The sequence below is a fragment of the Leptosomus discolor genome, chromosome 22 (genome assembly GCF_034619465.1).
Source record: "Leptosomus discolor isolate bLepDis1 chromosome 22, bLepDis1.hap2, whole genome shotgun sequence".
NCBI lineage: Eukaryota > Metazoa > Chordata > Aves > Leptosomiformes > Leptosomidae > Leptosomus > Leptosomus discolor.
This window is the reverse complement of record NC_141412.1, coordinates 6,726,239-6,868,582: the sequence shown is the minus strand read 5'-3', so window position 1 is coordinate 6,868,582 and position 142,344 is coordinate 6,726,239. Positions and strand designations below refer to the sequence as shown.

Here is a 142,344-nt window from a genome sequence, read left to right as displayed (position 1 = left end):
GGTGCACAGGACGGCGCAGGGGGCTGGTAGCTTTCTGGGAGAAAAAAAGGTGTTACTTAGCAGGAGAAAGAAGGGGAGGAGTTGTGCTGCAGTTGTGGCGGCTTTTCCCCCAGCCCAGGAGAAAATCCCCTGCTCCTTTCAGCATCTCATGGCCACATCCGAGCTCCTCGGGGTGCTCCGCAGCTGCAGCCGCCCCCCACCCACCTGCAGCGGCCGGAGGGGTCCCCTGCCCCCCGGGGTGGGTGGCCCTGAGCTGCCACATCTGCGTTCGGTCCCCTTGGCACAGCAGTTCACGGCGCAGGCAACCCGCTGCCTGGAGCCCCCCCCTTCTTTTCCCCGTCACCTCCACAGAGGCCACCAAGCCCCCTCCCCGACACCCAGGAGGGGGGACACGATGCGGAGGGAGGGGACGTGCAGCCCACGCTGTCACACCTCTAGGGCTTCTCTTGGCAGCGGTGCCGGCGCAAAAAATCCTTTCCTGCCAAGTCACAGGATGCGATGACGGTGCGGCTGGGAAAAACTTCAAAACAGCCCAAAACAATCGGAGATTGTCTGCAGAGAGCGGGCTCTAAAATTGGCTCCTTGGATTAGCACCAGGCTCGCCCCTGGGGCCTTTGTCAGGAGAGCTGGGCTCAGCAGCAGTGACGGAGAAGGACCTAATCTTGCTTCCTATCTGTGGTACGGGTCAAATTTAGCCCGGCTTTGCCGACGGTTCTCGTCCCTCCGTGATGCGCTGGCATCCAGGCACCCAGACAGCATCCAGTCACGGCGGCGGGGCCGGCAGCGACTTCCCGCTGTCAGAAACCCTGCAGCACTTATAGGACCTATATGACTCAGGAGTCAGCAACCCCTTTTTATTTATTTCCCCAAAAATGTGTCGCTTAGGAGCTCACATCCCCTCCCTAACCCCACTCCTGTGCAGCTCTGGAGGGTGGGCGTACAAGAATTGCTCTTTTTAATGGCTTTAGCACGTGTTGGAGTGGATTTGCTCTATTTAGGCAATCCTAAAAATCCTAAATCCGCATTTGTAGGGATTTCTTAACACCTTTGGTCCTTGGCATGAGGGTCTTCTGCCACAAAGCCCCCGCCATCAGCACCAGGATGGTGACATGTCCCCATCCAGCTGTGAATCTCTTTCCTCATCTTTTATCCCATGGCTTGGCCTTGGCATCCTCCGGATCCCAGCACCCTCACGACACCTGCACACTCCAGAGCTGCTCCCAGGGATGTATTAAACACGGTTGGTGCGTGTCTAATGGCTCTTACGGACCCATGGGCTCCCCTCTGGGCAGTGCAGGCTCACTTCTCCCTGCCCCACATGGCAGCATCCCTCCAGCATCCCTCTCCCAGCCCAACCCCTCGGAGGAAACCTCGGACAAAAGAAACTCAGAACAAAATCCAGGAGCGGGGAAGTGGCAGGCGAGGGCCTGTGTCAGATCAGCCGGATCCCCCGGAGGAAATAATTGAAACAAGGCTCCGGCCCGTGCTGGGAGATGGGATGTGTCGGGGTGACCGCTCCCTTCCAGCCCTCTCTGGGTGCTGCAGGCAGGGACCAGCCGCTCGCCTGGCCGAGCCCATGTGTTCAGTGCTGCCGGCCGACTTAGCGAGGGAGAGGAGTCGTCAGAAAATGGCATTTTGATAGAAAAACCTCTCTGTAATTGCACTCCTGCAGTCTGCAGGCGAGGGGCTTTGCTTTCCACGGGAGGTTCCTCTCATTCCTGACAAAGCCAGAGAGAAAATCATGTTGCAGGTGCTTCCCAAGCACCCAGAGCCACTTCTTGTAGTCCTGCTCAGGAATATACCTTCTGCACAGGGCAAAGAGGGTCTCCTAACCTTAAAGACCAGCTCTGAGGCCCATTTATCCACCCTGGCTTGGCAGGAGGGGAGCTGTAGAGAACGGGGGACAGGGAACATCCATTCCTCTGTGCTGGTAGAGTGCCCAGGGCCAAGAGGGCTGCGGTGAAACCTCAGCGCTGTGATAAACGTGTAAAACGTATTTTGGCTCCAAGGGGCTGTTTGTGATACAAGGGGGTTACAGTGGGGAGCAAAATATTTCGTCTTTTCAGAAGGAGCTCTTGTGTGCGTGCAGGTGCCTGGGGCTCGGAGGCAGGAACTCACAGCAGCAACGCTCCTTGAGAAAAAAACACCTAGGAAATGCTGGAGAAATAGGGTCTGGGGAAGCAGTGGGGCTCCCCAAGCCCACTGCACCCTGGTGAAGACCTGCCCCGAGGGCAGGGGCACATCCCTCCTTCCAGGAAGAGACTACATCCAGCGTGTGTATCCGTGGGACAGCTTGGGTCTGCGCACGGGCAGGCATCAGCCTGTCTTCATATCTTTGAGAACGTCCACGTAGGCAGGACACCCGCCTTTGCAGACGATGCTGCGGCGTGGGTGGCACGGGGGAAACCCTCGTGGTGTCCCCCCGGGGGATGCAGCCCCTCCGGAGAGGGGTGTCCTGCCCTCCTGCTCTGGCGGGGCGATGCCAGGAGGGTTGCTCACAGAGACAAGTCGTCGGGATGGGTCGATATTCTCGCAAGCCTGCCTCTGCCAGAGCGTTGATTGCAAGCAAAGGTTCGCAGCTTGGAAACTTGGAAGGGTCCGGTTATTTTCACTCTCGCTCTCCCAGGCTCTTTCATTCATGCTTCCTCTCTCTTTTCCCCAGTGCATTTCTCACTCACGCTCTCATTCATGCTCGCTCGCTCATTCTCATTTTCCTGGCTGTATTTTTAGCTCCCTTGCCGTTCGGAGGATGTGAACATTATCCCTGAGTCATGACTTTGTGAGGAAACAGGCAGCCAGGGCTCCCATTACAACCCGTGAGGGCTCTTATCAGCTGCAGCACAGGCTTGCTGGGGAGGGGGCTTTATCTCCCCCCGGTCCTCTCCTCTTCCTTTTTTCTCCAGCTGCCTGCAGCCCCAGCTCCTCCGCCAAGGCCAGGAGGCTCATCCCCTTGGCTGTGTCGTGATGCAGAGCTCAAGGAGTTAAATGAAGATTGGCAGTCAGGAAATGGGAGTAAACCGGGAGGGCCAAAGAGCATCCTCGGTGCTGGGGTGGCTGCCGCAAGAATTACATCAAGCGAAAAGGTGTCTGGCAGGGCTTTGACACCAAATGCTGCTGGTGTTATTCCCGGCCTGTGCAAACAAACATGAGGTAATGGCACCTGGGGGCTTAGTCGTGAGCTCGCTCCGTGTTTGGAAAACACAAAGGGCCCCCCCCGCCCCCCCGAGTATTTCAGTCTGGCTCACGAGAAGGTTGAAGCAGCAGCAAAGCGTTGCACCGGCTCTGTTCCCACACGAGGACGAGCCATTGGAATAAAAACCATCCCAACGACGGGAGCCAATCGTTCAGGCTTCGTTCCCAAGCGCCAGTGACATATTGCATGCTGAAAAACATGCAAAACATTCTGGAGAGAATAATAAAAAAAAAAAAAACCAATCCCACGAGGGAGGAGGCAGCCTGCCCGGCTGCTGCCGGCACGGGCAGTGCCGCTGCCTGCACGCTGCCCTCGGGAGCTGTGACATTAGGGGTGATTTCCAAGCGACCCCCTGGGTCGATGCCGGCGGGAGGAGGAGGCCGAGGGGCAGCTATCGGTGTGTCTCGACTCAGCCTCGTGCCTCACGACACGGGTTTGCTAATCTCGGCTCCCGGGGCGGGTCGTGAGGCTCGGCTTCACCTTTTCATGACATTCAGGCTGTTTTCAGCTCACTTCCTCTGACTTTCCTCTCTAACCTTTATGTTATCTCCCTAATACTCTCTCCTCCCTTTTCCACCCATCTGCTTATTTTAGCTGCCTCTTCCTGCCTCCACGTGTGGCTGCCGCCCTGCCCCTGGGCTGGTCCCCTCCTGTGCCCCCTCTGTGGCAGAAAAGGGGTCACTCCCCTGCCCTCAACCCAAGGGGAGAGTTTTGCCCCATTTTCACGCTTTTCAAATAACTGAGGTAGATCCCCGTGCTCCCACCCTGCTGCACACCCATCTTCCCCAAATGTGGCTTCACCTCCCTGTCCCTACTCGGGAGCAGGACCTCCTGCCCCCTTTCCATGCATCCCTGCACCCTTTTAGTCCGGCAGGGACTGGCTTGTGGTTATCCCCCACCATTTCCCAGGAAAGCCCGGTCTGCAATGAGCTGCTTTTACATCCCAGACCCCTCTGCCCTCTCGTGCCAGTGCTCAGCGTCGGGGTGCTCTTTCCAAGCAGTTAAAATTGATCTTTGTGGTCCTCTGGCCTCGCAAGACCCCCCACCAGAGGTGGTCCCACTCCTTCATCTCCTGCATCGGCGGAGGTGCTGTGCCAGGAGCCCCGCAGCCAAATCCTGCTGCATCGAGCCCGTTTGTCCACTGCAGGAGGACAACGAAACGGGTGCTACCAGAAACTGCCGGAGAGATGAAAGGCTGGCACGGGGTCAAGAACCATCTCAAGAAATTCAAGGAAATAAAATCCATTGAGGGCTACTAAAGAAACCACTTTTGGGTCAGGAAATCCCAGCGCTGCAGCTATCAGCGCTCAGAGAGGATACTGGGGCAGGATCAGGCCCTTTACTTCTACTTCCCTCTCTGGCTCCCAGTATAAGGCGACAGTGGGGCCACCGGTTTGGCTTGGTGCAACCATTTCATCACACACCTCCAAGCTGGCGGCTTTCTTCCCTGGGACAGACACAGCCCCTGAGGGGACACTGAGGAGAAAGGGACCTGGGGAGAGAAAGAGGGAAATTTTTCCCTCTTGGGCCGTGCCGAGACACGACGCGGTGGAGGGGATGGTGATGGGGTGGGGTACCTCCCCGTGACACCCGGTGCTCTCGGGCGTACACGGTGGGTAGGAGAGGACCAGCGGGAGCTTGGGGACCTTCATGGTTGTGTTTGTCCAATAAATTAGGCCATTTGCAGTCCCAGAGTCAAACCACTCCAACAGTGGAAGCCAGGGCTTCCTGGGCTGAGCCCCGTTGCTAACTAAAAGACAAAAGAAAGAGTAATTAGAAGCCATTAATTGTTGTTAAGAGGATTTTTGCTGGCGGCCAGCACTTCTCTCGGGACGACACAGCCCTGGCCTTACGCAGCACGGCTACAATAACACTCGTGTGCGGGTCAGGTTTATTTTAAGCACCCCCACACCCCCCTTTTCTCCCAGCCCCAGCGACTGCCAACCCTCCCATCCTCTCCGTCTCCTCCGGCTGTGCTCAGAGAGAGGCCAGGAGCGCCTGGGGAGCACAGTAGGCTCTAGCCCACACCAGGCTAACGGGGACAGCAAACCCACGGGTGCCCTGAGCATCACAGCCCTGGAACTCTCAGCTACCGTGTTTGTGAAGGGATCCAATGCAAGTTATAAGCCAAGGATAGGTAAAAGATGGGAAAATGCTTGAAGTGCAATGAGGGAAGCACGAAGGGTTAGTCCTGTAGACGTTAAAAGGATCCTCTGCCCCCGTCATTTACCTGCGCTCTGGCTTCTGTGTTTTCCCATTAGAGTTTATTAATTATGATGGCTATTATTTTGTTGTATGATGAACACAGCCCTTTCGGCAGGCCTTGGGACATTGCCTAGAATTACAAGCAATTTAATAACAAGGAGCCGAACGCTGAGGCCCTGCTTTCACTCCTGCCTTATTGGTGAAAAAACCCCACTGGCTTTCATCAAGAGGAGTGTCTCAGTAAGCAACCGTGTGCCCCCCGGCTTCGTCTGGGTGCTTTTATGGTGATCCTGCTCAGAAACATCACAGACTTGCAAGGCTCAAGCAGGGAATGAGCGCTGCTGGAGCTGGTTCCCAAGCTGGAGCCGGGGATGCAAAGAGGGGACGCAGCCCTGGAGGAAGGGATAAGGGGATTTGGGGCTGAGACTTTGTCCTTCTCCAAATTCTTTTTTATTTTTCCTCCTGTCCTGCTCAGGAACTCTTCATTCCCCCTCCCTCTGCTCAGACCACAGCGTTTCTTCCCCTCCGGAGGTCACGGTGCAGGTTAGCAGAGGGCAGCCACTGCTGGGGCACACACAGCGTGACTAAGAGCTTTGGCAAACCACCTCGCGTGGGAAGTGGAGATGACCGCAGCCTCCACCCTAAAAGGAACACTCTTTTAGGGACACCTTCCCACCTAAGACCCGCATTCGGGTTTGGAGTATCTCCACATCTTACAGGCAACAAGCTCTTCTCTTCCTCGATGCAATTATTTATAATGCTGAAGCCTATATTTATATTATTTATAACGTTCCAGCATCCGAGGAGTTGTTTTTGCTTCTTCAAAACCCCAAACCTTTGTAGTTCACCATTAAAAGCGCTTTTCTTGCCCTTTTTTTTTTTTTTTTTAAATTCACTGCAGTGGCGGGCAGCACCTTTCCCAGAAAGCCACATCTCCTGCAGCGACGGTGCTGTGTTTTCGACAGACGGTTTGCTATAAACAGGAGGGATTGCATCTCTGCTTCGCCTCTCCCTTCTAGGGCGGCGAGCGCCTAAGAAAGCACAAGCACGCCTCCTGAAGGCAATCCTCGCCCGGGGGGTCCCCCCTGGACCCCGCGGGCTCCCCAGGGGACAAAGCAAGGGGGTCCACAGTCCTCTGATACAAGAGGGCTACTGGGCACAAGCAAATCCTTGCTTTGGTGAAAATCACCGTGCTGTCGTGAGGTTTGTGCTCGTGGGGAGCAGGTCTGGAGCGCCCAGGTGGGGCGTTATCCTGCTTTTCCGGGTTATTTCTGCCTCCGGTTGCCCCCATCACAGCATCTGGAGAAGCTCACAGTCTTCAGGCTGTTTATCTTTGCTGCACATCTGTGGGGCAGGGAAGTGCTGTCACCCCCACCGTAGGAAAAGAGTGTATTTACTTTCGAAACGGTCGGGAGCTGAGCTATAGCGAGAGGTCAAGGGACTTGGCTCTGAAAACAGCCGAGCCAGTGCAGGCACCTCCGTGGAGCGATGGCAGGGCAATGTGGGGCATCAAGGGATCCTCCCCCCGCGGCGGGATTAACCACCTTGGTGAGGTCCACGCAGGGCACCCATAGAGAGCAGAACGTGTGTCCATGGGGGCAACACGGTACCTAGAGGACAAAGCCCTCTTTGGGCTGCGGTGCTCGTCCTCGGCACACTTCAGTGCTCCTTACAGAGGAGGAAGGTTTTGTCATCCTCGTTGTGCAGCTGGGAACGGCAGCACAAGGACAGGGAGGATTCGCCCACCACCGCTGAGCAGAAACCCGCTGCCTGGCCCAGCTGCTGCTGAGTCCCCCGGGCTCAACAAACCCACCCGGGCTCGGTGCAATATGCTTCTAGCGCTCCCACTTCAGCAAACACACCCACATTTCTGATATTTATTTTAGTTGCATTGAAAGCACATTTTCTCACTCAAAGCAAGAGCAAATAAAATCCTCGCTGGTGTTAACGCTGAAGCCCTTCCATTCCTGCAGCTAAAAAAATCATAATGCATTAGTCTTCTCGCTCGCTCGCTCGCTCTCTGCTTTCTGCTTTCTGCTTGGGTAATGAAAGAAAACATTTTAACCAGTTTCACTTCCTCTTACTATCAGCAGCGAGATAATGCCACTTATAAATTCTCATCTATTAGCACAAGTGTTTGGGCTGCAACATTACAATATTTTCATATAAATTAAGAAGAAGAGGAAATGTAGAGGCATTTCTCCGGTAATGAAGCAGCTTGTTTTCAAGGTTAAGGTGAACCTGAACTCTTTAAGACAGTTTCTAAACCGTCAGCTTCACTTAAAAGCCTGAACACTCCTTGAAACAGCATCTGAGCTGCAGCAAAAGCTGGGTGCGCTGCGGGTGCATCTCACCGCTGAAGACTTGCACACATTTCCTGGTACCTCTCATTATTTTCAGGTTGTTTAACGTTGGGGATTTTTTTTTTTTCCCCTGCAGGACTAAAAATACGCATATTCTTTACATTTTGCTTTTCTCTGAAGTGACACTCTCCGCTTCCCTGTATTTCTGGAATTGTTTTAACCCTGCAACAAGCTGTGGCCTGAAAAGCATCGTTGGGAGCCGCCTGGCGCCGTCCATCCGGCACTGCAAGCCCTGGGCTGGAGCCAGCAGACACACTGAGAAGGGTTAGAGATGAGTGAGCCCCAGCGAAGTGTAGCGCAAACCCGCCTTCCTCTAGACCCGGGTCATAAGATCTGGCAGGTGCAGACAGGCTCGTAGCTGAAGAAAGGCTCTTTTTCTGTCCCCTTTTCTCCTTCAGGGAGGCAAAAGTCATCGGCAACGCACTTTTTTTCTTATTAGATCCGCTGGAAAACGTGCACGAGGGTTATAAACTCGTAAACTCGGCTTTGGACTCTGCTCTTTTCGGTTCACCTTTGTAAGATCTGGAGCGCCACGTTGCTGTTAACAGATCTGGATCATGCTTTTCATCTTAATTTTGCACCCAGTGGGTTCGTTCACTACTGGCTTGCCTGGCTCGCTTTCCACATTCATCTCCCGAGTGCTGAAAAGTGGAGATGGAGCCAAAAATATATGCGCTGAGCTCCACTCGTTTTGGCCACTCTGCTTGCAGGGCCAGGGAGTTTGCACCAGCTTTCCCTGCTGCTGTAATCATTGTGAGATGAGTTTAGTCAGGATGAGAGGGTGAAAAATCACCCCCAAACGCTGAAGAACTGGGAAGGGGTTTCGGATGGTGGAGAAGATGCATTTGCAATCGTGGCTTGAATGCCCGACCATCCCTGGGAGCCCAAAGCCACGATCGTTTGGAGGTTTTTTGGCGGGTAGCATGAAACGAGCTTGGCGGAGGCTCAGTCGTCTTCCAGCTCAAACCACCACAACCACCACCTGGGCTAAAGAGGCAGGTGTGGGGCAACGAAAGCCGCAGGGAGAGGGGTCCCAGCGGGGGAGACAAAGCCTCCCCACGCAGTGACATACCCGACTGCACACTGCAGGCGTGGGCCAGCGTGCACAGGGAAACCTAGCTCGCACTGACTCATTCCTGAACCCCAAACCTGCCTGTCTACCCTCTTTTTCTGATCGGTGAAGCCTTAGTTTACTTATTTTACTGCCTCAGACTGAGCAGCCATATCACTCGTTTCCCTCCTGGGGAAGAGGTGCCCTTGAGGGGGGTGGTTGCCTCACGGCAAGCCAGTAAGGACGAAGGACCCAAGCTCTACGCTAGGGGCAATGCCCAAAATCTTCCCCAGCCCATCTTTCACTCTCCACAAGGTTATCCCGTAGCAGCAGGGCCATGTAGCCAAACTCAGCAGCCTGGACCGACCACGCTAGAGCCTTTCTTCATGCTGGCATCTCTGCATGGTGTGACCCCAAGAAGGGGTGCAACCCAAGTCCCACAGCGTCCTGCCTGCCTCTCAGGTCCCCATCTGACCCTCCGAGCTCTTCTCCCCGTCTCAGGTCTAGAGAAGAGGGAATTTACTGGGAAATGGCATTGCTTCAGGTACCAGTGAAAATAAATCCGTAGGTACTGGTAGCTTTCCAGGCAGTTCAGAGGCTTTCCCATACCCCGGGGTGCTTTTGTTTCAAAGACACGTGAAGAGTCCCATGCTTTGGCTGCAGATCTGAACTTTCATAGATCTTAAAGCCAGCAAGGACCATAGATTATCCAGACTGACTTCCTGTCTAACGCAGGCCATATGAGTCCATCCCCTTATTCTTACAGCGAGACCAATAATTTCTGTTTGGCTATACATCTCTTCCAAAAAGGCATCCGGTCTTGATTTAAAGACTTCAAGAGATGGAGAATCCATCACTTCCCGTGGCAGCTTGTGCCAATGGCTATTTCTAATAAAGGAGGAAGCTATTTACAGCTGGCCTGACAACATGTCAGAAGCCTCTCTGGGTAAAGAAATGCTCACAGGCTGCCTCACCTGTAAAATAAAAGCACAAAGGAGTCACTGAAGACGGATCTTGCCCCCAAAAGTATGTCTATTCTTTCCGACTGTTGCAGTGGATCTATCTTAAGTTGGTTTTTCTCTACAAGTATCATCTTCTGCAGCCCATCATGGCCGTAAAAACGTTGCTTCGGCAAGTCTGTACATTTGTTGTAAGTTGGTTATCTCTCTCAGAAGCAACCCGGCACGTTTTGCAAACGCACACATTTCACAAGAGGTCCTCCCTGGGAGCGTGTAGCCACCCTGCTCCTTCCAGCCTCCAAGGGCTGTGAGACAAGCAGATGCTCTGTGGAAAACACCTCCGTGGCTCCCCTGATCTCCATGGCACCTTCCCGTCCTCCTGCCTCTAAGCTAAGGCACGAAGCCATGGGGAGCAGGGAAGAGGTCACCCCTCGCAGCACCACCAGCTTATCAGGACAGTTATAGGGACACCTCGGTCTGCATCACCTTTTTCAGGGTTTTTTTTGAGTTCACATCTTCTAGCACCGAAGTGAGACAGCCCTTGGCCACAGGCCAGCTGGCTGAGCCTCAACCCGGACAGGACAGGCAACACGGGTAAGCAGGAGGAAGTATTTGGGAAAGCTGATGACAAGAAGGACCGTGCCTTGGAGGTAGGACGTACGTCCACTCACTGTGCTATTGGCTTGGACTCATCCTTAATCCTGGATTCCCATCATAGCTGACAGGGGACTTGATCTTGGGCAGATTTGGATGACCAAGGCGTGGCCCTGCGGACACCCAGAAGTCTCTTGCCATGGCCAAAACCTGAGAGTTGTCTCTCTGTTCCTCTCCCAGTGCCATCAGACTGTAGGGGAGCGTGCGAAACCAGATACTGTTGTAACCTGCTTTTGCCGAGTTATTTATATCCATGTACTATTTGACGTTTCCTGTTCTATTAAAGGGCTCCAGGTCCCCAAAACATTTTCAAAGCTGTAAAGCAGCAGGAGCTGGTCACAGGAGCTCCTGGAGCATCTCGGCCAGTGTCTCCACGCCAGGAGCGGCGTGTGTGGAAAAGCAGCGCTTGGGAGAGCAGCGCAGGAGCGGGAGGAAGGGACGGGAGTTGCTCTGCGGTATCGTGGCGATTTAGTGCACTGAGATAAAAATTTGTGCTTCTATAGGACGGCCGTCCAGGCTCGTAGTGAAGAGGTTTGGCACCCGCTGCGCACCTACATGAATCAACCTTAAACTGCCTCTGTGGGAACTCACTTGTTCATACGGTTTAAATAACCCTTCCTTTGCCGGCCGAGGATCCCCAGCGTTGCAACTGAGCTCAGCTGACAGTCCATCTGGTGAAAAGAGTCGGACAAGATCTGAGCCAAACCCACAGATATTTTTCGCCCCTACAATATATCTAGCGCTGCCGGCTGGTGGGGACAGAGCTGCCATCACATCTCAGGTCTCTTAGATCTTCCGAAATCAGATGAGAGAGAGTGCCGAGCTGAGGGAAAATGTCTCATGTGGTCTCAGTTCCTCAGCTGATTGACACAGACTCCCAGCCACAGGGAGGGCAAAATATGGCATGGAGGAAGAATCAGGATCAAAATCCATCTGGGAAGTTCGTTGTTTGAAAGACCACATCCTATGAAAGGCTGGTGCAGCCGGGACAGGGCTGCAGCAGAAATAGCGTGGTTGGGAGGAGCAGGACTTCCACATCCCTTCTTGACAGCCTCATATCTTCTCTCCAAACAAATGTGCCCGATTTCTCTCTGCGCTTATCAAAATTTCCTCCCCATCCAACCGGATCTGAAACAGCAAGGGGTTTCGAAGAGCAGGTTTGGCCTCGGTGTAAATGCTATTTTTCCAAGCTGCCACAAGGTGCCAGCATTTCAGAGTGTTACCATGCTGGGAGCCAGGCGGTGGGGAAGCTCAGCGGGGGGAGGACCTGCAGCGTGGGTTGAAGCCCACTCTGCTCCACCAGCACCCTTCCAGCCCTGCCCAGGCTGTCATGGAGACCTTCTGTCTCCCCATGGGTTATGTTTGTTAGAGGGCAAAGGTGGGGAAGAAAGCATCCTTACGTGGAGGTGGAAATCGTCGCCGTCTAGGCTGCAGACAACGGTTGGTTCACCAGCTTTGGGGCTGCGTCGTGGTGACCAACCCGTCGCTACCCTGTTAGGAGGCACATCTTGGTGTTCACTGATGCAAGAAAGGGCACTGTGTGCCCGTGAGGACCACAGCTTCTCCAGCTGGGCTGAAGTTGCCTCCTTCCATTCTTGAAGGAAACGTCGTCCTTCTCTGGGACTGTACAAACGCTTCTGCTGGACCTCTTCATCAGCATCTGCAGGCATTTTGCAGTAGGAGATTTCCCTCTCACTTCCCCAAACTGAGAGAGAGAAAGACAAGGCAGTTCTCCATTTTCTCGTATCAGTTATTGCTGCTACCAGGGGACGTTCCCCAGGCCAGCCCTGGGGAGCTTGCAGCTCTCTTTCAGTTCTGTTCACGCCCCGTCTGACTGACCACCCTCCACCCTGTGCCCTCCATCAGGTCCCAGTACGGGAAGAACAATTTTGTGGACCCAGCCCTCCTCCAGGGGTCACTGAGTGCACACAGAGCCTCTTTGATGTCCCCTAAACCTTAGATGACAGTGCCACCGAGCAGGAGCAGTTGATGGGGCTTTTCCAACTCAGTTGAGTTTTTTCTTCTCATGGAAAGTCGTATAAGAAATATAGCTTCTCCATCACGCTGATAACCCTCCGACCCTCTGCGAGCTTGCTGGCAGTCTGCTGCAAGCCTTTGGTAATTCCTCTAATCCTCAATACATCCCCAACAGGCACGGAGCTGAGACACCCGGGAGATGGGACACAGCAACCTGCCACGGCAGCTGAAACCCTCGGTGGTTCCATGTTTCTTCCGTAACTCCTTAAAAGCACCATCCTCAGTGGCCGCCGAGCCTCAAGGCATTCCCTTGGCGTTCCTCAAAAGCTCTCTCTCAAATAAGATCCAGCAGTCCTGATTCACAGCCCCTCCTTCTCTAACCACTCCCCTGGAGATGCAGAGATGGGAAAATTAACACATTTGTTTCTATAAAAATGTGGTTCTTTCCCTTCCGGCTCGTTTCATGGATCTTCTTTCCCACACAGAGGGAAACAGAAGATAATTGACGCTGAGAGGTAATAAGGTAAAAACACAAATCTCCTTTTGGTTTGAGGTAAGACAGAGCAGCCAGCTGGTTTGGAGCTTTATTATTAAGACCACAACACGGGAGGACCATTTTGCTTGGGAATATGCCTTTGCAATCACGAAATTCCTCACCTTGCTGCAGCAAATCTGTATTGATGTCAGCAGAGCAACCTCAATTTTCACAACCCGAAGCCCAGGCCAAGGACTTTTGTACCTTGAATTAATTTTTACACTTTCCAGTCTTCCAGCATTCTGCTCTCTGTGGCTCCACAGAGGTGTTGGATAAATTTCCTGTTTCACTTCTGGAGCAGTGAGCCACAGCTTTATCAGTGAATATTTAGCAAGAGAGCCCCTGCTTCCAGACAACACTGTCTCCATAAAAGAGAGCTGTGAAAACGGCGCTACAGAGTAATTACTTTCCTGCTCACCACAGGCCGGCAGTTCAAAACCACAGCTGGAGAGCTGACAGTGTGTGCTCTCTTGCGACAGACGGGGGATGCTCATAAATGGAGCTTGTCCAGAACGTGTGCAAGGCTTTTTTTTTCCCCACACACACATAAAATGGACTTCTCAGCTCAAAAGTGGAAAAACAAATGTTGTACCTTATGCCCCCAATTTATTTTTGTTAAAGAACACATTATCTCTTTCCTTTAAATAACTAAAAAATATTGATTTGTAGTTTCCTAGTAATATTTCCATTCTACTGTTTAGGAAATCTTCTCACTTAGAAAATAAAAGAGTATTTTATCATTCTTTTTCTTCAAGCAAAGCTTCCAGCCAGAACTTTACGTGTCACTTAGCACATGGCTCTTACAGCATGTTACAGAGGCGCTATCCCCAGGTCACGAAGCAGAGCCCTCCCAAAGCCAAACCTCAGACCTAGCCCCGTTGATTATTCATCTCCTTCTGCACCACGCCCCAAAACTAGGCTTCCTGGCACTGGGAAATACTGGAGGTCATCCCGGTTTAACTGGGGCCACGGCAGGAGAGCCAGAGGACGACATGCTGCCAGCCACCCTCCAGCCCCAGGGTGCCACTGGGCACCGGTGGGCCAGCAGCAAAGATGCCGAAACGTCTGGATTGTGCGGCAGAAGATGTGACAGAAACATTCCTGCTCCTTTCTCTGCTGCTATGTCACTAACGTAATGCAGAAGAGCCTGAAAAATAAGCATGCCGTCGCCAGATGTTTAGAACATCTGGTCAGACCAATAAAGCAAAAACAACAGCGAAAAATAACTGTGGAAAAAAAAAAAAAAAGGGGGGAAAGAAGGTGTCTCCATGAAGCCTGCAGGTTGCAGCTTTCTTTTTACCGTGATGTGGTGGGACTTTCCACGAAAGCCTCACGGCACGTCGACAATGCAGGTGTGAGCAACGTCCCTGCTCCCAGGGAAAAGCCCGGTCACCAAGCCATGAAAGCCAGGGGGATTTGGACCCCCGCCTTCTAAGGGCAACCCCACGCAGATCTGCAGCCCTCCTGCTGTCTGGGTGTCTCTGATGGACGTTTATGGCCTGTTTCATCTGCACATGACATAATCTTTACTGTATTTGAGCATCCCTGGGTGGTAAGGAAGTGCTCTCATTCCCCTTCTCAGCGCAAACTCATCCCAAAGTGCAAACAGGCACCACAACAGGCTGTGGTCAGGACTCCGCTGCTCCACGGAGATGAAATTTGGGAATTCAACAGGAGCAAGGAGCCGCAGGGTGTTCACAGCTCCCGGTGCAGCCCCTTGCCCAAGATCACCCACGAAGAGCACACGGGAACGGAAAGCCAAGTCTCTCAAACCAAGACTTGGAGTCTTTGCTCGGTTGATCTTCTCGTGGTGGTCTGAGCGTAAGGCAATGTCGTGGGGTGTCCTCGCATCTGCAGACAGCCCGGCCCGGAAAGGCTGCTGCGTTAGCGTACCTAAAAAGGACAAATGCCCATTTCAGAGGGCAGGAGGGCACATCCCCGCAGAAAGGGAAGCTTCTTGGGTTACACCAGTGCCCCTAGTGCTGGTGCAATCCTGCATGGGGACATCCTGATCTGGGTTTCTGCTCCGGTTAACCTCAGCTGTACCGAAGTCGGGCCAGTTCTCAGCTTACAGCTTGTGCCCCAGCCCACCATTTATTTAAGCTCAGACACTGAGCCCTCCGGGTGTAAACCCATGCAAAAACACCCGTTTTTTTCCCCTAGCCTGATTTTGCAAGTCAATGACAGGTCCAAGGACACTAGACCCCAACCTGGCCCACGCCTCGAAGTGCTCACAGAAGCCCTGGCCACTCGATGGGCCTGATTCTGCTTATGATTTTCACGTCAGAGCGTGTGGTTTCTTAAAGAAAGCCCAGTAATCACAGCTGAAAGGAGTCTGGATCATCTTGCATAACATTCACGCCTCGGTCGAGCTCTCAGATCTGCTCATCTGTGCACTGTGCCGTGATGCTGGAGGCAGACAGCGGGATATTTTGTCTGCTGCGTCCCACCAAGAGCGTGACACCCCCCCCCCATCCCACACCTCCTGGCTGGGGACAGGGATCCCTGGGAGCAAAGCCAGGGGACAGCATGCCACAAGAGGGCACTTTCACCTCCCAGACACCGCTGTGGTAGGTTTTACATATGTAAATATATATGTGTGTGTATGTGTATATATATATGTATATATATATAAAAACTCTGAGGTCAGGAGAAATGAATCATCTGGCAGAGGTGGAGCTGGTTTGGTGACAGGCACTGGCTCGCAAGCGGGTCTCCCAGCAAGACTAGGAACCGTCAGTGCAAAGAAAAACACCTCTGATGGTGGCCGGCTGTCGGATAGAGAAGCCAGTGGGTCTTGGGCGGCGCGTCCCAGCAGCCAGGAGCCAGCAAGCACGACGGGCTGCAGCGGTGACCTCAGTAGGCAATAGAAAGGCGATAGCAGTTTTGCTTCCAAGCTAAATAAAGACAGATATTCCACTCAGTGCCTTTCAACCACCTTTTCTGGAGCCTGCCTGTGCTCATTCCTCCGCAGTCATTTAAAAAAGGCCCGGGCAGAAGTGCAGAGAGATTTCTCTACACTAACAAACCTGGTTTACTTGCCACTCTGCCCAGGTTTGCGCTCTACCCTCTGCATCATTTAATTCCCCTGGAGCAAGGGGTGAAGTAAAATAAATCAGGAAAATAAGAGCTCTGGCTTCTTTGCACAAATAACATTTCTTTCTCTGGGTGGTGCTGTCCTGTCTCTGGCCAGCATGGGAAGCTTCAGCATCCTTCTCCTTGTCTGCCAAGGTTGCTTGCCTCCAACTGGGTCCATCTCACGTTGCCCAGCCAAGTGGAAAATACCGTGATGTATATCTTTCCTTGGCAATTTCGAGATGCATCAGGGCAGCGAATAATCTCAGCCCTTGAAAACTGGAAATCTTTCTGTGCCTTGTGAAATCACCATGAGTGAAAGGCGGCGTCTGACTAAAGCAGAGAACAGCGAGGTCCTGGCCTCACCGAAAATATTTGCCAGTATTTCTGCATGCCACCAAGTGTGGCATCTTTCTCTGGGCAGCACTGTATTTTCCTCAATATGAAGAAAAATCGGACCAATTATAAAGGAACTGGCTGTGCCTTTCTGCAGGGATGGGGCCATGTCTGGAGCTGGGGTGAGCATCGTGTCCTTGGCAGGTGGTCTGAATTTAGAAGATCAAAAGGGCATACGTGGAGCGGGGAAACTTAAAAACAAAAGAGCTGTGATCCCAGTTACACTTCTACACTGGGAAATCTGGGATTTTGAAATATTTCAGGCAGCTCCAGATTTGGTGGAGGGTGGCGGTAATTTTTTTCCTAAATGTTGCTGTTTCGACTGTTGCGGTCGTTCAGGCCAGCTCAGCTGGAAGCTATGGCCATTTTTCTGATGCAGGCGGGGAACGAGGACATCCAGGCTCCGCCAGTTTGTGGGGTAGCTGAAATGATCGCTTTCCGAATCGGTCAGCAATCACGACACCCAGCACAAGGGACTTTTTCGTGTCAGGAGCCACTTCACGGGCACAGATACCACTCGTGGTCTACCCATGGCGGGTGGTGGCACCCGCTCCTGACTCAACTTTTGCCCAGAATCTCACGGGAATTCCGGAGTAAGTAGCCTGGCTGTTACTTTTGTAGTATGTTAAGTATTAGGAATAATTCACCCTCCTCCAGCTACTCGGCTTGTGACGTGGCCGTCTGCCCGGAGACAACGTTTCTGCTGGGTTGGGTGAGGAGATGTTTTGGATGGCGAGCTTTCTAGGGTAAGGCTTGTCTTCCTCAGGTGTTCAGGAGACACACAGAGCACGCTGGCAACTTTAATAAGCACCGCAGTAAATCCTCAGAGGAATTGATTTTATTCCAGGACAAAAATCTGGGGCATGGCTTTGGAGAGGAATGGAAGGAATTCCCCCCATCGGAGGCAAAGCTTTGGTGTTCCACGGTGTCACCCTCTCCTGAGGAGAAACAGCAGCTTTCCGCTTGCCAAGAGGTACGGGGGGGAAGGCAGGAGGGTGATGGTTTCCTTCGCAGACCCGTTAATCTGCACGCACGCTGGAGAGGGCCGATCGCCGCGTTGCTTTACATGCTGCTCGTGTGAAATTTCACGCTGGTGAATGTAAATCTCCACCCCGGGTGACATCACAGCTGTCTCTATAATTACCAGGCAGATATAGGCTGGGCAGGAAGCCTATACGCTCCGCTCTGCCCTGCCTGCAGCTCGGCTGCAACCTGCCCAGCTCAGCCTCGGGGTTGTGGCAATCCCCATCCTTCATCCCAACACTTGCCAAGCGCACCGACACCGAAGATGCATTAGGAACGAGCCTACATTTGGCAAATTGTTTTATTTACGGTGGCAGCGTAAGCACCTTTTAGCTTTCAGACATAAAAACACGCTAAGTTTCCCGTTGCCTGACAGCTGGTTGTATCCTGGTCCCGTTGAAGTCAACAGCAACATCACAGCAAGAGCAGGACGAGGAACGGACAGCGATGAGCCAGGTCCTCCAGGACAGGCAACTCCACCAAGCAGTGCCAAAATGCACTTTCTGATTCATTGGTGATTTTGAAGCTTTGACTATTCCAGCTAAAATATGTTTTAAAAAAGAAAAGGGGGAAGGAATCATGAAAACAGGAATATTTGTTTTTGAAAGAATCGAGACACCAGAACATTGAGCTTTGGTGCTATTCGAAATAGACTCAAAGGGCTCCCTCCAAGCGAATGTTTCTCGGGTTGGAAATAAAAATATAAGCATTTGACAACTACCAAAACAGGGCACTTCAAATTTGAAAACACTCGGGAGAAAGTCTCAATTCAAGGGACATTTGTGAAGCGTTTCAGTGCTGCTGAACCTGCGCGGCGGGGAGGGCTAGCCGGCCGCCTAACGAAAAGAAGCTTGAGTTATCTCCCCACTCGCCCATCTGCTTTTAACTCCCCTCTCCGCCCTACCTCCGTGCCTGACTCCAACCAAACAGCCTCTAAAAGGCTGAGATGCCCCAAGCATAATTAAATCTCTACAGATTTGGCAAAAAAATCAGCAGCGGGGTGGAGGGGAGAGGCCCAGATTAGCCCCCCACCAAGGGAGAGGCAAGGCAGGGCTCTGGTGTTATGCCTTCTGCTCGGTGGCCAGAGCTAATCAGCACCGGCCCAGCCCTGGCCTGATCTTCTCCTGTCGGAGAGGACACGGGGGGAGGAATGCGATGAGTTAGGGGACAAGGAACACGAGCCCACAGGAAACCAGGCTTTATTAATTTTGCTGTCCGCAGAACATCTTGGAACGGAGAAAGAAAAAAAATGACAACCAAAGCAATCGCCGTGCAACGCTGTTGCGTCCTTCTCCGGGACACCCCTCGCACCCTCAGCTGAAGAATTTGCTGTTGGGTGCCAGGAGCAGACGAGGACCAGGGCAAAGATGTGGCCACGAGCCGGACTTGCCCGCTGGGACGGGTGCCTCTTTGATCCTCTCGCCGGAGCTGGCCCCCTCCTGCTCCCACGTCCTGGTGCTCTGCGCTCACTTACGTTCTGCTCTTCTGTTTCTGTTTATTTGTCCTCAATTGTGTCATTGTCTTAACCAGACGCTTGGAAAGCTTGCTGGCTTGTGTTGCCTTGCCATCTGGCGGCTAGCTAATGCTTACAGTAGCAAAAAAAAAAAAAAAAAAAACAACCCAAACATTTTAAAATAGCCCTGATGAAAGTTCATTTTTATGAAGAGGATAATGGGATGGGAAATGGGAGAGAGCCTGTCTCCTCCCAAGTTGATGAGGAACTGTCACCGGAGCTCTTCAGACAAGTGGAAATGCCTGGTGGTTTTGTAGCTCAAAAGTGCTGATGAGCAGGGATGGGGAAACTGAGGCACGGAGTCATTTGGCATCCCCGTGGCAGAGCTAAATGTCCTGATTCCCGGGAAATGTCTGCATTGTGCAGGGAGGGGGGGAACCAGCCAAAGAAAGGTGGCTCTGAGGACAAAGAATCTTCTTCCAGACCGTTTAGGTCTTGACTCTGCTGAAGACAGTAGCAGCCATGCTGTTCCTCCTGGAGGGATCGCACTTGCGAGAACTGACCAGTGAAAAATGGATTCTGGCTTAAATGAAGTGATCTTATCTTTGGCCTCTTTTCCTCCCCCTGAGGGGAAAATGGATGACCATAGCTGCCTGGCTTAGCTTCTATTTCCCTGGGTGGTTACGGGTGGTTGGGCCCTATGAATCAAAGTGTCGCAGCAGGAGCCAGGAAATGGGCAAGGATGGAGAACAGGAGCTGAAAGCACTCTATCACGAAGGGTCCAGGCGAGGGAAAGCCCCAAAAGACCTTTCCTGACTTCAGCTAGGGACTCTGGGGTGGTATTTGAACTGTTCCCCAGGCCCTCAGACTTCGAGCCCATCTTTTTTACGGACATTTTTTGACAAGAGCTGGGAGTTTGCAGCTGCCATCTGCTTTCACCGTCCTTCTACTTCAGTGGCAAGGCGTAAACACGAGCAAGAGGAAGGACTTTGCTGAGGGAGGTCAGAGACAGTGGGGTGGGGAGGTGAGAAGATGTGACGGGGCAGAGAATCCGCATGGCTTGAGGCCGCTCTTCCTTCCTAAAATAAACTCACCTGATACTTCAACCGCTCCCTGCGTGTGAGACCCGCCACACAGTTTCTCTGGGAAAGGACCGACGAAGGGAGGCTCTGCTGGTTTGCTCCATCCTTTCCCAGCAAAAGGCCACGCTTGACACAAGCCAGCTCTCTGCCCTCAGCATCCCTTGCTATCTTCAATATTACACAGCCCGTGTTGCCATAGCATCTAAGCGTAGTTATCTCCACAATGACTTTGTGTAATGGAGCCCTGCTATTATCTCTATTTTGCAGATGGGGAACCAAAACAGAGAAAAAATGAAGGACGGGTCTGCAAAGGAGACTCTTAAAAATCTATGTGACAAAGCACGTTAGTACTTAATTCCCTCTGCCATCTCCTGGGGCCAGAGAGTTTTGTAAGTCCCGCAAAGACCCATTTACATCTATATTTACAGACATTATTTTTGCAGTTGACTTGCTGCAGGTCCAGGAGCTGCCTCCAATGGAGCACTTGGTCACCAGCTGAATCAGTGGCTCATGTTCTTCTTTCAGCTCCTGGAGCTTCATCGGCGCCTCGCTGATCCCAGGAAATGAGTCGAGTTTTCCAAATGAGCTATGCCTGGTCCATTGATAAAGAAGGCACCGATGGCCAGCCCAATTTCTTCTTTGTTTTCTTAGGCTTCCTCCCCGTTTCTGGTTGTTTCCAATATTTTTGTTCCCAAAGACAATTCTTGAGAGGAAGCTGGTCTGAAAGCTGTTGTAAAAACGTGGGTGCTTCCTGCACGTGCACCTTAAGGCTGCCTGGATTTTAAGTGTGCACAGAGAGGACGATTAGACCCTCAAATTCCCCTGCGTTGGTTCTATCCCTGCTGCAGCCCAGCTTCTCAAGGAACACGAAGCAAATTTATCACAGAAGAAGGTCTGAGTCGTGCACCCAGTGGAGTCAAACGTGGGTTTTATTGACTTCAGCACCATCAGGAGATCAATTCTCAAACGTACATAGCACTTTCCCTGCAGGGATCACAAACTCCCTTTATCGTTCCCTCCAGCCCCGGGCTGCCCCAGGCCTTGAGTCATTATCTGATCCGTGGAAGCCGGGATATCTGGGTACCGCCACGATCAAAAGGAAATTGTGCGCGGTTCAGAGAGAAGCGTTCTGGGGCTGATGGATGGGTTGACTTTTCGAGCAGATTTCTCTTCCTGTAGGAGTCAGTGGGAGCTTTGTCACTGTGATCGAAATCTGCGCTAGAAAGCTCTGCTGCGGTAACTGTAGCGATACAGCTAGAAGGACCATCCCCGCCCTGTTGTATAAGTGTTTATAGCCGTGCAGCTCCAGAGTTTTCCTTCACCCCGAGCATTTCTCCAGCACAGGAGTATTCACGTACCACACCACACCCCTCGCACAGACGGAGCAGCTCCAGCTATGCCCTGTAGCTGTGCAGTAAAACCACCACGTGAGCAAAGTCACCTGCACCTGTAAAAGTACAATTTTTTGTCGCTATAACCACCCCAGCACCGCAATGCTGCCGGCAGAGCACTGTCAGGCAGGAATCACGCTGCTTCACAAGCAACAACAGAGCTGTGCTTACCAAAGCCTGCAGTTAGACCTGACCACCTCCTCTTGATCTGGGAAGCGAAATAAGTTGGTTCTGCTGATGTGAGCAGTAGCTGATACGGCCAAGTGACAACGTGTCATCTGGCGCTGCTGGGACACGAAATATATAGCACTTTTCATGCATGCAGGAGAGGGGAGAGAGATATTTCGTACCGTTCTGCCATTCCAGTTTGAGCAGTGGGTATAAGTGTGTTTGCACTGGGATTTTTTACCAGTTTAGTGATTAAGTCACGGTAGCTCAGCAGAACTTCTCTCATGTGGACGCAGCCTGGAGCCCTTCCCCACGGCTTGGGCAACATCCCACTGGGTGTCACTCCAGCAAAACTTGGCCTCGGAGCGTCTGGAGGCAGATGGTCGTCCCAGGGCTCCACTGCGGAAACGCCACCTCTCCTTTGGGAACGGTCTGATGTTTAAGAACAGGGCAGGATAACAGGAGCACGGGGTTTACAAGTGCCTGTTGCACCAGGACCTTCGCTGAACTTCCTTCATCAATCTCCATCAATCCTCCCTTTCGTACGACCCAATTTGGTCTCCAAAACAGCTCCCTTCCTTTTTTTCCTCCCCTCTCTCGCTGCCCCCCAATGCACGCACGCACATTTCCTTTTCCTTAAGAAAACAATTTTCAGATTTAAAAGTGAATTCTCAGTGCAGGCTGGAAAAAGACAATGTGGCCTGGGTCCTTATCTCCTGCTATCTGCTGCTGCTTGTACTCACAACAAGCTGTGAGCCTAGATTGGGTTTACAGTAGATTTCAAGTGTTTATGAGCCACAGGAGGGAGAGAGAGGAGGGGAAATCTGGTCAGTGAGATAAGTCCAGGAAATAGGGCTAGGGACTGGAGCAGAGTCAACAAGTTGAGCGAGCAACCGGACACCTCTAAAGAGCCAAGGATGTGTGACTCAGTGTCACGACTTCAGCTCCCGCAGCAAACAGGAGTGCTTAGAGGGGATTCACTTGTAATTGTTTGAGAAGGGGGGCATTCGTGCCTGGGATGGAAAAGGGGAAACGTCTTGGTCTCTCTACAGACTTGGAATATTTTCCAATTAGGAGCCCAAATTTAAGCTCCTCAATCCACAGGCCGGTTTCTAAAACAAACTGCTTGATTTTTCAAGGTTTGCAGAGCACATGCTGGCTTCAACAGCAGCTCACGGGTCAGTCTATCACACTACAGCGTTTTATAACGTGTTGTGTAAATCTAGAAGCTCTCTGGGGCCCGGAGCATCATCTGGTCTTTGTTCATATGCCACCTAGAGCAATGTGGCTTAGTACCAACAGGATGAGGTAGTAGCTGTTCACATGGTCACTAGGATATTTTTATAATCACCTTTTATCCCCATGTGGACAAGGTTTTTGATAGTAACTGGAAAAGTGTGTAGGCTTCATCTGTAATGTATTTCAAAGACAAAAATATCTGGGATAGTTATATCAGAGAACAGTAATTCACATTGTTCTAGACAGCTCAAAAAGCTGTCTCTAAGCATGGCTGTGGAATGAAAAAGTGAGGTTGTACACTCTTCCTCTGTAAGCCCAACTGGAAGAAGTCTTTGTGCTCTGAGGGTTGTCTCTAAACAGGAAAAATTTTGCAAACCATGCACTTCAGGAGAGACAGTCCGGTTTTACCTTAAAATCTGTAATTTATGACATACCTTTCCTTTCTTAGCTACTGAGCAGAGAGATAGCCTTATGGAGACTATCGTGACATTGATTTCTGACAGCCGTCAGCTGTAGAAGCCTGGACCACCACAGATTTTGTACTGGTTTAGCTGACTGAGTTAACGTTATTCTCATTTATTTGTTTGCTTGTTTGTCTGTTTTCTCAGGTACTGGTGCAGCCTTTCATTGGGATGCGGTTATTCTGCAGCTAACTCGCTCCAGCATCTTCAGTTCTCCTCTGCTTGTTGTCACAGTCCTAGCACATGTCCAGCTTCATAGTGAGCTCCAACGTCCCAGGGCTCATGTGCTCAGGCCGCTAGGGATTAACCAGTACTCCAGGCAGTGCCCCTTGTCCAGGCACCTCTCAGCGTATTCCTCAAGTGCTCTCCATCATTGGCACAAAAGCAAACCAAGCCTTCCCTTCTCCTTCACACAGATTCCCCTTTCACACACACACTTTCCCTGTGAAGCTCCCTTAAATCCCTGTTTCACCCTCTCCACACTTTTGTTGTCTTAAGGCAAATCTGCATTCCTCCCCTCTTTTTTCCTTGTGTAGGGAACGTTACTTTCTTCTTGTCCCACAATTTCTTTGGCCCATAAACCGCTGGTCAAAATGAAGTTGAGCTCAGTACTCTCTGTTGTCTCTATTCTGGTAGGGATGTCCCGGAGGCCCTGTCAGTGAACAGGGATATACCCTGACATTGAGCCATTTCATGATACAGCAAGCGCTCACAGCAAGCACTTCATAACATTAACCAGAGAGATTTCCCAAATCATCGCTCTTTTCCATGTGGGAATAGTTATTCTCACATAAAGCACCTTTATATCAAAAAGGCTGCAGCCGCGCTCAGGAGGAACGGGCACTGAAATGCTCTAATTTGACTGGTATACTCCAAGCTGTCTGATGATAGTGCGTAGACAAGGCCCGAGGTATAAGAGCTCTTCAAGGGAAAGCCTTTTGCGCAAAGGGCTGTAAAACACCATTTTACAGTGTTGTTCTAAATTTCCTTTTTATTTTATGGTTCATCTAATTCGAAGAGAAACCTTCTCTGCAGAGAAGTGGAATGGGAAACATGCTTCCATGTCAAAACACTTGGAATCGCATCAAGCTCCTGTTTTAGCCATTTATTTTTCTTTAATTCACCTTGGGTTTTGGGTTTTTTTTTTCCCTCTTCATGCATTCAGCTGTTTGCTGTTGCCTTTTGGTGGAGCCGACTTCCTTCTCTCTCTCTTCCCTCCTGCTCACCTCCTTTACCGTCCACACTGGCTCAAATACAAGGTGAGAAGTTTTCAAGAAATTAACGTCTGGAAAGAAGTAATTGATGTGTTTGCTTGGTTGTTTGTGTTTCTGTGGACAGCAGAGCAGATGGAGCCCCTTTAGAGCTCCAGATGTGTCTTCACAGGCTGCCTGCTCTCTCCCAAGCAGCAGCTACTCCAGGAGCTCAAGCCAAAAATGGCCGGTGAGGCTCTAGAGGAGCTGCAGATTCCCATCAGCACAGCGCAAGACTTTAGGGTTTTGCTTAAAGAAAGCAAAGCAGAAATCCCAGAGCGAGCGGACGCAAAAGGACCAAGCGGTGGAGCTGGGCTATACAAGGAGGGGGAGATATGCAGGAGACAAGGGCATCCTTGAGTTTTATATTTCAAAAAAAGGTTTTGAACTTCTCCTAGAAGCGGTGCCTCGTGGAAAATCAATGACAAAAAAAAAGCAAAGTACCAGCGAATCTTGCAGTGAAGCTGGGGTCGCTGCTACTTCTCTTTTCTTAAGAGGCAAGACTCTGGCAGAGGAAGAGGCTTGCTTTTAATTTCATTTACCTTTTTCTTCTGTTTTTCTAGTTAGCATCAGCTAGGCAGGTGTTTGTGCTGGTGTGTGAAAGCGAAAGAGAGTGGTAGGGGCTCATTTGGGATGATAAATATTGGCGGTGTTTACTTAAAGGGGCACGATAGGAATAGAGGCCCAAAAAGAGGGACCCTCTTCCGAAAAATCAGGGCAAAAGAGGGAGCAAGACAGAGGTGGGAGCACACGGGTTTTGGGGACGAAGGCACTGAGTGCCGCGGCCGCCACGGCGGCTGAGGGGAGCAGCACGACGGCCATTTCCCTGCCCCTACGGAGAGGGTAGGAGCTGCCCCGCGCTTCCCATTGGCCGCCTGTGGCCTTTGACCTGCCCCCTGGGGGGGGCAGAACAGCCAATCGCAGGGGTCCGCTCTCCCCTGACAGGCTGAGCCTGACAGGGCGGGGTGCTCCTCACAGCACAGGCCGCCATTTTGTGGGGGCCCCCGGCCTCACAGCCCCGTTCCCTCTCCCCTCGCCCCCCACCCCGAGAGCGGCGGCGGCCCCCACAGCACAGGCTCCTCTCCCCTCAAGGCTCAGGTAAGCCTCTGCAGGGGCAGCTGCAAGGCGTGGCGTGGCCGCCAGGCCTTCTCTCACCGAACGTTGAAAGGGCCGAACACCAAAAATCCCGGTAAAAAAAGGGACACACGTACAGCAGCGAGGCCCCAGGAGAGCAGAGGGTCCGTGCAAAGGCTGCTGGGGACCGCTCAGGAGCATCAGAGCTCGCGTGGCCTCAAGGGTTTGCGATGATTTCTGTCACGCTTCTGCCGCTGAGGTGCCCTCGTGGGGCCTGAGGTCTTACCACCCTGTTCCTGAACTTTCCCTCTCGCCCTTTTGCCTGTTAAACGGTATTTGGGTCAGGAAACGTCTTTCGTTGTAACATTTACATTCTGCCTAGCCTAACCTGCAGGAGGGTATCTCTAAAGTCTAGCAAGAAAACTAAAGAAAAACAGAACACATGAACTGAGGATCTAATGAGCCCAGTCACAAACCAAAACTGGTTTAACAGGAGAGTTGCGTGACATCCTATGGACAGTAAATACTTTCCTCAAACATCTATAAGCAACAGGGAGTGGGAAATCCAATGTTTAAATGAACATGTCTTAAAAAACAAAAACAAACCCCACACTTTTTCCAGCTTCACAATAAACATCAGTCAAAACAAATAGTCTGAACAGTAACATGTCCTCAAATCAAGACTGTTCAGCGAAAGTGAAAGATTCTTGTCCCCATTAAGGAGAATTTATCATTCCTGGGACCTACATGAACCTTCACCTAACATTCCTTTTTCAAGAATAATACAGAATCTAAGTTATGGCAATTCCTTTTTTCCTATCCCCTCATTTTATCTCTGTAACTAAAGCTTTTCTTTTGTTGTGATAATGATTTTATCAATAATTTATGATTATTTATTTTAATATACTAATCACATTCATCATTAATATTAGACCAGGGTGAGACATATTCTATTTTAAAGGTGTATTTCATCGTACAGAGTGATTTAGCAAAGCTGAAACGTCTTTCCAAAAAACATTTATAGCGGTTTTGCTGGTTCTCCATGGAATTTGTCAGAGTGCTTTTAGTTACACTGACTAGTGAAAATGAAACAGCTTATCTTCATTGAAATGGGTCTTTCTGATTTCTCTGAATGAAACCTTTTTGAGATTATTTTCTTCCTTGAAGTAAACGTTTCAGAAATTTCTTTTCATGCTAAAATTCTAAATTCACCCTTCTTGTCAATTTGAAATGAATATAAATGTTAACAGGTAGGAATGCCCTGTAGAATTAATATTTTAATTTCAGAAATATGGTACTATTATGACTAAAGATAATTCAATTCAACTGCTCCTTGGAGTTCCAGCTGTGCACAAGTACCTGTTGCATTAGATGTTGCTTAAAGATAGCACAGGGAAAAAAAAAAACTCGCAGCCACAGAGGAGTTCTTATCTCATCCTAAAACTCCCCAGCAGTACACCAGATGAAAAATCAGATTAACATCTCTCCATGGTAGTTCTCTGTTTCACCCTTTCTTGAGGGAGAAATTTATGAGGCTATTTTTATTCAATCTCTTGGCCCTATCTGCGAGATACGTTTGTACCAGCTAAAGCGAGTTCAAAGGCACAGGCCCTGCTGTGGGAACAGAAAGTGGGAAGGTGTGTTGAAGCCCTTCGTGCCTGGGAGATGTTACCCCTCGGTCACAGACGGGTCTTCAAGCTTTCTCCCTCCCAAACACAAATTTGGCTGTTGTGGTGGCTGGTTTCACCAGTCGTCACCCCAGGCTTTGGCTGGTCTTCTGGACCACGGGCCCGGGCTACAAAGTGCCTTCAAATTTTGGACCAAGACCGTGAGAGGAACAGGGGGAAAAACTGTCGTGGTCATTATTTTCCCATAGCAAGTGAAAAGGATGATGGCCAGTTAAAAATCACCAAGTTTTCCTCCTAGGAAAGAGAAACCGAAGCGCCGAAGTGTGTGTGTGTGTGGTTACACGTCAAGCCTTTTGTCTTCACATACTTTCCCCTTATTTCTAATTAACATGTTGAGCAATTTTAAAATGTAATAAACATTATTTCTAAACAACCAAAAAGTAAAACTTGCTTATTTCTGGTTTGATGTAAACATTTATAGCACAGCTCCATCCTTAAACAGTTAATCTTATAGCGACCTATTAAAATAAAATGAATTGTGTTATAATTCATCCTAAAGCAACCTCAGGGTTAGTGTATCAGGTAACTCCTGCTTTTGCAGTCCTCATGACGTTTTTAATCAGATTCAGCTGTAATTGCTGGAGCATACACATGCCTCTTTTAATGCTCTGCCTACATTTGGGACTCATATGAGTCTGTTTTCTCTTAACGTATCTAATAAATAGAAAACATGAAAAGAGCACATTTTGCAGGACTCCGAGCTTTTCCACCGTTTCATTTGTTCTAGCAATTGTCCGACAGGCTTATGAGAATCGAGCACTTGTCAGGTTCCCCCCACACACACTTCGGATAAAATTATTTGGGGGGTTTTAAGCCGCTGTTTGTGTTGCTAGCACCCCGTTAAAGGCGACATAGGCACAGGCGAGAGCAGGAGCGAACCGTGTGCGAGAGGGAGAGATTTCATAGGCACCTTTTTAAAAAAAAAACAATCACTGCCAGCGACGAAATGTTGAAATGTTGCTTACACACAAGTCACCTACGGTTTGTGGAGGAAAACTTGAAATGTCATGTCTGCGTCGGAGCTACTTGTGTAAACAAAACCTCTGTAACTTTCTCTGCTCGGGAGAATGTGGGGGGGATGATTTTTTTTAATTTTTTTTTTTATTTTTTTTTTTTTGTCTCCAATGCTACAGCTGTTTCCAATTTGCCAGCAATTTTCTTTTGGGCTAGTAAAGCTCCCAAGATGACTGCAACTAGCCACATGGGTTCCTCGAGTTGACCGTGGGGTTTGATTACAAGGGGTAGCAAACCCAGCTCAGGATTCAGGGCAAGCATTTCCCCTGAACTTTAGCTTTAAGCCCTAAGTTTTTGCGAACGCCAGCCTTCAAAGCGTATTTCATTGCAGCTTGTTAGGTGCGTGTGCCCAGCGTCAGAGCTCGGCTGGGATTTTGGGGGCGTTTGCTTAAAAAAAAAAAATAAAGGAAACTCGCGGGGAAAACGCACGGGGGAGAGATGCACACGCCTGTTCGCTGCCCCTCCACGAGAGTAAGAGGAAGAAGGTTTTGTTAACACAATAGTAAGCCCTCGGGGTTCCTCTTCAGCTCCGTGTTTTGTGTAATTCACACGTGGAAACGTGAGAAAAGAATGAAAAATGACTTTGAAATGTGATCTGATTCGGTCACCAGCTAGCTCGGTCGTGAGTGTGCAGAGAGAGTTGCTCACGTCCCCACAGAATAATGAGATTAAGGCTTGAAAACGGCGGTTTTAACCTCGATGCACGCGATTTTTTTTTACAAAAAGGCGGGGTTTTTTTCCCCGATTCCCTTTCTCTCCCACGCACCTCGCAAGTCCCCCCTGTCCCTTTGATTTTCCCTTCCATCTTCCCCCGAAAATCCCCGTCGCTTTACCTTGCCTAGGAAACCGTTTCTCTTATCACAACCAACAACAACAATTATAATAATAACAAAGAATCCGAAGAATTTCTATATTAAAAAGTGGCTCTGGCGAGGTCCCTGGTCACCGGGTACAGGTCTGAGTCTGTTTTCCTTGGAAATTGGGAGGAATGCTAAACGCCTCGTCTACCGGAGAGTAAATTGTGTGCGGAGCTCTAGGCACGGCTCCCAAGTTGCCCTTTCACCCCTTCACTTTATATGTTCCTCTTATTAAGGAGAAAAATGCTTCAATATGTTGGAATTTGGGGCAAAGCCGGGAAGGGGAGAAAGAGAATAGAGAGTGGAAGGACATTTTCCAAATAGTTTTGGTAACCCTTTTGAGGGTTACGTTTAAAATTGATGTCGTACTAAAATCCCTGGAAGTTTCTTCCCCAAGTTAGTGCAAAATATTATCTGCCAACCCTTCTGAGATGAAAATATGCGCCAGAAGCGTGACCCCGTTGGAGGGGGGGGGGGGGGGGAGAGGGAAATATCCCTGAATTGAAGAAGTGTTGCCTTTCCCTCCTTAAATGCGTTACTGTTATTAAATAGCTAAAAGGATCTGGAGGTTTCGGCTTGCGGAGAGAAATGCTGAATTCTTGGTCCAACAGATAGTTTCGAGGCGATTTCATCTCCCTTTTCCAGCCCGTGTGCATCTGCAGCGTCGGCTGTCATATTTTCAGTTCTGCTTCAGGGGGAAATGGGTTAACTATTTTCAAGGTAAGAGTCAGGAAAAAAAGCTCAAAGTAAGGAACGATGATTTAAAAACGGATATTTGAAACTTCCTTATTTAAAAAAGGGGATTTAAAGTAGCACTTGAGCTCCACTCAGCGTCTCTTTTCGGCTTGACTCCTCAGCAATATTTTCTAAAGAAAGTTGTGAATTTTTTTCTTCCTTTTTTTTTTTTTTTTTTTTTTTTCCCTTTCTTTAAAGTCGCGAGTAGCGCCAGGCGGGCTCATTGGGCGAAGATGTCACATAGCCATGATTAATCTGAGGGAGCAGCTGAAATATTGATAAGGGGGGGGGGGGGGGGGGGAAACGGAAATCAAATGAAAAGTAGAGGGCATAGAAGAGAAGGAAAGGAAAGCACGTCCCGGAGCTGCGAGCATTACAGAAGCCCCCTGAGGAAATGCCTGGTTGATGCAGCCTGTCTGGATGGGCTGGGAATTTTAACTTCAGCGCTGCTTTGGATCTAACAAGTTTAATCTCTCCTCTTTGCAAAACTGCAGCGGCAGGGTAGTGATCCAGAACTGGTGGGGAGTTTTATTTTTTGGTCTCAACCTGGATCTTTACAAACTGGTCTGCCACTGGTTGAGGGGAAAGGGTACAAAAGGTGAGTCATTTAAATAGCAGTAATAAGAATAACAAAGAGGCGAATCGAAAAGCAGTTTAAGAGGCCCTTTTATATTGCGGCTGATGCTGGCAGGGCAATACGATTGATAAATAATCCACAGCAGGCTGCTTAAGCCTGGTTCCAAATATGCAGATGTATTTATTTATGTGAACATGAGTAATTATAAGAGGGAGGTAATCGGGGGTGGGGGGAGCGCTAATCAGGGGTAAAGAGGGGAGCAGGGGAAACCGATCTGTGAATCCTTGACCCCAGAATATTGACTGGCTCAGCAAAATTACCTTGGCCCTCAACTCCGGTCTACCCCCACCCCCCCTCACCCCCGTAGCAAGTTCAGAAGCAAAAGAAACTGGAATGTGTTAGGAGGGAGGACGACAGAAAAAAGAATTGTACTTATCAGAAACACATTGTCGATTTTATAATCAGCTGCCCTCCTGTGCCAGCTGGCCGCGCAATAAATGCTCTAAAAATCAATAAAAGGGGGGGTTACGTGCAGATAGCGAGCTTTTATTTTCCAGACTTGTTGGGCTGGGGGGTTGGGGGGGTTTTGCTTGCTTTCTCTAGTATAATTTTTTTTTTTTTTTTTTTTTAAATCAGCAGATGTTTCAAAGCAAAGCAGCGGCGCTGGCTTTGGGGGCACGGAGGGGTTTCCCCGGCTGTTTGGCATTGCGGGGCGGGGGGGGGGGGGGCCGAGGAAGGGCTCTCCCCGGGGCTTCCACCCCAGGTTAGGGAGCAGCCAGCTCGGGCTTCTTCATTAATCAAACCAAGGGTATTTCGTGATGGACCAGCCGTGTCTGGGCTGTATTAGATCTGGGCAAACAACGAGATGCAAAGTTAGTTGCAAAAAAGCCAAAACAGCTCCAAACTATTTGTGCGCAACTCTTCTAATTCTGTAGTTTGATTTTTTTTTTTTTCTATAGTAAATTCTGGGTAAATTTCTAAGTTTTCCCTTCCCACCCCGGGAAAGAGGGACCGTCAGAACAGCAGCACTTACGGGGGGGTGTGTGTGTGTGCTTCTTAACGATGCACTAATTACACTAAGATAATCGCTTTCCAAAGGGACTAAAGATCCTGAGAGGAGCAGGCACAAAAAAAAAACCCCAGTCGTCGGATGGTTTAGTGGTTGCAGATTTGTTTTCCCACACACCGTTACGTTTTTCACGATCGTTGTTAATCTCTGCATCTCTGTAGTGATGACTGGGGGGGGGGGGGGGGGCGAGGCAAAACCCCCCCTGTTCATCAGGAGATCATCAAGTCTTAGAAGTACAGGAAAAACAGATGTACTGCACCGATGCGAGCCTGAGATAAAGCACCGCTATGTTTGACCGAGGAAAGGCACTATCCGAAATAGAAAGGCTGAGATTGACAACCCTGGGGGGTTTTATTGCTATTTGGAATGATACTTCCGTTCGCTAATTTTTTTTTAATTTATTTATTGTTTAATTATTATTGGTGAGAAACTTTCTTTAAATCAATAGAGGCCGGCAGGTTAATGGCTCGGAATGGTTTCAATGAGTCACGAAAAGCAACTGCCCTTCATTTAGCCAAGTGAAACCTTTGGGTACAAGTCAATAGGGTTAACTAGTCTCGACATGAAAACATGAGTATTTCAGCTGGCTTTTAATTGTTGGCTAAGAAATTCCGTTAATCAAATGTCAAACAGTTCCCTCTGCTCTGGTCAAAAGTGAAGAAGGCGCTTTTCCTGAGCAGGGGGGGGAATCCAAAAGCAAAACCAAACCGTTGTTAAATCATGGGAATAAGCCCTGCTTTATGAAGTCCTGCCTGTTACTTGACTTCTAGTTACTGTGGTGGATGTTTTTCTGTGTCCTTTAACAGGTAGACTTAAATGTCTGATCCATTCTCTTTGAATTTGACTACTAATCCTACTTTTTAAGCAATGCTTGCTTTCTTTACTTTTCTATATATATATGATTGGATTAATTTTTTTTTTTTTTTTTAATTTCAGGTCAGATTTAGGACCTTTAGATAAATCTTTTAAACAAGTAAGGATGTTTCAGACTGTACCAGACACTTCGTCTTACGTCAAGGTAAGACATGACAGCATCTTTAAACAGGTAATGTCAAAAATTACAATCCTCCAAAATTCACAGTTGTTTGTATTAGTTGAAAATCTTGTTCACAGATTAACTGAATTTGGCAGGAAAAAAAATCCCTCTACCTTCAGTGGGAGAGGGGTTAGAGTCTCAAGTATCACAGTTACCATTCTGGAAACATGCAAGGTTGAATCAAAAGTTGTGTCATCAGGGACCAACAATATGTTAAAGCGATCTTGGCTTTTATAACGCACTGATGCTTGGTTTGATGCGTTATGCTATAACTCATAGAGTAGCGAGGGTGTCCTGAATTACATTAGAGTAGTGGTTTGTTGCTCTGAAACCAATATGATAGTGGTGGTGTGCTACCAATGTTATATCGCAGTGGTTTCTTAAATTGGCTTCCAATTTTCTGATTTCCTAGATACCATTTAGTCTTGAACCAGAGCTAAATTTCATTTAACATCCCTCTACTTCTCTGCTGTGCCAGCTACTGAATTCAATATGCAAAATGATATGTGAAGTTATGGTTTTTGAAAGGTACATTTCAAAATGGATTTAGAGGGGAAAAAATATTTAATGACTTAAACCAAAACATCTCTTTCAGTTACTGAAGAAATGGATTGTCACACCAGGCAGCGCTATATAATATTGGGATTTCTTTCACAGTGTTACTTACGGTTTTCCTTGAGCAATGCTTCCATACAATTTAATAGGCAAACTGACTTCTCTTGGTTTTACTGATAATGGCTAATGCCAGATACTACTAGAGCTTGCACTCTGAATAGTTGTTTGTGTGTCTGGGTTGTGTTTTTTTAAAGTTTAAAAAAAAAAAAATGGTTCTTAGAATGTATTTTGATGGGCTACTTCTGCCTCTTTCTTTTTCATAAGATTAAAACAAATACCGAAGAAGGGTTGGCACAGCCTTGTCCCTTTATAACTCAATTGAGTACTATATTGTATTTGACATCATATAGGTTTTTTTTCACAACAGTTCCCAAGAATGTAAATAAACCAAGCCTGGGACATCTGGGTTACACGTTTAAGGCAAACCCTGCATGCAACAGCACTTAGGGAAAATCTAAAACACAAGCCTCTTCTCTCCCAGGCTGAAGAAACACAGAAGAGTGTTAACTAGAGCTGGGTGGATAATTTGTAATGAATAATTTATTACGGGAATTTAGTCTTTTTCCCCTCCCCCTTAGACAATGATCTGCGTGCCAATTGTGATTGTCATGTACATAGGTATTATTGGAAATGATTTGCTGAATGATTTCTGTGTATAAACCCCAGGCTACGGCTCATTTTGCGGGCAGTTTGTTAGGAGCACTAGTATTCGAAATGCTGGCGTGGTGGGATGACTCCCAGGTCATGTGGCGTTACTTGTGTTCCCTGATTGGGTGAACTTGTGCAGCTCTCTGGACCAGGTTTCCAGAGCAAACCCGATCAGGAATGGACAAGATTCAACATCCAGTTGACATCCCCCCAAATCGCCCTCCTAGATCAGCTTTTCATGGAATGCTGGTGATTTAATTTTGCTTATTAAATTCGTATAGCTTTGGAGCAGGCTCTGGAAGAATAGAAACTCTGTGGAAAACAAATGAAATTCAAGTCTCATGAAAGCAAATTCGCTCAAAGTCCAAGTAAAGAAACATGTTCCGCAGTCCGTGCCCAGCTTTAGCAATCACTTCTCTTTGGAGTTGCTGTACGTGGGAAATGATCCGAGATGTGTTCTGTTTACAATGAAGAGATGAAGGCCCTTTGACATCCTATCTTACGGTATCATTGCCTTCTGTTGTGAGGCTAGATCCAGCTGCCGCTCCAGTTAGTAGCAAAATTCCTTTTGAATTAAGTGGAACCAAGATCCAGGCCGAAATAATTTAACATTCCAGCAGGATTGAGCGAGTCTGTCCGTAACTGTGTCGGGACAGCCTTCTCATTAAGTACAATCCTGCAGGCAAAGTGCTTGGACAAAGTTCTCTTCACAAAAGTATGTGTTTTATCCACCAGGAAGCACTCCTCGGGCTGGACTTAGATGCAGTGTTTCAGTGTGGGATGCTGAACTCTCGGCCTTTTCTTACAACCCTTCACCATCAGCTGCCGTTATTTTGGGCAGGGACCTTGTCTTTGGTATTTTGTCTGTAAAGCTTCATTCACACTGATGTCATTGGGGAAATTACTTGTTCCCTGTGCTTAAAAACCTTGACAGGATTTTGACAGAAGTCTCTTAAGACTGATCCAAAGTCTTCTGAAGACGAAGGAAATATCTTCCGTTGACTCTTAGAAGTTTTAAGTCGGGCAGCTCGGTACCAATGGTGCAAAACAGTACTTGGGTGGCTCATTCAGACCAGTGAGGCTGTTCATAAAAGTAGGAACATGGTTAAATTCTGGAGAATTAGGTCAATCTCTGGCGCCTCTGAATTTGATGACAGTTTCCACTGACTCGAATGCATCCAGAGCTGACAGAGATTCTGATGGTGACCAGTTATCTGTAGAAGACGTGAGGCTGACTCGTGATCTAAGCAGGTAGTTGGGAAATGTGGGTATGGATCCAAGCCCTGACAGAGTGGGCTTGGTGTTCCTGAGCAAGACACTTCAACTCTCTCTTCCTCCGTTTCTCCGTCTTTAAAGGGTGAATGGAGGCGCTTTGTAAGGATAAGGCGCTGTTAGGATTTAGACAGCACCTGCCTTCTCTTTCTTGCTCCCCCACACTGATCTTTGAGGGCTTCCCAAGTCGTGGTGAGCAAGAAGTTTGAAAAGCAGGAGGTTGAGTTCCAACTCCTCTCTCTTCCCACAAATTTTTTTTTTAATTATTATTTTCTTTCATGTCATTCCTTCTCCAGGAAAAAAACAAACAAACAAACAAAACAAAACAAAAAACTAACCTATTTGCTTGTTCTATGGGAAGGAGAGGTGTTTTGTTTACTACTTCTGTGGGATCTCAGCTGATGATGTTACACAGCAGAAAAAGCAAGATTGGGTTCAGTGTCTTCTATAAATCCTCTTCAACAAATGCACCTTAATATAAACTTTATTCTGTGCCTTGTGCAGGGAAATGCCTCGTCTCTCTGTGTTGTAACCAAGAGGGTATTGCTAACAGGTTGCTCCACAGGAGCTCCCAGGAGGAACAAATTCTCTGTCGTGCCCCTGGGGTACAAAATAGCCCATGGCCACCGTCGGGCCGCTGTTTTTCTTGTCATGGCTTTCAAAATGCGAAAGGGAGGAGTGGGGTCAGGTGGCTGCAGGAGGAAGAGGAGGATTTCATTTTTAAAAAGGTTTGTTTTGACAAGGATGGTTTATGTTGAGTCATACTGGTGAAGTTCATCTTCTCGGTGTTGTAACCTTGATTTACATCACAACCACGCAGGAGGTATGGATCCGTACCTAAAGCAGTGCTGAAAGATCCTGTAGAACCTCCTGGTGGGATGACCCAGCCTTCTCTCTCATACATGCTTCTTGTACCGGCCTTAACGCACTAAAGGGGTAGGAAATCATAAATGTAAAAAATCATTTTGATCCTTACTGGTTTATTCTGCGTAACTGATAAAGTATTTCTATTCCTCATATCATTATGGGCCTTACTGATCTGCAAGTACTTAATAATTTACAGTATATCAGAGGGTGCTAATCTCATCTAAACATGAGTATTTGACTGTAGAGAATGAAACATGTAATATAATTGGGAAATTAAATTTTAAAAGACAGCACCGGAATCCTGACTGTAGGGATATGGAAAGAATTAGGGCTATAAGCAAAGCAACATGACCTCTGAATACTGAATTTTTAATTATTACCATTGCCACAAGCTACTCTGGGCCACAGCAGCCTCCGCTCCCCTTCTGCACTGCCAGTTTGTGGTTCAGTAGGTGTGTAAAGGCGGCACAGGACTAAATTTGGGGGGGGGTGGGCGGGGTGGTGGTTGTGTTGGGTTATTCACCGCCGCTTTTCTTATGCCCTTCGGCAGCATCCAAGCGCTTATCTCCTCTCCCGTCATTCCCCTCCTCGCACAGAAAAAGTCCTTGCTTCTGCTTTCGCTTCCCCAACTTGTATACACAGCTCCTGCCCTGCCTTCCTCCCCAAGACAGCTCCCGGGACTCTGCAGAGCATCCCGGGGTCGGGGGGAACCTCCCGGGCCTCCTTTTTGAGGTACCGGCTTGAAGCAGGACCCGCTGGGTCAAGTCCCTCGGTCCGTGCAGGAGGAGAAGGCAAAGGAGAAGGGGGGTAACGCTGCCCATCCCAAGGGAGCGGGTATCCTGGCATCACCCCCGCTTTTCTCCTCCTCTCCCCAGCCGCCCCGGGGGATGCTATTTAAAACGGTCTCCCGGGGGGGGATATTTAAGGCAGTTCTCCAGAAACAACTCAGGGAAGGCTCTGGGACGCCTTGGACCCCCGCAAACCCGGCGCTCTTGGGGGAGGCGGCGTCCTCGCTCCCCTCTCCGACCCCCCGGGGAGTTTTGGGGAACAGCCACCCTCCCCGTGGGGTGGAAAACAGTCTCTAGCCCAGACCTTTGGAGGGGCATGAAGATGGGCTTTCCTCCGGGAAGGAACCACCGCGCGAGCGCGGGACTTCTGGCTGTAAAAATGGATTTCATGCGGCCATAACGTTTGTGGTCCTGCACAAAGCAGCATATTCATGGAGGCAAAACAGTCCGGGTGGCTGGAAACAATATTTGGTTTGTTCTTGCTTTCCCTCTGCCTGGAAAGTTTACAGAAGCCTTAAAGAGAGGGGCTTTCCATTTAATTTTTTTTCCTAAAGACAAAACTTTGAGATTTTCCTTGGAGCGGGCTGACAAACCCCGACACGGACACGTTATCTTCGCCGCTGAACAGTAGCAGCCAGAGGCTGCTCGGGGACAGGTTGCAAGGAGAGAATATCCCGTCATTTCATTTTTGTTGTTGTTGTTGCAACAGAAATCTCGCAGCGGAGGTGGTGCCTGATGAATCCGCCGAGGGGAAGGCGCCGCAGAGGGACCTGTCCCCCAGGTGCTCAGGGATGCAGGGATGCTGGAAGCGCGGCTGTGAGGAGCTTAGGAACAGCTAGAGAGCCTTAGCCTGGCAGAAAAGGGAAAAGCAAAGCCTTCATGGACTGGTTTTTCCCCAGTTCAGGTAGCGTTGTTCCTACTGAGAGCATCCTCTAGCGCATTATCTGTTTCTGGCTCTTTTTTTTAAAAAAAAAAAAAAATATTATTTTCCCCTCCAGTTCCTGGTATCCCTCAGAATTTCGGTTCCTCCCACCCGGGCTCGGGAGGACGGGACCAGGCACCTCCAGAGAAGGTGAGAATTGCAGTAGCTTTGTCGGCAGAGTGGGCAGAAGCTGCCGTGAGCCCTTACGTCATTCCCAAACTTTGTGATGACTAATCTGCGTATATACCGAATCCTTCTCCTTTCTTTTTTTTTTTTTTTTTTTTTTTTTTTTTTTTTTTTTTTTTGACGCTCATTTCTTCAGGCAGAAACGCTGCAAAGTTGTTAGACTTTAGCAAGTCGTTGATTAACGCCTTATGACGACCTGGTGCTTAAGGATTTAGTCCTTGTTTGCACCTACCTTTCTATTTTAAATAGAAAAATCCCTTTCCATTTCCCGGTGTCCAGCGAATCCCGCCCGACTGACTTTTCTTGTGCCCAGCCCCAGCGCTGCGTGGGGAAGGGCTGGCATTGTTCTTCCCCGCTTTACCTTCAAGACGCGGTTTGAATTTAGGTCTGGAAGGTGGGAGAAACGTTGTTTCTCTCCTGGAAATGTGGCATATTGGAGCTTTCTAAAACCAACCAGGCTCTCGGGCACTAGCAGCATTTATTTTAGCAGCATTCAAGCAATGAACCCCCCTCCCCAACTCTGCGACCTTCTAATGACTCCATTCTTCCACAATTAGCAGCAAAACGCCCCCCACCAATAATGCTGGATCCAGGGAATTTTGTATTCCAGCCTTTCCTATGCTCTCGCAGCCCTGTGTTTAGAAAAAGAGGAGGTGTGGAGGGAAAGGGGAGCGAAAAGGGACGAGAAAGAAAGTGAATGCGAGGGGGGGAAAAAATGCTTTAAATCTTTCCTGCAAATCTCCAAGTATATGAAGTCTGAGAGAACAAATTCAAAGCAGGCACGGACGCCTGAAGAGAAGTTAGAGAGAAATATTCTGTTCCATTCAAGCGCATCAAGGGTCTAGCTGAAGTCTTGTTTGGCTAAGGTCAGACGAGACTGAGTTCTCCAATAAAAATAAATCTCAAATTAATTATGGCCTCAAGCGAGGGGCCAGACGTTTGGAGCTAGTGCACTGCAGTCTGTTTTTTTGGCCTTCGGTATTTTTGGTGGTTTTTTTTTTTTTGGTGGGTTTTTTTTTGGTTTTTTTTTTTTTTTTTTTTTTTTTTTTTGTGCCTTAGCTTTTCAATAATTGCGGGATGGGGGAGGAAGAGAGGGCGGGGGCTGTTTTATTGGGACATGGAGCTCAAATAAAACTAGCCAGGACACTGCTTACCCCGCTCTTCGCTTAATTGCGATGCAGCTTCAAAGCTACTGCATCTTCTCCCCACCACTTTTAAGATATTATGTTTTACTTAGTAGCGATTAGCAGGGAATAACTTTCCGGCTTGAGGTTCCCAAATCCCATGGGCTGTTCCTGCAGACCAGGAGGTAGGAGGGACCCGATCCTTCACTTGTGGGGCTGGAAAACGCTGCTGATTCCTTTTTATGGCCATAGCTGAAAAGCAGAGGTTTGCTCAATTAGTTTAGTTGAGAGTTGGGATTCGTTTCTGGGGATCAAATCCCAGGGCTGTAGTTTGGGCTTTTTCGCTTGTAAGAATGTGGGTTTAGAAAATAAACAAAACACGTCGCGTCTTTCATTCTGCCACGGAGTCGGTGCCAGAGGAAACTCAGACCCGGAAATTTTAAACGTGCACTGAAGTTGATGGAGATTTTTCCCTGTAGAGCAGAATAGACCCTGGCCTTCTGCGAATACAGCTCCGGGCAAAGAATGATGGTAAATATTGTAAATACGCTTCTAGAGGATAGAATATATAGAAAGTTTTATGTATATATATATGTATATATGACACATAACATACCTAGCACAAGGTATGTTAATGCATGCGTGGAGACAGATCGTTAAAAAAAAAAAAAAAAAAAAAAAAAGAGGACCCTTTGTCACAGTCAGTGGGTAGTTAGTGGGAAATGAGCCAATTTCTAGCGACAAAGTCAGGGCGCGGCTGCTGGTTTCTGGGGCTCCCCTCCCCTATTTACCGCCTCAATTCACAGCGACTGTCCCAGGCTGGGGGTTAACGGGAGCACAGCTGATGATATTGGGGTAAGAGAAGGTGAAATAAGCCAACCTCCTTTCCCACCCTTCGAAAAGAATATTTCTGACCTGCTGCTGAGGCCCGAGAAGGTTTTCATTATGTTTATTCCTATAGAGTAACTAGACGGTTTTAATTATGAAGTGATGACCGCTAATCCCGCGTGAATTGCAGACAGAAAACCCGTGTCTTTGAGGTTATGTAGTCGCGGGCAGGACTGGCATTGAACTACACCGAGGGGTTAACTCCTTTGATACTGGACGTGAGATAGTCCTGGGCCAAATTCCCCCCAGCGCGCCCTTCTGAATTTCAATGGGGTCCCACAAAACGGGCTTTTTCACCTTCTCTGTGTGAGGCTGCAGTCGGTGTAACCCCATTCTAAGGACGAAGAGAGGAGGTGGGGACATGCCAAGCGCCTGAGATCAATATTGAACTCATTAAAAACTTGGGTCGAGAATTTCGTTTCATTCATAAGCGAAGTGGGGGAAAAAAATATTAATAATAATGGAGGAGTAACCCATTTCTACCAGCCTGCCCCAATGTAAGCATTTGAAATCTTCCGTGGTTGCCAAGATCAAATGATTTTCCAGATGTCTGGTGGTAACCACATTAAACAGATCATAATTCCTTTACTGTATGTACATATGCATCCGAAAGTCAAGCATCGGACTAAAAGTTGCGCACGTTGACCAGCACCGTGCCCGGCGATGGATTTGCTTTCCCCTGCCTGCCTTTGCTCCCTTCCTCTCAAACAGTTAAATACCCAAAGTCACTGAACAATCACCTAAGATGATTCATAGGTTGGCGCACGGAGTTTAGGAAGATTCCAGCCCTTTCCAAAAAGTTTGAGATAACTTCAAGGGTGGCTTGTTGGTTGTTTTGGTTTTTTTTTTTTTTTTTAATGGGGAAAAAAAAAAAATGAAGCAAAGGTTCTATTGTTACATTATTTGGGAGGAAAATATTAGATTGTTCGGCTTGTCTGTTATAAAGTTTAACAGCTTCGCTGATTACCTTGTCTCTTGGACTCGCAAAACTTATTTTAGACTAAACACAAGAGGTAAAGCAGGATCAGCCCTGGTGGACCCGATCTAACAAGTGACCCGGAGAGGCTTCATTTCGAGTCATCCTCAGACATGCAAAATAAGCCCCTGGGGGTCATGGTGCCCGTCTGGCAATAAAATGCAGACTTGGGTTCCTAAAATATCTCTAGGTAGGATGGAGGGGGGTCTGTTTGACATCTTCCAGCCTTTGGGAGCACCGGGGACCCGCTGCGGGCGCCAGACTTGTCTCTTCAGCCCGGAGCTGGGGGAAAAGGGTGTTTTGGGAATGTCGGGCTCCTCTCTCACAAGTTGGGCACGTTTTCAGGTGGTTTCTCCCTGCCGCTCTCAGCTCCCCGGATCTCCCTGTCTAAGACCTGTCGGTCACACAGCCTAACCCCAAAATGCTCTGTGAGGTCCGTGGATGACAGAGGCTCCTTCCAGGGTGGTTTTTTTCCCCCCTTCCCTTCGCGGTTAAGATCCTCAGCCTGTCTTCTCCCTCACCCCCCACCCCCGTTGTTTTTCGGGGCTGGTAAAGAGTGTTGTCTAGAGAGGAAACCATTTGGGTTTTGAAAGGATGCGTTTCACTCTTCCCTTTAACCTCTTGCTTTTCTGGTTGCTGCAGGAGCCTGCCATGTGGTAACGCTGAAGGGGGAGTTATTTGCGGAGGGGTGGGGAGGGGGAACCAAAAAAAAAAAAAAGAAAAAGAAAAAGTAATGAGGAAAGCAAAGGGTTAACCGTGATTTCTTTTAATTGAACTCCAGTTCTTGTGGCCCTAGGCAAGGGGGGACCTGACCCCGCTAGCAGCATCCAGATGTGCTGCTCTCCGGGGACCCCAGCGCAGACCCCTGGATTGTAAAGCAGACAAGGGGAGGGGAGGATGGAGGGGGGGGGGGGGGAGAGGGAAGGCGGTCGGGCTGTCCCCTCTGCCCGCCCCCCTTCACCTCCCGGCTGCAGACGGCCTCAATCGCTGGCAAGCAACAAGCCAAAACCTCCAGGTCTGGTCACGTTCAGTCCCGTGTCTGCATCTGAACTAAAAAATTGTAGCTGAATTGATGAGGCTAATTTCAAAGGAGGGGGGAGGGAGGGGAGGGAGGGGCAAGGGGGATCTACAGCTCTCTCCTGCCAGCTTCGGTCTCGGAGAAATAAAGTATTAATAAGGCATCTCTGCCGCAGCCGAGTAGAAACACTAGTGGCATTATTGCATTTCCCTTTTGGAAGGGCGGGTGCAGAATAACTTTGGATATCATTTTAATTCCCCCCTCCCCTCCCCCTTTCCCCGTGGTTGGACTAAAGGCAGGGGGAAACAAAAAGACTGGACACAACTGGCACTGGACAAGGTAATCCTCTCCACCGAGAGATCTGACGTGCAGGAGTGTCCTCCTGCCCTGACACTTTCCTTTCTTGGCTTCACCCTCCTCTTATTCCACCCTCCGCTCTTTCCCTCGGGCTGCAGCCGTTTGCAGAAGTGGGGAATAAAGGACGCCCAAAGTGTTGTTGCATGATGGGTTCCGCTGTAGCTGCTTGCTATTTTTGCAAGGGAGGGGTGGGGGGGAAGCGGGTGTGCTGGACAGGCGGGTATTGTCTCCTTTCCTCGGGTCCTTCGGAGGGTTTCAGCTTTTCCCGGAAAAAGGAAAGCGCGTTTCTTTGCTGGTGATCGCTCCCGTTTGAATGAAAGAGAGAATTGCACGTCAGGGGCTCGCCAGGTCTAAAAGGAGATTTCAAGGCTGGCGGTTGGGTTTTTGCAGTGCCCAGTCTGACACGGCATCCGGGAACGGGAAAAAAAAAAAAAAAAATCCAAACAATTCAGCTGATCTGACAATTACTGTAATTTTTTGGTCATTTTTAGCTTGTGAAGTGGTGGGCTTCCCCCCCAATGGGATTTTAACAGCTTAGCACTGTGAGAGGAGACTGGGCAAAGTGCTCCCAGCCCCTGAAGCGAACTGGGTGGACTTCCACCCATCTCAGTATCTTCGCTTCAGAGCCCCATATCCCAACCCTCGAGGTGTGACTGGGGGCGAAGGGAAGGGGTGAAAGTGGAGAAGAGGCTCCGCTTTCCTGCAGCCCCGTTTCCAGCCTGGGCTTAATTGCTGGAGTCGTTTGTCTGATTGCACTTACCGCTCCTTTCTGGCAGGGACTGGACCCTCGTCTCACCCTCCTTGCTGGGAGGCGTGAAGGAGAGGGGCCGAAGTATGTTTTAAACACGTTTTAATCTTCAGGCTTTTTTATTTTCTCTCTCCGCCTGCCGCGACCGAATTGTATTTACGGTTTTCTCCCCTTAATTTTTGCCTGTGACTGGAAAACGCATTAATAAAAAAATCTGTGGGAAGAGACGGAAATTCAGTGAGTCAGGCTAAAGCTGCTTCAGCCAAAAGAAAAAAAAAATTGCAAAAAACATGTTAAACTAAACTGTGGGATGACACACGGCGCTCGCTAATACGGTCTGGGGTGCAAGGCAAGGTCTGCGTTGGACTGGCTGCCCCAGCGACAAACAAGAGCTGACAGAGGTAGCTATTGTTCTGCCCCTTCTTATCTAAATGGAGCAAATATCCTGTATGTAAAATATATATATTTTCATCAAGAAGGCAGGACCAGCGGAGAGACGAAAGTTTCCTCCTCGAGTGACTTCACTTCCCAAATTTAGCAGAAAAAAACGTTTCATCCGGTTAACTGTCTCTTTTTCGCTCTGCTGCAACAACCAAAGTTAAAAAAAGAGAGAGACGGAGAGAGAAGGAGGGAGGGAGGGAGAGAGGAGGAGAGGGGATACAGAGAGAAAAGCAAAACCGCTGGAAGGGCAAGGAGAAAAGCGAAAAGAGAGAGAAGGATAAAAAAAAAAACTTCAGGAGGCTTCGGTTGCAGGCTAAACCGGGTCAATGTGTGGAATATTGCTGGTACCGGCTGGAAGTTATTCTAGATGGACGGCACTATTAAGGTAAGGGGGGGGGGCAGGAGGGGCTGGGAGACCCCTCCAGCCGCGGGGGGGGGGGGGAAGCTTTGGGAAGGGGTGCGGGGCTGGGGTCCGGCTCCGTCCCTCCGCCCCGGAGCGGCCGGTCTCTCCTCCTCCTCCTCCGCCGCCGCCGCCGCAGCGTGTCGGGGCTCTCCCCTTCGCCTCCCCAGTGCCCCGGGGGGGGGGGGGGGGGGGCTTCGGACCCCTCTTGGTGGGGCGATGTGGAGCCAGCCGCCTGCCTCCTCCCGCGGAGGGGGGTCGAGGAGGGGCCCCGGGGACCCGCCTGGCTCGGCGGGCGGCGGCAGTGACAGCTCCTGCCCCCGGGGTTCTGCCGGGGGGGCGGGGGGGGGGGGGGCTCAGGCCGGTGTCAGAGTGGCTCCGAGCTGGCCCCAGAGGTGAGCCACCGGCTCTGATTGCTTCGCCCTTCCCTGGCTCGAAACGCACTGGTGGTGCTGGTGGTCGCCCGTGAGTTTCCTCCGGCAGATTTTGGGTTTTTTCTTTGGGGGTGGGGTGGGGGGAGAGCGAGGGATGGGGTGGTTTGGAGGGGAAACATCACCCTAGCTTGGGGCGAGGCAGGGGGAAGGGGAAGCAAAGAGTGTGGCAAAAAACCACGAACATAACCAACCTCTGGTGGCCTTGAGCAACCGAGGACGCCACTGGGACTCGGAGAGTGGTTCCCCCTCTTTTCTCCCCATCCAACCGGCCGGTCCTTCAGTCTCTGCAAAGATAAAACAAGCCTTTCCCAAGGCCCTTGAGGTGGCTCACGCTGCTTCTCAAAGCCTAGGCAGCCGAGGCTTGTCTTTCTTGCTTTGGGGGACCCTTGTGCAATTCTTCCAGGCTCTTCTTGGGGGAGCGCTATAGTACAGAAGCAGCTCGAACAGAAGAGCCTTGAAGCGAGAGACACTGTGGGTGTGTTTGGGTTGGAGGATTTCGAAAGATGCCTATCGCCTGGGTGGGGTGTTGATCTCTTCTTAAAAGTTGTCTTTTTTTTTTTTTTTTTTTTTTTGCTGACCTGGGGACAAAGAAGCTGCAAACTGGCAGGAACTGAAACTTTCTCCCTTAGATTGCAGCTTGTGACAAGTGCAAGGGTCTCAAACGAAGGGGGAGGGAAGGAGATGAGCAGGAAGAGAAAATGGAAAGAAAGAAAGAATGAAAGGGTGAATGTTAGAAAGGAGGAGAGAAAGCAGGAGCGTCGAAAGCACAAAATTTGGGAGGTATGGCAGGAATAGGACATGTTTCTCCCCCGCCTCCTCAGATCTGTAGCAAAACTAACCCGGGCCTCACTCAGGATACGTTTAGTGCGCTGCAACCTCCTTTGATTTGTGGAGCCCGAAATACTGTGCAGTGAAAGTGCAGAAATTTCCCATCTGTACGGTTGCCGCGGCGTGCACACGGACTGGCCGTTCTGCACAAGCCACGAGCCCCCCGCACCCTCCTCTGAAAGGTGCTGAAGTATTCCCGTGAACCACGTAGCTCACGGGGCCTGCTGGGAGGTCCTCCTCTCCCCAGTCACCCCCTCTTGCAAAGTATTATTGCTAATCCCCCCCTCAGCTCCCCCCCCTCGGGTTGGAGATGAGGAACTGTGACACTTCGCAGCCAGGCCTACAGTCACGTTGGGGAGGCTGTGGCGAAAGGAGGAACTCAGCTGCATCCCAGGTCACTGCCCCAGCTCCTGGCTCTGCCCACTGGCTGCTTCACAGCCTTTTCTTATATTGTCCTGCTTCGCTCGTAGTCCAGAAATAATTTGGCTGTTTTGAGCTAAGGGAGATGGGATCCAGATACACCAGAGTCTCCTCTTGGGTTCATTTACGGAGCAACTCCAGGCTCATCAGCAAGTTGCTCCAGGTCCCATTTCCCACCTCCTATAACTTACCCTTTTTCCACACCATGCATTTAGATCCCTGCTCCTGTAGCGCTCTCAGGATTACCTGAGGTTTCTTGCAAATTTTCTTACCGGGGAGAAAAAGAGTGGGTTTCCAAGGAGTATCAGACCCAGCATTGAGAGGTTTGCTGCAGTTAACCACGAAAAGGAAGGGGTTAGGCCACCTTGCCCAGCTTGTCTCAGGTGAGGGGCAATGGGAGAGGATGTGTCTTGAGATGCTTAAATGTTTTTAACGTGCTGAACTCTGTATATAACCCGTGCTTCAGGGTAGATTTTCTAGAATCTAAGACATAGTAAAGTGAACCTGCACTGTATCCCAAGGAAAGCAATTTAGAAGCAATCGTATCCTTAGGTCTGCTCTCCTGTAGGTTGTATGCATTGATTTCCCTCAAACCTCTGCGTTTGTGTTGGCAAATACTATGGCAGGAAGAGGCACCTAAGTGACTAGAGAGCAAGAGAAATCCAGAAAAAGGTTCTTTCATTATCTAGAGAAAGGACACAGTGAGGAACCAGATGAAATCTGTGTACCGGTGCGGTTAAGAGCTCAGAAATAGAGCTGTCTGCATGGAAGACAAGTGCTACGCAGCGCAGAATAGATACGGGAGGGGGCTACGCGTTCCAGGTGGTTGTCTTCCATTTAAACAATACAAGTGACTGGTTTTTCAAGTCTATGCAAAACTATGCCATGGGCTAATTGTTTCGATTGAGCCAAAGGCTTTTAGCTGCACATTTGACAGATGCAGGAGGAGTCTGAGTCCAGTCTACTGTAAAGATCTCTCCCTTCACCTTGCAGTGCCCAGTATTCGGCCTGTACTTTCCTCTTAATGCTTTTATATCATTCAGAAAGACTCTTGACAACAGACTCTCTGACGGCTGGTTTTGCCTACGTGGAATAGTTTAACTGCAGACCCCCCCTAACTTTGCAGTAAAGTGGTAAATCCACTGTAGCCTCGACCTGTCCTAAGGGCTCACAGTCGCATGCTCCTGGGGAAAGGGAGCGTGGTCAGAGCACAGATGTGGTCAGGATGATCCCGGGATGCATTTGCATCCTCTGTGGACATTGCGTGCAAGTGTGCATTGAAGTGGTTTTCAGTTTTTTAACCCAAAAGCTCAGGGAATGTCGTGGATATAAACATACATTCTGAGATCAGCTCAGGACTGTGAGCCGTCTTGCCCTGTCATGCCCTGAGTTACGCCACGTGTGATACTGCTGAGCCAACGCAGCGGGTCTAGAATGCGTCTTTATTTCTCCATAAATAATTATTTATCTTGAGAGGAGTCAGCTCACTTACTGAGGCGGTGGGAGGCAGCTTTTGCTCTTCAAACAAGCTGTTTAACACCTGACACGGGGGGTGGACTGGCTGGCTTGAAAAGTGACCTCTGGAGCAACGCTTTAAGGTCTTTCGCTGCGAAAGAAGTGCAGCAAATCTTTGCCTTTATCGGTTCATTTCCACATTCAGTTCGTCTTCTGTGAGCAACATTCACAGAAGGCGACTGGGAGCCAGGGAAACTCAGGACAGCTTGTGTGTGCACTGATTTTAAATAGTCTATAACATTCTTATTGTGTGCTTCCAGATACTTCAGTTCACATCTTTGGGTTAACATCCTGCTTTGACTTGGTTTACATTGTGTTGGGGGGCAGGTTGGTTTTTATTGCCACCAATGCCATCAGAAAAGGGTACATCTAATCTCAGCAAGATGCCCATGCACGGACTTCCTCACAATAACAAATGGTGTGGTTTCAAACTGGTTTAATTGTTTCAGTTCCACTTTACATGTGGACAATAATTAATGTAAATACACTCGCCAAAGCCTGGCCGTTAATAAAAAGAGCACATCGTGCGTGACTGCTGCCTTAATTCTGTGAAATCACGTTTATCCTTCTGCTCTGGACATGAGAGAGAGACCCCCTGAAGGACAGTCAATGAGAATTTTGCGTTACTCGAGTAGATGACAGCCACACTTGTCTCCTTCGACGAGAAGACAACGTGTATGTTGGTGTTGCTATAGCCAAGGGCGGGGTAGGGTTTCTATTGCAATCACTGTTTCTTGTCATTTGTGAACTGTAGGCGTTCGCCTCTCCTCCTGAAACTTGGCCATCAAGATCTTGAACTAAGAGCATGTTTCCTTTTTGAGCAAGTTTAAATGTCTGGTTTGCCATTTTTAAATCGCCCCGGCTTTGGCCCTTTAGAGATGGCCTTTCCTGGCAAAAAGGCACTGACTCCTTGGGCAAGACTCTTAACCTCCAGATTGAAAAAAAAAAAAAAAAAAAAAGAATCACAAAGATGTTTGCTCGCTGGAGGCTTTCCGTGTTGCTGTCCCTCACAAGCCATTTTTGAACAAAACCTGAAATTTCCAGGGCGTAAATGATGACGTTCCCTGATACCCCAGGCCCTATTCAGGTGGCATTTTCTATCCCGTAATGGCTTTCTTACACACAACAGCAAAAACCTGCCAGAAATGTTTTGTAACTGGGATATTTTTACAATGCTGCTTCATTTTCCCTCCAAGATCTGGATGCAAATGTTTCGCGTGAGCTTACAACCGCGCCGTAGCGCTGGGTGCTGCCGACTCGAGGTGTTCAGTACGAACTTGCTGCGCAAGTAAAACACCGGGAAACTCTTTTCGGAGCCGGTAAACTGAGTAGCTCCGCTGCTTTGTAGTAGATTTGTTCCTGCTATGGGAAGGAAGATTAGTCCGAAGCAAACCTAATACCCAACAAAACAGCACCAAACGCTTAGATTTTCGGCACTTGGGGTTTCACCCAGAGGCTTTAAAGAGGTGCTGAGAGCCTTGTATAGTTTTTCTCTACCACTGTGGATTTTACCCTAACAGGATGTGGTCACTTTAAGTAGTAGTTTGCATGGCTTGAGGATTTCATGCTTTTATTTTAGTTATTTATTTTAATTTTGTGATACTTCTGCTGTAAGATGGGGCGGGGGGAAGGCCCAGCTTCTATCCCTCCTTGCAGCATTTCTTCTAAGGAGAGTTTTGCTGGAGTCTTGGTGTGCAGGAGTTTTCGTAGGAGTATTACGAGAAAGGGGCAGAAACCAAGAGAAGCAAAGGGTAAGGTTGCACCTCGAAGTGAGGTCTCAGATGGCACGCTGATAAGGTGAGATGCGCTGGGGGAAGGGTATTCATAGCAATTTTTGCAGGAAGCAGAGTTTATTGTCTACAGGTCTCTCCTTCCTGGCCTTGCAGAAGGCTTTCCTCTTGATCTCAGCTCACATCTCTGAAGGATTAGGCCTAGAACATAAAACCAGAGCATCTTCCACTCTTTTTCTCCCTGTAAAACGTCATCGTGTGAAGTTGTCTTACAGCATCTCACAAGCTGCCTTTGAAAAATGAAAGTTTCTCATTCGGCTTTACCTGACCGCTTGAAGAAAGACCCTACGTCCCATCTCAGTGCAAACATGCTTAAGCAGGAAAGTTAAAGGAGCCAGGCGAGGCTTAGCTTCAGATTTTTGGATATTTGTGGGTTTGCTAAACACCTAGTGCTGCAGAAGCGTGGTGTTAGTCCTAGAGCACGCATGACTGCGTGCGTGGCTCGCCTGGAAAAACCAGGTCTGATACGTTAAGCTTAGCTCTCCAGCTTTGTTTGAAGCCAGCTTTCACCCCCAAATGTAAAATTCTCTTTAGATCTTTTGTTCTGCGTGGAACAACAGCTCTATTTGCAGGGTCTACGCCTCTCGTGCTCTCCTGCACACAGGAACACGGGCGCACAGCGCGTATGCAGCACCGGCACGTTAGAAGAGCCGCCCGCGGTGCACGTCTCAGTTGTACCAAGCCCTGTCGCCCTTCCACGGGTGATGCTTTCTGGGCAAACAAACGTTTTCTTACAAGGCTGTGAGTGCGTATTTATAGCTGGTTTTGAAAATGCAGACTAAAATATCACCACACAAATGTGGTTTTCTGCCTCCTTCTGGAAATAATTCGCCTGATGGAGGACCCAAGTCTTTGCAAACCTGCGTGCTGCGTCATCGCAAACACCCGGGCGGTCAGGGCGCTGATCAAGCGACTTATCACCAAACTAAATTGTACAAACAGCAAAGTATGGTACAGGAGAGCGTATAATCTGCTCCACCGGGTTCCAAATATCAAAGCCTTCAAAATGTTAATGCATCTACTGCTTATTTTCTTTCTTCCTCTGATCACCCAGGCCACGTAATTACTGATGCGTATCTACACAGCTAGTAGCACTGATCTAGAAACCTGTCTCTTGTAGTAAAGCCACAAACGTTACCTCCCTCCTCCCCCACGTCCGCTACCAAAAGCTTTTCCTTTAGCTGTGAGACAGAGACCTAAACAAAAGCCATGTATGTTACAGTATGCTGCTCTTGAAGACATTTACCTACATCCCAATAAACCGTCTGTTTCTCCAGTGACAAATAGCACCAAAGGCAGAACTTTGAAATGATGACATCAGTATTTGATACCAGAGGCACTTGCACGTATCTAGCTCTGTTTTGCTCCCATGTTTTGAAGCCAGAGCCCTAAAAATAGGCATCTAAGTGTGTATTTACCTAACTGAGCAAGCGGCATGATTCGTAAAGGCACTGTCAGCCTGTAACTCCAATTAGCTCTTGAAGGTAACTGTTCCCTCTGAAAACCAGGCTGCTTTCTAGGTGCTTAACAAAGTGTTTTGATTCTGCATATGACAGTGTTGATTAAGCAAAGCTGGCTAAGGGGTACGGCACATACAATTCTCACTGGAAGCAGACGGAGAAGTAAGGCTAAATCCCACGGGCATCTCGCAAAGTCTCAGCCTTCGCTTCTCTTCAGCATTGGTAGGATGCTGTGAAGAAAATGACCCTGGCCTTCCGTGCCTACCAAGCTTTATTTCTTTTCCTGATTTTTTTTTATAAAACGTGGTCAGAAAGACAGCTCAGTAGAGGCTCCTGGAGTAAATGTCATGGATATCGCTAAGCTTACTGGTTTATTTGCGTATACCTTACCCCTGTTCTTCCAGCACAGGCTGACACAGAGCTCAACAGACCAGAGGGCTGTAAAAGAGTAAGAAACACATGAAAAAAAATTAAAAAATTACAAACTCCCACACCCCAGCCTGACAAAGCTGCACGCCCGGGAATTGAACGTTAGCGTACCGGCCCATGCTTGTCAATCATGCAGAGGGAGTGAAAATAACATAACGGGCAGGAAAGCCTTTAATTAGTCATTTGCTGATTTCTCACTCAGCAAAAAAAACCCTGCCCTTCTTAACTAACGCTGGTTTTGGTCTGAGGGGAGGAGATAAATCAGCAAGAATACAGTTTTTTAAGTTGGTCGATGAGTGAAAAAAAGAAACCGGAGTAAGGTATGGTGGGGTCAGTGGAAGGTGTGGTGAGTTCGGGAAACCGGTTTATGGACGATGAGAAAATTCTTATTTGAATGTTTTTTTTATAGCAGCTTTCTTTCAAAAAAAGAAGATAAGGAGAGGTTAAAATACCCTTTTTACAGCTAAAAGCAGAATTTGGCGCTCTGGTTTCTTCTGAATAGCTCTTCTTGTTGTTCCAAGCTTGATTGACTTATAACTGCATCTGAACCAACCTCACATCAGTTCCTTTTTATCAGCCAAAGTGAGACTTCCTGTGCTCCACAGTCTGGTTTCCTGATGTGTTTCCTTTTTCCTTTTAACAGAACAAAGGAAACTGTAACTCCTCCGCTGCTCCTGTTCCAAATCTCCTTGGGACTTCGTATAATGTTAGCATCGAACATTTGCCTTCTATTTTTTTTTTTTTTTTTTTCTCTGCCCGGTCTCTGAGTCGGGCTGCCTAGAGTGATAGTGCCCTCTTCATACCTCCTCGAGTTCTGCACTGCCAGCTGCGGAGGGGCAAGAACCATGTTGCTGTTGAAATGAAGCCACTTCCAGAGAGCAGTGGGCAGCCACCACGCTCTCATCTCCCAAAGCAGAAAAGGAAAGACCCTGTATGTCACTAGAGATACAGGATTTTAAATGCGCTGCTGAGGCAACTAATCAGGTGTCGAGATCTCACTGATTTGCACAGGCTTGGATGTGTGAACTCATTTGGTATTTGAGCTTGGGGCTGGAGATTTGTGTCCTGAAATATGCAGGCCACTGGCAGAAATGCTCCCTAAAATGGTTACACATGCACGGCACAAATGGCATCGCCTTAGTACATGCTGGAACTGGCAGCCCTGTACATTTTAACAGGAATGATTCTCTGAAACCACCACGCTGAATGGCTCTTACTCTCTTCTTGCAACTACCATTCCCCTAGCAGTTACGGGGCTGCAGTTCGATTTCAGTCCTGCCAGTCACATTAGGAACACTCTATGGATAGGAAAGATTCAATGCAAAATCCAAATTCTGCCTGAGAAAACGCCGTTTCCCCCAGGTGCTGCCCCCTACCCAGCTGACAAGCGTGCTCTTCCCTGAGATGCGCCGTCCCTTCATAACCTCCGCAGGTCAGAGCAGTTGCTTTTCCTTTATAAGGATCACAAGTTCTCGTTCACTTGAATGACAAGAATCACTTGTCTTGCTCAGATAGAGGCACGTGGTCTCAGGTCAGGGCTGAGTAGATGCCTACAGAAGTGTTTCTGAACGCAACTAAAAGCAACTAGAGAAGTATGGAGTTATATGGAATAGGATAAAAGATTCTGGGCTTGGCCTGTTTTCTATGTAAGCCTTAATGGATGTATGTGGTGTGTAAACTGGAAAGGGTGTCCAGACAGGCCGTGGCTAAACCAGGCTGAAGCAGCAGAGGGTTACTGCACCACATCAGCTAACAAGGAAGCTTTCCAGGGAGTCCTGCTTGCTCAAGCCTAAGGGAGGAGCGGGAGCTATGTTACTTTAAGCAAGGGAAAGAATTAACATTGCCCTCCTACGGAATTGCCTTTCTGCAGGTTTCAGTGTACTGATTTGAGTTTTTTTTCGTGTAATAACAAAATCCTAGGCCTTTACGTTGAAAAATGTCATTTTAAATCAAATAACGTTGGATTACCTAGGGAAAGATATCAGAAAATTATATCCCTTCTGTAAAATCCAGGGGAAAATCAAGGAAGTTTCGCCTTTTCTGCTGTGTTCTGTTTATGGAACAATTTCTATACAGTATAATTCAATTTCCATAAAAACTCCATTGATTTAATCCCTATTAAATTCTGAGGATTTGTCCATGAGGGTCATGTTGCAGATCAGCCTTTAGGACTCACTCCTGATTAGAACCAGAAGTTGTGACTCGTATGATTAATTCCTTGTATTATGGTAGCTGTCCCCAGAGGCTCCCACCAAGATGAAGCATGGCACGTAGATGGAATAAGAGCCCATCATCTAAGCAGGCAAAGGGAAAACAAAAAAATAGGAGGTGAAACGCAGGAAGCAACCGGTCACTTGGCAAATCAGCATCAGAGATGCAGAGTCCTGATGGCCACTCACGAGTCCCTGGCGTTAGAATTGCCCAGGGATTTGTAGCAGAGGGCGGACCTTAAATGCCCTTACAGGAGTTTTACCACCAATACACAGAAAAATCACTAGAGCCAGAAATCATCAATACATGTACAAGCTCAAAAGCTGGACAGATCCCCACTTGGAAATTGATCTCCAAAGACTAGAAGTTATTTTGAGTAGGTGTCACAGTTGCTGTGGGTGTCTTTGAGGCATACTGAGAATCTAGACCACAGGCTGTGTAACTCGTGGTCCTTCAGGGACGGTTTGCTGCAGCAAGAATAATGTTTCTGATGATGACACTCCTAACCTGACCTCGCTCACAAAATTCATGTGACATGCTTGGTAACATCCTCCCTTAATTAGATCTAACACGCACATGTATCTCTTCCCACAGCACAAATATTTATATTTTGGTGATATTTCTAAAAGCCATAAACTCATACATCTGACTTCATTAGAACCAGCCAGGCTTTAAAATAAGCATGCACTGAAATGATTTGTTAGGCAAGAACTCCCAGTATCATCCTGCAAATATCACCAAAACTGTCTGTAACATCTCCACTGTGACAGGAGAAAGAATCATCTTATGTTCAGCGAGGAACAGACGCACAGAAAAAACCAGTGTGTCTTATCAGGCACTTATTAAAACCACTTATGGGGTGGTTTTAATTGCACATAGTTCTTCTGAATCCCATTTTCTACCAGACAAGTGTGCGTGCAATGTTGGCGTGCAAAATTTATCCGAGTGATCGTGAATTCCCTTGTGACTCTAAGATTGTACTGGAAATCTGAGATGTCTCTGGTAAGCTGAAGGGAAACTGCTACCCTTGCAACAGGCTGTGGCCCGAACTCCAGCAGAAATTTTACAGAGGAAGATGTGGAACAGGGCTTTGCCACGGTACCTTCTAGCCTTTTTCTTCTGAAAAGCAGCTCTATCCTCCCCTTGTCGATGACACTGGGTACTCTGGGCTTTGAGTAGTGTTATATATGAAAGGCTGCGTAAAAAACTTACCCAATATGCATCACCACATGACACTTTTTTGGTAGGAAAAGGGTATATCCACTTTTAACTCTGAGCCCCAACAAACTCATTCCCGGGAAACAGGGTTTCTGCGTGTCAGTATTAAAGATGACCCTGGTCTTTGTCCGCTTGGCTGGTTTCTGCAGGGCATCCGAACCCCAGCTTTACAGTTACAGAAATCCTCTGCCTTCACAGCATTTCCAGAGCAGTGGCAAAGGTTTTAACTCGCGGATGGAGTTCATCCCCTTTAGAAAGAGAAAGCAATGCACTGAAGTTCAAGCTTGCTTGCAACGAACCCTCGGGATTTGCACCACCCTATCTGAGAGCAGGCGTTTTCTCAGTCTCACAGAATATGGGGTGGTCATTCACGAATGGAATAAGCTTGCAGTTAGCTCCCTGCTCTTCGTTTTTGGTATTCTCATATGTCACCTCTGCTTCAGGAAGGATATAATTATGGTTGATCGTTAGTGTTATGGATTATTTGTGCTACAGTAGTGCCTAGAGACCAGAGTGGTCTCTGTTGTGCTAAGCACCATACGTGACAAGAGATTCTTCTTCTAAATTCCTTAGGAGTAAAGTTAAGGCCCTTAATTTGAACTCCAGAGTGGAAGCAATTCTTGAGCTCCCCTCTCTGCTGTCAGACGTGACTGTACTCTATCCCTCCTGAACTCTTCAAGGTTTCTGTAAAGGATGGATGGATTTTCTTTCCACCACCACTGCTCCCCGTTGAAAAGGACGTTTATAACTTCTTCATTCTGAGGTTTGAACGCTTTCTTCTGGTTTTGGACCGACATTAGCTCACGACCTCTCTGATGCCAGCACTACTAGCTAGAACAGCACTTTCCCCTCCCTGGTGTTATGCCCCTGGTGTATTTACAGACCGCTGCCATACCTCTCTCTGTCTTTGTTTTGCCAGGATAAACAACGATCTTCTGATCTCTTTCATAATCTCTCTTCTCCCAGTTATTCCTTAGCCCTCAGCTGCACCTGCTCCCGTTTGAATTTGTCTTTTCTCAGCATGAGTCACTGGAGTGGCACACGCTGTTCCCAGTGCTTGGCGTTAACACACACTGGAAGAAGCCTCCCTGATGCAATTCTGGGATTGCAATGCCTTTGGCTGTTTTTTTTGTTGTTGTTGTTGTTGTTGTTTGTTTTTTTTAATTTCTGGTGAGTCAGAAAAATCTGTGAGCAGTTAATTCACTCCAGTCTTCATCCTCACCAGTGCCCAACCTGGTTCAGTTAGTTGTTCTGCCCCAGGTTTCCTGTGTGAGTTCAGGCATTTCACTTCATCGCTCTTTATCTCAGTTTCTCATCTGTAGAAGTAAGCAAATGCTTCGTTTCCTCGCTGCCTTGTCTGGTCGATTTGGAGTAGATGCTCTGACAAGGTGGTATTGCCTTCAGTACCACGATCCTGAGATCTGGGTACACCTCGTGATCTTTTGGGTCATGCGCTTCTTGGTAACGTGGGTTTGTAGCATTGCAGCTGTGATGGGCAGGCACGTCCTCCCTTAGGTCAGAGACCACCACGAGCTGCCCAGGAGCAGTCAGGAGGCTGTGAAGTCCAACAGGTTTTCCAGATTTTTTTGCAGCAAGCGGGCTGGGCTGCCTGGTGAAGGCGTCCAGCCGAGTACGTGCATGCGCCTGCGAAGCAGCTCCATTGATTCATACGCAGAGCACACGCACACAGCTAAATTGCAACTGGGCCTAAATACCAGATGGTTTCTTACACAAGCCAAACTTTTATGTGTTTTCAAAAATAGCAGCCAGTACACGGTCAGGACCCCACTCGCATTGTCTATTTCTTCCATTGATTTCTTACCCTTTCTTTCATACTTTTGCAGCTCTAGGATTGGTCGTTTCAAAACTCGCAGCTGCAGACTTACAAAAATAAAAATAGGAATTAATTAATTAACAGAACCTTAAACCACAGAAAACCCTGTCTTGTGAGCAGCAGCTTTCTCACCACACGCTGTTCTGTGCCAGCCTGAAGGAAGTTTGCCGACAGGCCATGCGAACCTGTCTGGAAATGTGTGATGTGGAAGGTGCGTGTACAGCAGCGGAGAGGTGAAACCTGGATGTCACAGGTCTGTGGAGCAAAGGAGCAGAAAGAGAGCCTTCACAAATATATGAGTGCTCGTAGACACTTTTCTCTACCTCTGTGAACTTAAGTCTTTAATAGCAAGTACAAGTGTGTGTGTGTGTGATATTTTTTTTAACAGAGATTAGCAGGACTGCCCGTAGTTTTAATTCAGGTAGCAAGTCAAAAAGGTAACGGTGTGGAATGGGCTGTACCTGACCGTCAGGTGTATCTGCAAATGAGCTTTGTCTGTGAAGCAGGATGTGATACAGATGGTGTCAGCACATGCGGTGTTTATTGAGACGAGGCTCAATGAATGTGCGATACACTAAGTCAACAAAGTGCTTTTGTGGAGCTACAGTGGAGAAAAGGAGTGTAAATTGCAGGTGGAGGCAAGCAACCAGTTGAAAAATGGGCTTGTATCAGGCAATGCTAATTTTATACATTTGTGTAAATATGCGTTTTTTACACCATTGCTGTTCCACTGACCCCAACAAAACTGACCTGGATTCAAACTAGGGTCAGGGGGGTGAGCAGGTCTCAGTGATTATCCCTGTTGATTTCTGTAGCGTTGTGTACATAAACGGCTTCAAAAGTCGTTTTGCAGCACAAGTCCTTGGCTCTAGTCTTTCATCTGAATCTGTTGCTGAACCCAGTACTGCAGTGACGTGGATTTGTGCAGTTACACACCTGCTTACGCGCAGGATATGTCATCAAGAGCTGATAAGGCATTGAAGCGGGGCAGGATGGCCAGCTCCCACACCCTGGGGGAATCCTACAAAGGAGCTCCGAAAGAGAGTTTTGCCATAAGAGTAACAAATACATTAGAAAAAAAAAAAAAAACCCACGGCATTTTGTGCTTAAAACACGATATTATGATCCAGGACACCTGACTTCCATTCTTGGCTCTGCCAGTGACATTCTGTACAACCACAGGAAGCCACTGAGCTCTCAGGCAGGGCTGATCATTCCCTGTTTTCCTATCTTGCCTACCCAGACCTTGAGCTCTTTGGAGTAGGAGCCAACCTCCAGAGTGTGTTTGCCCAGCGTCAGCACAGGGGCGGCTTGAGGTTTACTTGTCCCGAGTCAAGTGATGGAGTGTTTTACCAGCAATTGTGTCCAAGACGTGCACTTGGGTATTCACTCTTTGTTATGACTAACTTAATGGGTTATATAGATAAGGATACTTCTAGAAGAGAAACATGTTCAGAAACCTGACATTATCTGTAACAAAGTTTTCTTGGCATCTAAGATCATAATCGGTCATCTATTATTTAGCAAAAAGATAAAGAGGAAAGATCACTCATTTGGTATCTACTCTGCTCAGCAGATAACAATCACACTCACATGTCCCTTCTTTCGAAAATCTAGACTTTTGAAGAACGCTCTTCGGTCATTGGAGCAAAAGCCTGCAAGTGGAGTCTCCTTGGCTTTATTCCTCTTTCTTACCCAGAAACCCTGAGCAACTCTTTAGAGGTTTCTGTGCCTTGATTTTCCTAATTGTAAAATAGTAATGGGTAATGTTCTTCCGAGGTAAGGCTGAAACCTGACCAATCTGCACAAAGAGCTTTGTAAGCCCTGGATAAAGAATGCTGTAGGTGCCAAAAGGTCAATAGAAAATCCTCTCTGAGGTGAAGTTCAAAGCAGCTGGATGCAAGAGATGGGGTTTTTGCAACTAGGAAAGAAAAGACACTATTTATAGGATGTAAAATGTTCTAGTCACTTATGAAACACAGAAAAAAAACCCCAGTCTCTGCTCTGAAGCACATGTAAGCTAAAACAATTGCATTAGCAGAAATGTCGTGCGACACACGTTGTAGGGAGCTTGTACAGTCGCAGCCCCTCAGCAGGAGCAGGAGAGGCGGTAGCTGCATCCCACCACTGCGTTTCTGGAAGCCCATGGGAGAGCAGTGGCCGTCGTCCGCTCAGTACTACAGCTCTCACGGCCACTTTTTTCCTTCCAGCCCCGATAATCAAAGATGCAAAGGTCACGTTCGCTGTAGGCTGCTTTCCCTGAGCAGAAAGGTGCATAACGTGCGTGTAAAGCACAAAAAAATCCTTGCTCTGATGATGTGATTAAGAGAATGTGATCAGCAGAGGCAGAGCAGAGGTGTACCGAGGAGGGGGCGTATCACCCACTCGCTTTGCCCTCGCTGCTTGCTAACCAACCTGCCCTCTCAGCGCCGTCATTGTTTGATTTCGGCCTGCTGAGACAGGTGCAAATCTGCTTCCAGATCACACTTGGCTACGTGGCAGGCAAATTTCCATTAGAGGCTGCAATAACAAGACGCAGCTCTTGTCTCTCAATGCTCTATAGAACTGGGAACCTCTTCTGCACGCACCTGACAGTGGCTGCGAGCAAGGGCGCAGCGCCTGGCTTGCTAAGGACAAGTGCTTTCCAGCCGGGAGGGGGGCACGCCGGGAGGTCTGCAGCATTTTGTCTTGTCAGCCAGTCATTTAGCCAGTGCCATTTGTGGCGAGCTGATTCTTAAAAAACAAAGGGGAGGGAAAATGCAGTTAAAATGAGTTGTGCCTTTTGAGCAAGCTCAGAGCCTTCCCCCGCTTCATGGAACTCTAGAGTGCGGTTGGGTGCGGGGGCGTTGCAGGAGTGGAAACCCTGATCGCAGATGCGAACGTTTCACTTAGAGAGGCTGGTAATTTACTCACCCTAACCAAAAAGAGGCAGTAGGTAAATAAAGAGATGCACAAGGCAAGCCAGGCGGGCAACCTGAGGCATAGAAGGGTGGTCTCCCGGTATGGTCATTCACCTGCTCTTCTGGGCCTGTCAGCCTGTTTTAGACGAGTGCTCCTTATCTCGCTTGGTCAAGGCACACAAGACCTCAGTGCAGGGGCTGAGAAATGTACTGTGAAGTTCAGGTTTTCTCCCTCTAGTCGTGCCTTAGTGGACTGAGGCGAGGTGGAAGGAGTTTTTAGAAATAATAGGAAATCCAGACATATTCCTTGCACACAAAGAGCTGGCGTTTCGATTGGTGTAAACCCATTCTAGTGAAGGTAACGAAGAAAGCCTGGGTTTTGCCTCCCATATTTTCAGATGGACAATGATATTGCAGATTTGATGAGCAAGAGAGACCTGAGGTAAATTAAATGAGGGGAAAGAGGCATGTGACTTCAGTAAGACAAAGAAAGAAGTGAGATGCCCCTGCAGAAAGCAAGAAGGAAGCTTCTGCACCCCTCAAAGACTAAGAGGGCAGCGCTGGTATTAGGCTTAAGTGCATTTCCCTTTGCCAGAAAAGACTTAAGAAATCTGAGGAGCAATTCAGCTGACGAGAGTTATCAGGCAGGTGAAAACAGCAAACAAGGCCAGTGCAGTTGTGAGCTGCCTCTGCATTAATACTCTCATGTCACCAAGCTGGGCTCATAATAAACACTCCACATGATACGAGTGCAGGTGTCAGAAGGCATTGGGTTCTGGATACCACATGGCCAGGGAGGCTTTGAGAAAAAAAAAAAGAGTGTACAAAAGAGAAGCAAGAAACAGGACAGTGTGGGGCTAATCGACTTCTGCGGAAGGACCGAAAGAGAAATGCTGTTCCCAGCTCTTCTGGTAATTGGTTTTCGTCTGGAAAGCCTGAATTGTCCTAATTACATAAGAATATCAGCATTTAATAAAAGTGAGTTTCTTAGGATCGCAGGGAAGAGCTAGAAATTATATCCTAAAAAGATGAAAAACCTAGTTATTAATACAATTAGACTTTTAATGAAGACTATGTTCAATTAAAAGGCCCTTGGTGCCTGTCTACATGGGCACTCCCAGCTCTCTGAACCGGAAAAGTGCGAAGCACAACGCAGAGACACTTGGGCTGGGTCCGTTACAAAGCAGGAAAATTGCGTGGACCGTGCTGCTTGCAGCGCTGAGGCGGTCGGTTGGGATGGCACGACTGTGGAGCACGGGGCTGTAAGGCAAAGCCCTTCGCTGCTTGCTGTACACATCCTCCTAATGACCACCATCATCTTCAAAAGAATAAAAAGTGAAAACAAACAAGCGAGATGGCTTTAGGGCTCTAATTTTAGGCTGCGAGTGAGGAACCGGCGAGGACGGGGACAGGTAGAATCTGTAGGTGCCAGCAGGGTCTAACTGCCAAGGATGCACAACGACGACTTCAAGGGCTAGAAGGAGATCCAAGTGGGTTTACACCTCAGAGCAAGGCTGCCTGAATCAGAAACTGTTGGAAGCTGGCTTGTGCTCCATCAGTTTACTCGATGGAAAAGGAAATCTTAACGTGGTGCACGGTGCCAACTCGTCCTGTGGGCAGCCCTGCCTGAAGGGCAAGACACAAGCCAGTGAGGGGAGGGCATGGAAGCAATTTGACAGGTAGGTGATGCGGAGAAAGGGGGTGTGTGAGCTCGACGTTTTAAAATTAAACCTGGCAAAAACCCCAGGAAAGGCCTTTTGGGGCGATGAAGTCAGATAAGTTGTTTTGCCCTCCCTCCCCAGACCCGTTCCGTTTCTATTATTCCTTCTATCACACAAATGATAAAAGGAGGAGGGGGTTGAATCATGTTTATTAATTCGGAATGACAATAGGACACCTGGACTAGCACCTGTCAGAATATGATGCAAATTAGCCCAGGAAATCTGGTCTTGATCAGTGCAACCGTAATGAAGCGCTAATAGAACTGATAATGATTTGAACAGTATTCACAGGAACGAGCTTCGCTGGGATATTGGCTCAATTGCATTAATTAATGCGGTACCTACAGAAATGCAGCGTTGCTCCCATTCATAGGGACTTCCTGATGCTTTTCTGTTGCTGTTTGTTTTTTAAACAGCCAAACCCAGGCCTTATTATATTTGCAAACAATGGCATCACGGAGATGCTCTGATTTACTGCAGAGATAGAGAGGGATGATGTTTGAAAGCTTAAATTAAAGCAGGATTCCCTTCTGTTTTCTCAAAGGAAAGGTTAGCGTTTGCTAATAACTGCCACAGGCTGTAAACGGCCTAAATGTCATATGATGGATTTTTCTCATTGCTTTTAATCGAGGTTTTTAGAGATCATGGGGTGTAAACAAAGAAATGAGCTGAACGCTCATGAGCCGTTCATGAGTTGAACAAACCTCAGGAGATGTGACTAAGATAAGAAAAAACTGTTCTGACAATGAAGTAATAACAGGTTCTTTGCTTCCTGAGTTACACTATTTTTTATCATTATTATTATTTTAATGTTCTTTATTCTATATCTCTCACTGAGATAAACTGGTCTGCATAGATGGATATATGCTTGCATAGGTTTTGTGAGTGGGTGGAGTGTTTTTTACCCTACAGAGATACTAAGTTGTTACCCTATCTATTTCATCGCCCATATGTCTTGGGTTCTTTTTTTCTCTATTGAACTTCAAACCAAATTTAGACGATGGGAATAAATTAGAAAAAGTCTCTTTACAATGGTTCAGATCAGCAGAAAGAGGGCAAGGCTGGGGCTGGGAATGTGTAGATGATCTTTCCATGAAAATTATTACTTTTTGCTGAATGCCTCCTCAGGAGAAAGGGATAAATGGGAAGGTATTTCATTACCCTACCTGAAAATAAAGGATGTGGAAATGGTTCTCCAAACAAAGATGGAAATGATTCTCCAAACAAAGAGAATCCCATGAGTCCTGAAGAGCGAGCCCCGGGTTCTGATAAAAGGGGTTTGGTGTCACCCATTTCTTTGTTCCCAGGACCCAAAATGCGCAGCAGAACTTCTGTCTCGGTGCAGCGTGGCTGCATGTTTCAGAAATTCAGGACCGTTGGCGTGTGTGGGTTTGCTTTTTTTCTCCTGCCATCTCGCCGCGGATTTGTAAATCTGGTGAAACAAATAGGTTTAGGTCAAACATTCTGGTTACCAGGGTTCTTGTTTGCACTGCGGGGGGGCAGCCCCTCGGGTCAGCTGCAGAGAAGTCCTAGCATACAGCAAACCTTTAAAAAGCAAAGAAAGGTAGAGGAGGGGGGACGAGGCAAGTTTAGCAGACAGCGTATCGGGTGAAGTGCATGCAAATCTCCAGCTGACACAAGCTGTATCCTCTCCCATGAAAAACTTCATAATAATCTGTGCAGAACATCACTTCAGGATAAACACAATAATGCTATAAATACCCCAGGCCATTTCCTGTTGTTCTTACTGCAGCTTGCACAGGGTTTGCGTCTGGGTGAGGGTGTGACTGTTATCCACATGGTAACACATACATTAACCTTCTTCTCTGCTTCTCTCGCCGACCGTGCCACGGGCTTGAGTAAAAATGTGTTTTTCTTTCTAAACAAACGCACTATTTGTCAGATAACCTGCGGTTTGTTCCACTGAGCATGAGGCTCATCATTAATGAATTGAGCAATATTCTTTTCTTCATGCAGAGAATTTAGGGCAGCGAAATGGTAAACTCTTGTGCTGATGAATCGATGAGTTGACCTGAATATAATGAGCCACGGTCATGTACACTTCTCATCGCAGGTTATTTCAATGTATGCAGGTTCTTAGTTTTGACAGTCATACTTAAAGGGAATTAAACACACCTTAAAACATGAATTGAGATAAACAAAAATGCAAACTCCTTCCGGAATGTTTTATGCTGGATATTTACCGAATCGCATATTTTGTTTAAGTGGATTTGTTGTGTTAGTGAAAACAGAAGCAAAAGTTCCATCTGCTTGTAAATTACATAAATACCATGAGAAGAAAGCAAACAAATTGCAGAGGGAGGCCCCTGACTTCTAATGTATGAATTAAGTCTTTAGAGGACTAGACTGAGAGTTCCTGTAACTATATAATTTTTAACTCAGCAATTTCATTCAAATGGGTAATTTTTTTTTTTTAATACTGTTGGCAACGCGCTTTTTACTACACAGAACAAACTAAAAGCCTGGATTATGAATACTTGCCGAATGGCTTCGACTTTCCATCTAAATTAAGCCAAAAACTTAGGGCCGTATGTAAAAAAGAACATGGGCACCTCCAAAGAAGACATTGTATTGCTTAAGTCTTAAAACGTTCCCCCCTACAGTGAAAACCAAACTCGGATTTACACGACTCCAACTTACTAAGCTTGGACCTGTCTTTTAAGTGTGTGGCAAGCTTTAATCAGAGTCAATCCCATCTTCATTCGACAAAAGCAATTTTAAATTGTTCCTTCCATTTATACGAGAAAATGGTTAAAGAAGAGAATTTGGCCAAGATAGCATGAGACGGACAAACTGAAGAGGAACTTGTGGAAGGAACCAGGACCCAATAGCTAATCCATTTGCTGCCATCCGTGAGAAAAGGAAAAATGCTCAGAAGCAGCATATTTTTTTTAAAAAAAAGATCGTTGTAAAACAATTTGCCTGCGAATGCGAACAAATGAGGCAAGTGGGTGTGTGCGATGGATGGATACGTTTCATGAGAAAGGCAAGGAAGGAAATGGGAATAGCAGGCAAGTATGGGGGAAAAAAAGGCCTGATGAATGGAACAGAGACAGAATGATCTGGTCCTGCTCCCGCTTACTGAGATTTTGCCTCCGTGAAATTTTTATATGAACTGAGTTAAGGCAGAGAGTGGGATTTTCAAAGGCTTTAAATGAGGGATAAAATGTATTTTGCTCGCCTGATTCATATTTGTGCCTTTGAAAACATCCCTAAAGAAAACACTTTACTTACATGTCACACTATGGCTCGGCACCTAAGGCAGTGTCGTGAGAATCCAAATAATTGGGCTCTCAGCCTGATTTTACTACAATTGTGCTGTTTGATCTTGAGTGAATAATGTCTTTGTGTCTTGTTCGACTGCATGTTAAAGAGAAGCTTTTCACAGATGAGAAAAGTGGCGTGAAATCTACCCCTAAACGTGACCTTTAGTATGTGAGATAAAGCAAGGCAATATTTTGACATGTTTAACAACACCCACCTAACATTTTTCTTTGATGATACTGAAAAAATTGCTTCCCTGGTGATTAACCCTGAGGTCCTGTGGCATTCCTAAACATGTTACGTCTACTGTGACATGAGAAGTAGCAGAGGAGAGCAGAGCATCTGTAATTACATCAGTGTAAGATATTGAAAACATATCTTGCTGTGATCTCCAGAGGTCCTTTCCAACCCAGATACCTGTGGCCACGCTCCAGGCATGCCACTCTAGGAGGGTGAGACCCACCATTTGGGCACCAAGTGCTCGGAAAGGATGACCAAAACGGGAGATGAAACCATTTCCATTTCATTTTTTCAGCTGTTTCCCCTACAGCTCATTGTTTTTCTAAAGCCAGAGATGCTCTGATCTGATCTGTAGCCCTTGGAAGCTAATTGAGACGACCCAGCTCTCCTGTGAAAACAGAAGAGAGGGTGCTCCACGGCCTCTGCCTCCCCACACCTCTATTTATCTGTATCATTAGCACCTTACCACATATAAGCTTCTGCCCTATCAGCTCTTGTTGGGAGATGACTCATATTTCCAGGTAGGGCAATCCATTCTCACACCTGCAGGTAGGAGTTTGGCAACAGCAGCGTTTATTTTTGATCCCTCGTTAGCTGTACTAACTGCTGTGTGCCAGACTTCCCATCGTGTAGCCTTCTGTGGTTTCTTAACAGGTACCTCCGAAGCAAAAGTTTTTTCTGTCAGCTTTTACGGTGTAGTGGGTGCCCACGTCTTCAGTCAGTGGATGTCGCGAGCCAGCCTCTGGGGTTTCTGCCTGTCTTACCTTCTCCTTCCCAACCAAAAGCTGCGAATTTTGGGGAAGAGTTGAATGTGTACAGCTCCAAGGCACCAGAGAGGCCCTAATATCTCTCAAAAGCTCCTGGAGTGCCGCTGTAACGCCACCGTCTCCACTTGGCAGCTTTCTTCTGAGAACTGCAATGGCTGTGTGAGTAGACGTGTGGCACGCTAATACAAGCTCTTTCTTCCTGCCTTCTCTGGGTTGTTCATACCTAGCTCTCACGCAGTGTTTTGCATCCATTAATTTTGAAGTGCTTTACCCAACAGGTCACTTTCACTATTACCCCTGTTTTGTAGCAGCTCTATAAGGTGTTTTGTCACCAAGTCACCCACAGACCCCAGGTCCCCTCAAAGCTATATTGTGTGTGAGGAGTTGATCTCCTTTCTTACTGTTCATCCTATAAACCTCATCCGAAGCAGCGTTTCAAATCTCTTTGTGGTCCTCATTGAAGAGAAATCGTCTTCATCATCATCACAAACTAACAGGAACAGACAGGGCAGCCAGCAAAGAGGCACTGCTGAACTGCTGGGCACTGGCTGGCAAAAATCTCGCTCTTAAGAGGATGCTGATGGGGAAAGTGGCTGTTAGACCTGCCATGAGGAAGACACACTTCTTCCCTTGGATGTTCGTGTGTTGCCTTTCCAAACCAGTAAGAACCTGTCTCTTACGGGGATCACCCTTGTGCCTGAACTCTCCAGAAGCTGAGAACTGGGGGGAGGATCAGGTGAGGATGCAGCTCAGGCTTGCTGGTGAGCCCAGCCTGTGCCAGGTATCCCAGAAGGGGGCTGCAGTTTTTATTTGGTCCTCATGCGTGTCTCTTGGAGACCTCCATTTCCCTCGGGATAGGAATCTGGCATAGTTTTAATCGCCATGATATCAGAGTTCCAAATATTAAAGATATACTTGTGCAGCCAGAGTTGACAACTGCATAGGTTTTCTTTAAATATTTCTAGGCATCTGGTTGCTTCTTTAGGCGTCTGTGTAAAGTCTTAAAAATATAATTAAAAGTCTAGAGTCTATAACTGCTCAGTTATTGAAATCTTGCCAGGACAGATAGTGCATACTGTGTGCGTTTGAGTTGGAGTCATTCATGCATTCACTTTTAAATACACGAATACGCAAACAGCTCCACAGAAGATTCGATCATACATCACCCCAAAGACAAAGGCAAAACTTCCACTGGGTTTTTACACAAGGCTAGGTAGCAAGCCTAAAAAGGCTGAATTTGGCCCTGTATCCAACAGCTGTAACAAAACTCACTCTGTGTCAGGGATGTATGCGAGAAGATTCATGTTAGACAGGGTCTGACCTCTTTCAACTTAGTGTCTTTTCGTCAGAAAGATGCAAATTTAGCAAAGCCCTACCCATTCACTGGAATTGTTTGACAGTTTGCTGAAAGCCCTACTTGGTGGTGTCTCAACTTTTCCAAATTTTGTTTTGAAACTATTCTTTATTCAGAAACACAAGCCAATTGCAATATTTTAAGAAAACTGAAAAGGTTAAAACTGCAATGAAACATTCAGAATATCTGAAACAAAATATTTCACTTAACTTAAGGTGGAATTCTCTGGATAACCATTTTGACTTGCTGTCCAACATCAGGATTAGAAAATTTCTCACAGCCTCCATAATTTTCTCAGCATACGTAAATAGTGGCTCACCACGTGCTAGATTTGTCTCTCCCTTACCCCCTGGCCTTGACACCCACTTTTCCCCCCCTCATTTTACACCCAGAACTTTCACTTCGGTTGAACTTCAATTTTGCTGCCTAGATGGTAAATGAGCCCACATCTCCCAAATACCACTCGAGCATTGAAACCACAGGGCCATCTTTTCTGTGCTTCCTGTACACTTCCTGCTCGCTTGAAAGCTGAGGAAATGAGGTATGTGGAGGTGTGAACATTATTAGTGTACTTGTTTGTATTGTGAAGCACTAAGACGGCAGAGATACAGACCATGACCAAATATGGACCAGCGTGCCAAGGTGCTGGGCTCAGAAAAGAGAAAAAAAAAAAAACCCTAACAGCCCGCTCCTCCAAGGCATTTACAAGCAAAATGTTAAACAAGCAGTTATATATTCCTTGCACGGTCCCATCTGTCTGGATATCCGGGCAGGTATTGCCTGAAACTCTTAGTTATGGCAAAACATAATGTCGGTATTGGTTTGGGACTGTGCCAACGTGTACCTCAATTTATTTTCTTTTTTTGAGCCCTCAATTTCAGCAACAAATCCGAAAGGGGTCTTTGAAGGGTGATGGGTTGCCTTTTTTTCTGCAATGCTCTCATTCTCTTCGGAAAGAACAGAGCAAAGACAAGAGCAGAACCGTACCTGGCTTTGAGCCAGGTAAAATGTGTGCCCATTGCCTAGCGTAGCTGAGGCCACAGAGATGACAACCAAATTTCTGGGGCCAGGGATAACTCCTTCTCTTAAGCTGCTTGAAAGATTCCAGCCAAGCTGATACCTGGTTTTTTTTTTTTTTTTAAATCCTCCTACAAGTTTTAATAGCAAGCTAGCACAGGTTCTCACTTTTGCACAGAAACTGCAGTTGCCTCTCTGTAGGGTGGCTGTCTGGTTAGCACAGGCAGAATTAGGAGGGGGGCTATTTTATTAGCCGGTAAAGCTGATTGATTTATTAGAGCAGAAATCTCTTGCTAGCTCCAACACAGGTTATTCTCCAAATGCAAACTCTATTTCACTTCACACACACAAAATAGCCAAAGTGCCTGTGTTATGAATAGGCCCCTTTGTTACCCTGCGAATCGACAAGACAGACTGTTTAGTTCATGTCTGTACATTAGCAAAGGAGGACGGGGTCTGTGAGACAGATGTGGCCTTTAATTGCATGGAAATATTAGAAGATCGTTAAGCCATTTCTGACAGGGTTTTCCTCTGACGGAGGGAGTGGAGCGTTGTTTCAGGGAAGGCGCAAGGAGCAGCCCCGTCTTGCCAGCCCACAAATAGGACCTTGTCCTACTCCCTCACCCCAATGCTAAACAAAACCAGAGGAGATTTAGTCAGAAGCCCCACTTTCCTGCCAGAGCTGCAGAACTACATCTCAGAAAGAGCTCTCTTTAAATTGCATCTGATAAAAGGCTTTTCAACACAGCTCAGGGGACTTGCCCTGTTAGAGATAAGACCAGCCGTATCAGCTCTGCTAAGAACATGGAGATGTGCCGAGAGGCCTGCTTCTTATTTATGTTAGCATGATTTGAGTGTAAGAAACTCTTCAGCAAAAGGAAAACATACTGCAGTCATCTCAGAAAACATCATAAAGCGCGGCCTGTAAAGGCAGTCCTCTATTCTATAGGAAAGCGAGCTTTTTTAGGGGCCTAGGGTTTAATGTTAGTTTAGCTACGCTCTACCAAGTGACTTTGAGCAGAGTGTTTGGTTGCTTTGCGTGGCTTCCCGTGCTGTAAAATTAATGTAACAACCTCATGTCTGTCTGTGTGGCACCCCTGAGCTACTGGCTTTGCCTATTAGGCACGTTGCTGCGAAAGTAGGAGCCTGACAGCTCTGTACTTCACAGTTATCGAGCGAGAGCTAATCCTTTTCATTAAAAAAAAAAAAAAAAAAAGCCAAAGCAAAACAAAACCAGAGAAAAAAATGCCATTAACTACTGCAGGTAGGGATTTGCTAAAGGATAAGGTGGATGATGTCGAGGTCTGAGCAAAGGTCCTAGAGATGACAGAAACCTGACAGAATCAGCCCCAAACTGGCCCTTGGGTATACATGTTTTTAGCATCACCTCCAGCAGAGGAGAACGCTGGGATGCGGAGCTGAGCAACCTGCCTAAAGCCGTAGCACTGTATCGGTCTCAGTGCTGGGATTTGACAGTTGACAGCCTCGGCTCCCAGCTCCCTCTATCCCAAACGCACTGTGAGCCTGTGCTCCGTGTCTTGCCTGCTTTCCCTGCGGCAAAACATTCGAAAGTCCCTGCCACAAACTCCTTCACGGCCTCTGCCTCCCTGGTCTGCTTCACCAGGGCCGAGGGGAGCTGGGGAGAAGAAGGAACAATTAGTTCTCACAGGTGTGGAAAACTGTCCCTGAGCACAGACTCTTCGAGGTGGCAATAGCAAGAGACCTCATTTATCTAAGCGAGGCTCAGAGCCCTTCTCAGTAGCGTGCTGATAAAACCAACAGACTTTCTGTTAATGGTCACTGATAAGAGATTTTGCTAAGTTTTTCGCTCAGCCTCAGAGGAGAACAAGTTTTGCTTTTGTCTAGCAGTTCCAGCCCTAGCAAAACACTTGTCACTTCTATGATCTCCTTCTTCCAAGGACATTGGAGCACTCTACAAAATCTCAGCTCTTCCGGGAGCAGGCGTCGTACAGACAGGGAAACTGGGTCGTGGGGACACTAACACAACTGTAAAAGAGCCAGTTTCAATTCTTACTCTCACATCATCTGCTATTGAGTTAGCCAGGAGGCAGCATCCACTGGCTGCTCCTAGTAGACGGGACAGCAGAGATGGCGTGAGACGTGTACATTGAGTCTGTAAGTTTGCCTTCGCTTCGCTATAGCGTTAGGCATCAGAAGCTATTTTGCTATTGCAGGTTCCTGAAACGTTGAGGGTTGGTCGGGCAGGCTTTTCTCTGTGATGTTTGGTATCGCTAGGAAGAACAGCACCTTGTCAGCTCCTTTTTTTGTATTGCAATGTTAACTTTGGGCTCCAGCCCAGGTGCCCGGACGGGATTTGGACCCGTAACTTTTTGTGCAAGAGGTAAGAGCGATGGCTGTCCCTGAATCCTTCCAGAACCTTTCTCTTGCACCAAAACTAAGCCAGCAGTGTTTCTTTGTAAAGAAATGAAAAGCCCCTGGGAGCTTCCAGTGGTGTAAACTGGGTTTTCCTGTTCAAATATCTCGATCGAGATTGACAAAGAAAATATCTCAGTGTAATCCTGCTGAGCTGTTTTCCTTGGAATGCCACGAGCAGGCTTGTTCACAAAATCTCTGCTTTTCCTATAGGCGTATGCAGAAACAATCTCGTCACTGGAGCCACAGGGGCTGGGCTCGGTGCACAAGGAAAACAGAGATCCATGCCATCCCAGCAGGGTGGCAGCCGTCAGTTCCGCTGCCAAGTGGAGGAGACCAGTTGGGAACTGGCTAAGGAGCCAGCAGAGGCTGGGTATGCTGCAGAAGGCATCAATGCACGGCTTTATTAAGCACGCTGCCGGGCAGCGATGGTACCTGTGCTTGCTGCCAGGATGAGTGGGCAAAGGAAATGGAAAAGGCCTGAGTATTGTTGCTAACTGCTCCTCTTTTGGCCCGTCTCTCTCATGAGGTTTAAACCTAATATTTTAGAGGGATTCAAGGGACTGGGGCTCTCCGCTTCTGCTAAACGTGACTGCGATTTGTGTAACTTCAGGCTCTTCTGAAAATCTCAACCTCGGGGCTTGTCCATCCCAGTAAACGCCTTTTTTTGGGTTTTTTTTTCTGGTTGAGAGGCAGACAACAGTTTCACAGGGCTCTGTTGAGCATATGCACATGCTTCTCGGGGATGAGGTGGGTTCTTAGGAGTCCTGAACCGCCTCCCCCATTTCCTCTTATCTCAGTACTTGGTGTGGTGCGCGCTTGGCAACAAGCCGAAGTAACCCGCTCTGGGCCGAAACGCTGAATTTATGCGCTGAATATCGTGAGCGCTGAGACCCTGCGCACAGATTTAATCCAAACGTAGCTCAAGGACCGGGGCCAAACCCAGAACGCAAATCGACTGGAGCCCTAATGCTTGAAATCTCAAGCCACATCTGGTTTAGGATTCAGCTGCAGGACTTCGCTGGAGTTGGATTGGCCCCCTCTGATATAGTGTCCAGACCTTGCATGTAGATGTCAGTGATGGATTATGCCTTTTATTTCCTTTTGGCTGAACCTTTCCCTCGCTAAGCATTCCCTAGGTAAGAGGCGTTGAACGTTGCTCAGGACTCCTAGCCCTGTTTCAGGGGAGAAGCACATACTGCGCTCTCTCCTGGAGACTCAGCTTTGATTCTTACAGGCTGTTGTTTTTCCTCAGTCTGGGATAAGTCATCTTGGGCTGAAAGTGCATGTTTTGTTCTCTGCGGATGGAAACATAACAGCACCCGATGAATGTTTCCTGATGGGCTTCCTGCGATTGTGAAGGGAATGGTGTCAGAGAACAAAACAGGATACGATTGCGGTGTTTGTGAATGTAACTGGGACAATGGTATCAAAGTGAAATAAAAAATAATGAATGGGCATTGGTGTAGCGGTGAGTCAGAGCTCAGAGGAACCTGAAATATTTGTGTCTCTCTAAACTGCCACCTCCCAGGTCTCGAATTCCTGGGAGAACACTCTTTTTACAGGTTCCAGTGCTTTGGCAGTACGAACCCAAACTGAAAAGATAAGATTTTGTGGTTTGCACCTCTTCCTTCATGCTTTTAAGACTCCGCTTTATGACCTACTCTAAGGCAGCCAGTTAAAAAGGAGGCACATCGATGTGACATACCCTCTCTCATGACAAACCCCCCAGTACTTTTGGGTTTCTTATTTTATTGTTTTCCTTTCTGGGGTGAATCGTTTATGTTGAAAAGATTTGATTGCTCTTTGCATGTGAAAAACAAAAACAGCAGGATCATTGTATAGTCTCAGTTTCTGGTATGAGTAAAAAATACCACCAAAAAGCTCTCCTTTGAGAGAAATGGTGGCAAATGCAGTTTAAGGCGAGCTCAACTTTTCTGAAACAAAGTGTTCGGTCAGTCTGCAAACTGCTGATGAAATATTTGCTGCTGAAAAGCAGCCTCTGGCACTACATTGAGGAGAAGAGCTGGGCAGTGGGTGCTTCAGGACAAAGCTGAGGTCAGCACAGAATTTCTGCGTAGCAGTAGACTGCATTTATTCTTCAGGATAGTTTGGGTTTTGTCAGGAAGCCAGACTCCGAAACCATCTTGCAGTTTCCCTCCATGTGTCTTCAGCAGAAAAGACCATAAAAATGCTACAATAATATTTACTGAAGTGTGTATGTTCACAGTTATATCCATATGTCTCTGTTTACAAACACATCTGCTCAGTGCAAGTCAATTATTTTACAAGGGCGAGGAAAAAAAAAATAAAAGGAAGGTGAACCAGAGCTAGGTGGATTTGACTGCCCAGCTCTGGAAAGCAGTCACCCACGCAGTGTCAAGTTATTCTTAGCGAGCATGGGCAGCTTTGGAGCAGAAAAGCTGCGGGCAGAGATCAGTGGTGATAGAAGCACAGCAAACTGGTCGAAGACAGTGTTAATACATGGAAAAGGCTGATTGATTTTCTGGAAACATGACGTGGTTTGGAAAAGGTCTTGAGAGCTCATATAGTCCTCCCGCCTCAGCAGAGTTACGCCGATTAATTCACGGAGGTGAATCCTTTTGTAGTTAAATTAGCTGCCAGACAACGAAACCTGGCTCAAGCCGTGCCAATGGCAAAGCTCCCAGCATTTTTAGCAGACCCCCAAGGTCCAGTACTCATCCCAAACCATCTCAATCGTCTTGGTTGGCAGAACTGGGCAGGGATTCTCCCAAACCTTCCAGGAACAGAAGCCAGAAGCTGTGATTTGTCCCCGATCTGCTCATGGGCAGACACGTCATGGGCTGCTCCCAGCGTGTACCAGTACGGCAGGGTGTGAAGCACCCGAGATGGGTAGAAGCGCCCAGGGAAATCCCAGTCTACAGGCCCAGTGTAGGTGCAGCCAAGCCAGCTGGAGACTGGTGGGGATGTTGTTGCAGGCTCCAAAGCCCAGCAGCCGTCCTCTTTAAAGGGAGAGCTGCAGCACACCTCCAGGATTTATGAACTTATAGGATGGAGATGTAATCATCTCTTGGACATGTCCAGCCTCAGATTTCACCTTAAGAGGTCAAGAGGCCACAGCAGTAATTTGGGCAGGTTCTTTTTTTCTTTTTTTTTATTTGTTCACTTCCTCTCCTGGTCCTGTGCTGAGGCCGCACAGAGGCATCTCCTGGAGGTTTCCCATGTGTCGGGCTGGTGCCCCTAAGCCTCCTTATCACCAGCCCTAATGCAGCAACTTGTTGGGGAGGAGTACTGTGTCCTGGTTATTGCCACTTGGTAGTTGGCCTGTTGGAAACAAACCAAAACAGGCTTTGAACTGATTTAGGTGAAGTCTAGACTGAGAAAAATAGTTGTTGGTCCAGATCCTATAAACACGCGCATGAAGTCAAGTGCTCTGCTGAAAAGTGAAGTACAGAAGCATGATTTAATTTTTGCTTCCTTTTTGAGTCAGGTTTGGGGGATCTTGGTATTGCAAGAAGAAAGCATTCATTCAAGCAGCCTTCTTTTATCCACCTGACATGACATCTTTTCACTATGGAAAAAACGAATGTAAAATTTAAAAAAAGGACATATTTCCTAATGAGAAATGCTGCAAAATCATTTTCTCCCATTTTTTTAGCTGGCTAATTTCAGTGTGCTTTTGCTATTTATGCCTATCTTATTCCTGCTTTGTTTCCTTGTAGCATGAGTTACTAAGTTGTGGTTTCCCATTTATTGGGATTGTGAAGAAATGATGCTGTATTCTAAGGCTGCCAAGTTAAGCTCCGATGTAGTACTCTGGGTGGAAAGCGAAAGAAAGGCAGAAGCAAGAATGCGTCGCAATTTGTCCAGGGAGTTGTCCTGCACCGTAGCTTTGAGCAAGCCTCCAGTGCAGAGTAAGAGCAAAATCATTGCAGTGTGGGATAGCATCAAAATAATTAAATGAAAGCCCTCCTTTAGACACAAAGGCGGCCCCAAATCTGCAGAAACTTTGTCTTAAATGCATGCTGCCTTCTTAATCCTTAGTCCTGCTGGTGCAGCAGGGAGAGCAAGACTGTATCTCCGCTTGTCCCTCGTCCTCAGGGCAGGGACAGCTCTGCTGCACGGATTACCAGTATCAGCTCAGCTGGAAAATACCGTGAGCAGAACGCTGCAAGTAGAGAGAAGAAATAAAGAGCAACGCACTTTGGCAGGGGCAGCTCTCAGCCTGCTGTTTCCACTGCAGCGTCACGATGGATCTCTGGTGCTAGCTGCAGCCCGCAGATCCTCCGCTGTAAAATTGATGGTGAAGGGCACGAGATTGGATTGTGGTTGCTAGCAATAAAATGCCTATGATTACGGACTTCCAGGGGGAGTTCCGTGGAGTCCCTGCACCAAACACCTAACGTCCTGTAGGGAAGGTGGAATAGCATGAGCAAACCTCAAGAAAAGTGTGCGGAAAAAAGCTTCAGAGGTCTTTCTTTGTGTTTTGGTTAGGTGCGTTGTGAAGTCTGGATATATTAGAGTGTGGGATTGCAGTCCAGGACTCGCTTTGAATTATGCAAAAGATTCCTGTTTGTGTTCCAGTAACAGCACTGGATGAGGCTCTGTGTCCCACAGAGCTTACAGTGCGCACAAATCAGGGCAAGAGAGGACTGAAGGGAGAAAAAAGGCACGGGCAGGGGAGTGCTTCACTAAAGGTTATGCCAAAGATCAAGGGCAGGGATGAGAACAGTACTCTGCCTTCCTGCCTCCTAATTCAGTGCCCAATCCATCTGAATTTGCTGCCCCGAGATCAACAGAGACTCTGCTCCTATTTAAATTTTATATTTGACTCATTTTCTTGTAAGTCTGATGTTATCTCTCTTCTGCTTGTATGAGATGTTGGCAGCAGAAGTGCTGACTTGTAAAAGTGCAGTGCCAAAGTAATTTCTATTCAAGGAATAGAACCTCCGTGCTAACCTCAAGCCATGTGTAAGGCTAGTCGCTGCTGGTACCTCATGTTTTGGCGCTTTGCATCATACGTCTGGGCTCCTCAGCTGGTGGGTCTGTGTTGGTAACATTCTCGTTACAAAAAATGCTTCAGGAGTGATTTTCTCACAGGACTAAGAACGGCGAACGTATACTATTGAAAAAAGAAAAGGGAAAAGTCACTCCTCTAGAGGTGGAGGTAATCATTCCAAGCACGGCACGAGGGTTCAAGTGCTCAGCATTTTCTTCTCTTATAAGTCAGACTTTGTGGAGGAGGATGAACCTTTGATCTTTAGCAATGCCTTTTGAACGTGGTTCACGGCCAGAAAAGTGAACGGAAAGAGCTCAGAGTCGATATTCACTGACAACGCATTGCACGCAGCTGGAAAGCGCCGTTCCTGTAGGCCCTGGGCTGTACCTGGGGTGAAAGCACTGACTGCTGTCGCCTCACCAGCTCTTCTTCGCTTGGCCTTTCTCCCAGAGCTGAACCCAGGGAACTGGGTACTTCTAGCAAGCTTTCCTTGCCGGTGAAATTTGGATAAGGTTAAAACCCTGAACTTTTAGGGGCCTTTTCCAAGGCAAACCTCTGGAGGTCAGCGAGGACACCAGGATATCCTGGGGCTAGCTCTGTTATTAGTGCAGTCAGCAGTGCAACAAGGGCTGTGGCAGGGACTGTGAACAGAAGAACCTCGAGGTAAGCCATGATGTTTCACAACTGCGTTGCACAGTCGCCCCAGGTTTTTGCCTAGGGGCTGTTTCTCACCTCCATCCCGTCCTTACATTGGCTCCTGCTCCATTCATCAACTAAGTGAAAGCTTTTTCTAAAGCTTGCCTGCCGTCTGCATTTCGCAGTATGGAATCGAGGTAACTTGCTCAAAGCATTGCTGGACTGTCAGCCCTCCCCACTGTGCAACCAGAACAACAAGCTGGCTTTCCTGCAGCACGCAGGGACTGAATCAAAGTGTTCCTCACCTTGCTGTAGCGCTTAGATCCGGGTCTAAATGGCTCATCTAAAAAAACCCAAAAACCTGCAAATTTGACCTCTTATGACTATAAACTGTTATTAATCATAGCCATACTGCATATGCATGTCTAAGGGATCCAGAAGTGCACCCCAGCTCTGTGCAAGGCTGTTTCAGCAGTCACAGCAACGGGAGCCTTTCAGCTGTGGGCTGCCCTGCAAAGGCTGGGCTTGGCTTCACAGGCAGCTGAACCTGCCTCTCGCAGCGCTGCAAGCTGCCATAGACGGGACTTGCCACATTTATGCCAGGAATGTGATTAAAAACTGGAAAAACTGAAGCTAGCCTGTTCCCAGAGGCAATATAATGTAACATATATGCCAGAATAATACACACAAGACCCCTGTCTCAGACTCAGTCTGGCCAGCTCAAGGACACAGCCTGGGAGGCAACAGCATGGGGGGGAGCCCCGGCGAGCTTTGGCCTGCCTGGGTAGGTTATGTTAGCATCTTTAACGCCTCGGTGTGTTTTCCCAAAAGCTCTCAATTCCGGGGGACAGAAATTTGCCCTCTGGTATTCGGCTGTTGATCTCATTGTCAGCCAGAACTGAAGACAAACGCTTCCCAAAAAGCCTAGTCCTTCAAAACGGAATCTAGCCAAGCAGAGCCTCTGATAGGGAGCACCAGGAAGGTTGTACACATTCCCCATCTGGGTCTGTAGCCTGAAACTCTGGCAGGGCCACCGAGCCCTGACCTTTTCCGAGAGACCTAAACTGAGCCCCAGCTAGTCCTCACTGCTAGGACATTATCCGAGCGGTCCCCATGCCCTGACCCTGCCAGCTAAAGGCTACCTGTCGCTCGCCACCCCTTTGTTTGCCTCTGGAGCTGCACACCCCACGGAGGAGCTGGCTGCAGCAGGGGTTGGCAGCACGCCACCCGACTTCCCTTGCATGCGATCGCAATACTTGTTTGCTATTTGCATGCACGGCCCGCATCGTAAGCAGGTGTCAGAAGCCGCTATCTCTGCCTGATCTGCTCGGTGTGTCTTCAGTTCCCCCGGAGCCTTGAGGCTGTAGCTTTTGTGGCTGTAACTAACTCAGGGGTTTAGCTCAAACGATTCCCGGTTCAGTAACTGCTTGGGCCTGCCATCACGGCAGCCGTCGCCTTGGAATTTCTTTTCCTGCGCGCGACAGAGTTCTAAAGGCGGTGGGGTTGTGGAGCCTGGATGCATTCAAGCAGCAAAATGCAGAGCTGCTCGGTGCAACTGCTGCCTGCCTGGGAGATGATCATTATCCCCCTCAGCACCAGTGGCTGCTGTAGGCAGGGCTCAGCAGCCGCTTTGTCTTTCAGGGAAGATCCTTATCTGAGGAGGCAGGCTTCTCCATCAGATAGTCTGTATATCAAAGTGTGTACTTGCCTGTGTATGTAAAGAGAGTTGTACTTGGAACAGCCCCAATCATCAATCCTAGTCCAGGGCTGTTCTTTGGGGTGTTTGTTGTTTGTTGGGTTTTTTTGGGGGGGGGGGAGGGGGCCGGTGTTAGCCAGAAAGATCTCTGCTTTCCCGTTTTTTCCCCATCAGAACCTTTCTTCAGAAGAAAAATGGCTTTAGGCAGAAAAAGCATTTTCCCAGATAATGTTTTCCTAAAAAAACCCAACTCGGTGTATATTTTTTAAACTGGAAATCTCCAAAATGAAACATTTAAAAGTTTTGTTTCATGAATTTCCAGTGGTACTCATGGTTTCCGTGCCTCTGACCAGAAAGACGCACAGCTGAGACCGGGTCTGGAGAGCCATCAGTCAGTCCAGCGCCCCGGGTACCTGGGGTTCACCTACTACCTTATGCCATGATGTGGGGAACCCCACATCTTTTGTACTGAGAGGAAGCAGAGACTTAGAGATGTGTCATTTAGGAACCCCTGCCTGACATCCTGACTTCAGTAAATCAGAGAAGCAGCCAGTCACTACAGCCTTACCTCTGACGGAAAGGCTGGCTCTCTTTTCAGAGCTGTCATCAGAAGATCTGGTGTGCTTGTACTTTTCTATACAGGAAAAGTTTATAGCCTGGAGATCGTCTCAGTCCCTTTAAGGAGTTTCTGACACAAGGCTGTGATCACACAGGATTGCACCACAAGGAAATTCTTCCGAGGGGCACCTTCCACTCCCTAGCTTATTCTAATGAAAGCAGAAAAAGGGAGGGGGTATTTTTGAAAGGTTATGCATCCACCAAGAAAAAGCTGCTGGAAAGGACGAACACCGCCTGAGCTCCTTGCGAGACGCAGCGTTAGGCAGTGTGGGGTAAAAGCTCACGTTTTTGTTGTTCAAAGGCTGGAGCCATCGCTGCCAAGCAGTGTGAGAGGTTGCTTATAAAATTTTTACAGCAAATACTGTAACTTCAGCACGACTTACACAGATGTTTGCAGGTTCCTCCGAATTCAAGCTTAGTCAGGCCCACTTGAATTCTAGGCTACTCGGGCTCATTTGGTTTTGTTACACGATCTGAGATCAGAGATAGAAAAGTGCTGATATTTGTAAGTGCAGAGCACTGACCTGGCTCTCTCAAAGTGGGTTAATTTCAAGCTGAGAGGGATTCTTGTGTTTACCCCCTAGACTCTAACTATTGACATTTTTTGTGACGATATCATGAGCCTGGTAATACCCGATTTGCACTTAGATTCTTGTGTAATCAGAGGATTCCAGGAGCTGCACTTTTCTAACTTTTCAGAATTTCTCTTTCCCTCCTTGGTTGTGGAAGAATTTGCAAAACTAACCTCAGAAACAACTCCTGGGGGGAGGCGGGGAGAAAGCAATAATTTGTTATTGTTAAAAGCTCATGATTTGGACTGTGTTCTGTGAATTTGGAGCACTGAGGGCTTAGCAACACCTCAGCTTTCAAAGCAAAGAGAGTGTCTGTATGTTCCCGGGTGACCCACTGCTGCATCCACATCGATGTTACAGGTCTTTTCAATGCTCAGTCCGCAGAGTAGGTGAGTCCGCTGCTGCCTTTGTTTTCGGAGGTCTGCTCCGTTAACTCACATTAAAGCAGCGTGTGCTTTTAGTTTGGGAGGTTCCCCGCTCAGTGTCTGGCTTGCCAGCCATAATGGCAGCTATGTTATGTGTGGTTAACTCAGCTCCGTAAAGAACATGCAGACCTTGTCAGATGCACTTTGAATAAGGCAGGACTGTGCCAAAGCCTTTAGGAGCCTGGCACGCTTCATTTAGAAAACCCAAGCGCATCAACGCAAGGAAATTGATAGTCAAAACTTTTTGTCAACATTTGGAGTTTCAGCAGGGGGGAAAAAAAAAAAAAAAAGGATAACCATTTCCTGTTTTTAAGCATTTCTAGAAATGCACGGTTTGGTAACTCACCAGTCCTACACTTCCCACAAAATAAACAGAAAGTGTAAAGTAATGCATTTTTTATCCCACCACTAACACCCATAACTCTGACCTGTACTGACTGCTGCTCCTTCGTTAGTAACCTCAAAATATAAACACCACACAAAACCCTTTGAAAGAAGATGTAGAGACCTTCAAATGCCACTCCAGAAATGTTACATCCCTCTTTGGTTGGGTTTGGACCAGCAAGTGCAGGCAGGTGGGCAGGTAACTATAGGAAACATCAGACGAAGCAGCTTACAGCAAGCAACGAGGGCGATACAGCACCCAGCAGCCACCTTTGCTGTTTGCAGAAGTCAAGTTAACCTTCACTCTTGCCCCCCCAGAGCAACCCAGCAGCTAGCAAAGCAACCCGCCGGTTTTGCATACGGGTTAATGGACCCCAAAGCATCTGATTCAACCTGCAATCCTGGCAGATGGCGATTTCAGACAGCGCCGGGCAGCTGTGGGGCCCTCGCAGGTGCTCACCAGCTCAAAGAGAGAATAAGAGTGGAGTTACTAGTTTAGTCATGACTGAGTGCTTGTTGTTTTTTCTCCTCAGGAGGCTCTGTCGGTGGTGAGCGACGACCAGTCCCTCTTTGACTCCACGTACGGCGCTGCCACTCACCTCCCCAAGGCAGATATGACAGCCTCAGGGAACCCTGACTATGGCCAGCCGCACAAAATCAACCCTTTGCCTCCTCAGCAGGAGTGGATTAATCAGCCCGTCCGGGTCAACGTGAAAAGGGAATATGACCACATGAATGGATCAAGGTAAGGAAAGACCCTTTCCGCATCTTCTGGATCTTAAATAAAAGCAGAGCCCATATTGTCCATTCGTGCTCTTGCCCTCCATATCAACAAACCCCACTCTTTGTGTAGGATCACGACACGCTCAGCCTAAGTTCCTTCCTCACTCACTTTTTAACGGCCCGAGGATCTTCCTCGTGCAGTTCTGCAGCGTGCCTCTCTACCAGTCTCCACCAACGCTGCACAGACCGGGACATGAGACTGCCGGGGCAGAATTCATGCTGCAAACGCTGTTGTAAACGACACATTTCATCACTTAGTTCAGCATCCCACAAACGTGCCGTGGTCCAAGGAGCTCCTAAAGACGGAGTCGGTCGTGCAGTAGTAGTGGGTGTTTATACCAGTGCTCCAGAGCGAAGCTAGTGAAAGCTGCTCTAATGGACTGTATGGGCTTCACTGGAGGGCACTTCTGGTTGCATCTGCACCTAGATTGGTGCTCCACCAGGGCAACCACGGGAAACTGGAGAGCTGTTTGATGGAGAAGGGAAAAGAGGTGACTGAGGTCCTTTATGGCAGCCTACGAGGTGTAACAAAACAAAAGGCGTAGACCCACGTCTTCTGTGTGAATATACGCGACCACTGGTGAAAAAGAACGTTCAGGAGCAGATTTGAGCAGTGATTAAGGGACACTGGTTGTGATGTGCCCTCTACAGCTTTTAGCCAAAGAAGTAGGAGGCCTGCTCCCCATCATTTGTAGTTAGAGCTGCGGGAGATGGATCATTTCCCTGATCAATGAGAAATTCAAAGACTTGAAAGCATTTTATTATCACAGCTCGGGTTGTCTCTTTTAAAAACATTTCTACAAGTCCAAAGCCCAGGAAAAACTGTCGCCTTCTTGGACAAAATCTTTAGGTGTAGAAATTTCACTTTTTTTCCCGCTTTTAAACATACACAATAAAGGAGAACTATTTTGATTTTTAGCATTGCATATTTTAGACTTCATACTAATTTTAAATTTGTTTTTAATTTCAAAAGTCACAGACATGTCTTACATTCACACAATGTTAATACAGGGCAGTTCAACAATCAAGAGCTTTTCTTGTGTAGGGTTAGTTTAGGGCTGCTGTAACAGCCTGTTTTCCTGGTTTCTGAGAACCTAGCAAAGCACAGAGTTTGAAACAGAAAGCAGCCTCGCACTTTCAGGCTTCTACAGTGCGACGATGGTGTTAAAGACTTCAAACAGCAGCGTGTTTTTTTTCCTCGAGTAGATGCTGATTTTACTATCAGATAAAGGTCTTTGCATCAGTTGGTCTTTGATGGTGTTCATTTGTAGACTGAATTGGATTTTGCCTCGGTTGTACCTTAGTATCTGTTCCGGACTTGACAAGAACTACATGCATTTTTGCTCCAGTGTTTCCAATCTCAGAATTGAGGCTGAAACATCGGGAAATTAGTTATTTCCTGGAAAACACCATCCCTGGATAACACAGGCAAAAGGATGGATCTTGGAAGCACAGGCAGGTTGTGGTTTTTTGATAGTCACGATATGAAGCTGTCCCTAAAGTCTTGAAGAGGGCAACGCAGAGTGGGATCCTGACTGAAGGAGCGAGGCTTGTCCATGGTGCTGTGCAGGTCCGACCTCTCCATCCCGCAGAGGGGTGAACCAGTCATGAGAACCGAGCTGGCAGAATCAGCCTCACCTATGGCGCAGGCAACACGCTCCCACGATCATGTGAGGAAGCCCCTTTGTAGCGTGGCAGCAGTTGCTCACACCCCTAGTGTCCGACCAACACACAGAGCGTGTTTCCTCTCTTTGTGCTACTTGTCTGTCACATCTGCAGCAAATTTTGGAGGGTCAAGAGAAGAAGCAGTCCTGTCACAGCTGCTGAGCTTCCACAGGCAGCAGATATTTGTGCTTTTCAGATCCTGTAAGCACTTGTTGTGTATAGATTCTGCACGTGTGTGTACCTGTATGTCCGAAAGTCCATGCAACGTTCTTGTTGTACGTGTGTTGCATGTACTTGGGAATGAAATGCATTGGGTTGTCCCTCTGTCGTGAGCTTTGTGTTACAATTTCCTCATCTGGCTAGAGAAAAAAGGGAAATAATACTGCTTGGACAAACTGATTCATTAACAACTGTAAGCGCTCTGATATCCATGGAGAAAGGCCCTCCAGAAGTGTGTTTATTCTGGGCAAAAAGGAAATCCTTCTTTGCGGGCTTGCTCAAGACCTCAGGAGCCTTAGGCAGAAACTAAGTGTCCTCAGTCTCTCTAAAAGGGGTAACAACTTCCCAACCTGTTAGAAAAACAGAAAAGACTGGTTTGAATGTCAGAACTAAGCACTGAAACAGCTTCCAGCCTTGCCTTTTGATAACTTGTGAGCCCACAAGCTCCAGCCCACCCAAGAAATGAGAACATTCATCTGACTGATCCATTCTCTCCTCCTATTCACGGCTGAAGATTTGCCCTTTCCCCACGTGCCCATCACACCTCATTGGTCCAGGTTGTGCCGCCCCAGTAGCTTGTTCCTCTGCCCATCAGCTGCCTGGCAAAACCAGCACACCATCTGAGCGGCAAGCGCCAGTCTCAATACAAATGGACTCGAACTGCAGAGTGAATAACAAAACCTATTTCCCCCTCCCGCTCTCTCTGCCTCTCCTTCTCTCTCTTGTTTTTCAAGCACACTCTCTCACCGGGTTCCAGCTGCCTCATAAGAGGGAGCAGCCTTTATTCCGTGTTTCACCTGTACTCGAAGCGCTAGCGTTTTCTGCGTGTCGAGAGAATGGTTTCTGTACTCTAGGGAGTGACAAAGCTATAGGAAACCTGGCAGTGGAGGGAGCTGGGTGACGGTAAGGGACAGTGTCCAGCTTTTCTTCTTTTTTCTTCGCAGCCAGAAGCAGGGCTGACTGCCGTGAGGGACAGCGTGATGAGCTGGTTTGGTCCTCAGCAGGGTGGGAGAAGGGGTCTTTGAAGGAGCTCGCCCAGCCTGTTTTGCAAAGCTGTCCCTCCAAGTGCTAAACAATGTGGGAACCCTGGCCAGCTTTCTACCCCATTTTCCAGGTTTACTCCCAAATTGGAAAGAATTTCCCGGTAACTGCATACTAACTGTGTATATGGGATATTCAGGCAGCGGCAGGGATCTGTGTTTTAGGGGAGAAGATGTATTATTGCAAGATTCGGAAGTAGGAATTCTGGGAAAGTTGCTGGTATTATCAGACCTGGATGCAGTATATGGCCTCAAATCCTGCCCTTGCCTTCACAGACAGCTCCTTGCTCAGAACAAAACCCAGTGCTACACTTGTGTTTCGCAGCGATTAGCGTCCAAACAGGAGGCAGGTAAAACCAAACATAGAAACATTAAAAGTCCTCGTGCTTCTTACACCCCCCTTAGGCACCGGGAAATGGAAATGGTCTTGTATTTGTAGCACACAACAAAATAGAAGTCCAGCTTTTTCATGGGTTTAGCGCAAGGTGTTTTCTATACCGTTCATCTCCCTTTGCATCCATTCGAGGACTGGAAGCGTGGCTTGGCTTGCAATCTTTGTTCTTTGCTGGGTTTGTGTCTTTTGTTTATTTCATTTGTAGCCCATTCAGGGAAAGATCTGTCTCCTACTATGTGCTCTTACAGTTCCCTGGATCTCTGTTGGGACCTTTAGGTCTTTTGTAATATAAACACAATCATTTATATTTTAAAAAAAAAAAAAAAATCTTCCACATTTTAAATTGCAATGAATAAAGGAGGAGGATTATTCAGAAAAATGCTTGGTAAAGTTTAACCCAATTTACAGTCTACTTTAATAACAGATTTTTCCTTGTATTTTACATAAATTCCAAATGCAAAGAGTGAACCAAACAACAGATGTTACAAATTTTGACTGTATTTACTGAGCCGCTACAGATCTGCATTTGTAGCTAAACTCAGAGAGTGATTTTTAAACAGACGTTACAAAATCTGTACGATCTTCAAATGTGAAAGAACATCCTAATGTGCTGGATGTGGGCATGGGTGCGGGCGAACTTCGCTGTGTAACTGTAACTGAGGTCACAAGCTAAAATAACGAAGTCAGGGCTTTGAAAATGCTTTGGAGACATTCTCCAGCTTCGGAATATTAAAATAATGCTAAGGTTCAGGGATCTCAGAATATTTTTATGCCACAATAATTATCTCAGAACAAAACGAAGGAGCATCTGCGCTGTCTATAAGAATAAAAACCCCCTTTAAGCAGCGTGTGAGCCCTCTAGTGGGATTCACCGTGTTGTTCCAGTCCCCAGCCACAGCAGCAGAGTGTGCAATTACCTGCTGTTTGCATTTACCTGTGCGTGATAAACAAGATTCTTTTAGACCCAACTGAGCCTCTGTGCTTTCCTCAGGCAGTCTGAGTTTTGTAACCTGTGTGTCTCTTTCCATCCTCTGTACAGCCGTCCCCTCTTCCTGCAGTCTTTTTCAGTGCGACCCTCCTCCCGAGGCATTCCTGAGAGCAGGACGAGAGGCAGGGTTGAAGTGCAGTTAGATGCAAGTTTTGAGGAGCCGTGATTCTGCCCTGATAGCTCTGTTCCCTGCCTGCGAGAGGGAACCGCAAGCAGAATCACAGCATGTCTCTTCTTACCTCCTTCACTGAACAACAACAACAAAAATAGAATCTAATTTCAAATTTAAAGATTAAATCTGAGATGACTAAATGGGGACTTAACAGCAACAAGTGGCAAATTTAAAAAGAAAAAAAAAGATGGGAAGAGAGGAGGAATGAAAGGCTAGGAAGAAAGGGATAGAAAGAAGGAGGAAATATCCCGCTGATCACAGCTGAGTGAGGTTCAGAAATCACTGAAATCCCTTATTTTGCTCTTTCGAATGAAAGCCAAAGGTGATTCCTAGACAGAGGCCCGGGGACAGTAATTGCTTTATTTTCATGTATCTGGAACACAGGCTGAAAGTGTACAGAGAGGATTTGTTAGTCAATGCCAGGCTAGCTGCTTGTCCATTTTGGCCAGGCTAGCATAAACTTTCCCAAAACACCAAGCTCTTGGCATCCCCAGAGACTGCTGCTGGAGCTGCTGGAACGAAGAGTCTTTGGACAGACAGTGGGAACGAATACTGCTTCATATTCCTTGGACTCTGTCACTGCCACAGTGAACACACTGAAGAGATCTTGTGAAAGCAGCCTATATCCATTCACTTTAGTAGATCCACAAGGTTTTCTGCCCAGAACCTGAGCAAGTCCAGCATGTATAGCCCCTTGAAAGTCTGAAGTCTCTGTGAAAAGGCAAGGATTAATCTGGCATCTGAAATCCCCACACACGAACCATTTCAAATCTTCATATAAATCTAAGTCTGCTGGTGGGTAATGCACGAACTAAGAAAGGAGCTATATTCAATGAATACACTATTCATGACTTGCAGCTCCCTGTTCTTATTTGTTACTATAGTTATTCCCCACACTGAATTCTTCTTTGTGTTGCCCACAGCTACACCTACCTTCTGCTGGGGTACTGTTAAATCCCTCATCTTAGGCTGGGGCAGGGCAGTAACGGACGTCCAGGAGCTGCAAAGATGATTCAGTCTGGTAGCGCTGTCTCATTTCCCCATAAAAAGCTCCGTTTGGATCTGGTAGGAAATGCTGGGTTACAGAGGACACAAAAGTCAGGATCTTCCTGCTTGCCGTCACTAAAGATTTCATGGTATTTTTCTTAAGGACATTTTGGTCTCCTGCCCAGTTAAGTTCTGGTAATGCTATTCCCAGTTATGTCTGTCCTTCTGCTATCAGATTTCCACTTGGGTTAGCTCTGGATTCAACCGTCCTGAAAATTTCCTCAGAGGAAAGGGAGGCATCTAGACAGCCACACGCAACCGTGGCAGGTACATGGAGCATGTTTAACGTCCTGCAGGATTATCCGAGTGGCTCCTCTTCCCACCGTGGTAAATCAGTGGTTGGTAGGGAACCTCAGTCCCTTAAACTTCTTCTCAGATCTGTCTCTGATACTTGGTTGTCTCTTTTGGCTGCTGAGACATACAGAGCAAGGCAGGGGATAGGCAGGGTCCCAACCGCCGAGCCAGGAGTCTGCAAAGTGAAAACTCATGGCAAAACCGCCGCGGAGATATCTTACAGCGTTGGTGTTATTTTTGTTACTGTGCTGTATCGGTCATGTGAACGTGCACGAAACTTAGCAGAGAGGGTAGAGAAAGCATGTGCACTCCCAGGCAGATAAGCTTTTTAGAAGATGGTACTGTCTGAGCGTCTGGATATATCTTATAGTTCTGTCTGAGTATTGTATACATAACTATTTTCTCATAAATAGCGAGTATCTCAACTGCGGGGGTTATTTTCCAGGGAAATTTAACGGCAGAACAGGGCAGGGTGAGAGCGAACCCCCTAGGAGCACCCCAGGCAGCAGCACTGCTGGCACCCGGGATGTGCTGACCGCGGGGAAGGCAAAGAAAATGTTACTGTGGTGTCTAAAGGAGGGAGAACTTCATCCCAAAGGCAGGTGGGAATCCATGTGTGTGTGTTCGGGTCTGCCCCGCCAGCTGGGCTGCCCGCACCCTTTCAAGTCAGCACCTGATCTCCAGGCAGGGGGTTGGTCTCCTCCAGGGGTTGGTGTGCGCGAAGCTGAGCAGAGCCTGACACCTTGAAGCACGGATGCTCTTGCCGTTTCACCAAGTCTTCTCAGGACAGCCTGTACCTCAGGAAAGAATAAGATCCTTTGTGTTGCTTCAGGGCTTTTTCTCTGCCAGTACAGGCAGCATTTAACACCTGACACAGAGTATTTCAACAGAAAGTTAGAAATGATCACATTCCCTGTGAAAACCCTGGTGTCCCTGCAGTTGCTCAGACTCTCCTCTGACTGCCACGGGGACATTAAACCTTCAGCAGTTTGCCTCTCTGAAGGCGGATTTTGGTTCCCTGCCTGGAAAAACAGTAGGCGAAATAGTAAAACCTTAAATTCGAACATGTGTAAGTTATACATCTTATTTCCATTTTCAAGCAACATTCCCTCAGTAAGACATGAGGAAAAAATTACCATCTGCCTTAGATATCTCGGTGGAGCATTTATCTCCCAGCCATGATAACCGAATTTCGGTAATTTCTCCTCCCTCCCCCATTCAGATTAAGAAACAAATTTGTTTAGTGTCCAAACTTGGAAGTCTTGCCAGCTGAACGCAGAGGGTGGGATTTGGTGCGCTGTCATAGCTCTTACCCTTCAGCGAATGGTTTCCTCCCAGGCCACTTTGCTGCTGGCAGGCCAGAAGGACGGCTCTGTGATTAAAGCAGCGGACTGAGCTGCACTGGGTGTGAGCTCTGTGCTTGCTTTGCACACACTTTGCACACGAATGCACCCTTGAAAAGGTGAGGGCAATAATGCTGCCCTTCCCTGGTGCATTCTTCAGGGCTGGGGTGTGCTGGGTGCCTCTGGCAGGCTGTGGGCTGGTATTTTAAGTGGCCTCTAGAGCTAAAAGCAGGAGTTACTGCTGCAGCTGGAGCAAAACAAAATCTGTGCTCCCTATCTGTGGTTTGGAGGCTCAGAATTCTCCCAGAGCAGGATGGAGAAAACCTATTGCCTGCCAAGGGTCTGCACGCAGTCCAGGTCTTAGAGCAGTGCCACCTGGGTTGCGACATGGTCCCTTCTCATCGCTCCATCACCTCAGAAGTAAAACTGGAGCCAGAGACTTTTTTCACACACAGTTTCTGTGGTCTGAAGTTCTTGATTCCCGCCTAAGGCACCGAAGATTTCTAGATTTCCTATCCAAGTAGTAGACAAGCCTGGGACTGTTTAACTGTTAAGAACAGACAAGATCAGTTACATCCAGCCCTGTATAAATAAGACCCCTTAGATACCATGATAATACGGTAGTATTCTCTCATCAGTACTCTGCCATTTTGCCCTGGGTATGTTGTGTTCTGCGCTAATGAGACGAAGGGAGGTGTATCTGTATTTCTGATAAGCTCTGCAGAAATGCCTCAGGTCATGAGGTGAGAAGTGCAGCCTTTCTGTCAGTTGACAGACTCCACTGCAACAGAAAGACGGTGTGCAGTGCTGTTTTTAATACCATGCAAGAGGGAAACAAGCCCAACAAGGGCTCCTGGGAGCATCAGGCTGTATCTGAAGTTTTGCTAAAAAGGATGAAGGGGGAGTGGGGGCTTTAACCGATAGATCTATGTGATAGGCACTTGCTTTTTCTCTAGTTCAAGAATTTTGGTATTTCAGAGGTACAGAGTACGACCTTACAGCCACCATTGCCTTTATCTGAAAGTCACTCCTCTTTGCACCTCCAACTCTCTTTCCTCCAACTGGTTTCGCTATCAGAGCTAATGAAGTCCGTGAGACTTGTGATTCATAGGTCACCTTATGACATTCATGTGACAGGCCAGGAACGGCCTCTCCCACATGTAAAGAAACTCCCCTCAACTTTTCACCTTCGGGATGTTCGCAATTTCTGTGACCCAAACCTCCTGCTGCTGCAGCAGGGGTGAAAGGTGCATAATAACGACAAGTCGTCTTTTTGCATTTCAGGGAGTCCCCCGTAGACTGTAGCGTGAACAAATGCAGCAAACTCGTCGGAGCAGGGACAGAGTCCAACCCAATGAGTTACAGCACCTACATGGATGAGAAGAATGGGCCTCCTCCCAACATGACCACCAATGAGAGGAGAGTCATTGTCCCAGCAGGTACCACCACCATCAAACTCTTTGTGTCGTGTTTCCTTGCACTGTCTTAAATACCCAGCTGAACAGATAAGGCTTGTTTATCCGCTCTCTGAGGGATTCTCTTTCTTATAAACCATGTAAAAAGTAAGGAAAACATCAGAGTTCCTGGCTAGTGGGAATTTCCCATGTCCCAGTATATGTTCTGCCTTGAAACAGAATAAGAAGTAGATAATTAGTGCTGCTTCTTTATTTTATCTTTATTTTTTCTGGAATGAAGTGTTGTTTTGGTGTGTGGAACAAAATCCATTTCCCGTCATATGTTAGAGGAGAATCTGCAGAGCTTCCTGGGACATGGACGGTGTGATCAAAGAGCGCAGTTCATAGGCAAGAATAAGCACGAAGTGGACCCAAATTATACCTCCCATGATGCTCTGCAGGATCCAGATGCACTTTCATCTCATATTGATTCAAAATGAGTTATTTTGTTTTCATTTTTTTGTCAGAAGTAGAAAACCAGAAAAAATATATTTTGCAGGAACTACATTATCCTTCCAAAAATTGTTACACAGAAACATTCCTGTCCGGTTCTCTGTTTGTATTTGATATCCACATCTGCTGCCTGAAGCTGGCAGGATGCGTTAAGATGCATTTAGATATCGAGGATGAGAGCTGCTGGGGCAGGCGACCAGTGAAGTCTGAACCTGGAACGAGAGGGAGTCTTTTCCCTGCGAATTTATAAACACCATAGACACAAACAGGCCTAACCCAGGAACTCTGCAGCAAGGGAGATGTTATGAGCCAAGTCCTGGCCCAGTTTACGTACCAAAACTTCCACCGATTTCAAGGGGCGTGCAGCTTTTCACCCAGTGTTGTGAGGGTTTCACCGAGGGTTGTAGCCGATTCAAGCAGATGAACAGTTGGCAGAAAGAAGTGTACTCGTGGAATTTAGCTCTGTTTTCTGATCGTGGCTTGACCACGAACAGATGACAACTCCCAAGCATTTGTTTGCCATTTAGGATGAAAAGAAAAAGCTTGAACTGAATGTAGCGAAGGGAAGCCAATAAAAGATTGACAGCAAATCTCAAAGTACCATTTAAGCCGTTGTTAGGATCTGCTCGGAAAGACTGGCCAGCCTAATCAGTGACAGCATCTGATGATACGTTTTCAACATCAACATTGCCTAGAAGCATGTTAGCTGATACCAACTGGCCATTATATCATTAAAGGTAGTCAAGAGGGAACTTTTATCCTGCTCTTCACTGTGTTATTTCTGCATATTTAAGAAGACCAAGGCCAGGCTAAAGTTTAGCAGTGTAGAAACACGGGAAATGACTTTTAGTGCCGTCAGTGAAAGAGAAGGTTTAAAATCTCCTCTTTGAACGAAAGTAAAAAAAAAAAAACCCTTTTTTTCCCTCCTCATGAGCATCCACAAATCAAAAGCTTGAGATCCTTGTGAAATAGCAGTGATTTACCAGGCTTTGGAAGACAATAATGAACATCATCCCAGATCTCTGGCTGCAGGACATGAGGCCAAATTCATCCAAGAAAGGCACTTGGAAATTTTAATACAATCCAGAGGAAAGATTTATAGCGCATTAGGGTGAAGATAGGCAAGAATAATGTCACATTAGGCTTGCAATAGTAGCAATAATGAACTCTAAGCCATGTTTCAAGAAGGCAGTTTTTCAGAGACCATTCAATGTCTTTTGCAGTGATAAATAGGCTGAACAAACAATCTGAAATTCAAAAGTGTTTGTTTAAAGGGAGACCACAAATTCACTGTGCCCTCTAAATGTTGGGGTTTTTTTTTCAAATCTCAAGACAAATAACTCCTTCAATTAAAAAAAAAAATAATCCTCCCTTGAATACTTGCCTTGTAAAATTTGCAGTCCTTTGCCAGTGCTTAGAAAGCAGAATTTAAATTGGCTATTGCCAGAATTTAAAGGAAACCCATCTTTCTTTCCCAAAATAGACTTGCAAAGATACAGGGCTGTAAGCCCCATGTTTAAAAATCAACTTCAAGCAGCTGGTTTTACTAGAAATTCAGTAAGGAAATGTCACAGTTATAATTTCAACATTCCTTGGCCTTACTCCTCCACTTTGTGTTGTTATTCTGGAACTCAGGCGCTCAGGAAAGCACCAGGTACAGCCACTGTCTGACCTTTTCTGTCAAGGGATCCCCTCAGCCCAAGCACACACAGTTTACAGTCCTGGGGCAAGGCATTGCTTTATAAAACGTGTGGCAGCGGCGTTTCTTGTCCCTCCCCAAAGCACAACCCACAAGCTGTGTGATGGCGACGTGTTTCTGAGCCGTTTTCTCAACTGCCTCGGGACCTGAGGTGTTTGAAGTCGGTCTTAGAGGAACGTACGAGCTGTGATGGACAGATCAAACGTCTCCAAAGTTTAAGCTTGACTTTGCAACCCTCTCCAGCTGCAACGGGACATGAATTTGCAGCTTAAGTTTTCAAATGGGATACACAGGGAGCAGCAGCACAGGAAACATCTGAAAACGCAGATATGCTCTGAAAATGACTCTGTAAAAATGGTATCGTGGCACAAATTCTTGCTGGGACCTTCTGATCTAATGCTCTTTTCGAAACTCAAAGGAAGGTTTCTTTTTTTAACTACTGATGCAGCAAACCATCACCATGGGGTCTGAAACTCCAGCCGGGTTCAATCTCTCTCTTACGTCATCGCCAGCAATAAAGATTCCGCAGCTGGAGCTTTGCTGACAGTTGATAATGATGCATGAGACAGTATAAAATCCACATTGCCCTCCAATAGCTGTGTTGGTTTTACAGGGCTAGCGGAGGTAGAACTGTGTTCTTGTCAGCGGGGTGAACAAATGTGACTCAGAGATACATGGCAAGCTGCTCTGTTGAAGCAGTAATACTCTTTTTTTTTTTTTTCTTTAGAGTCCCTTTGCTGACCGTAAATGCTGCCATCCTCAGACTTTAAAATGCCATCTGTTGGGACTTTGTAATGCACTTGCGAAGGATAGTGTGACTTCTATAGCGCTGATGTCATTATACAGCATTGCAGAACCGAAGCTGTGACAGACATACCCTTTCCAAGGGATGAGTTTGCTTTTGGAAGCTTTTTTTTTTTTTTTTTTTTTTTTTTTTTTTTTTTTTTTTTTTCCCCAGAAGTAGAAAAACCACAGTCAAATGTCACTAATACTGTTCCCAAGCGTAGGTATAAGATTCAGGCAGGTGGGAGATAGTCAGGAGAACTTACCCTGCCAAAGGGTCAGTGTGATCAATTTATGGGCCTTGAGTTATAGCTCCGTGCTTGTTCATCTTGGCAAAACGCATTGGAATCAGTAAATTAAATCCATTTGGTTGTGGAAACAATGGTTAATGCTTTGACGGGGCTACAGTGAGTGCTGGAGGCTTGAGGCTTGCGTATAGCGTTACCCTCCTTTGTGCTTTCCTGCCAGATCCCACCCTCTGGACCCAGGAACACGTGCGCCAGTGGCTGGAATGGGCTATAAAGGAGTACGGATTAATGGAGATTGACACCACCATCTTCCAGAACATGGACGGCAAGGAGCTCTGCAAAATGAACAAGGACGACTTCCTCCGAACCACCTCCCTCTACAACACAGAAGTTCTGTTGTCTCACCTCAGTTACCTCAGGGAAAGTAAGTACTGCCCTGACTTATCCCAGCCCTAGCGTGACACGCTGATAGGATAAGCTGCCGTGAGCTCTGAACTCTTCTTGCAGGATAAATAGCAGCAAGGGTGAAGGAAAAATAACAGCGAAAGGCAAGCAGAGAGAGCAAACCAAGGAAGGGAGGAATAAAAAGCGGGTTGGAAAGTTACTTTTAACTTAGATGGAGTTAGTGGTGCTATCAGGGAGGTGAAGAACTGAGCAGGACTCTTAAGAAGATTAGATAGTCCTGCAGATAGCAAGAACATCTGTGGCTACGTGATAAAAACACATAGATTTGCTGTGGAGATTAAACCAAACATTAACTGATGGGTCACAGGCAAATTATTCCGTAACTTTGCAGTTAGAGGGCTGTGCACTTTCCCCCAAGGCTTGTGGTAAAGGCTGCTTCAGAATAGGGCCCACAACTGGGCAGAGCTGGAGGTTTTCTATATTCCTGGAGGCCCAGATTTGTTGGAAAGAGGAAAAAATGCAGGAGTTTTCCCAAATGTAACTGTGCTGAAGCAGACATTGTGCAAATCACCTGGTACTCAAAGAGCAAGTTTTGCTGAACCTCTTTATGGCTCCTCTGTGTCCCACACTAGAGTATGTGACGGATCCAATACTCCTTTTGCTGCACTAAGCCCCTAAGACAGAAGCTGCGAGCAGTATTCTGAGCTGCTTCTGGGAAAACATACCACAGCAGCCCAAACAGGAATGACCACTTCATGGTTAGCACACGCTCTTGAGGCTGGGAGTCTTAGGTTCTGACCTTTCTAAAACTTCTGAGCATGTCCATAGCTCCCACATGTCTCCTCTTCATCTATAAAATGGAGGTTAAAGCATTTCCTTTCTTCACAAAGACACACTAAAGATAGTAGCGTTATGACGAGGCCAGAGAACTGGAGCTAAACCCCACATGCTCCAATACTTTTAGAAGTGAAACTGCTTTTATAGGAGTATAATTGTTGGAGGACATAAAAATCAGAAGAAGGTGCCGTAAAGCAAGGTGGGAGGACAGGGAGAGAAAGAAAAAAAGTGTATTTTCTCCACTAGGAAACCAAATCATGATGTAAAGGCAGCTGAAGTTGTCTCCATCTGGCCAGCACTATAAAGCAGCGAAACAGCATTTATTTAGGGTGTTTCTCCAAAGCTGTTCAGCACTGGTCTCTCCCTGCCTCTGCTAAAATCAGTGGGAGTTTTACAGATTACACTGGGACGAGTTAGATCACAGATGGGTGCCTCTGTAAGCCCCACCTTTATTTTTGCTGAGAAGTCGAGCCAAGGAAATGATTCACAACAAATAACCGAATTGTTGGATTTGAACAGTTTTTGTCCCGCGCGACTTCACAATAAAACCTTTTCCCATCCAAAAAAAGTTGCAAATTTCATCCCGTTTCATCAGCGAAGAGCTGCTGGTTCGCAGAACACGTCAGGATTGTTGCAGACGCAAACGAACTTTCTAAGTTTTGCATGCAGTATTACCCACTTTTCATGGGAAATTGTAAGGCAGTTTCGTGAAGCCAGTGCTGCCTTGGCCAAACCTGCTGACTTTGGCTGGGCAAATCAGACGCTTTGTAACCGGAAATGTTTTTAAATTCCCACAAGATAAATACTCAAGTGAGACACTTGGAGTGTGTTATTGATAAGACAAGAATTGACAGAAAGAGATGAAGAAGGAGTTGGATGTTTTTTGAATCAAAGAACCAGGCTGAATTCGAAAAGCTTGGCAGAAGGGTTGAATTCTTGTGTTGCTTTAGCTCCAGACAGCATCTCCAGTGATAGTCTGGAGTGTTAGACATCCCCTCACTTGGGGTGTTCAAAGCGAGTGGCAGAGGAGCTGCATCCTTGCTCTCACGGTATCAGCCTGAAGCCCTGGGCTCAATTGCCACCGGCGGCATTCGCTGCTGTCCATTTGCTCAGGAGCAAATTCCCGGTGGCTCCTACTTACCTTTAGATACCTGAAGTCCCTAAATGAGAAATCTGGTCACGCTGGTCTCTGTTTATAGGAAAGAAGCACCAGGGCAAATTGAAATTTAGGATAGTAGTCCCCTAGTTCACATATTGCCTTTAAATGCCTGAAATCAGGAGGGTTAAACCTTTGCCTCAGTTCCCCTGCACTTCAGTTTTGCTTTCTGCAAAATGGAGCTCGTAATCCTGCCGCCTTCTTGGTCTTGTCTGTTGAGCTGGCCAGTCTGTGGAAGAGGGATTGTGGCTCCTGTCTCTCAAGACCCAGCACGATGGAGCCCTAATGCAGTTGTGACGTTTAAGTGCTGCTACAATGCACGCTGGATAATATTCACAAAAATAGAATGTTCTGCCAGGGGAATGCCTACGGTGATTCCTACGCTATTAAGCTAGTGCAAAATCCGAGCAGCTTTGCTGGATTCAGATAAATTAGTCATTCCAACTTTACGTGGATGCATACGAAAGGAGCGTTCAATCCTGGTCCATCCCCAGCTTTTATGATTATAAATTTCTCTCCGTTCAGCCCCTTGGGCTGTTCTAAGACGTCAGGCGAGTGCTGTCCTTATTAAAGCAAGCTCCTGTCTGAGTGGAGGTCGGGCAGCCTCTGAAGAGCATTCCTTTCCGTGCAGCTGTTCCCAGCGCTGCCTAATGACAGTCTGGTTTCTGGATTGCGGGTTAACTCCCTCACGGAGTAACGCCTTCGAAAGGAGCTTATTGTTTTTCCAGACTGATTTCCAGCGGATGTTTAGTGCCGAGCCTCTGAGCTCAGTGCCATGGGGACACGGTCTTTTTTCATGAGTTTTCCCCTTTTGTAAGGTTGGTTGTTTCAGAGACAGCCAGCTCCGCTCCTGCTTAGGGTGGAGAATACGTGGTGGCAACAAAACACAGGAGAACATTGGGGAATTGCAGCTCTGTAGGCTAGAGTACAACTGCCCAGTCTCTCTCTGGAAAGGTGTTTACCCTCTCAGGATGTTAAGCTGGTGACTAGTGAATCCTCAACGTTGGTGTTTGTTTTCTGAGAAACAGAGCAGATCTGAACTTTCTGAGCCTCTCGCCTAGCCAGGGAGGGAGACCCCCTGAAAATTAGCTTCCTCGGAAGGTTTTTGACATTTTACACTCCTGAGCAAGGTGAAAGTATTCTTAAACCTGCCTGTGAAGTACGTTATTTTAGCACATCTGAGTCCAGATCGAAAAAATAAACCGCTAACCTCTCCAAGACCTCGGCAAAAGCTCAGTCTTAGTTGTGGACACAGAAGGTTCAGGTGAGCTATTTAATATAGTCAAGGCTAAACCAAGCTCATATCACAGCACCTTTAGTCTTCAGGCAAAACTTAGGTCTGGATCAGAATCGTGCAGTTGTTGATCTTTGGGAGATTTCAGACTTGCAGTACCCAGCTCTGCAGCACACTCTATCCTTCGGGGTCTCTCAAAACAGCCCCCAGCAGTTTTTTCAGGGAATTTACTGTCCATCCCCACCAAACAAGCATCTTTCTTTGACTGTTTCTTCCAATGTCCTCTTCAAAATTGTGAAGCCATGCCTTGGCTTTTTCTTCTCGTTCATCCCCCTGCACCTTCGGACTCCAGACTGGCTGACTGCTGTGCCGGTATCTTTTTCAAACACAGTCTGCCTGGTGGATCTTCTCCAGTCAGCCAGTGGGCAGTGGGAAGGGAGATGTGAATGCTATGTTTGGGATGAACATCAAAAGGAGCCTGAACTGTCACCTCCCGTCCTTTTCCTCTCTAGTGATGGGGGGTCGGTTGTGTGCGGTGTGTACAAATGAAAGGAGCCTGAAGGGGAAAGAATGAGACTGTGGTGAGAAGCAGAAGCAGAAAACTGCTTTGTGGTTTCGAGCCACATATTAATGCCAAAAAAAACTATACTGCTAAATGCAGCAGAACCCTGATTCTACCACGAGACGTGGAGGGAAGGCCACATGGTCTTCAGAAGGTGAGGATAAAAAAGACTTCCAGATTAAACAGACTTCAAGACTGTGAAACCAAGATGTTCCTGCATCTCAGAAGGACAAGCTGCCTTGTGAAAAGGGAGGGTTTATGGGGAAAAAACTCTCCTGCTCTGTTTTTCAGTCCTTTTCCATCTTCCTCTTCAATTAAGGCAAGGGAAATAAAAGAAGAAAGGAAAAGTTGGGGGGAACCATTAGAGAACATGTTTAATATTAATTATAGGAGAATAACCCTGCACTTTATTAATAATTCCAGTGTTTCCAGAAAAAGCTGATTTATTCTAACGTGTCACTGACCCGGTGAGGGGCAAGGGAAATAAGAATAAAATGAAAATTCATCGCAGCCGAAGTTTTGCCTAAGAACAAGTAAAGGAGGGAGCAGCCTGGCCTCTGTCTGTCTGTCTGCTTCTCTCTGTCCTGATCTGTGTCTCTGGCTTTCTCTCTTTTCCTCCTTCATTGAAACCCTTAATAGGAAACACATTTCCTTTTCTGTGGTGTTCCCACCAGAAACCTCAGACTGTCGGGCAAAGGTGAGAACTTTTAGCAATTAAACTGGGGGAGGCGCCGTCCCTTTCCAGTGGCTTGGGCTGCATTTTTAAGTGTAAAGTAGCTGTAGGTCGATCATACAGCCTTGTCCAGCGCTATTCATCACCCCACCCCCACCTCTTTCAGCCAGGCAGTGCAACCAGGCATTTGCAGCCTATTTAGTCATAGAAAACTGCATTTCTGAATTCCCCAGCACTTCCCTGTCTGGCGGGGGCATTGCACTCAGGATCTACTTCAAATAACCTGAAAAGGAGAGAGAGGTGGACGGGAGTTTCCCCACATATTCAAGAAAGAAATGGCACAGGTAGAAACCATCTAATGAAAACACGAGTTAGGTGGACAAAGCTGTTGCAATTCCTCCAGCAGCAGCAAAAAGCCAGCCAGTCTCTCTAAATATTTAAGCCAAATATTTTGGCTATCTGCAGCTTTGACAGTCAAGGTACCCTTGGGATCCCTTTCAACTCTTTCCCTCCTGGTTTACCACGTTATCCATCCTGGTCTTTTAAAACAACCCATCTTGCAGCATCTGGTAGCATCCATCCTCCACTCCCTACGAGGAGGCTTTGTTTTCCGACACCTTCTGCCTCTGCGTACATGCTGGCTTGTGCACGTCTCCGGCTTTGTTTGCGTTTGAGGAGGAAAAGAAATCCATAGGAACACAGGGCCGATGAGATCCGGCACCTGCAATGGCTGTTACTTCTGGCAGGGAACTGCCTAATCCTCAGCTCTCACAGGAAAGCGAGACATACTGTGAATACTGCTGAGGGGCAAGTGAGGTCAGGGGTATTTGGGATCACGTGGATCAGAGGAACGTGGAGACTGCGTGGCTTAGTCACAAGATCCTAATCAGTATAGTATAGGACCTGCAAAAGAGGTATTCTGAGCCCTGGCAAAGAATCTGGCGATGCTCAGGGGCAGCGTAGCATGTACAGAAATCTCTACTGTTTGCTGAGGGTTGCTTAGGACCAAGTGCCTTAAACGGGACAGAATCTCACTGAGTAGATACGTAGCACCCGTAAAAGCACTTCTCATCCGTATCCCCCATGGCAAGACCGGTGCCCTGCTCCAGTTCACCTCACCAGTCCCTCCAAAGAAGGGCTCTCTGCCTTGTCAGGAATGTCACCTGGTGGAGTAGAAACTTTTTCGAGGAGCTGTAGGAAAGGTGAGCCTAGAAGATTGTGTAGGGTGAACACGTATAACTAGACAACCATGAAATGGGTATTACATGCTGGCTTCCAAGAGCTCACAGGGCCTCTTCCTCCGTTTCCACAAGAGCTTGCAGGAGAACCAAAGTAAAATGCTTAGAAAGGAACATTCCCACCAGACTGTGCAAAACAAAGACCCTTCCAATGGTTCTTTTTTGTGCTTCTTTTGAGTAGTTCTGTTTCAAGCGGGGCTGGATGGAAAGGCCACTCTGAACCAAGGAAGTGCAGAACGCATGGGAGGTGCTGGAATACCAATGAGACTTTTGCAGCTGTTGGCCCAAAACCAAGCATGTGACACTAAAAATTTTCAGAACCTGACAGTGCAATTGATGTCGCTTCTACTGGTTGTTCCTGAAACAGGAAATTTATCTATCACAGCTAGAGAGAGAAAAGCTCCTTCCTTATCCTGTAATACAACCTGTGCCACAGTAATTTCTAGAGGCTCTGCTGTGATAGATATTGTACCTGTATAAATGTACTCTACAACCTCACCCTTTTATATCAGTTTTCAACAAAGGACATTGAAGTCCTCAGTGAAGGAGGCAAATGTCTTCATTTTGGTTTGCAAGTGGAGAAACACTAGCGTGATGTGTGACGTACAGCTTTTAAAAGAATTTCGTATCCATCATAGAAAATGTGAGCCTAATTGTCTGAAAAATTCGGTCCTTAGATCCCAGCGATAGCATTTTCTACCTGCCTGCATGGTTCCCCACTGGCAGAGCGCATTCAAACTGCAATAACTCCTTTTCTTTTCATTATAGGTAGCTCACTGCTGGTCTACAATACTCCATCCCACACAGAAGCTTCCTCACGTCTTGCCACCAAAGAAGGTCAGTCTTTTGCGTATAAATGTCTTGGCTTCCCGTGCTCTCACGATGGTTTTGGCTGGGTTAAAACTAGACCTTTTATATAATATCCTTGGCATGAAAATGTTCTGATCTGCTACGCAGGCACAGCATGGTTGAAATAGAATAATCACAATTTGCAGCCCCGTCCGTGCTGAAAATCACATCTCTGCTTGTCCAGCCGACACTGTGGCATATAATGTATATCTGTCATTTTCACACTTGTGTGTTACCGCCTTGATGAACTGATGGCATATTTTCTGTTCTTTACGTGAAACAGCTTGAGATCTCAGAAATATAGCAAGGACTCAGACACTATTTCTCTCCGAGTGAGTTCATAGTTGAAAGGACAAAATTTTCTCACAATAAACTCCTGAACAAAGGGCACTCATGTCTTCCAAAACCGTTCGTGAATCTGTCAGCTAGTTTCAACCCGCAGAGAAGACCAAGTTTATCTTTTTGACCCTTTCATTTTGGAACATTTTGATTTTCTTTTTCAAATAACCCCAAATTTTTAATCTATCAGAAATTCTGATCATGTAGAAAGAGCTTGGAAACCTTGAAGTTTAAATGGTAATAACACACCTGAGGCTCCTTCAGGCTTTTGAGCTCTTCGTATACCCTTCAGTCAGGCTTTTCAGGTTTTCCTCTGCAGCTACAGCTCTATTCCTTTTTTCTTATTTTTAGTGGAAAACTGGATTCTCAGTCATGATAAAATTATGAGAGTCGGTGTGATGGGTAGGATGCATATCCCTTACCTACATAAGACAGTAAATCACAGTCAGACAGCTGAACTGCTAAGGGCCAAGTAGGGTGTTAAAGACCAAAAATCTCGTCCTGTGCTCTGAAACTTAACATGGAGGATCAGGAGCCTTGAGGTTGGTCTTGCTTTCCCTTTGTGTAACTGCAGGAACGTTGATTTTTGTTCACTCCGCTGTGTTCAGCTCCTCCATTTGAAAAGCTTCGGGGAAAAGCGTGAAATCTCATGTCTGCCCTATGAGATAACCCACCTAGAAGCAGTCTGCTCTCGTGCCAAGGCAGTTTCCTCACCTCATATATAAACATTTCCACGCTTTTCAGGAGAACATGGCTTCATTGATGAACCGCAAGTTTGCATTTCAAAGAACAGTGGGAAAAGGCAGAAAGCCTTTTATTTAAGCAGCTGGGGAGAGAGGGGGAGAGACAAAACCCCCCCCCCCCCCCATTTCTCCGAAAGGCTACAGCAAGCTGAGATCCCACATTTAACAAGCTTCTGCATGGTGTGTCTGGCTGCTTCACTGACTAGCACAGCTCTTAGAGCCAGCACATCCTTCTCGTTGCTGTAGTCCATCTCCAACATCTGTCTTGGACCCCGGACACAATATCAGCGCTGGTTTTTACAGCAGCTTCTTTTGTCCAGCATGTAACTATCCACTTGAGCTGTCTGTTCGCTGGCATGCTGTTGTCTCTGTATGAGACAGGCTTTAGTTGATAAACTACAGCACATTACAGAGACAAAGCCATTCAGGCTTTTCTCTGACTGACTATTTTGACGCTCACAGTCACCTATTTAAAACCAATAAAAGCTTGGCTTACTCCTATTTGAACAAGGCAGACCCACGTGCACGTGTCCCTCTACAATTTCCCCCACAAACATACACACACATCCAAGGCTGTGCTCTTTCTGTCCCAGGCCAGGTGGTTGCTAAAAATAAAGGGAAGAAAGCTGCAATTTTTTTTTATTAAAGAGAAATGCTCTGCGTAAAATTGCACTCCTCTGAGTTTTTCATACTGCCTGGAGTCGCTCAGGCAGAAAGAAAATTGAGGGCAAAAAATGTTTCTCCCCCTCAAATTTTACTGCCCTCAAGTGTGTTTCTTCAGTGCAACTGACACAAGTTTGCGTTTGATTTCTGTCAGCTAGACGTTTTTAACTTGACATGGTACTTCCACCATGTGTCAATAAAGGACTAAACACACCCATGGGACAGTCAAATAAAAATTAAGAACTAGCATAGAAATGTTGAAATCCCATCTATTCCTCTTCCATTTCTTCCTACAATGTATAAATTTCCTCTGCATTCATTTGATGTCTGAATACTGTTCTAGGATAAACCGACCCACTTCAACCTACTGTAACTGATTCATGCTCCAAATGTTATCCGTGAGATAAAATGACAGGGTAGGAGAGATGTGAACATGACAGGCTGACAGCTAAGGAATTGGGGGAGCAGAGTGAAGGGTCTTGTCCAATATCACAGAAGAAACTCATCATGAACATAGAACTGGACTTGGAATTCCTCAGCCTCGGTCTAGTCTGTTAGGCAGCAAGATTTTCCTTGCTTCCTTTTAAGGCTTTTTAATAGGCTCGCTTCAGGATGATGATGTCCTTTTGGAAAAGGAATTTCGGCTTAAAAATCATGATTTTTTAATGAGTATTTTCTTGTCTCCTTAACTTCTCAAAAGATGGAATATTTTCCTTTAAGTTAATGCATCTTGAATCTACTAATCCTGTCAATACTTCTTCTCCCTATGCCTAAAAACAAACAAATTTTTCTAATCACCTTCCCTTGAGGATTCAAAAGCAGGAGGAGGTGACGAATAGTACAACACATGTCAGAGATAAGAAAAAAAATATATACTATTTTCTTCACTCCTCCTGTAATTTTTCTTGCACGTTCTCTAAGATCACACAGCTAATGAAAATAATTTGCTTGTGCAAATTCCAGGGAGAAATGCATACGCTCAGACAATGCTTTATACAACGTATTCCAGCCACTTGTTGTCAAAAGGAACCTACATGGCAAAAAAAAAGGCGCAACAGCGCCAGATGTAGATGTCTCAGATGCAGCGGACGGCTCTGCTCTCTCCCAAACTCGTTACAGACACAGCAGGGTGTGCTCTGTAGCCACAGCGAGGACGGTGTCACCCAGGAGCCCAGGGCACCACCTGCCCTGCGGCCCACGCTGGCAGGGGCAGCGCTGCTGTCACAGGACTGGGTTTCGTGCCGTGGCTCTGGGGACAGAACTGCCTTGGCTGGTTGCAGCTGCAGGCTTCACTCCCTTTTCCCCTTCTATTTTCTGCCCTCTCACTTCTCTTCTGCCGTGCCAGCTCTGCGTACAGAAGAACCTGTGGCAGTGTTTTCGGAGAGTTAAACTGCTTTCACAGCAGAAAGAGATACCGTACACGTCTACAGCTGGTGCACAAAGCATGTGCGTTTTGTTCAGATAGGTAGAAACTTTGTCGTGTTCAAAGGACTCCTGTTGCCTGAGTTTCTTTGCTTCTCAGCCTCATAAACACTCAAAAGTATGGTATTTAGCGTCATTGGTACAAATTGTCTTCAGCTGCCTTTGAGAAGTGAATTGCTCTAATGAAAATCACCAGTATTTTTTGGCTAGAGAACAATTTTCTAGAAAACTAACCGAGGTTGCTCTCATGGCTGAATGGAAAGATTTGTGTCCCACTCCCAGAGAGATGGCCTGTTTCATTTTCCGTGACTGTTTGGAGCAATCACTGACCTACTGTAGGTACCGGGGACACGGGAGAAGAATCTGAGACTGCATTCTCTGCCCAAGTCCACGGGGATTTTAAATTGCTCGCCTTCAGAATGGTGTCATTTAAGCTGGTTTCCATAGGGAAATGGAAAGTATATTCACATACAACAACATTTAGGAGGCCAAAGGGCTGTGGCCCGTATGGTTGTGAACATTCTGGCCTCAATCCAACGCATTCTTAAAGCCCGTGCTTACCCTTAAGTACGTTGGGGTCTGCATAACTCGCGCGTTTAATATAGAAGCCTAAATGCTGTGCAGGATTTGAACCCAAGCTGGCAGTTCCCAAAGAGGCAGAACCACAATGTGTTGATGTGTAAAATTGCATGTGTCTAAACAGGCACGTAGGAGGGTCTGGTGTGGTATTTGCGGTGCTTCGTTGTATTTGGTGGTGGTATTTGGGCAGGGAGGTGGCAGAGTGGGATGAGGGCCGGCTCAGCCGACAAGGGCTACACTCGCCCATCCTGCGTGAGAATTTAGCGGGGGGATTTTGTGTGGCTGTTTGCCTTGGGATTGCAGGTTATGTGTGATGTTGACTAAAAGGCTGGATTCAGCATGGGGCTTTATCCTCCAGCGCCGCCCTCTGCATGCGGCGGGCTCAGCCCAAGGCAATACAGCTAGCTTAGAATAGTGGTCAACCAGCACTGCTCTCACAAATCCAGCCTAAATTCAAGCAGAACACAGGAAAAACTGAGGTGCCACCTGCATTTTCAAAGAGGGAAGAAATTTGTGCGCGAATACATGAGTATGCATGAAGGAGACACATTTTAAGGATTTAGTCTGTGGCCGCCCCATGTTTATGTTTGCATTGTAGAAGTGTTTGTGTGAACGAGAAGGATGTTTAGGTATAAGGTGTGTTCGCTTACATGTTTTGCTCGGTTGTTGGCGAATTTCAGAAGCGAAACAAATCGGTGAGCTCTGAAACTCACGCAGCGTGGTTTCCCGTGGGTTTGTACCCGTGTTCATTGTGGGCCCCTAAGGAAGAGTTTCTGGATGTTGGAGCATCGATAAGATCTCTCTCAGGCAGATTCCCTGGTACCTGAAAAAATACGAGTCCGTGCAGCTGCTTTTCTCACCATCGGGGCCACAATCTCTCTCCTCTTTCCCCAGCAGTTTCCTTTAAACACTTTAAAACTCGTCTCTCTCACTTGTCAAATCCAGTGACAACATTGGGTGACAGGTTCAAAAGTTTTGGGGGACTGGAGAGAGAGGGGCAAAGAGACCACGGGCAGCACAAGCACGGTTCCTACAGGAAAATAGTCTGCAATTCCTGCATAAAATTCTCTTGAAAAGGCCATTTTTCAGGTCTAAAAGGTCGTCATGTGAAAAATATTGACCGGTTTCAGTAAATTCTTCTTCTGAGTGTGTCAGTAAGGCTCCTTGTTATAAACCCTCCAGTCTTAGTTGTGTCAGAGAAAAAGCAGTTGCAGCTTTATGCTCTCTTAATTGTCTGTACATGCCATAACATTTGTCGATGATATTTGTGTGCCTGGTGATGAAATATCCCATTTTTAGCTCCTTAGCAGAAAAAGGGGAGGCTTTTTTGGTGCTTCTTTTATTTCAACTGTGTGGCCAAATCAGGGATTTATGATTTCAGGAGAGACAGTAGCTACTGCTCTTGGATTTTTCTTTTTCTCTTTCTTTTTTTTTTTTTTTTTAATTGTTTTCCTTTGAAATTCCAGAGTTAGTGTTTTGTCTGCTTTCTCCCTGACCCTCTTCGGAGGCAGGCGTGTGTTTTTTCACCAGAAAAACTGGAAACAAAGAATCGTTGTCTTTAAGCTGTAGCAGGCAGGAAACCCAACTCACAAGGGATCACCCTGAGCCAGCGCTGTCCCAGAGTAGACTCCAGTTCTCTGAATTCAACCTGACAGCTTGTCTGGAGCACTTTCTAAGTAACCATTATCCTTCCTTTTCTCCCAGCAAAAGAGCTATTATTTTTTTGCCTAGGGTTCACTGCAAGCAATGTTATTGCACATGGGGGGGGGGGGGGGGTTTACACGTTTGCTGGGGTGCACAGTCCCTCCCGTGACAAGCTCTTTGGCTTTTTCCTAAGCCAAGAGTAAATTTGTTCCCTGATAATGGGTTAAATGGGCAAATGCTGTAAAAACGCTCGCTGCCGTGTCTCTGCGCATGTGTGTGCCTTCCCTTCCCTTTTCTGCTACGCGTGGGTATTGCTGCGTCTGGCTTTTCGCTTCGTGAATATGCCCTTCTTTTTCTTTACTTCTGCATTTGTGTATTGTTTAATAAGTGCAAACTACAAGCACGTTAACGGCTTGGTTTTACCCCCCCCCCCGTGTGCTGGTGGGGAAAACACGCACCCCGCTGTTTGCATATTTGGGCACGCTCGTGTATGTGTTTTGGATGAACGCGTACATACGTGTGCGAGGGGCGCGCAGAAACGGGCCTTTCAGAGCACGCAATCATCGTGTGCCCGCGTTTCTGCTCGTGGGGCCGCTCGTGGCCGCAGCCCCGCCGTAGCTACGCCACACGTACGTGGCCTGGAAAGCGGCTGCTCTCCAGAGCTGGCTCTGGGAGGGATTCTCAGGACACATGCTTCAGACTTTGTGCACTGTGCATTGGGACTTCTGCTGCTGCTATTAAAAAAAAAAAAAGCAACAACAACAACAAAAATTCTCATTACTTCCTCCTGTTCATCATAATGTGTCTTTGTAAGCGTTGCACAGGGTAACTCAGATGTGAATCAGGAAGCTCCGCGGCTGCACGGCTCTGGGATGTTTTTCTAGCCACACTCGCACCACTGGGGGCTGTCGCCTATGGCTCAAAGCAAGCAGGGAGTGACTCCAAGTTTTGGAGGCCGGAGCTTTCTTCTGAGCAGGGGAGCAGAGCTCCAGGCTCTAGATCTGCGGAGTGTAGGAGCTCCTTCACCTCTCGCTGCCGGGCTAAGTCTAATGAGGGAGAGGGATCACAGACCTCAAGCCAGAGCGGAGGAAGGGACCAGGACTACCCTAAGTGTGCCCCTGCAAGCTGAAGGAGTCCCCTTTGAAAATCCTGAACCCCAGTTCTGTGCACGCACTATGTTAAGGTCCAGATCCTGATTGACGCTGGAAATAAGTGGGCTTCAGCCACAGTACTTCAATCCAACACTGGGTCTGGAATAGAGGTTAAACTGGAAATGTTTGATCGCTCTGAGCTGTATTTCCATAAGGACAGCAATGCATAACCAGGCTCTCAGCTACTTTCAGAAGTTCCCCGAGCTAAACCTGTTCTTCATGTCCATGCTCTGCAACAGAGTTCTTGTATAAATCCAGCAGTCAGTCCCTTCTCATTTGGTCTGAGTTGACTTCAGTTCAAAAACCAATGCTGTTCCAAGCCTGGACTTTTGTTTCCTTATCTGTAAAACGGGTTAATAACAATGTAGAGGTGTTTGATAATGTTATTTTTTAAATTGTGAAATAATCAAATAGCCTGATAATGTAGAATAGGAGCTATTTTGACATTATTCTGCACTCAGCTAGTTGCTTCCTCTCGGTGGACAGACTTAGAACTACCTCATTCCACACATGATCCCTGTACTGGTGACTCTTCAGCACAAGGAGCAGGACATTGTGGTCTTGAAGCAGAAACGAATGAGTTTGGTGCTTGAAGGCACTGGAAAGTCTTACGTAACCATGAGAACAGCCACAGTAACACTGGCCGCGAATGAACATACAGCACGGCATATGGCATTAATTGCTTTAATTAGCAGAAATAGGAAATTGAAAAGTAATTCACGGCAAAAGAAACGACACCGTGGGTGAGATTTCGAGGCCTCAGTGTACGCAGTTATGACACACGTGTAGCTCGTACCTGGGTGTGTGGCATAGGGCTAAGTGTCACGGGAAGCTAATCGCCGGCTCGCGTGAACCACCTCTTGTAGCCATTTGAAAAGGCCAGAGGAGTCCTTGTCCTCTGCTCTGCCTTCCAGTCCTGGCCCACCATCTCTGCCACACAGTGTCAAACCTCCTCCAGAGGATTCATCCAGAGCCTTTGCAGCTTTGTCCTAAGCAAAACTGTACCTAAGCGAGTCTCTCGCTGCTGACATTGTAAGGTTTTGCACCGTACGTATCACGCGTTTAGTACGTATACTTGGAGCCAGAGTGGGCCTGGGAAGAACCTACAACCTTTATGTCTGCTGCCATCATTTAAAACAATGCGTCTAATGTTTCTAGGAGGAGCTGGAGGTGTTTTTGGCTTCCTTGCCCCTCCAGAAACCCACAGTCTAGGCTTCTTCTCTCCAGCTGGCTTTAAACATAACCCCACCTCTTCAATGCGATCTCCAGGAGGTTAAATGACGGGAGTGTGAGGGCTGGACGCTCAGCAGCTTGGCAGGCCTTGCTTACATGTTTGGTTTGCAGCAGTAGTGGTTTTTTTTTTGTTCCTGTGCGCCTACATTGGGACTTTTCCAAGTGACCAGAATAGTGCCACCACACACAACCTCACTTTGGGAGGAAAAGCGTGAGGTCCTATGCCCTCCTTTCTCTCTCTCTCTCCCTATAAAGCAGTTGCCGCAAAATAGACCCCAAGTGACCACTTAGATTAATCACAAGTCTGGATCCCCTAGGACACCTGGTTCTGCTTTCCTCATTTAGAGAAGCTAATTTAAATTCCAGCCACCAAGCCAGGATCCTTTCTTCCGACTGAAGCAGAAGGACTCATTGCAAAAAACCAGACTGAGTTCTGCATGGAGAATCCCGTGGATCCCGTAGCCCGCTTCAAATTTGCAGCCTTCTCCTTCCCCTTCCCCTGATTTGCTTCATTGACGTCTGCAAGGCCAAATCCTGTCTGGAAACACAGTGCTTGAGCTCCCTAACTAAATAATCATAGAATACCAGGTTGGAAGGGACCTCAAGGATCATCTGGTCCAACCTTTCTTGAGGAAAAATAAGGCAGGGCATTCAGGAGCGGTTCCTTCTGTATTTCTGGTTTGGGCTTTTTTTCCATCATGTCAAGCGGGGCCATTTGAGCTTTTTTTTTTCTGTCAAGCACCCCAAGATGCTGTTGTAAGGAATCCAAAGACGATGGCTACACGACTGCAGTCATTACTGTTGTCATTGTTCATCTGAGTCATCAAGACAGACTTGGTCAGAGGCTGCCAGTGCGTTTCAGAGGGAAATGGAGGCGGTGTTAGTAAGAGTCACCGGCACTTGGGAAACTCACCTTTATTTTCTTCCTGGCTCTGTCCCCATGACTTAAGAGAAGCGACTTTCCATCCTCTGTCTGGCTAATCCCCTTGGAGATATCAGCTCCAGTAGGCAGAGATCGGTGGGCTCTTTCTATTGCTTAGCACCTACCATGCTGGGGAATCTAGATGCCTCCACAAGTTTACTGTACCTGTGTTTTCTCTAGACATCTTCTACAAAAGCTAACTCCAGGAAGAAAACCCATCTCAGGGGATGAAAGTTTCCTGGGAGGTTTCAAGCCACTCTCAGCTCTGCGAGAGGGCTCCTCACAAGGGGAATGCGACGGGGGTAGCATTTGCTCAGGCAGAGCTCAGCGTTTGGATGCTTTGGTGTTACCTGTAGTACTGAGATGCGGTCCCACGGCTATCGTGTGAACCCAGGCATGACACAGCCCACGGGTCTGACAGAGGGAGCTAATGTTCAGACCAGTCACTCTGGTGAGACAGCGAGCCCCAGCAGTTCATAAAGCAGCCAGTGCCTGGCTGGAAAAGATCTGCTGCTGCTGCTGCCCGTGATGCCATGAGTAGGATAAATATGCCCTGCTACGCCTTCCCAGCCCCGCTCACAATTAAGGGCACTACACCAGCATAGACGGCATTTCAGGTCAGAATCCCCTATAGTGCCTATAAAGAATTTAGTTCATAAATGACCCAGCCCCACTGTATCCATCCTAGATCAAAAAGGCCTGAAAAATGAGGATATGACAGGCCCAGTGCCCATCGTTCTCCTGGAAAGCCTTATCAAGGCTGGTAGCACAGAATTGTGCCTGAATCCGGTTTGACTGAAAAAGTTCCTCCAGAGAGAGCAGGATGAAGGGGCTGTCAGCACTCACCGAGCAGCTCAGGAAGCACAGGGACTGTGAGCCTATTGTTCAGCCGAAATCCCCCCCCCCCCCCCTTGCTTCTCCCCTCTGTCCCAAGCTCTCAGATTTATAAAACACCATTTAATAACAAAAAATCTAAGAACTTTTAAAAGCTTATCAGAGAGGTTTCGCTCCCTAATACATCATATCTTAAACACAGATTCCCTAATGGCTTGTTCATTGGACTGCATTCAAGCTGAAAGGACTGCTAGGCATCCGAGATGGACTTTGCTGTGGTGTGGAAATCTGCTCAGGGAGTTTAAGCCTGGTTTCCTAGGGAAATGAGTCTGCGCGTGTCTGTCCATCTGCCCCCAGCAATATTTGAGATTATTCGTCTGTTTAGACTACATATGATCCAGAGGTGTGGGGAACAGGAGTGAAGTAGCACTCCAGCTGTGAGCTGAGAGGGGGGATGTCTGTAAAGTTGGGCTGGTGGTTCGGCGGAGCCTGCCTTGTCTTCCCGACTGCAATGCCATACCTCCTACACCTACACAGCACAAAGCGCCGCCCTTCTCCTCCTCCATGTCCCCCAGTCTCATCCAAGGGATCCTTGGGACACACTCCTCTGTTCCTTCCCCACATCAGGTCCTTCCTTTGCTGCATCAGACGGTCTGACAAGGAGAAACTGCAGAGGTTTGGATAATTCAGCTCATCTCTTGAACTTTACAGGACAGCCTGCCTAATGCCCAGCCTCGATCTTGCTAATTTTGCCATGTTCTAAACCTTTCCTCAGCCTTCTGCACAGCCTAGCAGGCTGTTTCACTACTGTGTTATTTCTGATTTACATCTAATTCCAGAGGAATCAATAGGCTTTGACAGGGGAGTTGCACAGCAGAGGATGAGAACATCCAAATAGCACAGAGGGTGGAGCCAAGGGAGCTTTGGGGTGAGAAAGTATAGACCAAGGTTAGAGAGGGTGCAGAGACCAGTGCTGCACAGTCTGTTCCCCACAGCCTGATTTCTGGGAAAGCCACTTCATCTGGAAAAGGCAGCTAAAGCCCGAGGAAAGTGCATTTATGCATGTAAATAAATAAAATTATATTTAAGCTTCTTCCCAGGCGTGCTGTGAGTGTGAATGTTTGCAAAGCTGTGAGATCCTTAGTTGAAAGGTGCTGTGAAAGTGCAAAGCATTATTAATATCCTTTACCTTACTCATAATAGAGTATGCATTCATTCTGGGGAATTTCTGGACATAAACCAGACAGCTGCAGAATGACATTTCTTGAAAGCATCTATGATTTATTTTCTGCTCTTTAATTCCATTTTGTATTGAACACACATTTGTCATAGGACTGTTGTTCCACTGGGTCTTTTAAGTCTAAAACAGACTTGGGGACCTGATCCTTAGCTGGTATAAATTTGCCCCTATCTTCACCGTAGCTATTTGCTGATTTACACCAGAAGAGGACCTCAGCCCAAGCCTTTTAATTGAATTTCCACAGCACGGCAAGTTTCGGTCTAAAATCCAAGTGGCTTTAATGACAGATAAGACTCTCCCTCTAACTAACCGTCTGGCTGGAGTTCTGTAGGATCTCTTCGAGCCACTGGGCGTCAGGTCCTGGGAATGATATTGTTTTTGCAGAAACTCGAGTCTCTGGATAGGTTCCCTGGCGGTGCCTTTCCATTTTGTTTTAAACACGTTCAGCTTTAGAGTCTGGGCCTGGAAGCTGGGAGGGCTGGTGTGGTTCTTTCACGTTGCACGGATTCTTTTGAAAACAAAACAAAAATAGCTTAGCGGATTTGGACCTCTTTTTTTGGTCTTGAGAGGGAGAGAAAGAGTTGGAAACTTGCAGTAGCTGAGTGAACACGTTGTTTCAATAGCAGCGCCTGTATTGCTGACTGTCATATTCAACCCTCCTTACCGCTGCAAAGCCACGCTCAGAGCTAAGTCTCATCCTAACTCCTCAAGTGCGGCTGCCCCTCTATTTGCCCACACTTTACTCCATCATCCACTCTTTACTCCATAATCCATACTATACAGGGAAAACTGAGGCAAAGGGACTCCTCTGAGGTGTGCTAAAACTACGTTAAACCTGGGCTGAGGCACACGCACACACCATCCTTCCAAGCTGATGTTTTATGTCCTAAAATGTAGGCTACAAGGTAACCCATTCAGAGGGGTTTTGAAGGATAATTTTGACCAGGCTTAGCCAAACTCACCTGCAGAACCAAGCCTTGACCCCGTAAAGCCCAAGCAGCCACGGCAATACATGCCTGGCCAGCACATCTGACTGTAATAGTGTCACTTACCGGTTAAAAAAGCCCTCGGGAGACGCACTTTACATCCTTTCTGTGACGCTGTGAGCCAAGCAGGCTCCTCCTCTGTGACAAAGTTTCTCCATCTGGAGGAGGAGGAGGATCATCTATCCAGATGACGGCCTATTTGTTTACTCAAAGCATGCTGATGCATCTGAATCAACCAACCCATTTGTAGCAGTTGATTCGCTTCGGTCAAATATCTGACCCAAAAGAATCAGAGAAAATTGAAATTTTTCAATGCGTTCTGCTACTTTCGGAAAGGAAATTTGCACTGATTTGAAAATAATTTTTCTGTTGGAAAATGAATTGCTACCTTTCTTTTTTAACAAGATCACCACGGAAGTGACTTTTCCCTTGAAATTACACAACGGCAAAACTGCTTCTGATTGAGCTAACCAAAATGTACGTTAGCATCTCAAACGGTGGAAATTTCTGAGGTTTTGCCTTTCTCTCTCAATGCAGAACTCTTCTTCTTCCCCCCCCCCCCCCCCCCCCAATATTTCCCAAAACATTGCTCTAATAGCTCTAGTTGTAATCCTCCTGAAGGATATCCCAGGGGAGAAATGAGAGCCTGAGACTGGCTGCAAAGGGGACATGGGAAAAGCTGGTGGTTACTTCAGGCCCCATCTCTGCTCTCCTGATTTCTGTCACTGACAGAGCAGCAGCCCGAGCTCCGGGTGCGCTTAGGATTTCCACAATGGATTTCCAGCGAGGAAAACGCCACCCTTGCAAACAGCATCTTGCTCATGACAGCGACAACTGCTGAGGACTGAGCTTGGGGATAAAGTTCCCAGGCTGGAAGGCACTTTCCAGCCCTGCTGCTCCCTGCCCGGCCATGGGAGCGGGGACAGGGCTCCCTCCTGGGGACAGCGTGGCTGGGGCTGCCACCCCCCCCTTTCAGAGATAGCCCGTCGCACTCTTTGTACCAGGCTGAAACCGTAGCGGTTTGTTTTTCAGTCTGATCTATTTGCAGTGGGGTTTGTGGTTTCTAGTAAAAAGGGAAAAAACAAATAAGTAAAATAAAAATAAAACCAGGCAGATTACATGAGCTCTGTTTTCCCCCATTCCCTTCTCTTCCCTCCTCCTCTTTCTCTCCCTCTCTTCCCCTCCCCTTCCCTCTCCCGTCCCTTCTCTGTTTTCCTTTCCATGCCAATAACTAGAAGGCTGTAATTTCAAAGCGGCAGCAGCTTTCCCAGCTCTGGGAGGAATGCGCAAGTGCCTGGGATGTTTCCGCAGGGAGCTGCGCAGCCCCGCTGTGCTGTGCAGCCCAAGGGGGCACGAGGCAGTGCTCGCTCCTTTCCAGCGGCCTGCTCAGAGGGGCATTTTGAATTTTACCTGAGAGGATGCCTTTTCCCCTTTTTCCCCTCCTTGAAATAGCTTCGTGATCGTGTGTGTCAAGTCTTCGGCCTCCCTGGGTTTTGAAGTCGCTGTTTCTTTTCTGTGAAATAACAAAAGGGTTCGCTCATCCTCCTTTTCTGCCCGTGGTCTTCTGCCGTCTTGGGAGAAGAGAAAGGGGGTCTCCTTTGGACGAGATGAGTCGCTCACTAAACTCCAGTGAGCGCAACGACTCCACTCCACGATCAGAATGCTCGAGCGTTGCCCCAACAGCTAGTCCCAGCCGCTGCGTTTACACCTTGTTGCCTTTGTGAGAGGGTCGAGGTAGCACAGGAGGTAGGGGAGAGGAAAAAGAATAGATTTGCGTAATACCAAGGCAGATGGGAACAAGATACGAAGTTAGATTCCTTCAAGTTTTTTCTGGGAAGAGTTGATTTCAACTGCTCTGTGCCTGCTGCCTTCAACCCCTCTGTGCCCGTTGTCTTTTGCCATGAGATCCCTCCTATGATGCAGTCAGGAGAACAGGATGGGGCAGTAATATGAATTCTGGCCTCACCAAAAGTAAGTTGTCCCAATGGGAAGCACAGATTCTGCAATGCAAGATCAAAATGAGACCGTGGGAGAAGACGGGCATGGCCGGCTTGTGTTGGGAGCATCAGAAGGGCAGAAGATTTGGGGACAGTCAGTAAGAAAAGAGCTAGAATTATGTTATGAAAAGAAATAGAAGTGTTTATTATTGTATTGCGTATTGAAGATGACAGCACGAACCTCCGATACTTTCAGGGTTTGATTAAGGGGCAGGAGCAGATCCTCTGTACAAGGTGTTAACCACCCGCCTGTAGTCCTGTGTCATTTTTTTAGGGACAGGTATAGACAGCCGGGGCAGATTCTGTGAGTTTCTTACTACTTTTCACAAAGTGAGATTCTACACAAAGTCTAGCATGCAGACAGGACCCCTACTGCATGAGCCCATCTCACACGACTGTTCTTGTTCCTTACTGGTTTTACAGCGTCCTTGAATCCACAGTACACGCTGGGTGACATCCCGTTAGAAGTATCGGTTCCCTGTCCCCAAGGACTGTGCTCTAGGTGACATAACCAGCTGATACCGAGCCACACTCTCCTCTGCTTCCACTGCCGGGGCATATCCCCGTGCAGCAGTGCGAGATGGGCACATCTGACTCCCAACTAGATACTACTGGGTGCAAATATACGTGGCAGAACCTGGCTGTCAGCTCACCCTTCCTCTGCTTTGCAGCTTTCCGAGCTACGCTCACTCCAAATGTAAAGACTGTTCTTTGAGTTACAGGTTTCTGTTATGAGAAATGATACGAAGAGGAGGAACAGATGTTGATGTTGAAGTGATTTATAGAAAGGGCTGTGATATTTTCAACAAAAGCTTTTGCACAAAAAGGTTGCTTTCAAAAAGAACTTGCGTTTCCAAAAAGTACTGAAAAAAGTTCCAACATGGAAGCAGGTCAGAATTTATACATTTTAAAAAAATCCAGTTTTCTGTTCAAAACATGGACGTAAACTAGAATGGAAGTTAAGGTACAATAAAAGATAGAAAATTAATGAAGTATCTACATAATATTTTTTCTTGCCTCATCTGCGTATTTTCATTTTACGGTGACGTTTTTAATTTCTAGTGAAATCTCTTTGTTTTGTAGTGCAGTTTCAAAAATACCAGCTCTTAGCATTAGAAGACTTTTTCCATCCCAGTCGCTGTTATTCCGGTTCCCCGTGTCTCGTACCTGCCTTGCTCTCTGTTCATTCCTCCTCTTCTGTTCTAGCACGTATAAGGTCTTTCTCTGTCATTACAGGCCCTCCTGTTGCAGGGACGCAAAATGTGAATAAGACAACAGAACAGCAACGGCCCCAGCCAGGTAACTGCCGATTTTGTCCCCGCTGCATTTGCTAAGTGATTAGATTTGTGCTAGATCGGATGAGGAAACGTGTCGAGCAGCACCAGCCGTGGGCACAGGACAAACAGGCAGAACCTCACAGGGAAGTCTCGGAGTAATGAGTCAACTGTGACCGAGCAGTGACAGCAGTTGTTCCAAACTGTTTCTATTTTACTGCGTTGTCCTTCCCCATTCGAAAGAAACGTCCTGGTTTCAGCCGAGTCACGTGCAGCGCCGAGCACGGGCTGCATCTCCTTTGAAGCCTCAGGACACGTCGTGTAATCGGCCGTGAAGGGGCTCGGAGCTGTTTATGGTGGAGTGTCTGCTCGTTGCCTCTTCACCTCTGCTGCAGCCATGTTCGGTGGATCCAAACAGAATCCGCAGGGTTTCCCCTGCGTCAAAGAAAACCAAATAAGAAAAGCAAACCCTGTTGGGCAGCAAGCAGTAGTGCTTCCTGCTCGTTTCCCAAGGGGCCTTTGGAAAGCTAAATACCACCTTCTCTGCTTTGCACAGCTGCTTTCTATCCCCTTTTTTTTTTTTAGGGAGTTGGTTCTTTTGGCATCGATTCAATCCACGAGCAAATGCGATCGATCCAAATCACCAAAACCAGAGAGAAGCAAAGGAGAAGGGTAGAGATTAGGGCTGAGGAGGCCCCGTAAAAAGGGAAGGAATTAATTCCTAACAAAGGCATGGTGGGGTTTTCAAGAAACACTCAGCCTCTTTGGAGCCAGTGACAAAACCCCTGTTACTCTCATTTGTCTAATGCTCGGTTTGCTTCAGTAAGGGAGAGTTGGGTGAACACGCCGTTGACCTCAGAGGGAAGCAAGCTCAACTGCTAACAAGTGACTTGGAAAATCTCGTCTGCTCTCCAGCTCTTTTTATTAGGAGAAATATATTTGCTCCTGATTTGTTACTGTTCCCCTATCTCACACTTCTCTTTTTCACATTTCATGTTTTCTAGTTGACACCTAAGAATAGGGTATGTCCAAAGAGATTACAGAGTTTGAAAGCAGGCAAGTTCTGAAACCAGTGCCAGAAACACTGTGCCATTTTGGATTCCATAAATAATTGGCGGTTGTTTGCTAAAAAAGAAATAAGGAACACACCAGGTCTGCTCCAGGCCCTGGGAGAAGAGGCACTAAGAGAAAAGAAAGAAAACGAAAATTTGAACTGGTTTCTAGAACAAACAATAATGAACTGTGGGGTTTCTTTTTGATGAAACATTTTTTAAAAATAGCTTTTGTTGGGTGTTTTTTCTTTTAGATCCCTATCAAATCCTGGGGCCTACCAGTAGCCGTCTTGCCAATCCAGGTGAGTTCATCTTCAAATTTCAGACCACAATTATCAAAGATTCCTTCGGATCTACTGCTCCAGTCCATACTGGCTGAAGAGCTGCTCTGCCATTGGGGTAGACTGTGAGAGCCACTGACCTTAGCAGCTGCGCTCTCACAAGTGCCTTTGCAAACATCCTTACAGAAAAGTGAGGAAAGTGGTGCCACACCCTCTTTGTCAGGACAAAATCACCATCCTGAATGTTCTTACCCAAAACCAAGCATTCCTGAAGAAAAGTTTTACAGGGGACTTCAAAGCTGGTCTCTCAGATTTGCAGTACAGGTTAGTTTTTCACTGGCTGCTATGGATTAGCCGAATGGAAGGCACAAAACATCTCTGAAAGTCCCTGCATAGTAACTGTCCCTAGCATGTCATCTGCAGGAAACAAGCCCTGACTTTGGGGAATAAGACCTGGGGTGAATCTTGCCTGAACTAACCCAACCTGTAGACGTTGAATGCTTGTCAGGAAACATTCGCATAAGGCTCTTTACTATTAGTATAACCACGCCGAATAAAATAGGAGCCATCTTGTCCGGGGAAGAAATAATCTCACGGAACTGGGATCACCAAGTGGAAAGAACACTGCAGGTACCCCAAACAATATCCATGGTAAACAGTAAGCAATTGAGAGTTGAAATAATCTGCGTTAACTATTCAGTGAAAAATTTTGCAGAACGCTATGCTGGGGAAAAAGCCTGTTTATGAATAGCCCGAAGAATTTAAGGCCAAAGGCGACCATTATGAAATCTAATCTGACCTCAAGCTCACGAACAGAACAAAGGGTTGACTAACTTGTTTGCTGGGAACAGTTTATCCATTGCTATGTAAGATTTTCTAAGCCTTGAAGGAGCAGTTCCCAGTAAAGATCGAGATAGTCCTTCTGTTTCCTGCCTTTGTCTTTGCTTTTAAGCAGGAAACACAATGTCATTTCCTTTCCTCTTTGGCTTGCTTCTCGCAGGGAGCGGGCAGATCCAACTGTGGCAGTTCCTCCTCGAGTTGCTGTCGGACAGTTCCAACGCCAGCTGCATCACGTGGGAAGGGACCAATGGGGAATTCAAGATGACGGACCCTGACGAAGTGGCGCGGCGCTGGGGAGAACGCAAAAGCAAGCCCAACATGAATTACGACAAGCTGAGCCGAGCCCTCCGATACTACTACGACAAGAACATTATGACCAAGGTGCATGGCAAAAGGTATGCCTACAAATTTGACTTCCATGGCATTGCCCAGGCTCTTCAGCCTCATCCCACCGAATCGTCAATGTACAAGTACCCGTCGGATCTCTCCTACATGCCGTCTTACCATGCCCATCAGCAGAAGGTGAACTTTGTACCCCCGCACCCTTCCTCCATGCCTGTCACATCATCCAGTTTCTTTGGAGCAGCCTCACCTTATTGGACCTCCCCTGCAGGAAGCATTTATCCAACCCCCAATGTCCCTCGCCACCCCAACGCCCATGTATCACCACACTTGGGCAGCTATTACTAGATGCTTTTATCTTCAAGTGGCCTTTATCAGTCTGGTTGGACTTTTTCTTTACTTCTGGGATTTTTATGGTTTTTTTGAGGGACCCTTAATGGATAATTGTGGCCTTTCTGGGGAAGAATTAAAACTGGATATTGGTTATTCCTGGATCAAACCTTTTACTTTTGTAACTTTGCCTCTTGTGTCTTGAACTGAGGGATGGATGCTTCTTTGGGCCAGTACTCTGCATTTTCTTTGGTTTTTAACGCTTATGTCCTCTGTAGGAATTGACTATGAAGATTGTCCACCATTGCCTGGAATGATTATTAGCTTTTTTGATGAGAGAAATTTTTAAGGATTCAAAGGCTTTTGACAAGACATAGATCCAACTGTGGGTCGTAGGAAAAGATGACCACATGGGGGTTGTTCTCGCTGTGGAGAGGGTAAGGCAATTTGACCATTAAGTGGAGGACGTTGGGCTGCAGGGGACCGCAACTGGAATCTTAGCTTTAAGGCAGATGAGGATTTTCACCCAACTGGAAATTAAATATATATATATATATATATTCATATATATATATGTACATGTATATTTTAAGAAGTAAAGGGCATTGAAGGAACTTTTCTAGACTGTACAACTTCATTAGACTGTGTATTAACTCCAGAAACACCAGAGACCAGAACAAAAAGTAACCTAATGTCAAGCACAGACATTCCTTGAAAGCAAAAGTGAAGTAAAATAAATGACAGCAGGCCCCCGAGCTCTGCCAGAGCCTTAGGGATTGCTAAATGCTACCGATTCGCGAACGCTGTGCGTTTGTCAGACCGTCATCCAAAGGGTCAACAAATCAGAAGGCAAATTACTGTATAAATTATGCAGAGTTATTTTTCCCTATATCTCACAGTTTTAAAAGAAAGATTAAATAAAACGAGTTGACCTCGGTCACAAATGCAGGTTTGTTTTTTACTATCAGCTCAGTTGTTTGTGGGTTGGTTTTGTGTTTGTTTTTTTTTTTTTTTAATGTAATTTGTACATCTTTTCAATCTGTACATTTGGGCTGTAGCTTTGTACTTTTTGCTAAAAAAAAAAAATAAAAAATAAGACATGAGTAATGTATTCGTTGGAGGTAGCCTTGGTCCTGCAATTGGATCCATGATTGGCCCGCAAAGTAGCCAGGAACCTTCCAGATTTCCCTGGGTTTGTCTAGAGCAGAGATTTTTCTTGTATTAGCCTGTCATAGTTGTCTGCAAATTAACTCCACTTAGCTAACACGTTTTGAAGCTGATTGAAAACATGCACCAGCATTTCAAAGCAACTATTTAAATATTTTGGGATTATTTCTCACCCAAAATCTTGAACTTTGGAAAGATCTTAACCACTTCACAGGTAAAATTGTCAAATACTTCTCGTAACATCTTCCTGAAGACTTCCACTAGGGGTTTTCATTTAAGTTTTAAACGTTCAAAAATTCTCAGCCATCTCTAATTTTGGCACATGTTAATTTGATGATCCACAAACGGCGGTTTGGTGCCATAAACAGAAGGGTAAACCACAAGCATTTCTGTTTCAGAACAGATGTCTACAGGGGGGTGAGACTTACATGTACAACCTATTAGCTAACTTGTATTAACTGGCAACCAATTAACAGGATCACACGTATCTAGTCTAGACATAACCTCTGGGACTCTGCGTGGGTGCGAGGCTTGGTCCATGTGCATCCGATTGCAGGATGAGAGCCTGAAACCAGAACATTATAGTCTGCTCATAACTTTAAACAGAAGCACTGATGCCATTATTTAACAAAATGGAGAAATAAGATCAAGCTAATCAGTTTAGGTCTTAGTGCTTTCGGGATGTTTATAAGCAACATTTCTGCAATAATCGCAAAATTTAAGTATGAAGAAATTACCCATGGAAACGGGGCTTTTGCTACTATATATATGCAATGTACTTTTTGGATATTAAAATATATATAATTTTGCAAGCTATCTTGGTGGTTTTTAAAAAATGTATTGTTACAATGAAACCGTTGTATGAAGAAGATGATGTAAAGAAATGTGACAAAATAAATAGTGGTTTTCTTCTCTAAGGCATCATATTGTCCCACTCTCTCCCTCCCCTCTCACACCTGCAGACCAAGCACAAACTTTGCCTCCAAATTGAATTTAGCTAAAAAGTGAAACAAAGCAGCTCCGTAGTAGCGGCGATCAATCCTTGTCACTATAAAGCAATATCGACCTGCTTTTCCAGAAAATTTGTGTCTCTGGAGCCAGTGTTTATCAGACCTTGTTGGGAAGGATAAATCAGAAACCCAGGCTCCATCTTTTGTCCACGGAGTAGAGAGAGAGAGAGAAAGTGGTAGAGTAGAGAGAGAGAGAATGTGGTAGAGTAGCCAGAGCTGGAGGAGGTGAAGTGTCCCGCACGAGGACGGTGGCAGAGCTGGGAGCAGAGCCCAGCGCCCCAGCGAAGGAGCCGCAGCACCGTGCCGAGTGCCAGGACACGCAGCCTCCCCGTGAGAGCCGCGACCGACCTAACAGCCATCTCCGTCTCTTTGCTCTTCAGGGTGCTCAGAAGCCACCGACAGCACGTGTATGGGCAATGCTGTGTGTATCACCAGCCTGCTCACGTTTCTCACCTATCCCCAAAGCCCAGGGCAAGCCCGTGCTCCAAAGCATTCCTGAGATGGAGTAAGAGGCTGCAAAAACAAGCGCTGCCAAGGAATCTTCTGATTGTGTATAAAGGTCAGGCAAAGGCACTTCCTGTATTTTTGCAGACACACGGTGGTCCTGGGAGATAGCTTGATCTTTCTGCCGATTTGATAAACCCTGAGAAATACATAACTGCACAAGCACGCCGTTTCCTTCCTCCACACACAACCTTTTGTTGCTAAGTTTCTGGTACAATAGCTTTCAGCGGCTTGATTAGCAAGCCTGGGCTCTGAAAACGAGCGACGTTCGTGTGTTCAACCACCACCGAGCTGTTCCCTTTGTGTACTCAGCAATATTTGCTCCATTTAGCCATAAGAGTGAGCATTTTGTGGCTTATCTCTATTGTTTTTCACTTCAGCGCCCTCCAGATTCATTCCGGCTCTGCATAGAAATATCGAGTATTTTCTTTTAATACAGCGCGCCTGCCCAGCCGCCAGCAATAGGAAAACCTGAAGACTGAGATTGCCCAAAACCGTCTAAAGGCAGAATCTGAAGGCTGTCAGAGTGCAAAGATGGCTTTGATAGCAAAATTTGGCCAGCAGGATCCTTGGTGAAGAAAAAAAAAGGCTTTTGAAAACAACCAATGATTTAAGCAGCATCTATTTCTGGCTGTCCAACTCGCAGGATCTTAAAGGATCCCAGATCGAGTTGGAAGGTGATCGACAGCGCCCACAGCTCAGGTCCTTCCTGTCTCCTTTCACCCTTCTCTTCAGCGTACTTGCTGAGATTAATCTTTGCTAGTATTTGCCAACATTTATCTCTGGGTAGAGTTTGCTGCCCACTGCAGGCTGCATTCCCATGGAATAAAGAGATCTTGGCGTAAAGAGATCTCACACCAGTGTGCCAGACAGCCTCAGACTGGTGGGGCACTTCCCAGGCACCTTTTAGCATTTTCATAAGATCTTAATAGTTTACATTCCTCCGGTAGAGAACAAGTAATAACATTCAGATTTCGTACCCCCCGATATCAGCCTGACTTTGCCATGTTGGAAGCTCTAGGGGTGACAACGGGGGGATCTCCCCTCCCAACCCAAGTTCCTGGGAGACACTGGGAGAAAATAAACAAGGAATTTGACAGCACTAATGCTACTTTTTGCTTTTCCCAGGAGGACAAGGCAGATGGAATTCAAGTATTTGAGGCTTAAATCAGAAAGTTTACCAAGCAGATGGTTGGGATCACATGGTTGCGAGCTGTGAGTCAACAGGGATAGCAGCAAATCTTCTCTGCATCGAAGTTCAGAACTCAAACCTCACCAGGAAACCCAGCTCCCATTGCAATCAGTGGTAATTTAGCTGTTAATTTCTAGGGATCTAGTACCCAGATCTAGTACTCAGTATTTCCTGTTCTGCTCCCTAAGCTCAAACACTGAATGGGATCTAGCTTAAATGTGCCAAGTGAGAATCAGCTTCACATTTCACCTTCTGTAAATAGATATTGTAGCTTGTATATTAAGTAGAATCAGTGATGGCTTTACAGCATCAGAGCTCCAGCTCCTTTAGCTGGGATGTTTGTGTTTTCTCTACTTGAGACGTACCTGCCTCTGTGTCTGCATATCAGAGAAGCGGAGAACAAGAAGGTATTCTTGCTCCTTAATTACAGACATCAGGTTTAGAACCTGCTTATAAGTGTATTTTGAAGGAGGCTTTTTATCCCCACTAAATCACTGCTTAGAGTCTATGGGATGGAGCCTCCAGCACTTGTTAGATGCTCTAAATTAGGAGATGCCAAATCCTTGTGGTGTCAAGCAGCTGAGATTACTCCTATCTATAATCCTCGTATGCCAGAAGCCACCCTGTGTATACACGAGTGGCTTACTGCTTTTATATACCTAAGAATTGTATTTCAGCTCCCAAACAACTGCAGATTTCCAACATGCACTGAATAGAATTGCAAGGGAGAGGGATTTCCCCATGCTCAGACCTTCCCGTTAGTGAAGAGAAGGAAGTATTTCCCACAATACCGCACATCAAGCATCATCCAGTCCTAATGGACGTAGGAAATTTGCCATAACTCCTATTGCTGCGAATATTTGATGTGAAGACGGACTCACCTGGTAATATTTCATGTACATTCTTACTGTTCACGACAGTAAGTGACTACGCCTGAAGCTTTGTATTAAAAGCCCTGATGAACCCAGCTGCTGTTTCCCACCCCTGCAGTCAAAAGAAAAGAGCCGTCGGTCTGTAAATTCGGGGTTAAACGAGCCAGCTTCACTTTATTATACTATGACAATAATAGATTTTTTTACAGGCTGCTTTGCTGTGCTGATACAGTATTTTTAATGACCTCTGCGAAATTAGTTTGTCAGACTTCAGCCCGCTTCCTAACAAAGTAGCTTCTCCCACATCAAACTGAGTGTTGCTCCATTTGGTGTTAATTAGAGCTGTCGTCTAGAGGCACATCGGGGGCTGGGGTTTATAAATTCACTTCAAAGACCCTATTTGTATACTTTTGCACAATACCTAACGTAACATACAGATTATGATTTTCATCTGTAAAAGCAGAACTCGTTGCAAATAGAGCTCAGACTTTTCTATCTTATTAGAATTGAGCGACCCCTGACTAAGGCCAAGCGGAGAGCGACACGTAACACATAATTTAGCCCGTGTGTTAGGATTTTTTCACCTACGGAGGCAGAAATCCCGGCACACAAAGCTCAGGTTCTCCTGTCATACCAAAAAATTAGCCACCCTTGGCAAAATCCAGCTCTTCAGGCTCTAAGAGTAGCCAAGAGACCTGCTAAAGACAAGGAAGAAGAGCAGTTTGGAGGGCTCCGCAGCGGGAAGCAGGCCCTGGGCACGCAGGTGTGCTGGTGATGGCCAGGAGTGTCTGCAGCTGAGCAGCCACTCCAACCAGTATAAATAGCTGCAGCGAGGAGCGGGAGGGTTTTTTAGGCGGGGGAGGCTTTCTTCAAGGAGGGGGGCCCAGCTGCTCCCTACCTAGGGGCTATTTCAGCACAAGAGCTTGCTTCTCCCTTTCCAGGAACGGCTGCAAACTTGCTGTTTGCCTTGACTTTGCTGCCTCCCGGTGCTGCGAAGCTCGATGCTGCATCTGCTGCACCCCCCCACCCCGCCGCAAGGCCCTGCCCGTGGGCTCAGGGGGACAACACCACCCCCCACCCCCACCCCCCCCCGGCCGCCGCGGTCGCGCGCTTCCCGCCGCTGCGCTTCCCGCCCAGGGGGCTGCTGCGCCGAACCCCCCCCCTCAGAGCGCGGCCAACCGCCCCGCGGAGGCGCCGTCGTCCTCCCCCTGCTCCCGGTGAGTAGGTGCTGCACCCCCCGAACCGCCCCGGCCTGCAGGGTTTGCCCCGTGTGTGTGTGTGGAGGGGGTGCGTGTGTGACTGGTGGCCAGAAGGGACCTGTAGCCACCGAGCTTCTCCTCAGCCCCCGGGGGGTGAGGCAGACCCGCCTCAGGGGCGGCGTGGGGTGCGGTGCTGGAGGTGAGGGGCAGGGCCCGGTCTGCGTGGGGCTGGGGATGCGTGGGAACCTGGCAAAGGGGGTCCGCCCAGAGGAGTAGCCGTGCGGGGATTATTAGGCGGCTGAGATTCCTTTGGGGGTGTTTGCAAAGCTCCCAGGAGCACAAAAGGGACGTAATTTGCACTTCTAGATACTGCCAGGTGCTATAAAGGTTTTACAAATGCTGCTACAGGGGCAGCGAATCCTTTGCCCGAGTTCTGTAGGCTCTGTAATGCCCCAGGAACGCTTCCAAACCAGAGGGGGAGCTTCAGCTGCGGGGGACTGTTGCAAAATTCGGACCCAAAGCTTGCCCGGGGTGGCCTGGGCTGTTCCTTGAACAGCTGGGGAAACTGAGGCTCAAAGCAGGGAGTGGTGACTGGCTTGAAGTCGCAGAACAGAGTTGCATACGGAATATGGGTCTCCTCAGACCCACCTCACCCCCTGCAGACTCTGTTAAGGGTGCTTTAGGCGCCCCTGCGGAGGTGATGTTTACAGCCCCCAACCCTCCACTTACACACCACCTCTGAATTCATGGCAGTGAATTAAGTCTCCCAACACTTCTGTGAAGCGGCTAAATATATCCAGCGAGCGGAGCTCATGCCAAAAACAAGTCACTTAAATGCGTTAAACTTCGTGTCGTAAAATAAGGAACAGTCCCAATAAATTCTTGCTTCGGCTTTTCAAGCTTGCCATAGCTCGCACCGCTCCGCCTTGCCGCAGCGCCGGTGGGAAGCGGAGGGTTTGCTGTCGGTGTGGCGGTAAGGGCTGCCATCTAGCGGCAGCAAGGCAGAAGACACTTGGGGGAACCGCTCGGATCCCTGGGACCGCACCCCTGCGGGGTCTCTAGCACCCTAGCCTGCCTCTGGCGTTGCAGGAACAGTGCGGTGACTTGGTCTCTGCAGAGCTTGCTTGGGATGCGGTCACCCAGGAGAGCGAGAGCTTGGCGACTTTCCGTGCTTAAATTTGGCTAGCGGCATGCAAATCGTGGTGTGAAGTGAGATTGTCTCATTTCCAGCCTCCCCTTGCTTGTCCACCTCCCTGGAGCGGGGGAGAATTTATGCCTGTCTTGTGCAGCAGTGAGTTTATTCAAGTCGTAAGCTTCCCCAGGCAGATGCTTCCACCACAAGAATGTCAACTTGGCCTCAGGAAACATATTGCGTGTTCTAGCAGCCACGGAGAGAGGGCTTTGGCCTTCCTCGCTCTTGCTCTGGTGACATCGTCACAGGGTTATATGTGATTTAGTGACGGTGTTGTCGCAGAGGTTCCCCAGCCTGCGGCAAGGAGCTGTAGGCACAGATTCACCAGAGGCTTTAGGAACTTGCTCAGCTTCCTCTGTCCACGCTGCAGCAGAGGCTCTGCTCACATTCCTTGCGTTGTGGTTTCTCCCTGCTCGTGTCGGGAACAGGAATCGAGCCAGCACCAGGACAGTTCAAGGCGGGGGTGAATTGAAGGGGGCAAAACAAAAGGGAAGGGGAAAGAAAGGCTCTTCCCAGCTGCATAACCACATCAGTTTGCTGCCTGGGGAGAGGAAAGAGGATATGACACCTCAGCTGCTCTCGCTTGTGCCGGGGCTTTGCATGCTGCTGACTGGTTTATGGGTGAGCAGTTGAGTTTACAAGGAAGCGTGTACATGCAGAAGTTATCCAGGCAGTTGCTGTGGGCTAGTTAGCAGTGGTCTACCACGTTCCAACAACGCAAGTCAGTGTGAGCACCTAGAGTTTGCCAGAGTTTGGGTTTTTTATTAGTATTATTATTTAGGGGTCTCTTTTCCCCAGTTACTACGCAAGAGTGTGTGGAGGCAGCTAACTAGCACATGTCAGTTTACTACAAGGAGTTATTTTTATTCATGGCCCTTTCTCCAGCAGTCAGCAGGATGCCTTATTCATTTGCCAGCGGGAGGGTAAATCTATTTCAAAATGATTGAAATATTATGCACAGCTTGAATGGATGTTTAAAATAAATACAGTAGAAGAAACATGTTGTTTGTGAAATGAGAAGATAAATTAAGTTTAGTGCAGACACATTATTCCCAAGCCTAGCTGCTTGGCTGACGCTTTCACAGCTAAATCCTTCAGGCCTTCATCCAGCAGTAAGTACATGGACTGATTTCTTCTCCTGAAGAGACAGGTCTTTCACCTCAGTCCTTTCTTTTGCGTTGACTAGGCTGTTGGCCTCTGGTGCACGTTCCACTTTGTGGAAAGGACGAATTGTTGCTGTGACAGTACGGGCAGGCTGCAGACTGGCTGGATGGGTGGGGAGGGAGAAGAGAACCATGAGGCTTGGGAAAAGTGCTGTGGAGATGTAAAAATGAAACCGTGTCACGGGTGAAGAAACCAGACTTTGTTTTCCAGTATCGGCTCTGTGGTTCCCTCCAGCCACTTCTGCTCGGCAAGATTAAATTTATTTTCATCCTCTTAACTGAACTTTCTTTTAATGGCAGTGGGGGTGACAGCCCCCAAAATAGATTTCCTATGGAGTCTGTCCTGAGTGGCACTGTGTGCGGCGTGTCTCCCGATAACCCTTTTTCCCTGCCCTGGGCCTTTATCTCTCTGGTGACAAACAGCCCTCTCTGGACAGAAAGAGGAAATTCCACTCATTGTTCTCCTGCTGCTGGGCTCTGACTACTGTGCTCTATCTCCTGCTTGGTGTGGGGCTGGCAGGCGGGGACTGGCAGGCGTTTCCTGAGGTGACAATCAGCAGGAGGCTCAGGGGCGGAGGGTTTCAGTCCGAGATTCCCATTTAGGACCCAGTAGGATCCCCCTCTAAGTAGGTTTCATAGCTCAGCCATGGCCCTGTCAACTTTGGATATGTCCCCCTCGTCCCTTTTCTGTTTCTTGCAGTAGCCAGTCCCTCCTCTGTAACCCCAAAGTGTGTGAAAGAATGTGATCACCGTTCCCTTGCTGTAGACAGCTTCTGAGGCAGGTGAGGAGGCATTATGCCATAGTATTAAGTGCTACCACAACTCAAAGAGAAGACACCTGATTTCACTGCAAGGATGACTACCCCTTGTTCGTGCTATTCTGACAGCTTGTGCTGTGGAGACGTAGGGCAGAAGGTTAAAAAGCTGCATCATGAAGCATTTGGAGATTTAGGATTTTGAGCTGGCTTTCCAAGGGCAGTGCCTGGAAGTGCATTGTTTGGGGACCCTTTAAACTTTGGAGGATGTACACCACCTCTTGGACAGGCACTGCAGTAGTATTTGATTCCCTCCCCCGGCACAAACATCTCAATCCAGCTTTACTTAAAATAGGAATCTTTCCTGTCTCCTCATTGCATAGCTGGGTTTGACCTTTTAAATGGATTTCCTACTGACTTGCTCTTTTTTTTTGTGCAGTCAAGACTATCTTCCTACTTCTATTGAGGGCATCTTGGTGATCTCTTCTCCCCAGGGTAAGAGGTATCGCTTGTAAGCCTTGAATACCAGCAGTGCTGCTTTCTAGGGAAATTACACACAGGGCAACTGTACGGGAAGCCCATAAAGGAAACGTGGCGGCAACTATGGAAGCCTTTTGGTTCAGACGAGCCTGGGACTCCTGAGACTTCATTTCACTTCCCGGCTCCCTCCTAGATTTCTGCGGATGGCCACGAATGGCTCGCTGTTTGTGCTTTGGTGCGCTGTTCAGAGCGGAGGGTAAAACAACTGGGCTTCCAGGCAGACAATCTGAGGTGCACTAATGGTTGGAGAGGCTCAGATGCTGTGGTGATTGGGACTGTAAAAATATTTTAACGTTTGACAATGTTATATTGAAAGGCTGTGAAAACAGTAGCTGTGAATTACCATGAAGGTTTTGGCTGCTGGTTGTAGCATTCCATGGCTCTAGCCACAGTGCAGCCATTTTTAGTAATTCTGATGTGTGATGAGGACAGAAATTTCTGTGCTGACCTTTCCATCTAGAAGTGAAGAAGGGTGTAACAGTGGTGCGTCGAAGGGCGGAAAGATTGAGACACTTGAGAATTGGCTTTTAAAGTGCTTTAGTGACATAATTGTTCATAACATTGTTCTTTGTACAGCGTAAGTACTTCACGTCCCGTGTTACAGATGGCAAATCTGAGATATGTACTAAAGTGATTTGTTCTGAACCAACAAAGGAGTTGATGCTACACTGGGGCTGAGGCCTGAACACCCTTGGTTCCCAGAGTTTGATTTCCATACTCACATTATGTTCATCTGCAAAAGAACTTTGTCTTCTCATTTGACCTGCTTAATTCTCCCCTTCTTTTAAAGCCGCTCAGTCCAGCAGCTTTTCAAAAAGATACTTCCATTTTACCACAGTGTTGGAAATAGATGAGCTGAATTACATCACTGGGAAGAGTTCCCAAAAAAACTTCTCTCTTTGGTCTGCCACTTGAAGTCTCAGCGAAAGAACTAGTTGGGGGGGCGGGGGGGAGGAAAAGGCTATGAGGAAGTGGAATTTCACCAAAAAGTTGTCGAGGCTTCTTGGGGCGTTTGAAACTTAGATGTCAAAAATCATACCCAGAACATGCTCACCACTATTGAGCTACCACTGAGCAGAACTTGTTTCCTGTAAGGATACACGTTTTGCTGTGGTGAGAGGAACGGTTTGGAATCTGGAGCCCACTGTTGGTGGGAGGCTCCTACGCTGTGTTTTTTGTTTTAACAAGACCTTCATGCTTCAAAGGAAAAGGTAGTCTGTGTTTGCATTGTGGATTTGGTTTTTTGAAGGGTACATCTAGAGCTGGGAATTTCCTCTCATCTCCCAGTGGATGGCTTTTCTGCTAGGTGTGAAGCAATCAATATGTTCATGTCCCCACTGTGGCTCACCTTCTTTCTGGACAGTTGCCTTCAGATGTTTCCTAATTTCACAGTTAGCGAGTCCCTGGGGAAGTGGAGAGATGAGTATCCAAAGGGTGAGATGGGAATAAGCTGCAAAATTCCTCTTCTCCCATAGTGGATCTCTGCTTCTCTCTGTTTTTTTCACTTTTCATTTCCATTTGGTTATTTTTCCCTGAAAGGAATCAAAGACTTTCACAGGAGAGAAGCTGTATTTTACAGAGATCTAGATGCAACAGGATGGCCCAAACTTTGTCTTTTCTAGCTTCCAAGTGTGTACCCCCCCTTCATGCTCCATTTCTGGAGATGTACCAGCCTTAAAGAAAGAAGGAATTGTTTCAAAATGTTCAAAAGTGCTCAAGTGCTCCGGAGCCAGAGAATCTGCTTTCATAGAGAACTTTGGCAACCAGAAACATACCTTTTTTTTTTTTTGAGGTTTTGGCTCCTTGGTCCCTTAGGCTTCTTTAGCTTTGCCTTCTGTCTCCCCTTTCCGTGTTCTCATTCCAACAGCTGTGTATTTTTAACATGTCCTAAAGTTTCTCTCCATCTTTTTAGCCTTTTAAACAGACTTGCATGCCTCTGGGAACTTAAGCGAGTTGGACATTCCAACATAGCAGCTTCGTAAAATGTCCCATAGGTATAAAAATATAAATTCTATGAAATATATATATAGTGTAGTTAAATAGTGTTCTGAAGATCACTTGTATTCTGTTCCTCTTCGATTTGAGGCTTTTGAGAAGATAAATGCTGTTTTAGAGTAAAAACAAGCCTGTGTTTCTTTTTTTTGTTGTTTTACTAAGTTATTAATCCTCTCAAGATTGAATTCATTATGAAGAAAGATACAGTCCCATGTATATCTGGAACTACATTTTTGTGTCACTGGTTTCACTAACTTCTGACAAGACAAAACCAGGATTGTCATAGCCTTTCTTCTCTTTGGCTTTAGCTTCCTTCTCATTGCAGAGACAGAAGGCACAGTGGGGAGTCTCCACAGCCACTGTCTTGCTGAAGTTCTGGAAGTCTACTCTGTATTTCCCTTCTTTGGTCTTGGACACAATGGGAGCGAAGCGATAACCCCAGAGCACCTCTTCTGGGATGTAGGATGTCCTCACTTGACACGTAGCACTAGTGGCTTCGACAGTGCCATCTAGAAACACCACCAATTCAAAATCTTGCTGCAGAATGGTTTCTGCCGCCATGTGGAAGAACGGGCTGTTCTTATCTATGATGTGATAAATAGTTAATGGGGAAATGAAGAAGAGGTTCTCATTGCCAGCATCAACTACAAATTCGATGTTGACCTGGTCCAAAATGATTGTTTCTCCTTCTGGGGTGATGGTGGTCTTCAGAAGTTTTCCGTAGATGTGACTCCCGATCAGCAGACTCTTCCTGAGGTTGGCCACCCGAATAAGGAGGCAGAGCTTTCCACCACGTTTGCTGATGACGGCATTCTTGCTGAAGGTGATGGTCTTAGCCCGGTTTTTGGACCTTGAGATCTTGGCCAAGATGGCCCCACACATAAAAGAGTTGATGATTACCCCCAAGATAGACTGGAAGATGAGCAGGAAGATGGCAGTGGCACATTGTTCTGTGACACATCTGAAGCCATAACCGATGGTTACCTGGGTCTCCAAGGAGAACAGGAAGGCTGAAGTCAGGCCGTTGATATTCTCAACACAGGGGGTGTGATTTATGGAAGGATTGAATTCTGGAAGATCTTTGTGTATGTATGCCACAACGTACCAGAGGAGACCAAACAGAAACCAGCTGCCTAAGAATGCTGAAATGAAGATAGTCATTTTGTATCTCCATCTGAGATCCAGGATAGTTGTCCATATATCAATCAAAAAGACAAACCTTGACCGTTCTACATTGCCAAACTCTATGTTACACCTTCCATCTTTAGAGACAAGCCTTGCTCTTCGCCGGCTGCGTTCTCTGATGTGGCTGGTGAAGCGTTTCCGGAGGTAGTTGAACATTCCCTCTGCTGGTAGCGTTCTGGAGAGGAAGAAATAATAAACATTATGGGTAAAGCAGGTTTCGTTTATACCTGCAGGCGAGAAGTAAATTCTGACGAAGTCTCAAGACACTTGTTTAGGAAAAAGTTATATAATTTGCATATTTTCCCTCAGCTGGTGGGGAAAAGTTCCAGTAAGCATATGAGGAAACTAACAGTTTCTTGCCTAAGGAGCATTCCAGCAAAAAATAATCATTTTGGCTTGCTCAGTAAACTTTGAATCAGTCAACTGTTAATATTGTCCTCTGCTTAGTTGGATAAGCGGAGGCGTAGAGAATCGGGTAACTTCGTTGTGGACATACGCTGGGAAAAGCGGTGGGGAGTGGCTGTGTTTTGAGGTTCTTTCTGCTGTTTAGAAGGTGAAGTGGGACCTGTCTGTGCAAGTGTGTGTACGTTGGCATTAGGAGACCCTGGGTGTGATGTGGATAGTGAATTTGGGAAGAAATAAGAGTAGAGGCAGGAGGCATAATTAAGCCAGATGTGCAGTTATTTTCAGCCTAGCTATAGATTGGGTTCGAAGGTGCTAATTTCAAACTCTGGAGTTGCAAAAGTATTTCAAGTAGGACTTCAGCAGCAGGAGAAGTTGGGTGTTTACTCACTGCAACGGGTAATGCTAAGACTAAAGGATTCAGAAATCCATTCTTAAAGGAAAGTGTAGCTCTACCTCCCAGTTAATTTTGTCCTTTATGATTGGCCACGTTAACAGGAGATCCCCCAGGGAATAAGAGCCATTGATGGAGAAATCACTACGGACGTGTTCAGGCTGGAATTTGGCTCAACCTGCGTTTGGAAAGTTCCCAGTCTTGGAGTTACTCAGACACGCAGGCGTGGGGAGAGGCTGATCTGCTGTGGAGTCAGAGCTTGCCTCCTACTATGTTTGTAGACAGATCTAGGGTCTGGTTTTGACCCAAAACTTGGGGATGTTCTTAGAAATAATTGATTTCAGAGTCGATCACCCTTCAAGCATGAACTGTGTTTCGTTGCCAGAGAGGGTGTGTTAGATTAGTGCACAGTGCTAACCCAGCCTGGTCGTGTCCCCTTGTGTGCCTATTTATTTAGCTGTTAAACAATGTTCTTCTCGTGTAGCTGAATTTAACTGTGTGCTGTAATCATATTTCTTGGGGGCAAGATGCTTCAGCTTAAAAGCTGAAATAAATTAAGAACTTGAGGGGAAAATGTTCTCGCTGCTGGCTCATACAAAGGATGTTCTGGGTTTACTGTGTCTTTAAGGACACAGTGTCCCCAGCCATGCAGACACCCGACTGTTTTGGGGACCTGCAGCTGCTATGGATGATGTTTTCTTTAGAAGGACCTGGACTTGAAGAGTGCCTCTCAGATTAGGAGGTGCAGGGGGCTTTGTGATTGATTGCTCTGCTGCCTTACCCTTACAAATAGAAGGTGACACTAAAACACCCCTTGGGAATGAGTATTTTTTTTTTTAGAGGCAAGCTAAAGTTGCTACACCACTTACCTGAAGCCCTGCATTATATCACTGTCCCACCCAGGCTTCCTTTTTGGCTAGGAGCGAAATGCTTAAGCTCAAATTTTGCTTGATTTCAGGGGGTAATAATGTGCTTAAATATCTGTGGCAAGAGTTGTTTAGCTCCCTCGAGCCCTGATTTCATAGATCCAGAATGGCATTTAGGCATGTAGTAGATCAGACGTACGAAGGTCACTTTTGTTATAATGTAGCTTCTCACTGTTTTTAACTTTTGCTGTTGAATTTATTGGTTGCAAATGGAGGTGACAAAGGTTAAACTTTAAGACGTATCCGAGGAAGGGGGGAATGAGGTCACTTTCTAAACAATCCTCAAGTTTTATTTGCCTGACGCGCTTCTAATATGTTCACGTTAATAGTTTGAGCAGAACTAAAATATTCCTGTGCAACACGCTATTCAAAGATGTTCTCCAGTATTTAACTTCTAACACCCTTGTTGTGCAAGAACATGCAGCTTCAGCTGTCGCTGGCTTTTGTTTTGCTGTTTTCTGCAATGAGGTGAACACTGACTGTCGTTCCCAGAGCGGGGTGTGAAGGGCCGCGATGCCTCGCCCTGTCCATCCTAAGCTGCACGCATGTACCTTTGGCATAGGTGAGCTACAGCAGACACGCTCCTAATCCAAGGGAATAGATGTGAAAGGGAGAAATCTGAAGAAAAATTCTGGTTTCTACCCATCTTTGCCTGCTAGGGGTCATGATAAATTGCTACCACAGTTCTAGTAGGTCTGATTCAGCCTCCACTGGAAACTTGTGGAAATTTGACCGAGGATCTGGGCGTATAGTTCACCATATAATAATCACAGAAGAGGGGAGAGCAAGGTGTAGTGGGCAGGGTCATCAGACTGGAACCTGGACAATAGATCCCCAACTTTACCATTCTTTTCCTGCCCCTTTAAATCTTACATGCTCTCTTCAGAGGCTGTTCTCCAAGCCCTTCCTAAGCTACCCCTGAGTAGATCAGAGAGGCAGAAGAATTACACCCCTCTTCAGGCAGGATGACAAAGGAATTCTCCCTTCAACAAATCTTTCTTGCTCCCACACACAACTGAAGTGTGTTGATTCGCCTCAGCAGGAGGAAAATTCCCTCCTGTATAAGCGTGCTGCGAGTACCTCGCAGGCTGCCTCGAGGAGATTATATAAAGCGAGTTATATAATACAGCACTTAAAGGCCTCTCAGTTTAAATTGGTGAAGGGAACCCGACTATGCCTTAGCTAATATTTGCCAGGATATGTTTCCTGTTGGGCCCAAACAAACGCGGTATTGCTGTCTGTCTGGCAGGTGAAATCCCGTGTCGCAGGAGTTAGCAAAGTTGCTGCTGTCCCCAGGCAGAATCTGTTTCTAGAGGGTGCGCTGCACGTGTTCTTAAACAATGGGGCATTGACCGATAAAGTTGCTCAATGAATAAAGATGACATGTCAAGGTTACTATGAGTTTCCACTTCCCTGTTCCAGTCTCATATTTCACAGTGATTGCTAGAGTAAGCAGAGACTTTTAGATTTCCATTCTCAAAGTCCTGATCTGTCCTAACTAATCCATCAGTCCCTCCACCCAGAATATTTGAGAAATGCCCAGCAAGTCAGTCGTTAACAGATGCATTTCTACCTTTTTCTCTGTGTTCCTGCAAGTAGGTAACAACAATCATTACAGTTTCTGGTGGCTACATACCAGCTGGAGTTCCTCTGCTCACTCAGAAATGTAATTGAGTGGTTCTCTGTGCTCTTACTTGCTTTCGATTGTTTTGTTCTGAAACATTTTGAGTGTGGGGGATAATGACCAGGCGCTTTAATTGTTCTTTGGGTAAGTCCATTGTGCAACGCTGTGTGCGGAGCACATTAATCCGGGGAAATGGCTTTAATCTCAGCCACGTGCAGCACTTGAGGAGATCAGTGAGCGAAGGAAGGGGAAGGTGTTTGACGTTTGATGGGGGCCTGACAAGAACAAAGTTTCCTCGCCTGCTACTTTGCTGGATTTCTGGTATCTGCGGCTCCACACGTATTTCTTCTCTCGCAGCAATGGATGTATGAGCAAAGTTGGCAGAACCAAAACATCAGGGGGAGACAGCGTAAATGAAAAGCAGCCCGCTGAACCCACAGCTTTTGTTGGAAATACATCTTTGTTAGGGATTCAGATGAAGTTCTAAGAAGCTTAGGTAGAAGAAAGGGGGATACACAGTTAAAGGATTTTTTTTTTTTCAGTCTTGTTAAGGTCTTTTCAAAACTGAGATCTTCTTTCAGTCCTTTCTGTGTTTTTCTTTTTGTTGAACTTTCTATGAACAAAATATGTGAAATATCCAATTCCTAATACCTTATAAAATCCTTTTTTATGAGAAAAGCAAACTCTAACACTTAGTCTCATGGTGTGTTATCTGCTGGCTGCTTTACCACCGAGACCTTTGGAGAGTATAGCTCATCTGCCCTTCACTAGCTGCCCTGGGTAGAGCAGGAAAGTGCCTGTTGTGATGGGGTGATAGCTGCAGCATCCTGTCTTGCTGCTTATATCAAAGCTATATCAGAATCAAGGGCTGCCAGGGAGAGCTAGCCCTCTGCTTAATCAGTTGTAAGCGTAGCAAGAATACAAGCTCACCTAAAGCAGCCAGTGACCCCTAGGGGTATGTCTAAAAAGGATCTGATTTACACCAGCCTCCATGCCCGCTTTGTCTTTCCGACGAACACGTTAGCAGAGGGACCAGGCAAGGTGTCATCTTGGACCTGGCAATGCCATCCTGAAGTATTTGCGCCTGACAGCAGAGCTGAGCACTGAATGCAGTGGCTGTGCCTCCAAAGCGTTGACTGAAATGCCATTATAATTTATAATGGACAAATTTATAGGACAGCGATGTGACAAGGACATATGTTGTCCCCTCCTTTGCTTCCCCCATGTCCTGATTTTTAAGAGAAGGAAACCTCTCTGCTCTGAGATATATGGGACGTATAGGCTCTACAGGAGCTGTTTGTTGGTTACTAAGGGACTAAGTCGCTTCAGGAACATCGCTGTGATGCCTTGGCAGCCTATAGCAGGGGGTTTCTGACCCTTTGCCTTCAAATTGGATCTTCTCATTGTGTTTCGTATACGTTTTGTGGAGTTTGCTACCTGATGCGTTCTGCTGCTGAGCGGCCCTAGTGGTGCTTGAGCGCCCCTCAGGGTCACGCTCCCGGTGAGGTTTCAGTAGCTGTTCTGCATCCAGGAACGTGGCTCGCTATGCCATGTGTACGTGGTTTGAAAAGAGGGGCTGCCGTTTCCCCTCGCAAAGCTGGCTTGAAATCATTCATTCATGGCAACACAGGCAAATGGATAAATGAAAGAACAGGCACTGCAGCAGTGGAGACTCGAGCAAATCCTGTTTTCTAAATGCTTAGGAGTGTTTGCGGTCCTCAAAGGTTAAAATACTTCAGGTGGATAAATAAAGGATTTACAGCAATAAAGACATTACTGTCATTGTTAGTAATTCATATTGTAATTAGTGCTGCAGACAAAGTTAATTTAGGACTGCATTTACTGGGGGAGAGAGTCTAAAGACTTCAGCTGACTGAAGAGCAAGTGATGTGTCTCACATGCGCAAACACTGTTAAGGTTTTGGTAAATTTACAGAAGTAGCACTTCTTTCTGTGCTGTGTGCCACAGAGCCCAGCCCTGGCCCATGGTCGCTCCCTTTCTGCCACTTACTAGAAGTGTGGCACTTGTAAAATAGCTCTGTCTAGAGAAAAACATTTTCCAGCACTCTTCAGCAACAATCACTTCGTGGGCACTAAAGAAAACGTCATTATTTGATATTTTTGCAGTCTAATTCCATGGCTAGACTTGTATCTCCCATAGCACCTTGTGCTGTGACAGAGAATTCCCGTGCAGCAGAGGATGAGCTTCAGCCTCAGGGTGCATTAGGAGACAGGCAGCCACGCTGGACATCTTGCCTCTGGAGAACAGAGAACTGGGAGCTAAGCTGTCTTTACTGTGCAGCAGGATTTCCCAGCAGAACTATTTCTATTTTCAGACAGTTAGGTTTCCACTGAAAATACTAAGTTTTCAATAGGAAGTTGCTCTCTGGGAGAAATTATTTCTCAAGTAAATTCTATCTTTTGTTTTTTTTTTCTTTGGTCAAAAAACCCCAAAATAATTCACATTGCAGTGGACTTGTGCATGATGCGTTGTTGTGGTTGCAAGAGTAGAAAAAAATAAGGAATTTAACTCACCAACAGTGTTATGCTAGTTTTGTAGCCTACTTCAAAAGATTTAATTTTGATTTACTGAGAAATCTTGAAAAGAAAACATTTTGCTTTTTGCTAAAACTTTCTAAAGGAGAAAGATACTTTTTGTCTAGTTGCTTTTCCTCTCTGTTGCCAGAAAAGGGCATCACACTCAAAATGTGTGAGAAAGGCAGACTGTAATAAGTTCCCACCTGTACAACTGAGAGCAGAAGCTCTCTGTAACCGAAGTTAGATGTGGGCTGGGGAGGCAATCCTGCATAAATACCACCCATAAAAGTCACGGGGGAAAATGGACAGAGTCATGTGAGCCCCTTCTGCGCCTTCTCTCATTTTGTTGTTCTTTGCTGAAGTATTTAAGGGGTTGAATCATTAACTCACAATTTGTTTCTGCAGGTTGGCAATGTCAAGTCTCAGTCACCAGCGCGGTGCGGCGAAAGGGCTTTCAGCGGCAGCCCCGAAGGCTGAGAGGCAGCTGACTCGGGCATCAGCGCCGCGGCTCGAAGACAGCCATTACCCGAGGCAAAACCACCTCTGAACGCTGTGACGGGTCTGACCCTGCTTTGGCATCTAATCTCAAGGTACCTCAGCACGCAGCGTTACCTTGTTGTATAAAAGCTGCTGTTCACATACACTCTTTCTTTCCAAAGTATCGGTAAATTTACACTGATGGTGGCTTTGTACCACCCTGAAATGACCCAGCTGTGGGTGTGAGGAGGATTGCTGACAGAAAACATTTAGCACTGTTGCAACAGCTTTCAGTGTGGTTGGAAAAAGGTTCTTGCTTACTCGAAGCACAAGAAAAGCATGGAGTTGCACGGATTCTACTCCTCACAGTGCTAAAGGAACGACAGCTCTGCTGTGGCATATAGTCTCATGGTTGCTCACAGAGACTAGCCAATTCCTGCAGAGCGGGACACAGTAAAAGAACACTCAGAGCAAACTATGACAGCCTTGCTAGGCCCGCTGTGTGGTCATACATGGCATGCTCAGCCAGCCTTAGAGACAGGATTTGACGTACCCTTTGTCAGGTCTGTAATAGTCCCTCTGTGTGAACCCGAGGAAGATGAGGGAAACACGAATGAGCACCTAACCTGGATGATACTGTGGTAGGAAGAGTTCCTGTGAATTCTGCCACTGTGCTTTTGTGATACAGACTGTACGTAGCTGGTCGGTGCTCCACAAAGATGCTTGTAGCTGCAGGTGTGAGCTGCACGCTGCGGTATTGTTGCTCTGCTGCAATCTTTCACCTGCCTGTAGCACCAGGGTGAACAGTGTAGGGGGCGGTTATCCTAGCCAGCAGTTTTGGGAGTGTTTCCCTGCAACGTGAAGAGCACTGTCCTATTGCAGTCCCTACTGTTAGTCAGGCTGTAATTTCAGCATCCCAGTCTCTTGTGGTTATCAAGGTGATGTTGATTTCTAAACTGGCAAAAAGCCAGTATGCTGTGCTGGCCATAAGCCAATGGCAGCATAGGCAGGACACTTGCGTTGGTCTTGATAAGCCCGATTCAAATCCCTGCCTTGCCAGGTTCCCTTTGGGAACCCCAGCCCCGAGTGTTTCCCGGATGGTAGAACTGTGAGAGAAAAGAACTGGTGATGTACCAGGTGATGTGATAGATGGTAGCTGCATTCTGCAGCACCTTCACCTGGAATGGTTAAGGATGTGAAGAGGAGAAAGTAACATTCACTGGTCTGGAAACAGGCAGTTGTTGAGCTGTAGTCCCGACTCTGTGGTCTCAGACTGTTTCCACTGCTTTCTAACTCATGTTCCCTGCCTGCAAAGGAAATAAGAATAATCCCACTGCTTTATGAGTGACTGTGAGGCTCTTTTAATGTTGAGAATGGCTTTTCATGATGTAGATGGTGTAATTTTATTACAAAGCAACTTTGGGGCTGCCCTGCCCTGTTAGAGTAGCGTGTTGCTTCAGTAGTAGCTGAAATGCTCCCTGAACATAGCTGCCACTTAGTATTCCGAGATCTTTCAGGAGATGATGTGGTGTGCTATAAATACAAATGTTTGCTATTTTTTTCCATACAGAAGGCAGTTCTTTCATACTTTATTCTGTTTCTTTCTTAAGGTAAACTAAGAACAAAGTGAGGAAGGCTTTCTCTCAAGATGAAAGTGTGTGTACATGTAGCGCTCTCCTTGGGTAGTTTATATCACTGAGCTGCGTGTAAAGCAGTTTTCAGTCTTGCCCTTCCTTTAATAACTAGTACTCTGAGTGAATCCCACATCTAGAGCTCATAGAGTTCTTTTCTACTATTCTTTTGCTACTTTTCTGTCCGCTGGTTCTGCTAGCTGCTTTGGTTCGGCATTGTTTTGCAGTCGAGTTGTCCCTATTTCTTGAATTTCTGTGCTGAGGATCATAGTTTCTCTTAGACAGGAAAATTAACAGAGCATTTGTTAGGTTCCTCTGAATGACTGTGTCCTCTCTGTCATTCAGAAGTTCTCCAGCAGATGTGTTGAAAGCAGTATTGTTCCAGACTTGCTCTTCATTAATAGGCATTTTGGACTTAATGTACTTGAACTTGCTTTTTACCCAAGAAGTGTAAAGAACCACCCTGATGGCTGTAATCAGAGTCAGGTAGCATAGGGAATGGGAGCATCTGGGAGGGAGAATGTAACCTCTTAATTCTTACTGTATATCCAAAAAGCAAAGAAACCAATGATGAAACCATAGGATTGTTAAAAAGGGAAAGGATTCATTGCATCCCTGAGGAGACGCGTGTTTCCTTGTACCCTTTTGGATAGTACAGGCTCTCTCCTATAGGAGGTCCTTTACATATTTGTCCATCTGACATGCTGAGCTTATACTGGAGCACATCATCTGCTACCTGTTGGTCTTCCACGCTGTTGTTTCTGCTCACTGGGCCTGCAAACCTGTCATACAGCAGCTGCAAGATAGATTGGCACTTGCTGGCTGATGCTGCTTGTTTAATCAGTTGAGGCTCAACAGTAAGAGTGTCAGGCACCAGCAGTTTGGAAGATTTCTTTTCATCCTGTAGTGCTCGGATCGCAAGTGCTGGCAGCACTGCAAACTTTGATTGACAGATTTTATCCTGCCTCTGGTTCTTGAGTTTCTATGGTGTTCAACCAAGCTGTCTAGCTACATCTTGTCCCGTTACAGTCTCATCTCAATCGTTTCCTTCCCTCAGCTTTTCTTAGCTGCTGCGTCCTGACAGGGGTAACAGCCGTTGTTCCAGCGCCGTTTTGTAGGGATATATAGCAGAGCCTGCAGCCCCTGCCGTGGCTTTTAAAGCCACTTTGTGATCCCAGCACCTGGGTTGTAAAAAAACCTGGATTCAGAGATTTCCAGCTGAAGTCAGAGATATTAAAGGCATTTGGTGCTCTTTCATACAAGGTCTGAGGAAGCAAGTTTTGTCTGTCTGAATTGGAGTGCGCTTGTGCCCACTACATTAGTTAAAATGTCCCTGTGATTTATTGCAGCCGAATGCCGTGAAAGCTAAACAAATTACAGCAGCAAATCTTGAGGATCAAATCTCAGTAGGTAGCTGTTTGCCTAATGTCCTACTTCTTTTTTGTTGTTGTGGGTTTTTTTTTTCAAATCTCCTGCAGGAAGCAAATAGCTTTTAGTTAGGTGACTACATGATTTTCCCTGAAATGCTAAAACTCAAAATTGCAGCTTTTAAGGCTAATTTCTGCTTTCAGGGGCAGGCACAGAGCCCTTTGAAGGTATTGGGGAACACCAGCTGCAAATCCAAAGACAGGAACAGAGTCTGTTTTCCCTGGGGTATGCAGTACTTCGCCAGCAGAGCTTTTTCTCTTCCAATCCTTCAGTTACTTTTGTGTTCCTAATTATTTATATGAGTGTAATTGACTTGCAAGACATTCTTGGCTTTCAGTATGCATTCAGTGAATTATTCACCCATCACATGGGTCATTGATGTGAAGAGACGTCTGAACACACTGGGTGCAAAATAGCTACTTTGCATTCTTAATAGCAAATGTAAGCCATTAATAACTGTGCTGCTCGATGCCCTCGGAGCCTGCGCAATTTTAGTTGGCCGTGCGTGCGGCTGAGTTCATCCTCAGTGTAATTTGAAATTCATTGGGCATGGACTTCATCTCCTTATGCTGCTTTAAAAATCTCTCCTGTGTTGAGATGTGATACGCTAATTCCAGAGTTTATGGCTGACTTGAGATGCTACATTTGAAAAATCAAATCCAATTAAATCAACTTATTACCGGGGTCAGAGACCAGTATTCAGCATGTTCTATTCCTTGCTATTTTGTGGCAAAGACTAAACTTAGCGAGCATATTGTGTCTCAACCCACAAACTCACTCATCTGCCCTAATAAGGAGGCTTCTGGCTGCAGGACCTAGGAAGTATTGCCCGGAGAGTCCAAATATCAGAGCTCAGTTCCTGGCTTTTCACAATTTGTTGTGTGCTCTGGGACAAATGTTCTCCCCTTTGTGTCTGTTTCCCCACCTACTCATAAGATGGAAGTGGAACAAGGGTGTTATGTGGATAAATTCAACGACTGCAAATAGTTTTGAGACCCCTTGCATATGTTGCTGTGGACTGGCAACACACATCAGCTTGCTGTAGTCAGAATCTTAATGGAGCTCAGATTTTAGGAGAATATAAAAGAGAGATGCCCAATTGCTATCTTGGCAGAAACTTGTTTATTATCTAAGAAGAAAAAAAGCTTCTGTGCGCATAATATCTTAATATTCTCAGCAAGGAGTGAAACAGAGGGGAATATACTATGGCTTTTCAAGATGGACAAATGTGAAGCCGATTTGCAGATACTTTTGCAAATGAAAGTCTTAAGTTTAGATTCATTATGGGTTCCCACACTGTGCAAGTTTTGTATTTAAATTACACTATCACCAAGTGCCTGGTGGGTCTTTCTGCTGCTTATTGTTCGACAACTAATGCATTTCCTGCAGGAGGTCCTTATGTGCCAGACAAAACCAGACAGAAAAGTGAGAAGAATGTCGAATTCTTAGATACCCTTGACAAACAGCCTACCCTCTCATTTCTAGTGGAAAATAGTTTAACCTGCACAGGCATCTTACATCTTCCCCATTCATTTAGGAGCTTAAGTCTTGTTGGAATTTTTTATGGTGTGGAATCATTCCAGCAACCTGAGGGAATTTATTGAAGTGCCCACCTTAGCAGCTCATGTGCCTCAGCGCTCCTCTCAGTCATCAGAAACTGGCATTGCAAGGAGAATTGTTTCCGTCTGGTTGCTTCTCTCGAACTTACTTGTATCTTCAGCTACACAAGCAGCTCTAGGTACCAAGACTCCTATTTTGAGTTAAGTTTCTGCCTCTGCTATGTGCCTAATTTGAACCTGGGACTAAATTACTCCCAAAAGTGAGGCTGTTACCTCGGATATTAACGAGCTTTTGAAAATCTTGTATTGGTTGCTCTAATTCATGCAGAATTCAATTATGTAGCAGACCTCGGGATGTCACGTGAGATTTCCAGAGTCCTAGTAAAGTGGTGTAAACCCCACGAAGGATTTAATCTCGCCTCACTTTACCCCTCAAAATGTTAGAAAAGCCCAGGCAGTTAATTTAAGAGAAATCCTAGAGTATATAGGAGGACTGGAGGAGCTGTTCTTCACATTGTCTCATCTCACCTGTCCACCACCAGGTTGTGTGAGCAACCTGGCTGACAAGATTAGACATAACTTCCAAATTTTAGATGAATAAAGGAAGTGAGATGAACTTCCTTGTTCTGCTTCTTGATATTAGCAGACATTCACATACAGGGTGTTCATTCAGATAGCAGTAGCTGTATCCTATGATGCAAGTGTCACTCATAACTGCTTATATTTCTCTCTGGGACAGAAATTCCTAGGGCTTCAAGCAGTATCTTGCTGTTTGTTAGCTGTTCCATGGTTACTCTGTGTACATTTATCCCTACTGCACAGAAGGGAGTTGAGGGTTTGTTAAAGTATGAGGCAACTTAAAATTACTTTGCATTTATCACGGAATACTGCAGAGAAAGCATGCTCCCATGTCAAAACCCTGCGTTGTGAAATGAAGAAAAGAAAAAAACCATCTTACCTCTGTGAGCACTCAGTATGGCGTGTGCAGACTCATCAGCCTCTCGCAGCCTGAACGTGGGCCAAGTTACCTGTTCTGTAGAAAAGACTTGTGAAGACACTCAGGGGGGGCTGACAAAAAACCTCTGAACCTTAAGTATGAAGCTCCTTTTCTCTAGGATGCAGGCTGAACTACAGTCCTGTTCCACGGACAAGAAATAGAGCCTCAGGGTATATAGTGCTGGTACATCTTTTGGTGGATTGTACTGCCGAGGGAATGGACGATTGGCGCTTCCGTAGCAGCTTGGCTTGGAAGGTAAATCTGCATTCCTGTGTCAAGCTCCCCTCATTCCCACTGTAGTCCAGAGACTTAAGGATGCACCTTAGTTATCGAGTGTTAAGGTGAGCTGCTGATAACAGTTGGAACACAAGAGTAGCTTTCAGGTGCAGGATGCTCTGGGCCCCATGGCTGGAAAGTGCTCTTACCATGACCACCCCCCCTCAAGAACCACCCAGTTACCCCAGAATATCTCTGCTTACCAGCTACAGGGGTGGGTCCACAGCGCTTCTGCCAAAAAAAGTGAATTCCCAGGGTTGCTCTGTTACATGTCTCCTGAAACAAGAACAAAGAACAGGTCTGGATGGAGGTGGAAACCAGCAAGAAACTCAGTGAAAGGAAATGAGGCACGAGAGCCTCTTTCCACCACCTGTCTCGCCACCTCCCAGCCCCCGGTCTCCTTCACACCCAAATACAAATCCATGATTAAGACTTAGTGCCCTTTGCCCTCATCCTTCCCCGCTCCACATGTCGCTCCCGCTAAACAGGGCTGTGTTTCCCAGTCCTCATGCTCTCCCCTGCAGCTGCTTGCCGCCTGCTTTTCAACCCGAGTGCCCAGCCCAGGAGCCCCATGCCCTCTGCTCCTCCAGCTCAAGCGTGCCCCTCCTCACCCCGTGTTTCGTGCCGCCTCGTCCCGCTCCCCTGTCCTCGATCGGGAGCGCAGCGAAGCAGGGGCAGGATCCAGCAGCCCGAGCGGCGCTGGCATTCACGGCAGCCAGTTGTGCCTAATCAGATGTATCGGCGTGTGCCGAGGCTCTCGAGCAAAGGCACCTCTAAGACGGTGCATAGGAGGGGAGCGTGCTTGCTGCCGCTGACACTGCCCAGCACCAGCCGAGTGTTTTACCCGAAGTTGGGGTAATGCACGTACCGCCGCTCAGGAGCCTCTGGCGTGATTAGGTATTAGCCGAAAGGATCAGTCCCTGGGCATTGCTGTGTCTGCTTTAAAACTGAGCTGGTCAGTCACTGTAGTATGTGTGTGTGACGCTTGTTAGCAGAACCTGATGACC

At 47.0% G+C, this 142,344-nt stretch overlaps 2 protein-coding genes across 4 annotated transcripts; one reads left to right on the top strand and one right to left on the bottom strand.

Annotated features, from left to right (window-relative positions):
- The first annotated feature begins 32,468 nt into the window (after positions 1-32,468).
- Positions 32,469-118,400, top strand: FLI1 (Fli-1 proto-oncogene, ETS transcription factor). Of its 3 annotated transcripts, none has more exons than XM_086476995.1 (9): positions 32,469-32,534; positions 79,438-79,649; positions 88,134-88,288; positions 91,707-91,910; positions 98,360-98,428; positions 112,102-112,167; positions 113,430-113,492; positions 114,774-114,821; positions 115,801-118,400. In XM_086476995.1, the coding sequence occupies exons 1-9, from the start codon at positions 32,469-32,471 to the stop codon at positions 116,328-116,330; spliced, it is 1,413 nt and encodes a 470-aa protein (XP_086333121.1). In that variant the 3' UTR covers positions 116,331-118,400. The 3 variants fall into 3 exon arrangements, with proteins under 3 accessions (XP_086333121.1, XP_086333122.1, XP_086333124.1); XM_086476998.1 differs by lacking the exon at positions 32,469-32,534 and adding an exon at positions 43,603-43,760; XM_086476996.1 differs by lacking the exon at positions 112,102-112,167.
- Positions 118,401-128,126: 9,726 nt separating this feature from the next.
- Positions 128,127-129,242, bottom strand: KCNJ1 (potassium inwardly rectifying channel subfamily J member 1). Its single transcript, XM_009946534.1, has one exon. It carries the CDS (start codon positions 129,240-129,242, stop codon positions 128,127-128,129), a length of 1,116 nt encoding a protein of 371 aa, XP_009944836.1.
- Between the last annotated feature and the right edge of the window lie 13,102 nt (positions 129,243-142,344).

What these genes read in the sequence shown, in the direction of transcription:
- KCNJ1 (XM_009946534.1), bottom strand. Translation starts at nt 129,242, where the DNA reads ATGTTCAACTACCTCCGGAAACGCTTCACCAGCCACATCAGAGAACGC.
- FLI1 (XM_086476995.1), top strand. Translation starts at nt 32,469, where the DNA reads ATGTTTCAGACTGTACCAGACACTTCGTCTTACGTCAAGGTAAGACAT. An exon ending in GAGAGTCATTGTCCCAGCAG is followed by an intron (nt 88,289 to 91,706) that starts GTACCACCACCA and finishes CTTTCCTGCCAG; the next exon opens with ATCCCACCCTCTGGACCCAG. An exon ending in ACAGCAACGGCCCCAGCCAG is followed by an intron (nt 113,493 to 114,773) that starts GTAACTGCCGAT and finishes TTTTTCTTTTAG; the next exon opens with ATCCCTATCAAATCCTGGGG.